General features: G+C 25.7%; 9 protein-coding genes across 17 annotated transcripts; 5 read left to right on the top strand and 4 right to left on the bottom strand.

The window, feature by feature from the left end:
- Positions 1–3,133: 3,133 nt before the first annotated feature.
- LOC132923138 (oxysterol-binding protein-related protein 9) lies at positions 3,134–34,233 on the bottom strand. Of its 2 annotated transcripts, XM_060986974.1 has the most exons (18): positions 34,215–34,233; positions 29,023–29,122; positions 13,547–13,768; positions 10,801–10,896; positions 10,643–10,717; positions 9,487–9,537; positions 9,349–9,424; positions 9,127–9,201; positions 8,444–8,582; positions 5,923–6,104; positions 5,828–5,857; positions 5,590–5,743; positions 5,189–5,493; positions 4,935–5,109; positions 4,656–4,875; positions 3,897–4,018; positions 3,516–3,621; positions 3,134–3,329 (listed from the first exon to the last, which is right to left on the bottom strand). In XM_060986974.1, exons 2-18 carry the CDS (start codon positions 29,119–29,121, stop codon positions 3,243–3,245), a joined length of 2,214 nt encoding a protein of 737 aa, XP_060842957.1. In that variant the 5' UTR covers position 29,122; positions 34,215–34,233; the 3' UTR covers positions 3,134–3,242. The 2 variants fall into 2 exon arrangements, with proteins under 2 accessions (XP_060842957.1, XP_060842965.1); XM_060986982.1 differs by lacking the exons at positions 3,134–3,329; positions 3,516–3,621; positions 34,215–34,233 and having other exon boundaries at positions 3,893–4,018; positions 29,023–29,357.
- On the top strand, positions 14,709–18,536 carry LOC132923155 (elongation of very long chain fatty acids protein 7-like). Its single transcript, XM_060986992.1, has 7 exons — positions 14,709–14,993; positions 15,050–15,240; positions 15,353–15,421; positions 15,492–15,548; positions 15,666–15,771; positions 16,997–17,136; positions 17,406–18,536. Exons 1-7 carry the CDS (start codon positions 14,945–14,947, stop codon positions 17,634–17,636), a joined length of 843 nt encoding a protein of 280 aa, XP_060842975.1. The 5' UTR covers positions 14,709–14,944; the 3' UTR covers positions 17,637–18,536.
- On the top strand, positions 21,981–28,937 carry LOC132923161 (elongation of very long chain fatty acids protein AAEL008004-like). Its single transcript, XM_060987006.1, has 7 exons — positions 21,981–22,157; positions 24,905–25,095; positions 25,211–25,288; positions 26,806–26,862; positions 27,717–27,822; positions 27,911–28,050; positions 28,114–28,937. Exons 1-7 carry the CDS (start codon positions 22,100–22,102, stop codon positions 28,303–28,305), a joined length of 822 nt encoding a protein of 273 aa, XP_060842989.1. The 5' UTR covers positions 21,981–22,099; the 3' UTR covers positions 28,306–28,937.
- A 2,826-nt stretch (positions 34,234–37,059) lies between the features above and the next one.
- LOC132917065 (uncharacterized) lies at positions 37,060–44,729 on the bottom strand. 2 transcript variants are annotated; one of them, XM_060977597.1, is made up of 9 exons: positions 44,571–44,729; positions 40,668–40,869; positions 40,357–40,471; positions 40,099–40,239; positions 39,822–39,965; positions 38,442–38,705; positions 38,110–38,255; positions 37,925–38,016; positions 37,060–37,663 (listed from the first exon to the last, which is right to left on the bottom strand). In XM_060977597.1, the coding sequence occupies exons 1-9, from the start codon at positions 44,595–44,597 to the stop codon at positions 37,556–37,558; spliced, it is 1,239 nt and encodes a 412-aa protein (XP_060833580.1). In that variant the 5' UTR covers positions 44,598–44,729; the 3' UTR covers positions 37,060–37,555. The 2 variants fall into 2 exon arrangements, with proteins under 2 accessions (XP_060833580.1, XP_060833579.1); XM_060977596.1 differs by having other exon boundaries at positions 37,925–38,255.
- Positions 44,730–51,744: 7,015 nt separating this feature from the next.
- LOC132917414 (putative pre-mRNA-splicing factor ATP-dependent RNA helicase PRP1) lies at positions 51,745–60,197 on the top strand. Of its 2 annotated transcripts, XM_060978144.1 has the most exons (14): positions 51,748–52,079; positions 52,726–52,809; positions 52,886–53,026; positions 53,113–53,289; positions 53,358–53,559; positions 53,635–53,811; positions 53,875–54,129; positions 54,207–54,319; positions 54,646–54,791; positions 54,858–55,049; positions 58,177–58,299; positions 58,367–58,557; positions 59,227–59,389; positions 59,452–60,197. In XM_060978144.1, the coding sequence occupies exons 1-14, from the start codon at positions 52,027–52,029 to the stop codon at positions 59,577–59,579; spliced, it is 2,145 nt and encodes a 714-aa protein (XP_060834127.1). In that variant the 5' UTR covers positions 51,748–52,026; the 3' UTR covers positions 59,580–60,197. The 2 variants fall into 2 exon arrangements, with proteins under 2 accessions (XP_060834128.1, XP_060834127.1); XM_060978145.1 differs by lacking the exons at positions 58,367–58,557; positions 59,227–59,389; positions 59,452–60,197 and having other exon boundaries at positions 51,745–52,079; positions 58,091–58,196.
- Positions 60,198–62,197: 2,000 nt separating this feature from the next.
- On the bottom strand, positions 62,198–76,593 carry LOC132917413 (mediator of RNA polymerase II transcription subunit 12). 2 transcript variants are annotated; one of them, XM_060978142.1, is made up of 38 exons: positions 75,993–76,593; positions 75,624–75,923; positions 75,228–75,390; positions 74,988–75,163; positions 74,655–74,926; positions 74,499–74,598; positions 74,280–74,431; positions 73,294–73,388; positions 73,008–73,216; positions 72,673–72,940; positions 72,473–72,613; positions 72,290–72,405; positions 71,991–72,089; positions 71,758–71,910; positions 71,531–71,684; positions 71,319–71,465; positions 71,124–71,224; positions 70,427–70,556; positions 70,010–70,303; positions 69,762–69,944; positions 69,567–69,692; positions 69,385–69,459; positions 69,188–69,304; positions 68,793–69,105; positions 68,573–68,735; positions 68,415–68,510; positions 68,189–68,343; positions 67,505–67,602; positions 67,072–67,379; positions 66,811–67,004; positions 66,619–66,748; positions 66,168–66,563; positions 65,661–65,909; positions 64,735–65,108; positions 64,565–64,665; positions 64,440–64,504; positions 62,620–62,727; positions 62,198–62,526 (listed from the first exon to the last, which is right to left on the bottom strand). In XM_060978142.1, exons 1-38 carry the CDS (start codon positions 76,077–76,079, stop codon positions 62,347–62,349), a joined length of 6,588 nt encoding a protein of 2,195 aa, XP_060834125.1. In that variant the 5' UTR covers positions 76,080–76,593; the 3' UTR covers positions 62,198–62,346. The 2 variants fall into 2 exon arrangements, with proteins under 2 accessions (XP_060834125.1, XP_060834126.1); XM_060978143.1 differs by having other exon boundaries at positions 65,661–65,885; positions 75,993–76,592.
- A 236-nt stretch (positions 76,594–76,829) lies between these two features.
- Positions 76,830–112,814, top strand: LOC132922995 (uncharacterized). Of its 3 annotated transcripts, none has more exons than XM_060986780.1 (9): positions 76,830–76,941; positions 84,612–84,731; positions 93,029–93,180; positions 94,152–94,309; positions 102,223–102,379; positions 102,607–102,756; positions 102,985–103,131; positions 103,842–104,774; positions 109,386–112,814. In XM_060986780.1, exons 3-9 carry the CDS (start codon positions 93,033–93,035, stop codon positions 109,739–109,741), a joined length of 2,049 nt encoding a protein of 682 aa, XP_060842763.1. In that variant the 5' UTR covers positions 76,830–76,941; positions 84,612–84,731; positions 93,029–93,032; the 3' UTR covers positions 109,742–112,814. The 3 variants fall into 3 exon arrangements, with proteins under 3 accessions (XP_060842763.1, XP_060842754.1, XP_060842746.1); XM_060986771.1 differs by lacking the exon at positions 76,830–76,941 and adding an exon at positions 78,275–78,676; XM_060986763.1 differs by lacking the exons at positions 76,830–76,941; positions 84,612–84,731 and adding an exon at positions 87,480–87,856.
- LOC132923009 (uncharacterized) lies at positions 95,170–95,936 on the bottom strand. Its single transcript, XM_060986791.1, has one exon. It carries the CDS (start codon positions 95,859–95,861, stop codon positions 95,280–95,282), a length of 582 nt encoding a protein of 193 aa, XP_060842774.1. The 5' UTR covers positions 95,862–95,936; the 3' UTR covers positions 95,170–95,279.
- A 7,397-nt stretch (positions 112,815–120,211) lies between the features above and the next one.
- LOC132917479 (protein RER1) lies at positions 120,212–125,906 on the top strand. 3 transcript variants are annotated; one of them, XM_060978233.1, is made up of 7 exons: positions 120,212–120,567; positions 122,131–122,236; positions 123,908–124,012; positions 124,503–124,602; positions 124,689–124,906; positions 125,219–125,293; positions 125,429–125,906. In XM_060978233.1, the coding sequence occupies exons 2-7, from the start codon at positions 122,165–122,167 to the stop codon at positions 125,480–125,482; spliced, it is 624 nt and encodes a 207-aa protein (XP_060834216.1). In that variant the 5' UTR covers positions 120,212–120,567; positions 122,131–122,164; the 3' UTR covers positions 125,483–125,906. The 3 variants fall into 3 exon arrangements, with proteins under 3 accessions (XP_060834216.1, XP_060834218.1, XP_060834217.1); XM_060978235.1 differs by having other exon boundaries at positions 125,219–125,329; XM_060978234.1 differs by having other exon boundaries at positions 120,213–120,567; positions 125,219–125,321.
- Positions 125,907–128,838: the final 2,932 nt, after the last annotated feature.

Below are 128,838 nucleotides of genomic sequence, written 5' to 3'. Positions count from 1 at the left end.
ACTTGGAAGACAAGGGGGCAACTGGACAAGGGTGATTTAAAGTTTTTAGTAACTAATATTAGTTTATCAATACCTATTTATAATTTTAATACTATTATTTTTTTTTTTTAAATGATCCAAGAGGCAAGAATAATAAATACTAGATCTAATATTAAACCTGTTTATATTTTTGTAAAACTATTTTTAAGTGGTTATCTTACTTATTGTTAAGGAATAATATTATAAAAAATAATCCACTAAATAATTTACAGTACATAAAGGGGGATTTAATAAAAAATGAAAAAAATTGTATTACCAAGGGGCATTCTTGAAATAGAATAAAAATTTAAAAAATATCATGAACTTGGAAATATAAGATTTAGGCTGGTACATTCAAAAATCCAAAAATCAAAATTTGAATGAATTTATTAAAAAATATGGGGATGAGTATGAATGCAAGTAAATCATTCTATGTAGTATATACAAGTACAAAACAATTTTGAAAATTTTAATAAATCCTAGCTCTGATGAACTCTAATCAAAAGTAACATGATGTGAGGTACCTAGTTGCTAATGGGTTGTCCCACTATTTGGTATTTTATGTAATAATGAATCAACAATAATGAACATTGAAAATATATCTAATTAAGATAGTATTTAGATTTATTTCGAGTAATCGAGTTTTATATAATTGACAAGAAAAGACCTTAATTATTAATTAATAATGTTAACTATTATTCCAAAAAATAATTATCAAATCAGTAATCACTCATAATATAATAATATTTAGTAGGTACAATGTATGTAATACATGTACCTGGTACATACACCCTATTTATAAATAGGTACCATACATAATAAAAGATATATTTAATTAGAAACTGCGTTTTTCTAACACATATTCGATTTTTGTACACTTTAATACAATTAAGGTTTTAACCTTTAACAAAATATTATACGAGTATTATGACCTTTACATATTTTCATGATTTTCTTCAAAATATGTCCATAGTTGACCTTATGTTAAATATTACCAAAATAAAATGACCTTTAAATATTTTTCAATGCTCAAGAATAAAATTTGTACATACTGGGTGATCCACTTAACGTAAGACTTCCATTATTTAAAAATATACATTTTTAACTTCATATTCCAAAATAAAAATACAAAAACAATATATATATACATATATAATAATAATTTGGAGTATTTTGATCTATAAAAATCAAGTTCCTGTTAATTGTTTTATTAGTTACAACTTACAAGTTATAACTTGGTATAAGCCATCTAAAGTTATGATGAGACTGATGAGAAGAGTAGTGGGGAGGGGACCAACATTTTGCAAGGTACCGTTATCTAAACTATTTGAATTTATATCTCTTAAGCTAAGTACTCGTCCAAAACTATTTTTATGTATAGAAATACTCTAAAAAGTATTCTGATTTGGAATAAGGAATTAAAAATACCTATTATCATAAAAAGTAAAAAATTGTAGGATAAAAAACATGTTTTTTTTTTAGAAAAATTCTTATTTTACGATATAAAATTATGTAAAAAAATATTTTTAAAAACTTAAATAGTTTGTTAATAGTGAATTTCTTACTTTAAATGGAACACCCAGTTCCAGTATATATCGCTAGGAACATATGCTATAATAGAAATTAAAAATCTAAAAATGTATTACTTACATGGAAATTTAAAATGTTTAATGTATATTACATAAATGGTGATAATTGGCTAGTGAGGTTACAGCCTTACAAGTAAAGTAAATATAATCCTAAACATGCTTGTAGATCTGTAGCATACTGATTGGATCGCACAACTCTATATTGGTTGTCTCGTATAAATAAAATCATTCATTTATGTATAATAAAATATTAGAGTATTATATAAATAATAGTGTATTCATAAGCACAAGATTGGTTAAAGCCTAATATATTTAAAATTTTAAATAATTATTTTAAACAAAAATATTACCCACTCAAAATTATTATTATATGAATCACTAATTTCAGAAAGGAAAAATGTCCATAAAACTAAATTTTATAGGGGACACAAAAAACTGTCCATATAATATTTGGAAAAAGATAACTGTCAAAATAAAATAATGTTATAAGCATTTTAAAAACAAAATACACTTGATTTTGTCTAAAAATAATTAAGAACGTAATGCTGGGAGCCATTTTGAAAAAGTGGGCATGTCCTATATTTGCACTAACCATTTATTTGCATTTTAAGTGGAGGTTATAATTTGAAAACCATTTTTTTTATTTATCTTTATTATTTTAAACTATTACAGGTACCTAATTACTTATACTTGTAACATAATTTCTTTATTTAAATTGTTGTTAGCAGGTTGTTCACTGATATATTTGCACCCTTTTTGCACTAAAAATAAACATCAGAGGCAAATAATTCCATTTCAGTTTTTTATTGACTAGTACCTTTTTACACAAAATATGTATCTAAGATAGAGATATAAATTTAGTGATAACTCAATTACAACAAAAGTTGGACATATGATCAACAAATTCAGTAAATTAAGAGTAACTAAATTTACCATAAAAAAATATACATGGAAATATTTTCATTAACATATTTTGTTTTAAGTAAAATATTGATTTAGGGCTACATATTAAACTCAATTTTTTAGTAATAAATAATAATATAGTTTTATTTTTTTTTCATTATATAATATAACATAAGTTAGAACAAATAACCAAGTCAATCACAATTTGTAATGAGATAAGTAATAAATATTATATTGTTCTCTCATCTGATATTAGTGTATAAATAAATAATGTATAACACTTATATCCAATTTTAATTTACAATATAATATTAGGTTTTTATATTTTTTAAATGAACAAATTATTATAATAATATCAACAAAATCAGTACCAAAACTTAATAATCTAAAAGTAAGCTAATAAATTGTATTTGTGACTGATTCACATACAAAGTGAATACAAATAATAACTCTGGTAACAACAATAATGACATAATTTTCTATAAGATATATATACATAAAACACTACGATAATTTTTTTTTGATTGTAACAAAATTGTGACTATTCACCACTTTTCTTTAAGTCACCGAATAAAAATATATTGGGAATAAAAATATAGTTATTGATATTGCGCCAAAACATCTTTAAATATATAAACAAATATATTTTGAATACTTAGATGATGAATATACATTAAACATGTATATTTATACATAGTTAGGATTTTATTTTAATGCAAATTATTAGGGTTGTCATAATGGCATTGATTCAAATGTCACGCCTAATTGTTTTTCTAATGGAGATTTGTACTCCCAATTTTCTCCATTTTGCACAAACCACTAAAAACAAAAATAATTAATATTAAATATACAATATACATATTATATAGTTTTTAAAATGTATGTACATAATTATTAGAGTATTCATATAGATAATAGAATCCTTTCTACAATTTATAAAAATGATAAAATAGGGTTCTAAAAAATATAATATTTAAAATAAATAATATTATTAATTTTATTTACTCGTGGAATCCAAACTTCATTATTTTCTTTTCGAACTTCAGCTTCATTTCTCTGTTTTTGTTCGATTTCAGCTTTAGCTTGACTAGCTTGATCTACATTATCAACTCTAAAAATAAATTGTAATAAAACAACTTGTTAGATAACAAAAGTTAAATCTATTATAATTGATAGGAATACTATGTGAGTCATTCATTTTTATCTATTTAATATACTATTCAATCTAATTGAACTTAATTTTACCTAATAAATGTCAGGATTATAGGAAGAAGTGACTCTATTACGTATAGGTGTTAGAAAATATGATTTTGAAATTATAAGACAGTTTTTAGTAGCAAAAATATTATGATAAAATTGTTATAAAAAAAAATTAAAGTCACTTACTTGAGACCTAATGTAACTTTTTTCCAAATGTATCTAGACTCATTAGTATCTTGTTCAGCGACTTTACGAACGCTCTTTTTAATTACTTCAATTGCTTTAGTGTCAACAAACATTTCAGTTCTCTAAAAATAATAATCAATTAATAAAAAATTAATATTAATTAAGATCATCAGGATCATAGTAACAATTGAATATTTAAATTTTATAATAACATCACTCATTTAATCTTAGGCTAATTATATTACAATGTACAATAAATATTTTTTTAAACTAATTATTTAGTAACAGAATGAGACCACGTAAATACCTGATACATGTGGCTCGAGTCTGCTCATAAGTTACATCACAAAAAATCTTACACATTATTTATTCTTAAAATAGAATTTATGAATATGAATACATTAAACCAAGGGTTGACAGCAGATGAACCACGGAGAAGAAAAACTGGAGTACCAAAAATATTTAATTATAATACTGAGTTCACATTTGAGAGATTTTTTTTAGATTCTTTTGTCTTGGGTAAAATAATTTGTTTTTTTATTATTTATCTCTGTGTGGACTTATAACAATAAGCTTAACACTCGTTACACAATTGATAATAATTTATGTTTAGGAAATATAAAATATTTTTTTTTATCATCTCGATTAAAGAACCTGTCAACTCCTGCATTTTAGTATAAATTTATTTTGAATTTATGTTATATATTTAATAATCTTTATTAGCAATAAACTGCTTACTAGTAACAAATTAATACTTACACCATCAGCCCATTTAGCTTCCATAGAACCATTCCATTCACCAGAAATAGTTAGAAAAGCCTTTTTTGTCTTAGGTCCGAATACTTCTGCAGTAATGCGGTGTTTCTTTCCACCATAGAATGGTTTAGTATGGAATTCTATATCACAGTGGTAACCTGTTTGTGGACATGTTATAGTTACAGACCCACCTAGCTCAATCCATGGCACAGTTAGTATTGATCTGTAAAAATATACCAAATTTAAGTAAAATTGTCATTTATTTTTAAAGGCTATAAATACCTGCCATAACCACTTGGGAATGTTGAAATGTATTCTTCTTTATGTTTTAATAATCTTACAATACCTTGTCCCACATGGTGAACAGCAACAGATAAGCCAAGAAACTTAGATTTAGTCCACACATTTGCACAAAGAGTTACTTTTTTTTTCTTGTGCTCAGCATAAAATGCAGATACTAAAATATGTATCAAAATAAAATAAATACCTTATACACAAACAAACTATACACATTATATACAATTAATTAATCTTACTAGGGGGGTGATGAGAAACTTGTTCTGCAAGAAATATCAATTGATCAGGATCAGTCCAAGGTAAAGGGTTTTCTTCTTGATTAAGTACAGCGGCTTCTGAATTATTTTGAGCTGTAATATCATTTGACAATTCTGGCTCTCCTGTAGTAACTCCAGGTACATCCCAATGACAACGAAATATTTCACCAAGGATTGGATTATAGGGTTTTTTTGCAACAGCAGAATTTCGACCAGCATGATATGAAGATAAATACCAACGTACTATTTGAACCATTCTTTCTTCAGGTGTTTCCAAGTCATTTGCTCTATACATAATATAATAAGTATAAATAATAATAACACATTAAAAAAAATACAAATAAAATCATAATAAATATTAAAAAAAAAAAAAAAATACTTACTTAAGAAATAAATCAGGATGAGCTAAATAATCAGCATACATTTCTAATAACGAACGCTTTTCTAAAATGAATGTTGGTAGAGCAACTTTTGTTAAATCCATACCTATTTTTACTTGAGATATGAGATGTGTAACAACTGAACCCTGCATAGTTACTGAAACAAAATATACCTATATAAATAAATTATTTTACAGATAGATTAATATTATAAACTTTAAAATTAATATGTTTTTCTTACCATCAGATTCATCTTGATCTTCGTAAATAGCTTTAAAACAATAAAAATGCAATTAAAAAAATTATACTTAAATTAAATAAATGTTGTTATAGTACCATCATAGTTTATAGAGCCATCTGAATAAGTAGGTACAATTATATTGTCTTTGCTGTAACTATCCTTTTTTTTTGACATATTTGCAACGTTCCGATCAGTAGAATCTATAGATATTTGATTTAAATCTGAAGATCCGGACTGAGTCAAATTTCCAGTATTTTCTAGAACTGGTTCACTTCCACTATGAGAAAAATAAAATAATAAACATTTACAAACTTTAGATTATATTATTATTAGCTGTAAGAAAATAATGTAAATAAATCTTTTATTTTATGATAACAGATTGAATTTAATGTATATTGTAATATTTAATTCTTAGCAAAGTACCACAAATATTTCAATATTTTAAATAAATTACATAAAATATAAATAAAGAATTTAATAACTAGTTTAGGTACCTACTTAAATTTAAAAAATAATTTTACTATTCAATCTTATGGAAATGATAACTGATAAAATTAATAATTAATGAATACGTTTATATTAATCTATTTACTTGAAATAAAATGCAAACATTATAATTTATCATTAGAGGTATACAATTATTAAAATAATATCAAATTATTGTATAATTGTTTGAAAAACATTAAATATACACTCCAAAATTAATACCTAATGTCTTAATACTTATCATACTTAACATTTATCTATTAGTAGGTAGGTACCAATAATCTATTGATTATACATTGAGTGTTGCATAATTATATACCTATTAGATTTTGGGAATTTTATTTAAAAAGTAACAGCTAATAAATAACTACCCGTCAGTCTATAAAACTCAGCATTACAATTTAAATGTAATTATGTATATTAAAAATATTTATAGTTACTTGATGAAATGACAAAATTAATTTTCATTAAGGAAAATTTTTTATACAATAACAGACGTGGATGAAAATGGATAATAAAAATAAAACACAAATAATAAACTATCATAAATATAATAATGATTTATATCATATTTATCTAAATTATATAAATTTATTTACTCATTAAAAAAAAACTTGCAATTATCAAATAAATTAAAATATATAAACTGATATGAAAGTTATTAAAGTATACATTTTAATAAGCTGAAAACTTTTATCGTAACTTAATGAAGTTTAAATTTTTCTTGCATGTTTAATTATCATTAGTACTTAGAATATTTATATCAGTTTCATTAAAATTGCAATTTGGTAATTAGGTAAATTTTTAACCTTTGGCTTTGGCCCATGTTGGCAGTTATTACTGATTCTGGATTCCCGGGTGAGGTATTAGCCCAATTCCAAAAACGGGAAATCATTTGTAGTTTGTACAGCAGCTTATACTAATATTGATAAATGTAACAAATATTCTAAAAATCACTAATACAGTAATACATATTTTTCGAAATAGAAAATTTGTTAAGAAATAAAAATCACCAATCGCTGTTTAAAATATATCAGATAAACTGTAGATAATAATATAATATATATTAATTAAAGATAAAACAATAGACGGAAGGCCAGTAGCGATCGATTAATACAACGATTTGTGTATAAAACAAATATAATAATAATTACACGAACTGCGAAGTGCGAAAGTACGAAGACGGGTGATTACGTAGTGATAATAGTTCAAGGCCGAAATACAATATAATCAGCTGATCTTGTGACGTTCAAGCCGTTCAGCACCCCAACCAGGGTACAGAACGGATTACCAGATAAGGATCATGGAGGGAATTTTGACATTCTTGATTTAGTTTTTAGTTATAATTTACAGAGAAACCTCTATATTGTGAACAACCACGGGGAAAACAGCCACTATAGGGAGTTATCCACTATTGAGAAAACCTCTACATAGTAGACATTTGCGAGAAATTACTAAATATCCAGTATAGGGAGACGCTATAGATGAATGATTATATTGAAATATATATTGTATAATAAATTTATATATATATATATATAAAATATGTACGTAGTAAAAAGTGAGTATAAAAGTGTTTTATGTTTAATGTTTATGTACAATTTAAAAAAATCGTAATCATTTTTTCTGTAAATTTTTCTGCTCTTCACAATGAATTTGCAAATTGTCTACTATTGAAATGCGATCTCATCTTCTTACCGAATACACATAAACGAACCATTTGTATTTTTTCATATAATTAAGATAAGATAATATGAACGAAATATCGAAATGTATAAAAGATAAATATAAAATTTTTATTACTTAAAATTTTTTTTTATTGTGTCCATTTATGAGAGGTTATTATTTATTTTTAATTTTGGTACCAGTTTTTAGTGTTCACATCCACTATTAAAAGATTATAACTTCTATTATGTGCATACATTTTTGTCGGGAAATTTAAAAGTGTCCACTGTTGAGAGGTGACCATTAATAGATGTTGCACTGTATTATATTTTATTACCTATAAATAAAATAATTTTTTTCCGAAATTTTGTTTCAACGATTAAAACAATTAGACTAGATAAAGATTATTATTTTAACTACTTTAAATTAACAATTACACGAAAAATTAAATTATTTAACTCTTACCCAACAAGTATTCGGTTCTTGTATTTTCGTCGCATTGCAGGCACTGGTTCAGTTTGACTAGGTTTTGACCACTCTTCTTCGTCTTCATAAGCATCATAAAAATCGTCTTCAGACGAAGAATAAGAGACATCTGGAATATCTGTTAACACAAAGATATTATTTTTTGACTATTTAAAAATATATTCATGTGTAATAAAATTGTATGCATTGATCAAACACTAATACATTTCTAATTACTAAAAAATAACAATTAAATTCTAAAAATTAAAAAAAACTACAGTTTTGGTATTTACAGCATTGTTATAAATATTTGATATTAATGATAATTTTTACACCAATAGAAAATTTAATATTTCTTTCGAAGTTCTAAAAAAAATATATTCTTTTGTAATCGAAATATATTTTTAAATGATTAGACAAACGTAAATAATAAATTATGTGTAAATAAATATGAATTATATATTTTTTATACCTACAATAAATTTGTCGTTTTAAAATTTTTAAAAAAAACAATTTAGGACAATTTTAGTTTTTAAAAATAAATTTAATGATATTTAAAGGTATTTTTTGAAATTAGTATACTTCTTAAAACATTATTAACCATTTAAAAATTATAAATCATTTTTTTTTTAAACATTAAATCCACGTCAAAACTTTGTTGTTATTAATTAATAGTTTATTACCATTATCCATTGGTTGAGAGTCTCTTCTAGGACGTTCTTCACATTCAGCTCCATATTCTATACTACCCGTATCTCCTAAAATTAGTTTTATAAAATAACATTATAAATATGTCAAAAACTCTTCAGTAATAAAGTTAAAAAAAACATTAAATATGTATCATATACTCGTACATAGATAAAAATGCAAATAATGTATTTTTATTATTTTGTAATTATATATACCTTCTAAACTAGGGAAATCGTAATCTGTGGAAACAGATGTTGTTCTATATGATCCATTAACAGGGAATGCGGTATTCTAAAAATAAATAATTAATACCTATTATTAATTTGTTGTTAAAAATGAATTAAAAATATTACCTTAGCTATTTGTAACATCACAATTGAATGCTTTACTTGGTCCATTAATTTCTAAAAAACATTTTTATAATAATCAAAACACAAATAAAATATAAATAAAAATGTTTATACAAGACATAGATTACATATAGACGCGAAAATTTGGGCGTGAAATAGTGAAGTTGTTTTTAAATTTATGATTATAATTTATCAAACAATTATGTTTAATAAACGATTTTGAGAGATTTTTGAGTTTTCTATTATATTTTCATGAGTCTATAAGTTAATTAATGGCATTAATGCTTACAAAAATATATCTCTGAAGAGAAATCAATAACCTTGTACAAAAATGATAGGTCCTAAATACTAGGTATAAATTGCTGTTATACTATAATATAGTTTAATTGTTTTATTTCAAATTGGTGGTTAGCTAAATTGTTAATGTAATCCACATAATAATCGAACGTATCATTTGGACGACTAGGTATGTATACCTATGCTAATGGTGCATACATTGGCGCAACTAGAGGGGGACTTAAAGCGGCTTAGCCCCCTCAAAATATATTTTAGTCCACCCAAATTGTTTTGATAATTTAAGATTAAATAACAATTTAAACATAAAATAGTGAAAATGTGAGATACATCCTATGCAATATGTCATAGAGAATTATTATAACACAATTATTCAAAAGTAAATTGTATAAATATTAAATATTAAAGTTTATTTTGAAATATACATATAATTTTATAAAAATATTTTATCTAATAAATATTATGCGGGCATATCGTCCAGCGGCATTGTGGCGATCATCGTTCAATATTTTAGTTTTATTTCGGTGATTAAAAATAGACAAAAAACTTATTTAGTATTTTTAATATACCAAAAGAATTATCCGTGTTTGTATAGTTATTACTATTGATATGAAAATAATCCAGACAATCCTCTTAGCTTTTTGGAAAGCAGAAAGTAAGTTGCCCCCCCCTAATATTTTGGACCTAGTTGCGCCACTGGGTGCATATGGTGTTTTTTATATCTTACGTATAAGATATGAATCGATACAACGTAGTATTATGTATAAATAGTCAATATAGGTAATAATATACCATAAGAGCTTTTACAATTTAATTAACTAATATAATAAGCATAAAATGTTAATACAAAAAAATTTATATTTACATTAGTTTCTGAAATAATACATTCACAATGTGCTTTGTCTTCCTCACACATTGAATTCATTTTTACTTCTAAATTCTAGAAAATAATATATATATTTATATGCCTATATGTATAATATTATTATTATATGTATTTATTTATATTTAAATTATTCAAACCTTAGTTTGTTCAATGAGAAGCTGTAAATAAGCATCAGCTTCTCCTAATTTCTTATCAAAACTTTCCAAAGTAGGTACGACAGCATCATTATTAACCTAATAAAAATAAAAAATGTTATTACAAAATGTATAAAATTTGTATATTTATGTTTTATTTAATATGTACTTTAATAATATAACAATTCAATTAATATTTAATCAAAATACCTTTATTCTTACGGTTGGTTTAAACATATTTAAACATCCACCCATCATTCCTACGTCTATATATTGAATAAACAATACGCGCACATACATTTAATTTAGGGTTTTACTGGTTTTTTTTATGTAGATTTCACTTCAAACACACACGGACTAAGGGTTTTGCTGCACATTTATGAACAGACTAGGTATTTTATTTGCTTAGTTAAAAAAAATCAATATACACTAGAGCTAAATGGTTCAAATTTCCGTCGGAAGACTGTGTACATCATAAAATAATACCGATGCAATTAAGGTCAGAATTGGATTAGTGCAACCAGTGTTGAACATATATACTACCTATATGGCTGTTTATAAACCAACTACTATACTTGTAATTTAATAATACACACCCTCTTTTGAGAAATATGTTTTCTTACTACCGGTCCGTGCTACAATAATTAAAGGTTTCTCTTTTATAATATATATCTAGCATGCAAGTTTTTTTTTTAAAACGTCGTTTTATTGTTTCTAAATATATTAAGGGTAGTATACAAGTAGCAAAATTAAAAATATTAACATAATTTCATAGACAAATTATTCTATGTATGGTCAATAGCAGTGCCAGATCTAGTATATTTTTTACTCGGGGCAAATTATAAGATTAGCTCCTTCTTATAATTCAACACTCTAATATACCACTGTAATACTATGTACCAATTACTCTTTAAAAAACATTGGTAAACAAAAATTATTATTAGGTAATTTGGCGCTACTCGATCAAGACTTCCGGTGCAAATGCTCGCCCCTCCCTCTACTAGATCCGGCCCTGCTCAATGGTCATAACTTATTATAATTTGCATCCTTAAAATAATATAAATATATAAAAGAATTTCTTATGTCCCAAAAACGCAATTTAATATTTTGCTTATTTCTTTTAGAGTTATTTAAATACCCCTTTTTTTTATTTTTTTTTCGAGGAAGAGGAGGGTTTACATTGTACTTTTTTTTTGGTCAAATTATGAAATTTAATTTTTTTTTTTTTAAGGTTTTTATATAGATTTTGGGAATCAGTTTGCATCGATAACAGACGTATTCAAATCTAAGTATTCTTTCTTATTTGCACACCAATACGATATACATAAAAAGAAAATATGTGTATTAGTATTAATTTAGAGCGAGAAAAAACCTGACCATTAATAAGTTATGTACTAAAAAATAAAATGTTGAAGAAGTTTAACGGACTTATAGCGAGGTTTTAAAATAACAAGAAATTTTTAAATATTGTTAGTTAAATTTTATACAGTAAAATAATTAAAATATGTTAATACATTTTTAAAACATTCGAGAGAAGCTGGTAACTCTGCAACTAGTTATATATATTTAACAGTCAAGACTAGATATTATAATGTATTAACTATTTCAGCTAAACCAATAAACCATGTTTATATTTTTAAATTCCACCAAAAACATAAATTATCTATCAATACACTAGCTATTTATATTCTATTATGAATCAGAAATGTATTAATTACCATTTAATTAACCTAACAATAAGGTTAATAATGTGAATAAAATAAAACAATTAAAAAAAACTAATTAATTATATTTATATTTAATAGGTACAAAAGACAAACAATATAATATATGCTTTTGCAAAATGAGATTAACAAAAAATTATAATAATATTTTTATTGTGAAATGTTCATGTTGTTATATTTAGTCTCATAATTATATCTTTCTGTAATAAATATTTTAAGCCAATAACTTTAACAGTTGAAGATAAAATAAATAAATATACCCGGTAACTCTTTTAAAAATAAATATTTTTTCGAAAAGTATTCTTTAATTTTGGATATTATTTTTTTAAAAAAATTTGAAGATGTTACAAAACATCTATTTTTTAAAATTTATTTACAATTTTTATTAACAACATGCATTTTCATTTTATACTCTAAGACTGTATATTTTTGGGTGAATTTCGATATCAAACAAGTATTGATTTCATACAAATAGTTAATTAACTATAACTATTTAGTTAGTTTAAGTTTAGTGATGGGTAATTTAAATAACTAAGTATCTACGTTATTTTATAAGCTCTAATGAATTGAATATTACAGTTTATCAACTGTAGCTATTTTATCTCAGTTTCAATTTTAAACTTTCGTTATAAAATTTAAAATACTGTGACATTTATAAAACATTTAAAATACAAAAACATCGTTTATTTAAAAAAAAATTTAACGGAAAATAATAAAAATTTGCTTTGCTTTAATTAAAGTCTTAAAATGTTGAATTTTATTGGATTATTTATTTTTATTAATACAAACCGTAGATGTAGTAGGCACTAGGCACTAGGTATTATACTTCGTTAAACAATTATTAATAAATAACAAAACTTTATCTAGTAATTTTATAACTAGGAAAACAAAATAGTTAGCTTATAGATTTCATATCAAAAGTTAGATATAAGATATATATGCTTATATTGTATAGTACTTAAGCTTTAAAATTTACTATATAAATCTTATATTTAAAAGGTATTTTATTTCAATCCATTAATTACCTGTATTTGATTAACTCTATATCCATACAACTGTTTTTGTATGGTATCTTCTAAAGCGCGTATCCAAAGCTCTCGATCAGCACGAGTCCTTGCTTGAAAATGGAATGTTTTACCATCTACAGTTACAGTAAACGTAAGATTATCTTCATCATCAATGCCAATCATAGCTCCTTTTAAACGAACACAACCACGGCGTACACCACGTACCATTTTTTCCCGAGACTAAAATAAAAATGGATTGTTTAAAAATAAATAGATTTTTATACGAGTAATAATGCAGAGTATTTTTGTGTGAATACTGATATAACGACATTAAATAATGAAAAAATAAATAAATACAGTTTGTATAAAGTATATGGAAGTAGAATGTTTAAACTGTATAAGCATGTTCGAATTGATAAATATTATTCTTTACCTGCCTATTTACCAACTTTCAAAAAATGTTAAATGTTAAAAAGTTAAAAATTAAATCGGTATCAGCACAAATTATATTTTAAAATCAAGTATGAAAAACTTGATGAATTATTGTAAAATTCTTCCGATTTTGTCTAACTAATCAGTTATATTTTATTTTTACTCTTAAATGTACTACAATCTAACATATAAATTATTATAAAAGTAATGAGAGAAAAAGTCAACTTTTGAAACCTTTTCAATACATCATTCATTTTAATACTTATAAATAAATATTATCATTAAACGGATTAAATAATATTATGTTATATTAAAAGGCCTTTAATAAGACACTATCAATCAATTATGAATGAGTAATTAGTACAATTATTTGTTCAGTTAATACTCATCATTAGGCAAATTCCATAATTATTTTATTGATATATTTAAAATTGATATGTTTAAAACCAGCATGTTCAACAATTTTATTTTTCTATTTGTATGATAAATAATAAAATAAAATAAATACTCCAACATATTAAACATTCGATTTTATAATAAAATATAAATGAAACTTAGATATAAACTTATTCTATTCTTAATAAAATATTGGATACTTTATGTTTTTTCTTACTGGAATACCCTGTTTAAAGTTATCATATTGAGGTCTTTGACCTTAGTTTCATGAATTTATGAATCTTTGATGAGCAGGAAATAATGTCTTCTTGAACCATGAATAGTATTGCATATATTAAAAGCATTTCCCCAGACCTTTTATCAGAACCGTGAAGATGACATTACACTGGTCAATGATAGAATATGATGGCAAGTTAATAACTAGTTGAATTTTTTAAAGTTTAAACATAGTTATATCGAGTTCTTTTTAAAACTTATATATTTTTATAATAGATTAGAAGCAATTTATCAATAAATATAATCAACATTTATGGGTGTTTTTTAAACTAATTAATAATTATTCTGTTTTAAAAATATATTACAATAAAAATGGTATTCATGACGTGGTTCGAGATCCTTGATGGGCAGATTAACCCTGGTAAGTTTTTTTACATTATTAACTTACAAAAATGATTATTCACTTTACACTTTTAGACTGGAGAACTAAAGATTGGCCAATGATGTCGACAACTGCAATCCCTGTATTATTAGCTGTAATATATATTATTTTTGTCAAATTTGTTGGTCCAAACTACATGGCAAATAAAAAACCCTACACACTTCGAACAGCATTAGCAATCTACAACACAGCACAAATATTGGCTTGTATATATCTTACTGTGGAGGTGATTTATGTTTGATATTTTTAATAACAACTTTACTTGTTTTATTATCTTATTGAAAACTCTTAAAAATATTCATTATAAAATATCATAAATATATTTATTTATTTTATAGTATTTTAAAACAAAACCAAAAATGGGTTGTGATCCTTTAGATGTCTCAGATGATCCAACAGCATTATACGTAAAAACATTAACATTTCTTTGCATAAACAAACCTATTTAGTCATTAATATAACATCTTTACTTTTTAGGCAGCAAAACTAGTGTGGTGGACGACAATTTTAAAATTATCTGAATTCATTGAGACTGTAAGACCATTTATTAAAATGCATTATACATTTATACTTATTTATTAATACCATGACTTTTATGAGATTAATTCATTGCTAAATAAATAATCAAAATATTATTTTTTATTATTATAGGTTTTCTTTGTACTTCGAAAAAAACAAAATCAAGTTTCTGCTCTCCACATATACCATCACATAACAACTTTTTTTTTAGTATGGATTGCCTCAAGAATAAATCCAGGTAATTTCATAATATTTTTAAGATCTTTCTATAGTTAATAGTTATTATAACTTATAAGCTTATCAAATTTCCAATATATATATATATATATATATATCAAATATAATAATACTATTATGGGAATATATGATTAAAGATTTTGAATGTATCAGTTTTAAAATAAAAAATAAAAAAATGCATATTGGTATTTAACTATGAAAATTATTTTTAAAAATAGACGTTTAGAAAAACATACATTTTTGGAAAGCTATAAGTACTATGAGTGGTTAGGCAGTTTACTAGATAGGTTCCATATTGGATAATTTTAAGTACTACACTAGTTGAGTACCAAATATTTTTTGGTAAGTACTACAGAGTGACACATAATTTGGGAGGCTGCATCTAAATTGAGTCTCCCTTATAGGTTAGGTTATTGGTAGGTGTTTACTGTTTACTATTACTGCACCTAAAAAAAATGTTTCCATTTTTATTTATGTAACAATGTAGGTAAAAATAAAATATTAAATATTGTTTTTTTTTTTATGAGTTGGGATTCAATTAGGACGAACCATTATAAAACTCGAGACTTAACTTGGGTAATTTCAAAATTGTGTATTTTGAGACTCAATTTGAATGCACTGATTTGAGCGTAGTGGGTTTGGCGCAAAACAATTGGACGAAATTTCGACGCGTGTAAATTTGACGTATTTATTTTAGCACATTATTACTAACGTAAATGTATAACATTAGAAATTTCCGACTAAATAACTTTTATCTTTATTGCTATTCGTATCGTCCAATGTTTAAAGTGAATTTAATTTACGCAATTTTGTTACATATCAAAATCATCACAGCCGCGAAATGGAGTTTATTCATAAAAATCGGGAATAATATAATATGTTACTAAGACAAGTCCATTACCCAAATATGTAGTATCTTAAAAAATTGGAACCAAATTAAAATTTTTTTTTAATTGTTTCAGTTAGTTTTTAAAAATTTAATTTTGATATAAAGTCAAGCTTTACTATATTTATACATAGATAAAATTTCTAAATTCTGAATTATAAAATTATCCAAAATGTTAAGTGGCAATTATTTCTTTATAAGAATAAGTACTTTTATGTTAAAATAATTTAAAAAACGTAAATTTACCTAAATAAGTAATAATATAAAAGTGTATTGCTATTTCTAACTAAACTTTCGATTGTAATTTTTTTAATACATTTTTTAATTTTTTTTTTTTTAGGTGGTATTGTACGGATACCTGTTATGTTAAATAACACGGTTCACATGGTTATGTATTCATATTACTTATTATCATCAATGGGTCCGGGAATACAAAATAAAATTAACAGTTACAAAAAATACATTACTATCATACAAATGGTAAATACATTGTTTAAATATATACGTTTTAAGATATTTGAAATTAGACTTTTAAAAATAGTTCCAGATTTTAACAAGAACATTTAATAAAACACGAGTTTTAATGTTCTTGTAACGGTTGTATAGCCGACAATTTTTTTGTCGTTCAAGTTTGTTTCAATATATGTGCATAAAACTAACATTGATATACATAAATCATTAGCATATTCTATGTTACTACTTGCGTACAGCCATACATATACTTAATGTTGACCCTTGTTTTTTTCTAGGTACAATTTTGTATTTTGATCGTTAACTCGATATTTTATTTGACTCCTAGCTGTCAAGTACCTAATATTTACGGATTGATTTTTATACCTAATGTGTTTATTGTATTTTATATGTTTTACGATTTTTATAGAAAATCATATACAAAAAAACCTATTGACAATCGCAATAGTATAAAAATTAACAATAATAATAATAATAATAACAATTATAAAATTAAAGGAAAACTTTAAACATATTTATTATACATTTTAACATTATTTATTTATAACATATAGTTGATTAGAAATAATTGTTCATTTTTAATTTATGTAGTTGAGAGGCATTATATTATAAAACCTATAAGTTTTACATGCTATAACTATTCTTTAATAAGTTCAATTAAATGATTATAAATGTATAACTTTAAAAAGATCTATAACTATTATTTAACAATTTATGTATCATCATCATTATTTATTATCGCTATTTTCTACAATAAATATAATTTAATAATTTAACTATAATTTATGTATTTTATAATTTATTTATAAGTATAATGAACACATAAATATATTTATTCAAACAATAAATTCATTAAACGCACTAAGTAAAATTCAATATCATTTTTAAATAATACCTATTAGATTTAATTATTTATACACTAGGGGTTTTTACAATGAAATTAAAAAGGTTTGCATGATAATAATTCATTTAAATATATTTACTGCGTATAAATAATATTATTCTTTTTGGTGTGGCCGACATCTTTGATTTTAATATAATCATTGAAACTTATAACTTAAACCTTATTTAAAAGTTAATGAATATTGGTAAACGTATTCGTTCAGTAAATATTTATATATTTTAAATTGAAACTTAAATGTGATTTTAATTATTAAACTAAATTATGCATTTACATAAATATTTTAAAACTATAGACGATTTTTTTAGGGTTCATTTGCTATAAATAGTTAACTATAACTATTCCGTTATTATTTTTATTTTTATTATTCTGTTTTCTGTGTAATATTATGCTTGTATTAATATAAATTAGTTATTAAAATATTTTAAGTTACATCTTTGAATTATTATATTTGCTGTATATAATTTTTATTTTAGTATAATAATAAATATTATATGCCAATATGTTATATGTTTAAATGTGGATTATTAATTTATGTTAAGTTTGTTCTAAATCTATAATGATAAAGATTTATTGAGATATGGTATATCTAATAGTTGAAGTTTAATATCAATAATATTTATACAAATCACACTATTAAGTATATTGATAGTATTTTAATATATTATACACAACTTATATCGCGTACCGCTCCTCCCACAACCATATACGTACATTTGCTCTTAACAAAGTATTCACAATTTTTTGTCAAATATGTATGATATACAATATACATGCATAGATAAAGTGGGCATTTGCTTAAAACAAAAAAAAAGTGAGGGAATAGACCATAGACCTATAATTGTTGTATACTAAGTGATCCATTTAACGTTAGACACTCATTATTTAAATAACTATTACTATTTTTGGAAATATTTTTGTATGAAGAATTGATGACATGTATTTTTAATTCTTTATTTCAAAACACAATATTTTTTTACTACTTCGATATACATGTACTTCTAAATACTCTGTTCTAATTTACGGAACTTATACGATATTAATTTTGAATGAGTAACTTTTTGTTTAAAATGTTAATTATATTAGGCTTTAATCGATTGCGTACCTTTAACTACTCTATTATTTGTGTAATGTAGTAATATATTATTGAACACAAATTATTATTTTTATACTAAACGACCATTAAAAGGTTGTGCAAGTAGTATACTATAAACGTATAAACATGATTAGGATTATGTCAACTTTTCCTGTAACCTCACCAGTCAATGACCACCATTTATGTAATATACATTTTAAATTTCCATTTAAGTAACACGGTTTTAGATAGCAATCGTCATAGATCTATGACCTATGTTCATAACGACGTATACCGGAACCGGATGTTCCATTTAAAGTAAGACACTCACTATTAACAAATAATTTACGTTTTTGAAAATATTTTTTTATCAAATTTTATGTTGTAAAAATATTGTTTATTTAAAAATATTTATTTTTATCGCTACATTTTTTTCATTTTTTTACTTTTCAATCGTTACAGCGATATGAATTTTTAATTCTTTATTTCAAAGTAGAACATGTTTTGGAGTACTTCGATAAATAAAAATCAAGTTATAGACAAGTACTTTAAGAGTTATTAGTTGTTATTTTGTAAGTAGGTAATTAAAGTTTATATTATGAGTGGTACAGTGGTAAAAAGTTGGTCCACTATCTAAACTTTGAATACTTTATAACCACGTAATCACTTTATAACCGTCGAGCTTATACTAATAAAGTACTTGAACAAAATATGATATTTATAAATCAAAATTCTACAAATATTCTATTTCAGAATATGAAACTAAAATTAAAAGTTGCTATTTAAAAGGATAAAACATGACTCAAAAAATTATTATAATATTAATAATGATAGAAACAGTAAATATATACATTATTCAACTATATTGTTTTCTGAAATAAAAGATATTTTACGTGAAATGGATCATAGTATAGTTGAAAATTAATTAAAGAATTTAATATTAATATATTATATTTTAATATTTTTTGTACATGGTTTTGATCTGTTTAAAATCCTGTATGTATATATGATTTTGCATATGAATAGATTAAAAATACAGGTAATATTTTTAGCAAGAAAATCGTAGCAAAAAAGAAATTGATTATATATAGATAAAAACAACTTCACCAATTTTTAACATTTATATTTCAATTTGATTTTTAATTTTAAAAATAATTACATTCAAAATAAGACTAGTGAATTTTTCTGAATTATATAACTAAAAAATATTGAAAATCTTTATACAGTTAAAATTATAAAAGAGTTAAAATGTTTAGGTTTGAGGTATAGCCATATAGTCGAAATTTATTATTTTCATAAATAATGATAAAACATACATTATGTAAGGAAATTCTTTTAAGAGGACGTCACACCCACATGTGTTGTCTCTGTCTTACACACGTACGACATAGTAAATTTTCGTTCACTAGTTTAAATAGTGTGCTTTTAGTTTTGATATTAGAGTGAATTGACCTATTATCAAACTTTTAGGTAAGAACATTATCTGAGTTTTCTCGTTGTTTTTTTACGATATTTTAATTTTTAGGTGAATTATGAGCATTTTCATCTATAATATTATAATATAATTTTTTCATGTGAGTGCGACGTACTCTACTCTTAAAGATTAACGTTCATTTTGGAAATGTATTAACGGATATTATTTTTTATATAACTTGAAATCATCAACTTATTTTTTTATTTTTATCATTATAATAAATACATTTTTTTATCATAGTCCAAAAAAAAAAATATATTTTCCTGAGAAATTCAATAAATAAAAATTAAATTTCAAACATGTTAATGAATTATAAACTATAACTTTTATATAATTTAAAAATTAAGATAAGAGTAACCTAAAATATGTTTGTCTATACTTTAAATATTATTATTTTATTCAAATACTATTATTATAATTAATTAACTAGTCGTTAAACATCGATTTTCATATGGTGAAATTCTCAGAAAAACGCCCTGCTTGGAGATATGAAGTTAAAACTGTACGCTATGATTTAAAATTTAAAAAACTAAAAACACAACGCAATGTCGCTATATAAATAAGAAAAATGAGTAATAAATACATCATTTTTTTCATAAAAAGTTTTGTTTTATTATGACTTCAAATTATGTAATAGAAAAAAATACTATTAAAAACGTTAATACTTATCAACAAAATTAGTAATTAACTAAATATTTTAAAATTACTAAAATAATCACCCTTATTGTAGAATAAATAATTAATTTTTCACTTCCATTGATAAAAATTAAAGTGTCATATATAATTTATATCGAGGTTGACATTTTAATAAAATGTTAATTTTACTACGTTTCAAATATATATAAAACATTTTAAAATCCTTGAAAATGTTGTCGAAATTTGCGTTTTTTAAACTTTTAATATTTAAAATATGTCTGGAGTTTTTAAGTGTGTGAACAGTTGATAACTGAAAATTAATTAATAACTTTTTCAAATTAGTATATTATTATCAAAAGGTATTTTTATTATAATTTAATCACAAATACAATTTTTATTATTAAATATTTATACATCAACGAGTCAAATATAAGACAAATTAATAACACAATTTACATAAAAATACTAAGTTTTTTTTATATATTAAGGTAGTAAAGTATTTGTTGATAAAATCATTATTATTGTTTGACAGATTATAATAATTATTATACAGTAACCTATGTGTTGTGTTCAATAATTCCAGTGGACAAGGAAATTACGCAAAGATATAATGTATCTATATGACTATACATATATATATATATATATATATATGTACCTTTGAAAAATTATTGTACTAACTTATATGCTAATTAAATTAAAATTAAGTAGGGGGGGGGACATAAAGTATGTCTACTTAAGTAAAAAATATTCACTACACTTTTAATCATATGTCGCGTAGGTGGCGACACTCTAGTTTAATTATACGGTTGGGAATTCATATTATAGGGTAGTTTAATAACTATATTTTTATTTTTATTAAATAGTTTAATAGATTTGTAAGTTGATGGAGGTGACAAAAGAATTTTTTGAAAAGCTAGATGCTTTTGTCGATCAATATGGAGGTACGTAATATTTTTAATAAGTTAGTAAGTTTAGGGAAAATAATAATAATCATTAAAATACGTAATAATAGTGTAAAAAGTAATTTATGGTTTGGTAATTTTAGTAAAGTTAGAAATATCATAAAATAAATGTTATTACTAATACGTAGTAAATTACTTAAATATGTACTAGTTATAATTTAAAATTCCTATCATGAATTAAGTATACATTAATATACATTTTATTTTTTAATTTGAAACATTTGGTAAAGAAACATTTTTAGATATTTACTGCATAATATTAATAAACTGGTATAATATTGAAGGTTAATTTTATTAGATTTTCTTTATAACTATATTTTACCTTAATTCAACTATTATCTTAGGTATAGAAAGTTCAATTAAAAATTTATCATGCTTGCACAAAAGCATTTTCTTTTATGTTCTAGATTCTGAGTGGAGCAATGAATATATTGGTTCTACAATTATGTGTTTTTTTTAAATATAATGTCCTTTAGTAGCAAAAATATTTCAATCTTCAATTTTGAGGCTGATTTCTGGTAGCAAATTGGATCTAGTTGATACTTCGGGGAAATCCTACTTTTCAAATTAGTTGGGAAAACACAAGTGTTTTGTGTATTCTTATCATTGTCATTATTTTTATCTTATAGATAATATTGAAAATAATAAATAAATAACTGTGTGCAAGAGAAAAAAATACTAAGAGAACTCAGTTTACAATACAATGTTAAGTATTTTTTGAACTTGAAAATAAAGGTATCTATAATTAAATAATTAAGTATATGAAGTAGGCAAATGGGCACGCGTGAGGACGGTATATTAATTATTAATATATAGTACACGATGAGATTCCCTCTCATCAGGTAATTCAAATTTCTTAATATCACTGTTAACGAAACGAATTTTTCATGTAACTTTGAGTGAACATTACTTTTATCGCATATTATTGAATACACGATACACTTATTGTACATTTTTAAGTTTTACAGAGCTATGTAATAATATTTTGTAACAATATATGGACAATCTGTATTTATGAAGTATTTTTTATTGTAGTATTCTGTTTGAGTGCCGTATATTCAATAATTACAAAGTATATCAAACCAATAAGTGGCGTGCCGAAATAGGATTTTTTGAGATAATCACTTTAAGTCCAAAATGGATGGATGGGTAGGTGGGTACCGGGCAATGGATTTAGTGCAATAAAAATATTTTAATAATAATATTTATACTATTAAGTAAAAAGAAAAGGTAGATTAAAAGCTGTCGGTACATGGGTGAACAAATGGTAGTTTGCATCCGGTTTGAAAATTGTTTTGAGCATGCTACTAGTATCATCTATTCCCAAACTATAACTATATGTGTCGTGACTCACGACAGATAAAAGATATTTTTCATAATAAAGTACAATGTTTAGTACTTAATAAACTCTTACTAATTATAACTACGATTTTATATTTATAACTACCAAGAGGAGATCCGAACACCTTGAATTTTATACTAGTCACGAAGCCTAAGTGCGAGGGTCGTTTAGTTGAGGAATTACGAATTTAAAACTAAATACCGGCACGATTATGTTTATAATTTATAATTTTAGATAATATGCATGCAGCATATATAATACATATTACGAACATTGTACAATTGATGAAACAGGATTGTTGTTATTAAGAAAGGTGTGGATCACAAAAGTTTAGTAACCATTGCATTCCACAATACACATAAACCTATCTAGTTATCTACATTATAAACGTGGACAATATTTCTACATTTTAATGATACTTAATCACTCACTTCATGTGCATATGTAATCTAAGTCGATAATTTATTATCGAAATACATATTTAAAAACTAATCATATAATTAATCAAAATAAATAAATAAATTGATTAGCATTCATTTTTGATAAAATTTAAATCTTTTAACACCAATTTGTTAATTATATTTAATTGTTTTTAAACCTTAAAACTAAATATCTATTATTATTAAAAGTTAAATACAAAAAACAAATAATCACAGTTGAGTAGGTTTATTATTTCAAAAATGACTTTTGTTTCCTAAAAATGTTCAATCAATATTTCAATATTTGGTTAAATTCTGTGCTGTAATAATTAAATTAACTGTATACATTTATAAGTAATCAAGTCAGGGATTTCTTAAGTTTTTCTTAAAATTTTATTTTTATATTCTGAGTGCGTCCCAGCATAAAAATAATTAATTTTATTGCATAGTGCCATATGCGTCCTAGTTAAATTATCACTACCAATGTGTACCACGAAGTGATGAAAGAATTACACCCCCAAAATGTATATTTTCAATAATTTCCCATTAGTCATTGGTACATACTAAAACCACGTAATAGTATAATGGTCCCAAAATGTTATTCAATTTACTGTTGATATAAATATTGAAATTTCTTGAGTGCGTTCGCCAACTGAGATACTTATAGGTTGTAATCTGAATAAGTAATGTACGATTATAGATTTATAGGCACAATCAGATTAAAAAATATATATATGTCATCAACACTACTGTGGAAGCACTCGGTCTTTTAAAGGTACAATTTTGTTAATAACCCACAATTAGACAAGCTCATTAAAAGATTTCGTTTTTTTTTTATCAAATCATTTCTGAGACTTATTTTTAGAAAAAAATCTTCATATTAATATATATATATACATGTATTATTATACAAATTTAAAATATAATCTCTATTGTACAACAAATAATATAAAATTTTTTTTCAGATCCAAGAACTAATGAATGGCCTATGGTCCAAGGAATCACAACCACATTAGCATGTGCTTCGGTGTATTTATATTTTGTGTTATACTTAGGGCCAAAATTTATGGAAAATAGAAAACCTTTTCACTTACTACCAATAATTAAAGTGTATAACATAGTTCAGTTGGTAGCATGTATCTTAATTTTTTATATGGAAAGTATTATTCTAAATAGTTTTTTTTCGTCGTAATGTAATACGATTGTAAAAAAAAATAAATTACGCGAGTAGGTATGAAACAATTAATATTATTTACAATTTGCATTTTTAGATTTTGATTTCTGGATGGACGACTAAATATACCCTTGGATGTGAACCTGTTGACTCCAATGCACCACATTCAATTCGAGTAAGGAAAGAACATGATACTTAAAACTTCAATATTTAAAATGAATAATATACTTACGCGTAACATAACAAAACTAATTTACGTAAATTTGAAAAAAGGTTTTTTTAATTATTTTAGATTAGACCACTGAGTCAACTGAAAAACTTACACTATTGATTTTAGCTAATACCTAACATAGTAACATATCATTAAGAGTGACAACGTTTCATGATTTCTGAATATTTATAACTTTCAGGTTATTTGTATTAACTTAAGAATAAGATAAATATATTATAAATAAGTTCATATGATTAAAACCTTTACCATTTTAAAACGTTTTAGGTACGGAGCAACGCGACGAATTATTGATTTTATAATGATGTAGGTTTATTTTCTTATTTTGTGTTTCACCTTTTTAAAGTATTAAAAACTAAAAATGCTTAGATTTACAAGTTCAATATCTTGGGAGAAGGGATTTTATGACAAATCGATTTTTTTTATTTTGTTGTAATTCAAAAAAGAAAATAATAAAGGTATTTAGTTAAAATTTCCACCAAATACGTATATAGGTATAAATATAAGACATGGTATAATTGTCTTTTGACTCTTTTTAAGCTATTTATAGACATTTTAATTTTCAATTTGTTTTTATAAATGTCCATACAAATAATTTTTTTTGCTTGGTAAAAATGCTTAGCAATGTAATAAAAAGCCCAAATAAATAATTCTTACTAAAACAAAAAAATCTAAAAAAAAATGTTAAGTACAATTTTTTTTTCATAGACATTTTAATTTCAAATATGAACACAATCATATATTTAAACAAAGCATAACGATTTTAGCTATTTTTTAGTAGCCCAAAAATATTATTTTGATTTGAAACTTTTACCTAAATTATTATATGAAATGACATTTTAGAGATACTAATATTAATTCTAAGCCTACTTACATATAGTGTACAATAAATTAAGTATTACTAATAGTAAAATAAATTACAATAATATCCATATAAATAGTAAATACATCATTAAGTATAAAGTATACATAGTATATGGCAGACCATCTTGCTCAGAATCGATTTCATATGCAATAAGTTATCATTGAATTCAAATTTAACATATACCATACAGTTAGTTTACTCAATGACAAGGTACACTTGACATCTACTGAATAGCAAAGTGGTTACCTACTTTCCCACATTTTTAAAATTAAAGTAGATAAATTTATTTAAATTTATTTTAAATGTTTGTAAATTATTTAATAATAACACTTGCGTTGTAATTATCTTAGTTACAGTTAATATTATTAGTTTTTATTTTTAAGCTATTTTTTCATCTAATAGCGTAAAAGATTATTCTAAGGAATATTTCATAGAACTGCAAGTCTTATGAATTTTGAAATGAGATATCTAGAATACAAAATTATAATGTAGATTTTAATGACTTAACAACATTTAAAATAAACAAAATGTTTTAACTAGTGTTAAGCTGAAACAAAAAAAAAGATGATAATACAACTAATAGTTTTTTTTTTTTTAGTTAGCTAAACTATTTTGGTGGACATACATGTTAAAATTAGTGGAATTTGCTGAAACGGTAAGTATTAACAAAGTAAAAAACAAATAAATTTTAAGTATAAGTCTTGACATTTAATATTTACTAAGGATTTCAAATTAGTTTTTAGGTTATTAGTTTATTAGGTATAATACTTATTATTCTTGTTATGTTTGTCTGTTGTAACATTTATTACCATGATGTAATTTAAAATGTGATACTTCTTGATCTACACTGCAAATGAAACATCTTTAATTTTTTTTGCTACCTATCTGTGTACATAACTTTATAAAATATAGATATTAGTGACCATTTTAGTAGTCAGCGTCAATTTGAACATAATATATAATTTTATCAAGTAATTTAATATTATATAACATTAAGCTATTAAGGGGGTTATTGATAAGAATGAAATTTCCTTATACTAGTTGTACTCATAAATTATGTAGGTAATAGAACCAGATGATTGTCTGGTAATTCTGAATTAACGTTGAATATAATATTCCTTTTATTTTAATGTCCATAGACTAGCTAAGTATCACTAATAGGTGGCTATTTACTTACACAACCCAAATAATGCTTTATTCTCTTATATCATCACACACACACTACTTATGTGCATGTTTAAATATAGTTTTATAGGTGTATTTTTATTAAAAAAACAGCAGATTGCATTTTGTAAATTTACTCAATATAATCAATCTTATTGTTGGTAACTTTACATCATATTTTAAAAATTAGATAGAAGTAGGAGCGTGAATATTAGCATGAGAATGTATATGATACACTTTATATTACAATATTAGAATGCCTCTGAAGATTCAACCAAAAAAACTTAATTTCAGATTAATTTAAAGTGTATAATAGGTAATATATTTAAAATTGTTTAATTTTAGGCATTTTTCATTCTACGTAAAAAGGCAAAACAAGTTTCTGGACTTCATGTTTATCATCACGCATCTACGTTTATTTTAGCTTGGGCTGCAGTTAAATTCTTCCCAGGTAAATAAACAATAACTAAGCAAATTTAGTTTATAAGTTATTGATGATTTTTAATTATTTTAATTACCTACCTAACTATTTATTATAGGTGGTATGGCTTCTTTCCCAATTTTAGTGAATTCTGTAGTACATATTATTATGTATGCTTACTATCAACTTTCATCTATGGGACCACAATATCATAAATTTACATTAAAATATAAAAAATATGTGACTATTATTCAACTGGTAATTATTTATAAAATAAAATTATCATCAGATGTCTTTTATCTTATATTCTATTATTTTTAGATTCAGTTTGGTATTCTTGTACTACATACTCTACAAGTTTTGTCATCAAGTTGTTCTATGCCTAATGCATACCTATATGGAATGCTACCAGATATCATTGTTTTGTTTTATTTATTTTACAAATTTTACAGAAATACATACATAACAAAAAAAAAAAATGTAGAGCTTAAATCGACAGAAAAAATTAAATAATTATTTTATCATTTGTATTATACCTATAATAAAAGTATAAACAAATGAAATCAAACAAACATGAGTAATCATATAAAAATGCCAAGAAAAATATTATAACATTAAATTGTAATATTATTTATTTTACTTAATTATTATTATTTAATTATTATAATTAAAAAGAAAACCTAATATTTGTATTATTTTTCTGTTTATACAACACAACATTGAACTACTATTAATGTATTTAGTGAATTTTATATTATGATAAATTGTTTGGCTTAATCAAAATTTTTATTTTAATTACTTATTAAGCTTTACCTACTTATTCTATGTCACAATCTTAAGCGTAAAAAAATTACAACACATTTTTGCAATTGAAATAAAAAGTTATTTTATTTCTTATTGATCATATTCAATTAGTGAACTATTCATTCCTTTTTTATATTAGGTATATAGTAAACTAGTAATATGCTCTCAATCAATTTTGTCATCAATTTGTTTCATACCTAATGCTTTGAAAACATTTAAGTAAAAAATAAAAATAATAAAGATGTTAAAAAAAAGAAATTTGATATATAAGCACATTTTACCTAGTATTAACAAGATTATTTGTGACCTATGTAATAAAAGTGTATACCTATCTAAAATAATTTATCAATTCTAAATGTACCTATTGTTAAAATAACGATTAGGTAAGTGTACCAATTATAAATTATTTGTTACTTTTATGCTTACCGTATAATATGATAGTGTCCCTGAGATGTCATCAAGTACACACCAGCGATACTGCCATCCTTTAACAACATTTGTCCATTTGCTCAATGTACCTTCCATTCTAGTTCAGTTATTAAAAATAATTAAAACCATAAATACTAATAACTAATGGAATTTTTTATTGTTCAAATCTAGCTTTATTGGATTCATCTAAATAAAAAATATTATATTTTTTAAAATACTATTAAAACTTCTTAAATAATTTAAAAAAATATATACATTTAAGAAAAAATATGTATTATTACAGATTTAAGTTGTAATAATAATAATCTATTATATTATGTATTTTAAATAAAAACATAAAACTAAAAAAATATGTATATTATATTGCACTGAATGCTGATAACACTATTTATCTACTGGCTGTAGGCTGTAGCCACTACTAGCCACCGCAAAATATAAGTTACTAGAAAGTTTAAGACACGTCCAGTGTGACCAATGCGACAGTTAAAAAACTATTAATTTCAACAATTGAAAACGAAAAATCTGACGACTAAATACAAGTTTGAAGTTATATTGTTATACGTATAACATATTAAATAGGTACCGCCATACCGGTATTATTAGTTTCAACTTCCAGTTTGTAACGTTTTTTTACTCATAAATTCATAATATGAATAAGAATTAAAGATGAATAGTTTATATAAAAAAAAAATTGATTTGTCTTTATATAATAATATATTATAGCCATATTATTCAAGCCAATTCCAGCCAAGTAACAACAGAAAATAATCTAAGTTATAAGTTATAACAAATAAAAATTGTCATAATAGACACAGCCACACAGGTACCTATAGGCTATAGATAATCATAATTAATAATATATCAAATATCGATGTAAATGTTAATAACCATTATTATTTGTTACCTAATATTTATTGCCGGCTTACTTTTTGACTATAGAACTAAAACGTAATGGTAACCGTCATTTATTACCTTCTATGTAGCCATAATTTCATAAACGTTCCAAATAATTTAAAATCGTCAGTTCATAATTTAAATGCATAAAACATTTGTTTATGGCATAGGTTCATTGATGGGTATTCTGAATTTTCAAACGATGGTGGTGGGGGGACTGAAATTCTATTTAACAAATAAAAAAATGTAATATTCACATAATAATAATTATTAAGATATAAAAATATATAATACCTAAAAATGTAGTGGCTGACGACTTTAGTCTATAAGGATATAGAAAAATATTATAAAATCGGCTCAAAGAAGAGAAATCCATCATCAATAGCCAATAGATATAACCTATTTTGATTTCCTACGCGGCTACGCCCGCGCCCCGCCCTTACAAACATAAACATCAGTATCGTCTTCAAATATATACAATATACCTATATGGCTATATATCATTATATCATTATATATTTATATATAGACTATATAGCATTTAAATATGTAAAAAAATTAAATAAATGTAGTAGATATATTGTATATTATAGGTAAACGTTTTAAAATTTAAAATTTAAATCAATAATCTGATAATCATATGATGGTTGCCTTGGTACTAATTAAAAGTTTTCTTATTAAATGTATGCGTGTAATTCCTGATATTGCAATAATAGTATTATAGGTACTAGTTAAGTACTAATCCTAGAAAGTGCAAATTTGTAAAAAAGTTCCAAAAATTACAAAAATAGGTATACATATATCGGTATATATCGATGAAAATTAGATAGAGAGCTAGCTGTGATTGAGAGGATAGACATTGATTAGGGGGTATATCGCCAATTGAGAAAAAGAGAATATTACATATTAAAAATATAATTATTTGATCGAGTTTATTATTATAAAATGATTTTTCCGACGAGCCACCGGTATCTGATAATAAATGGAAGACAAGCTGCAGCATTTACTTCGATATCCGGACCAGGAGTAGACCTGTAGACCTAACAGAATGTTATCCCATTGTGGTTTCACTATAGGTTTGGAGTTTATTAATCCGTTTCCTGAAGTTAGTGTAAGAAACTGAACTGAAAATAATGCAACAGTAGTCTAATCTAATTTTGAACGTATAATAATTGAGAAGTATAATGTATATAGATAGAAGACTAGATGAATATAACACCCACTGACTCACTAGTTCTCTCTTTTTATTTCGATGATAAATAAATTAAGTGCTTTTGTGTATTAGAATCAAATATTTAAAGGTATTGTGGTACTAACAAAATGTCGAACTATATTTACTACTTAATTATCTATATATATATATATATATATATCTATATTTATGTATTGTCTAATATATATGACAAGAAATGAATCAAACTTACCTAAACGTTAATTTTAACATAATATATGTACAGTGAAACCTCTGAAAAGCGGACACTCTCGGTTACCAAAATTTTGTCCGTTATTCAAAGGTACATTTTTGAAATTTATTTGTATAATAATGTACTCTGTATGTAGGTATGTATAAGTATAATGTTATTAATTAGTATATTTATTGTAAATTATTACATTTTTATATTTTTACAAATTATTATTAATTATTATTATTTAAAGTATATCTTACAATCCAAATCAAAATTATGTACATGTATTTTTAAATTATTTTTGTTTGAAAAAATCGTTGAGCTTTGTCTGTTTATAATTACACCGTCTCTGTGCAATCTCATTAAAATACAAAAATACATACAAATGTGAATACGTATTATTTTAAAATAAAGATTAGGGACTAAGTCCTTATTAAAATAATGTCTGTTATTCGGAGGTTTTCTTATTGATAATAAGTGAAAATGTCCCCGTTCCCCAAAAAACGTCCGCTATTGGGAGGTATCCGTTAGTGGAGGTTTCACTGTATATATTTAATTTATTTAATTTATTTTAGTAATTTATTTCCTTTTTACTAGTCAGGTAAAAGTCCGGTATTTATAAATATAAATGTATAATCAAATTTTAGAGTAAGTACCTACTATAAGAGTAGGTAGATACTGGTACTATACATAATACAGCATGTATAATCTACTAACGTGTTGCTGTATAGGTAATATGTAATATACAAGTACTATATATGTGTATATTGGGTAGTTAATATCCACTAGATGATCTATAATTTTATATTATATAACTTTTTATATATTTCTAATAATAATAATATACTTAAGAACATGGTACCGACGGTACCGTATCTATATGAAATTGTATACGTATAATATATTATGTTAAATAATTATTATGAATTATAATTATGTATTGTCGTATTGAATATTATTAACATCGTTTATCTTTCAGCCTTTGATCATATTGCAATGTTATAAACATATAATAAATAAGTTAATTGTTTTATTTTTATTTAGTATTTACTTTGGTAATCAAATTATTTAATCATATTACAATATATTAACAATAGAATTATAGAAATAACAACTGGAATAATAAGATTAGTACTATCCTTTACACGAATGATAAGGAACATCAAATATTAAATAACATAATGATCATATGATTATACGAACTTCGGGGCTCGGGGCCTATATAATACTACTTATTTAATGACTGTAGTTAAATTAATACCTAACTTATAAGTTACACTGTACGCACTAGTTACAGTACCGGGTAGTGGGTAGTGAACCCCAAGACGTATTGATTTAAGACTGTTTTTAGTAATTATACTATTATGTATTTATTTATTAACAGTTTAACGGACCGAGGTCTTTTATAATATAATTAAAGTAAATATTCAACTAAAAAATGTAAATAATTACATATAATATTTTAATAATAATACATAATACGATATTACATGATAATTACATGAAATACATGATAATTGAATTATACATTACTATTTGTTAAATTAATTATATATTTCATTAGCTATGCTTAAAACACGAGAGAAAAATGAATGAGCATCAGATTTTTCAAAAAATATAGGATAACAAATAATTCTTTATTTCTAAAAAATATTAAGGAACGCGAATTATAAGTACAATACACTATCTAATGTAATATATAGCTATTAATTGGTTAATTAATACATATTATGGTACACCTAGTCATCAAGAATCTAGATAATATATAAATATTACTTCCGTAAATAGGTTAAGTTAGTAATATAGGTTTTCAGTAATTCAACAATTTAAAAATGTTACAAATGTTGTAATTTATTCGTTTTTTTTTTTATAAAATGCGTTTAGTTTAAATTAGAAAGTTAGCAATTTAATATTTATATTGACTAATTTACATAAATATTAAATATATATATATATATACAAAACATTTGATGAAATAAATAGTAGATTAGTCAGTTGAGTTGTAAAAAAAGTGGTAATAGTTAAATGTCGTGAATACGGTATTTTTTTACAGAATCATTGTTAAACGTTTCGTTTTGTCGGTTCAATAAATATGAAGTTTTTTTTTATTCAATTGCGAGAGATATACATTTGTGTTAAAATAAAAATAGGCTTTTAGTCTTTAGACAATTTGTTACACTGATTATTAATGATAAAACATAATCCACCGTGGATGTTCATAGCTTTGATAAAAAGTATATCGGTTTGTGTTTTTAATCCCAAACATTCATATACAATCCCCGCTAATTACTATTACCTATTGTGCGTTTTGAACTCATTTTATTGCTATTTTTTTCATTATAATCTGACCTTCTTCTTGAGCTATTATATTTGGTCGAAATCTCTTCCTAACCCATTTAATTAGAAATTTACAATTTATTTTTCGATAATTGAAAATCTCTTAAAATATTAGTAAAAATAAAACGAAAGTATTTGTTGTTATAAATAAAAGAAATAATTTATTAAATGTACCTGTTATTTATCTTTAGAATATCTAATAAATTCTAAGTCATTATAATTTTACTATACGACTAAAGGTGCATATAGCATATAATATTAATGTGTATATTTTTTTAGAGAACTTAATAAAATCTTTAAAAAAATAGATTGAACATTGGCTTTGCACGTGCAAAAATCTTTGAACTCTATTGTCTCTATTTTAATAAGTAATAAATTGTAGAGATTATATCTACAGAGTGTTAGAACACAAAAGGCAATGATTTTACAAATATTTATTTATTATATATTTATATTCCTACAAAATTACACCAAAATACGTCTTAATAATATACACAGCTGAATAGATCTGAGTTTTTCTATAACTAATATAATTATTTAATCAGAACCTACCTTATTTGTTATCCCGTTTCCAGTGATTATAATGGTTTCGAAGACAATAACGTTTGCATTGTGTCATAATATATTATTTGATCGGAATTTATATAGATAGTATTTCAGTATTAGAATATATTAATTGAAAAACGGTGGGGAGGAATGTGAATAGTTTATTATAACTTATAAGTATTTTTATTTGAGATAAAAATCATGATGGAATTTACTTAACATTCATTTTTATTTATATGTTGATTTTGGACTTGCATTAAAATATTTAATCGTGAATATTTTATTGTCGAACCATAATTCTGTATATTTATATTTATTTATTAATCTTTAATCATTCCTATTAAATACACTGTTATTTATTTATTTCAATATACATACCTAATTAACTATACAATATTACTTATATAGTAAGGCGAGTTATAGATGATATTCATATCTAGTGAATACCGAATAATGATTCATTCATTATTGGTAACTTAGTATTATATTTAGCTGTGCCTCAACCTTAATACTTTATAGTATAAATAATATCACGAAAACCTACAGGGTCCTCTACTCAGCGCGCTATAATAATTATAAATTCCATCAATTTATATAAGTAATATAAATATGTATAAATTATATAAAATGTTATAAAGAATATAATATATAGCAATATAGGTGTTTTTACAGTTTACCTATAACAGTATTATGTGAGGGTGACTATACACAGGTCGAGAAGAAACGACAACTATAATAGTTTGAATAATATGTCCCATGCACGTTTAAATTATATTTCCTTAATGTATTATTCATGTAATAAAAAAAAATTTGCTATTTAACCGTCACTGTAGTTACATAAACGTCATGTACATGTATATTGTACAACGATATACCTACGCCCTATTATTTATGACGGTTGCCATACATATATTTTCACCCATTGCTAGCTGATTGACTGATATAGCTACATAAAAAGTAAAAACCATATTATTATACAAATATTCATAGAAAAAAGACATATTAATAATAATGAAAATAAAAATGATTAAAAATATTAAATAATATAATAATATAATCCTATAATTATAATATTATTGTAAAAACAATGGTTCTGCCTACACAGCTATTGATTTTTTAAATATGTTTATAAAGAGAAAGTTATTAAAAACAAACTATGTATAATATGTCTATACATATAGTATAATTCGTTATTCATAAAACTTATATCCATTATAAAAATGATAAAGTACATATCTTATGTAGGTATTATCGTAAAATTAATAAAATTATTTCAGGGAAAGGTTGAATTATTTTTAAAATAAAGTACCAACAATATATAAATTCAAATTACCTATATTTATAAATTAATCACATCGATTTATTTTGTTGAGTATATTATTATTTAACAATTCAATTTTGTATATAATAATATATAGGTATTAGGTACTTAATTTATTATGGATTTAAAGTCCATATCACAATATTAAATTTATAATTATAAAATATTATACAATTTTAAAATAATATTTTTTTTTTAAAACTAAAATTTTAAATAAATTTAATATTTAGGTCCTATAAATAATATTGCTTTAAAATGCAATAGTAAAATGTTACTATTTTAGTTACTTTATTTAAGTAGGTATTTTTTCGTTTATAATTTATCATTAGATTTTAAATATTTTAAAAGGTATTGGCGTATTGCGATATAATAATAAATAATATATTATGTTTTAAAAAAAGTAAAACTAAAGCAAATTGACTAATTTATTAAAACTATTCCAATTTCAGATCGTACATTTTTTGCATTTCTATAATGTTAAATTTACTTAATAATGATGTTTGTTGATAATGAACTGCATAATTATATGCTAATATATAATTAAATGTTAATTATCTGTCATAATTTATACATAAATATTATAAAATAAATAAGTATATGTTTGTATAAATATAAAGTATGTTCAGACTTTCGTAGTATATAAGTAATAAGTATAACCAGAACAATTTGTAGAAACAATATAGTGTAGTATATAAGTACAGAACTATATAAACATCATAAAACTGTATTATATATCTGAGAACATTTTATACAACTGCTGAAATAACTTTAATTTTTACACTTTTATGAAATTTAAAATTAAAAAAAAAATACATACATAATACTTTTAATTAGATAATAGTCGTTTTTTTATTTTATAATTTATAATAAACCTATAGGGCTATACATTCTGCATATGCGTATACCTATACCTAAAAAATACACATATTATTATTCAGTGATCGGAGGGATTCAAGTATGCCATTTTTAAAAGGTAATTTTCTGACGATGGAGGGAGTTGTCTTTGGTTTTGTAAATATACCTATTTTTAAATAATGTCAGTCCCCCCTCTAGTAAAAAAAGTTAATTTAATATTATTGTAAATATAAGGATACAAAATACAATAATTAATTACTTTATATATCCAAAATGGAACATGGTTTAAAATCATTGGAATTTAAAAAATCGAAGTCAAAATATGGACTAGATTTAAAAATCCTTAAATGAAAATTTGATTCAAGAGTTTTAAAATCTCATATTTGCTTATTTATGAAATTTATACATTTCGATTTTTAAAGAGTTCTGTTCATATACAGGATGATTCACCAGGGGACACCGGTTTTCCATTTTTCTTTAATAATAGAATTATTCAAAATCTGATTTTTGGAATTTTTAAATACAATTAAAAGAGCTATTATATTTTTGAATACTTGAAATTGTTTGGACCACTTAAGAATGGTCTTGTAATCTTGTGGTAATACAAATTTATGTTTTTTAAATTGAAACCCTCTTTATTTTTTGTAAATTATTGGGCCGTTATTTTTTTTTCAATTTTACATTGAAATCAAAATCCGAACGAGTTATAAAACTTTAAGTATGTTTAATGAACCGTGTCTATAGTTCAGACGCCAAGAATTGGTACATTGTCTATATTCACGAAAAAAGTTAAATAAAATTAAAAGAGATTAGACGCCCAAGTCTAAAAACCACTCGTTCAAATTTTGATTTAGATTATGATTTAAAAAAAAACCAACCAACAATTTACACAAAAAAAGTGGTTCCTGTTTGAAAAACAGATCGCCACAAGACCATCCAAAGTGGTACAAGTTTTCGAAAATATGGTTTTTAGATGTATTTAAATAATCAGATGTTGAATATCTTCATTATTAAATAAAAAAGGGGATGGTCGTCCTCGGTGAATCATCCTGTTTATAAGTCATTTATATACTTCTATTGAGTCTTAAATAATTTTACGAGACAATATTAATTATATTCTCCAGTTAATAGATAAATTATTTACATACATATAATTTAAATAAAAATGCTTTTACAGTTCAGGAGATGTTGACTTTCTTTTAACATATCTTGAAAAATAATCTGGTCTCCAGCATTTACAACTACCAGGAATCAAAAACCAGTCATAGTAAAGTCTCACCTAAAAAAAATTAATTTTTACTTATTAATATTTTATATTTTTTTATCTGTTCAGTTAAATATATGTTTTCGTACTTATCCCAAAATACACCTAAAATAAATTTAAAAAAAATAATAATTTACTAAAATTTAGTAAAAAAAAAAAGAAAATCGTTTTATGTAATACAACTAAATTAAAATAATATTTATTTAAATTAAAAATAACTCATTGTAAAACTAAAATAAAATAATCGAAATTTATAATTTATCAAAAAATACTTGCTTGAAAACATCCGAGTTCGTCAACACCGTCACAATGGTGCTTTTTCTTTGATGTCGAAGTGGATGATTGAGAAGGCAAAGGGTCAGCAGGACCTTGAGTAGCACGTTTATGTAAATATTGCTGGTAGTTTTGAAAATCTTGTACTGAAGGTGGGTCATCACCTTGCGCCTGTGTTTTATACATACCTTGTTGTTGTGGCGGTACTGGCAATCTTCGATTGTTAGAAACCGACGGTAAATATGTGTCCGGATAATAAACCTCTGCAACCAGCAGGCTCACCCATCTCGGTGATGACAGACATCCGCCCTCTATGTAATGACATTTGGTTTGACTAAGTAAGAACCATATTTATTAGTTAAAATGTATTTATTAATTTATATATTTATATACATATGATATTATTTAGTATATTTATTGTATTTCACAAAAATATTATTTAACGCCATGGTATTTAAAAAAAACTTGTTTTTCAGAAATATCTATTTATAATATTAAATACGTTGACAAATGTACGTACGTGCACTTTGTAACCTCCACGGTTTGGGTGAAATATCCTTCGTATGGAATTTGTACTACATATCGCCACATACCCTGGTAGTTCCGAGCAAATACTGGTGTAGCATATTCTACTTTGGCTGGACAGGGAGTGGGTGGTCCATCCATAACACTACCGGCAGCATGAGCTGGGTCACGTGTTCTATATTCTAATTGCTCAGTTCGTCGTTGAGCCATAAGTCCGGATAGTGCTTGTCCTTGTATTACTTTATACAGCATACAAAATCTGAAGCATTAAAGTAATTATGATAATTGTATACATTTTTAAAGGAAAATGCAAATATTTAATTTAACTTTTGCAATTAGATATTTCCTACTAAATATACTTAAGATAATAAGATACATAAATTAAGTTCAGTGTTCACTGTAACAATTTTATTTTAGCTTTCTAAGTTAACTAGTTAAACATATTTTAAATAAGTTATAAGTTATAACTAGGTAACAATTTCAATACGATAATCTTTTAATAATAGTTCAATGCAGTAATACTAATTTATCATTTCAAGTTTTCTAAATCAAATTAGATGGAACTAGGACACGCTACACTATATTAATAATGTCTATAAAATTCTAAAATATGACGTAATAATGTAATATCTATAGGACTATTTTGATTCATCGAATTAAAATCTTTATTAAATTACTATAAGTTATTCTAACCAAACTAGATAATGGTTATGCTACGTATGTAAAATGTAGTCGATAGTCATAAATATGCCGTCATAGTAAACATAGGTATTTAAATAATAAATGTTAATAAGAAACTGGGAAATAATATGATTTTTAGTCAATTTAAACTTAACTAATTGAACATATATTTTTTCTTCTTTTAATAGTTTTATTATACTTGTTTAATATTACATTTTTTGTATGCTAATTTATGATTATAATATACATTTAATTAAGTTCACGAATCTGTCATTATAATAAATATGTGTTAATTAGGTATAACATTTATTTTTACGTGAATTAAACTTAATCAAAGTTAAAGTAGTTAAATTGTTTATTTAATTGTATTAAGTTGTATATTCAGATTTATTTTAATGTATCATTTCTATTATACTCTATACTGTTATAATAATATTTATCTTTTTATATCAATTGCATTTGTCATTGTTTTTATTAAAATTTTTGCATGTATAATACATCTAGATTCGTTTTTTGTTATTATTATTATTTTTTTATATTGTATTCATCAATAATATTCGTCAATATTTTTATTAAAATGATATACATTTTTTTTTAGCCATGACATTATTGTTTGCAATATTAAAATGATAACCACACTTAAAAATTAAAATAAATCTAATTTTAATACAAATAATATTTTTATTTAACTTACACTCCTCCGCTTGTATCACAAAATTTTCTTGAATGTCTAGTACCATTTTGAGAATTTATAGGAATATTTTCGTCGTCGTCCATGTTTACATCATCAAGAGAATCTGAATTAGTATACTTAGCTCTTCGTCGAAAAGGTTTTCCTCTAAAAAATTCAAGAATTGTCACATATATTAATTATCTAACGTGTGTATAATAATAATAATTATTTTTACTAAGAAAACCCCTTTGCAAAGCGACCAATAGGATACCTTTATGATTATTGTATATAGACTTACTGTAAGTATTTTTGGGTGGTACTACTATGGTAATACGAATCGGGTGGAACATATTTGGCTACTTTTGGAATAGTCTCGTCCGCTTTAAGTATTGGCAATGTTCTACTGAAGAATTCCAATGTTTTATTCTTCATTAACTCACTGAAAGATTTTATTATTATTTACTACATATACGTACTTTGAAAATTATGAATAGTGGTCACACACATTACACAGAAATAAAATTAAAATATAATTCATAACAATCATAACACTCACAACGGGTATGGTGTTCCTAAAACGTTTTGTTTCATTGGATTCACTGGTAAAAACGCTTTATTTAGATCTCCACATAGATTATTCAATGTTTTTGCCGATGGATTCTTGTTGACCCCTGTATAATAAATAAAGTGTCATTTCGTGATTTTTTTTTTATTCTTATTTGTTTTACAATGCATAAAAGTACAGCTGTTTTTACGAAATACGTCAATACGTGACTATATAAAATTGTGTGAATTGAAAAATTCATACTACAAGTACAACCAAAATTATATTATAAATAATTACTATAATGAGTGTATAATTTTTACCTGGACACAATTTGTTAGATTTAAAGTAAGGCGGAGAACGAACTTGAGGCGGTTCCATTCTCGGAGCTTCGATAAAAGCATAATAACCTTCAGGAGGTTCTTGCCCAGAATCAACTGTAGATGAATCTGTTGATGAAAATGTTTGTGGTTGATGTACAACAGCTATGATTCTCGAAATGAGAAAGGTAGCAATGAAAATAAACTAAAATAAATAAGAATAAACATATCGTGAGTCAAAATTATTATTAATTACCAACAATTTAAAGCACTTTTTAGGCTATATATAATACACATATATTAAAACGAAGCATATTTATTTTCAAAAAAAAAAATTCAAACGAAAGATCATATTATTTAATATATATTCAGCAATAGTATATATACTGAAATACATTTAATTTTTTTGAAAATTCATAAATAATTTCTTTAAATTACTTATCAATATTTTTAATATATAGAGGAGCTGCGGTATAATGTGTTTAGTATTCTACAAAATAAACAATAAGGAAAATCACACACACACTTGTAAAATGAATAAATTTATCGATCCATTCATAATTTAAGTTTAGAAAAGATAACCTGCAAACACACTTCTAGCCTGCTTAAATATACCATGTTAGTTCTATACGATAACCGCCTTTATACATCTATAAATATGGTAACTATTCGTATTTACTTAAGATTAATTTTTCCTAAAAGTATCTTCACTATTGCGAAACATCTAACGATTCTATAGACTATTACCTTTATTCCATAAAATTGTGCAAACGAATATGTTTTAATGGTGGCCTATTTTATACATGATCATGTAAAATATATTGTAAATGGACATTTCACACAATTTATGTATCAATCATTATATTGGTTATATAGTATGATTGAGCATGATGTATTGACTAGGTATCAAATTTCTGTAAAAAGAAATATTTTTTATAATATTATTATTGAGTGTGTCGGATTCAGCAGTCGTTTGACATCGAATTGCACTAGTATACCTATTGGCTTCTATAACGGCTTTATATGCGATATATTAACAAAAAAGTACATTGGTCATCGTTGGTCAGGCATATTGATGTATATTTGTAAGGTATATAGTTCCATTGTTCGTAAGCAATTTAATCTGGAAACCTACTTTTCCCTTTTTTATTAAATAGAAAACAAATAAATTTAATAAAAAAATATGCGCAAAGAAAATTGTTTTTTAAGCACCAAACCTATACCAATAAATTGAGAAGTTATTTTAAATAAGGGAAAAATAAGATTCAGTAGTGCACTACTTGGCATAATTAAATCTTCTACTGAGCATTATACCATGACGACGTGACCACGATGAATATAAGACTGGGTCAAAAAGAAGATGGTATACCGTTAGTAATAAGTTTTGCGTTTGCTACTTTTTAAAATAAAATTAATGAAATGTAATGATATATAAATTACTTTATTTCATAAGATAAATTAGTTTATACATTGTGGATAAATACTTTTATTTGAACTTTAAATTATAAAATAAAAAAATAAGTTTCTATTGGCCTATATATACTATATATGTGTTGACTATACTTTATAATACTAGAACAATAGTAAAAAAAAATATTTACTGTGATAAATAATACTGTTTATATATAGTGTTAATATAATTAATTAAGTGTGTAATGATTTTATATAGAAACTTACTTGCAAAAAAATTTATATTATTATAGGTACTTCATTATTTTGTGTGTTAATTTAAGATCACTGTATACAAATATTCAAATGTTATCAGGTAATTAAATAAATATAATAAGTTAAAAATAATTCAAACACTTTAAGATTATTTTAGAAACTATTAGCCAAAGTAAGTATATACAATTTATTTATTTTTAATTTTTAAATAACTATACTTTTAACTATACTATTTTTTAAATAATCTGGTAGGAAACTATTTCCTTTGTCTTTGTAGGTATATACTAATATACGTGGTACATTAATCAATAATAAAATTTTATTTTACATTTAAATTTTATGGTTAGTTTTAAAATTGGATAATTTATTTGATACAACTGATCACTACAGACATAACGTTTGATCTGTCAAAAGGAAGAATAATCAAATAAACCTTGACGAATTCACGTAACAATCTCCATTAATCTGTGGAACGATATAGTTTATCTATGGTGAATCAGGTGCATTTGCAAACATTAGATCATTTAATTGAATTCATTTTATAACTTGAAATCAACAAAAGATAAATATATAAAACTCTACCAATTTATCATTGTAAATGATTATCTGTATAGGTATTTAATAGTATTACCTACATAATATGGTTTATACCTATAAAATAAGAATAAAACGAATTATTTACTTTGTATAAAACTTTTTTAAAATATATCAAGTTAAACGCGATATAAATATTTAAATTATTAATGATAAAACAAAAAATATATATAATGTATACGCTGAATCAATTGCTGGTTATAACTTATTTAGTATATAATTATACAAATAGAGATTTCTACTAAACTCCATCTTAAAGTTACCATAATATGGCTTAAATATACATAGTACTTATAAACATTTATAATAATAAATAAAGAACAAAATAAAATTAATTTTTATTTTGTATATGATACAAATAATTGAAAATAAAATAATATATTTGCACAACACCAAATAGTAAGCTATTATTTAGTCTTACATTTTTATTAATTTTATTAAGATACGTTTTCAATTACATTGTATTTTCAGTTAATTTTTATTTCGTGGATGTTTAACTAGATACCAATTATGATTTTACAGTCAGGATCCAGTTAGTGTTTTACTTGAAACCGGTAGTTTCTAAACAATAAATTACAAATAATGTCTACTAAACTCGGAGTTTATCATGTATAATAATAAATTGTATACCTATTAATGAAATACGTTTATATGCAGGTACATATATTATTTATTTTATTGCATATTGTAGAATTATAACTATCTTAAACTATTGTACAAAAATTAGGTTTAGCAGATTAAGGTTGTATATTATTTTAAAAATTGAAAACAAAAATATAATTTATTTAGATGTAAATTGAAATAATGAATTTAATAAACATGTTTTTTTTTTAAATATTAATATTTACATTTAATTCATTCAAAATCTTGAATAACTACTTAATATTAATTGATCAAATGTTAAATCTTCTCACAAAAAAAAAATAGTTTTAGTTAAAAAGAGATAGTGCTAAATAGATATATATTTAATGAGTAGAGGTAGTAAATATACCTATATTTAATATGATATTAAAATTGAAATTATATTTTATTTGAAATCAGTTTTATTTAAACTTTTATTGTTTTTTGCTAAGATTAATCGTATAATATCCACATTTTGATTTTTGATATTTATATTTTATAAGCAATGAGAATACATAGGAATATTGAAATCTATACAAAACTGATGTTTGTTTTCAAAATTAATATTCTACGTAAGTAGTGAGTTATTTTAAAAACGATATTTAATATTATTATTGTGCACAAGCGTTTAAGTCTCATAAATTATAATGTAGATTTATTTGCAGCATTTAATCAAATCTTAAAACAATTTCATTTAGAAAAATAATTATTCATGTATAAACAATAGATAGTCCTGATAAAATTAAGATAATTTTAAATTTTAAGATTAAAATTAAAACTCATGAAAACGTAAATTAAATATAGTTATACAAACCAAAAAATAACATTTTAACGAATAATAATTCAAAAAAATAAATAAAAACTCTCCCCATTATAACCGTATTTGACAATAATATATTTAAGTTAAATATAATTTAACATTATACGTTGTTTTCCTAATTTAGTTTATAATTAATTATTTAGTAATATTATTTTAATATAAAAATAATAATATTGTAAGTATAATGAATCTTATTAAATATTTACCGAAATTCTTGATAGTTTTGAAATCATAACGTCTTGATTTTAATGTATAGCACATTGACCTGATGACACATTCGAGTCCGGCACTCTACTGACCCAGACTGAGCCCCACCGAACTTGACTCGTGAATCGTGGATCCTGCCTTCCTAACAACAACTAGCATATTCACTAAAGAGTAGGTAACTACTACGCATTGGCAAGTAAGCGCATTCTCATCGTAACGTAAAAAATAGAAAATAAACACATTGCAATATTATTAATAACATCACTATTTTACCAGTAGGTAAAATAAAGAATTGTAGGTACATACCTATTTAGATATTAATATTTAATATAATCATCTTGTTTGTATAATACAATTGTTCAAAATCTATACCTAAATATGTATTCCGAATTATTATACGTAGGTATTTATACCAACCTACTCTCAATATTGTCTTAAGACTTTAAAGCTAACAAGAATATTCTTAACGAAATAATAATAATTTTTGATTCATAACGTTAATATTTAATAATATGTATTTATTGTGTGTATTAATTAAAAAATAACATATCTATAAAATATTTAAATCTTAAATATTTAACTGCTTGTGTTGGAAACGGAATTGTGAAATTTTGAATTAAGCTAATTAAATAATTTAATTAATTACATTAAGATAAAAAAGTAAATAATTTATATAAAGTAAAATGTCGTAATTTATCCAAACATAAATTTTGATTAAATCTTCTATGGTATGCACGTGGATCAAATTATGTACTATTAAATAAACAAATTTAAAATAATGGGCCTATGTACAAAGTTTAATATAAAATTACAAAATAAATGAGTGACAAAAACGTATTGATAGGATTGTTAGGTATAAAATTTTAATTCTAAGGGATTTGTTTCAAAATTCAAAAGATTCTTTATGCAATAATTAATATTTATTCCCACATAATACAATACATACATTATACAATAGTGTACGATTGCAGCATTTAACTAATTTTTTTTTTTAAATCATTGTTAAAATATATTGCAGTTAGTTCATAAAAATAGAGAAATAAAATTAAAAATATATAATAACCTTATTTATGTATTAAAGTATTAGGTAGGTAATATTATATTATATACTTTCTTTATTATTATTAAATTGTCCTTTTTTGTATATAGATATTATATCATACATGGATAATTTCTATTTCGATAATATCTATAATACTTTATAATTTATACGCGTACTGATATTTAAATTATTTAATTTTGAATATTATAAATAATCTGAATAATTAATTGGTAACTAATTAATAAGGTATGCGATGTAATGTATATATATTAATATTTTATAGGTCTATAATAAAGTAATAAAATAATAAAATAATTTAAAAATATATGTGTGTGTGTATTTGTAAATACATTGTTAAATTAATTTAGAATTTAAAATAAGATACCTTATATTAGGTACCTATATCGGTACCTTTCATATAAATAGTATTCAATTTATAATAAATCATACATTTTTTAATGCAAAACGTTGGTATACAATTGTACTTAGTGTAATCACTTTACTGATGAGAAAGTATACCTAATTGTTTTAAACAAAGCATAATTTACTAAATTAATAGACCCATAATTAGGTTTTAATAATTTTATATATAACATTTATTTAGAGAAAAAAATAAATGTATACAAAGAGATGTATTTATTTTTTCGATTTGGTACAAGAAATTATACTAATTATTAAATACACCAATACTAAAAACATCGTATCTACTGCAGTTTCTATTTATTATCTATTCGTATTACACAATTTGTATGCTTCTTTTCTATAATGTTATAAAACAACTAATACATGGTTAGTATTTTCTAAATAATAATAAAAAAATTTCTTTTTAAATTTAGCAATACAATAAAGGAATTATAATAAATAGTACTAAACAGTATTATTCATTTTTGCCTTTAAATGTAATTTTGTTACGTATTTAATTATATATTACACTCGACATTCCTGCAACTGACCCAGATAGGATGTAGGAAGTATTGAGAATGGCTGAGGTAATGACCCGATTTTCTACCTTAACCACTACAACTTTTTTAGTTCATATAGTAGGTACGCCGTCGAGACTAACAGATGTCATATTGTATTTTTTTTTTTTTAAATGCCATACTGCTGTATTAGAAACATAATCTGTATAGGACCCAGTTTAAATCATTAAAACCACACTAGGTTTAAAAAATTCTTGATTCTCCGTATTATTGCATGTATTTTTGTATTAGGTAATAGCATGCAATACTATACAATTTCTAGATAAGTATAAATTTCAAAAATATTTTTATGTTATACCTTATGCCAACTTTAAATTAAAACAAATAACATTATTTTGACTCGAATATTGAAAGCAAAATGCTCATTCATATATAGGATGCTTATTAATTAGTTATTAGGTATATTAGGTATATTATACATTGTATATAGCTTATAGTCATATAGATTATAGACATATAAATATACAATAAATACAATTATTTAAAATTATTTAATTTATATTGTTTTTAGTTTATGTTTATATTATATTAAAGAAGTATCGGTACAGAAGTATGGTTATATATATTTTTTCAGTTAATAATTATTTTCAGTAATAATAAATAATTTAACACATTTGGTATTAAATAATATTATACATTATAGGGAACGTACCTGTACCATATGTGTTATATTAAATTATAATATATTAAAATGTATATGCATATTATATTATTATCTTAAATAACCTTATATTTTGTAAGAATATATAGACATATAGTGTACCTGCAGGCTACAATGAGGTTAAGTACTAGGTAATAGCAATACACTTGTTATTTGGTTTAAATTAGGTAATAAGACAAAATAAGAATGTATGAGATTTATAATAAAATTATAAAAATTAATAATAAAATAATTTTCAAGCCTATCATTAATTATATATATAGTTAATAATACATATTATATATACACAAGGTGATTTTTGATGCATTCTTATCCCATTTTTATGCTTAAATTATGCATATATATTTTAAATTATGAATTTTACACTGCAATTTCAAGTTGTTAAAAAACAACGTTTTTATTAAAAAATTATATTTTTAAATATTTTTTATCCTTATATTATTTTAAGTTTTTTATTTTTTTTTGTATTACAACATAGTTTTAATTTCATATTCCAAAGCAGAATTCTTTTCTGAGTGTTTTGATACATAAAAATCGAATTCAAGGCGAGTAGTTTATGAATTATAAGTATTTAAAGATTTATTGCGCGGAGTGGAGTGGTACGGGGTTACCCCGCAAAATGTTTGTCCACTACTCCGCTTGTCTAAATTTTAAATACGTATAACTATACTTGCACTAAATTCGATTTTTATGTATCAAAATACTCAGAAAAATATTCTGCTTTGGAATATGAAATTAAAACTATGTTGTAATACAAAAAAAAATAAAAAACTTAAAATAATATAAGGATAAAAAATATTTAAAAATATAATTTTTTAATAAAAACGTTGTTTTTTAACAACTTGAAATTGCAGTGTAAAATTCATAATTTAAAATATATATGCATAATTTAAGCATAAAAATGGGATAAGCATGCTTAAAAAAGTGGGCAAGTGAGTATCGCTCTGCTGTATAGTAGAGATGGGGTCTAGGTCACTGATCACCATAATGAATGTGTTAAATTTAAATGCAATGACGGGTATCATTGTATACGAAAAATGATTCTGAACGGAGATGATTTGTCAGTCAATGATAATTAGTTGGATATATTATATTATTATCTATATTTAAATTGTAATATATCGTTATCTTACGCGATTTCGTAAAAAATTAAATTTCATACGCTCATAAAATGTTTTCTATACTGATGCTGGAATTTTTTTTTACAGTTACTTGTAGGAAAACTTACGGATAACCTTGTATTGGATTTTTGAACCTTAAGTATAAATCACAAAAATTTTATGAATTTTCAACTTCAAAAATTTCTTGCAAATTTTCTCAATTTTGATATATTTCGTAAACATTTGAACTTTAAATAGTTATAAACAAAAATTGTGACTAACGATTTTTAATTTTTTTTTTACTACGATAGGTACAACTTATAATAAACCTTGTATTAAATGTTAAAGATTTTTTGGATAGCCAAATTTTTTTTATTGGCATTTTAAGAAAAAAAACTTAGAAAAGTCGAAAATTTCAATTGTCTATAAGTAGCTTAAAAAATTCAAAATATTTTGAAAATGTAATCGTAAATAGATAACCATAATATAAATATTTGGTGAAAATTTCAAGTATTTACAATGATTCGTTTTTGAGTTACAGCAAAATCAAAAAATCGATTTTGTCGAAAAGTGGTTATGCGTTAAAATTCCTGTTTTTTCCGTTATTTTTTCAGGGTTTTTCCTGACGCTTTTGAAAACTACTGGAAATTTTTTGACTCCCCCAAAGTACCAACTAGATGAATTTTCCTATTCAAAGAGGGGCTGAAGTCAAAAATCGAAGCATTATTACTACTCCAAATCATGATGACAGACACAAAAAAAAAAAAATTAAAAAATTAAAAAAAAAAACACACACATCATTGTAAAATCAATACATTTATCACTCCGTTCAGAATCTAAAATCACTTTGTATATAATAGATATAAAAACAGCATAATTTAAATGTTATTAATACATATAATACTAGGTGATTTACAAAGCATGATGCCCACCATAATTTTAGATTCTGAGCGGTACTTTTCCATGTGTACATTTTATAGTACCTAGTAAAAATGAATTGGTCTACACATTTTAAAATGGTTCTGGACGTTCTGGTAACAAATTAGATCTAGTTATTGCCTTATTGGTACTTAATGTGGGTTAACATTTCCAGTACCTTTAAAAATAATCGTAAAATAAAAAATTAATAAATAAATATATTATATAAGTAAAATAAAAATTGGAGAAAACCGGAATTTGTATGTTACACCATTTATCGACAAAATTAAAAATCTTTATTTGTCGTAATTCCAAAAATGACAAAGTTATACATTTCAAATTTCAATAGCCCGGAGAAGCTATGATCCTATGAGAACTCATTCAAATATTAATTTAAAATAAAAAAATCATCTACATAATAATTTTCAGTAAAAATGTCGGTTCTCATGTTAGAGATTTTTTTTAAAGAAGTGTGTAAGTAATTTTGTCACAGGATACACTATAAACAGTTTTAAAGGGTATAAAAAATCTAAATTATTGAAAATATGGTTCTTACTTCTTAAATATACTTAAATATTTTAAAAATCTCAATTTAATAAATTAATAAGTTAATTACGTACTAAAGAAAACAATGGTGGTAACTATGTTGGTAAATCATTCTGTATATTACGTTTTACATAAAAATAAAAATATACATCGTACAACTGATATTATTTTCATGAGAATGACGTAGCACGTATGATTTACTAAATAAAAAGTTTGAATTACTTAATTTTACTAGGCTCTTTCGAAAAAAAAAAATTGTAGGTAATCTTCGTAATGTGTCAGTTATACATATTATATTTGAATATATTTACATTAAACGTTAAATACTTAAATGTATATATTTATGTATATTGTGCATAAATGCAATTTAGATAGGTAATAATACAAGAATACAAGACTCAAGTGTAGGTTTTTGTTTTTTAATACCCGTTAACTGCAGTTATATCAGAAAGTAATAATAATATACTATATACCTATCACCTATGGCTGAAATTAATTTTCTCCTGGAAGGTTGGAAATCATCTCAACGATGTTATAGCAATTTATTTCCAACTTAAATTCTTTATTTAGTCCTAACACTCCTGACCGAGGTTTTACTAAAGTACTAGAGATGTAGTACCTTTATAGTGCCTTAGTTTTACCTTTACATAAAAGCTTATCTCCTTAGCTATTTTTATATTACTAATTAATTATTCTTATATTTCATTAATTTATTCTATTAATATTCATATTATTATGTATGTATCATGTTATGAATTAATATACCTACTTTGTTATTGTGCAAATAATCTATTATCTATTATTTTATACTTGCTATCTTGTATGTTTGTCTTTGAGTTTTCTGTAATATTGTCCGTAAAAGTAAGTATAGCGTATAGGTACTCATAGTAGACATATATAAAAAACATTTTTATTTAATATGTCTATGTGTATACTATACAGTATATTTAATTGTCAAACAGTAATAGTTAATTCGATAGCGTAATAACTAATAAAAATTTAAAAAAACAAAAAAATATGACTGAAATTAAAAAAATACTTTTTTTATTATCGTTTATTTTGAATGACGCAATGCATTATTCATTAAAAAACGGTTTTAATTATTAAATATTATTAAATAATTAACGTATCAATAATTGTTTTGTAAGTATTACCATTGATTGTGGTATTACATCATATTATGAGTATTTATTTATTATTTTTTTAATTAAATAGATACTTTAATAATAATAATCGAACATATTTACTACTTATACGTTCAGCTATATATTATATAACTGTATAAGTAAATTATATATACAAAATATAGTTTTTAAAACAATCAACAATGGTCAATGGGGCATGGGCAATAAAACAAAAACATATTTTAATTCATTCACACAAAAAAAAAATGCATATGGATAGTTATTTTCAAAAAGTAATTATAGACTATTAAATATTAACCTTATAATTGTGGTGAGTCCTGTATATATATATAATAGCATTATGTTATAATTATTGTTAAATTTATATTTAAATAATTTGGATCCCCTATTTAAATAACTCATTAGGCATACCTGTAGGCTATAATTTTAAATCAAAGCTCGCAGTTTACTCATCAAATTTTAAGTACTTTAACCTAGATATCTATAATTTACAATATTAACCTATTTTGAATTTTCGAGTTACCGTAATTGCCGCCTTACCAAGCCAATTTTATAATTTTCAATAATTGATAAAAATAATCTAATATTATCAAGAATTACGGATTAAGGACGTATATATATATATAAATCTGTGGGTCCGTGTCTAGCTAAGGTGTCTAGAATCGTTTTTAAAACAGTGTGACCGATTCCCGTTCCTGTGACGTTCGCGCGTTGTTTACATGCCACATTGTTGCCAACTACCACCACTTCACCGCCCGTAGAATTCCATTATCTCTTAACTCGTTAGTGTTGTTGCGATATTGTGTTTAGCGGTGAAGATTTTAGTGATTTTAGTGATTTTACCGATCTTTCAACTATTTTTGTAGTGCTCACATGTTACTGTCTTCTGAGTTCTGGGTTTCGTTGTCATTTGTTCGTTTACGTACATAAATGAATTATTTTGACTCGGACGACACGATTTCTAGACATTCTATCAGGTAGACGTGCATGAGCTTGCGTTCTACAAGTTTCATTTATTTCAATATCACGTGCCCAAATATTACACTACACGAACGCCATCATCATGTCTAAACGACGCCTTGATATAATTGATCCGTATATCACTAAAAACAAAAAGTAAGCTTAATAATATTCTAAGTTATAATATATATTTTTCTTAATGGTTTATTAAAGAAGTTATTTTTTCACGGTACATTAGTACATTACTGTAGTGTGGACAATTTCAAACCACGGCTCTCGTATTTATCTAAACTAATTTTGGTATTGACGTTTCACTAGCTGTATTATCTTATTGAGATGCTAGTCAATAATAGTATTATTTGGCCTTAAAATTTTTAAAGTATACTTCTTCATTGTTGTTGGGTGTTTTATAATTTTTCTGTACTAATAGTATGTATTTTTGTGTATATTGAATAATTTATATTTCTGCACAACAATTACAACAATTTATTTATAATCTAGATGCGGTTTTGCCTAGAATTATATTCTAATCCAAAGTAGTGTTACATTAAAAACCCAAACATTATAAATTATCATGAATTAGTCAATATTATCTCTTTTAAATTGTTATTCCTAATATTAAATCAGTTAGGTACTATATTTGTATTCTCTATCAATCTCTAAATAACTGTTTTTATTATATTATTATTGTTATAGAATTGGGAAAATATTAAATTAAGCTGTTTACCATGTATTAAATAATAATATAAAAATATGTACATAATATTTATTTAAATACTTTATTAATTATAATTTTTTTCAGAGCTGAAGGACAAGTGTACATGAAGCCTACTTCTTCAACTCAATTACAAACAAATCCTTACACTAACTTACCATTTACTCCTAAGTAAGTTAACTAGGACATTTTTAATTTGAACATTATGTATTATATTTAAAATTATCATTTTACTTTGAATATTTAGGTATTTTGAACTTCATAAAAAACGAATACAATTACCTGTATTTGAGTATAAGGAAGAGTTTATGAGCCTTTTAAAAAATAATCAATGTATTGTGCTAGTTGGTGAAACTGGTTCAGGAAAAACTACTCAAATACCACAATGGTAAATAAATTCTGTGGATCATTAATTTTGTATTTTATTTAAGCATATCCATCTATTATTAATCCAATCAATATTTTATATATCAGGTGTGTAGAATATTCTTCGGTTTTTGGTCGTAAAGGCGTTGCATGTACTCAACCTCGTAGAGTAGCTGCTATGTCTGTAGCACAGCGAGTTTCTGAAGAAATGGATGTTTGCCTTGGTTCTGAAGTTGGTTACAGCATACGATTTGAAGATTGTTCTTCGTCTAGAACACTTTTAAAGTAATACAATTTAATCATTTTATTCAATAATTCCTCATAATATTGTACACATGTAAATATTTGTACAGATACATGACAGATGGTATGTTGCTCCGTGAAGGCATGTCTGATCCTATGTTAGAAACATATCAAGTTATTCTTCTAGATGAAGCTCACGAGAGAACTCTAGCTACAGATATTTTAATGGGTGTTCTTAAAGAAGTTATTAAACAAAGAAAAGATCTTAAATTAGTTATCATGTCTGCTACGTTAGATGCTGGCAAATTTCAAGTAAATTAATTTATTATATTCTTATTTGCTTATATCTCCAGTTTGGTTTAATTATTAAAACTTATTGTATTTTAGCAATATTTTGATAATGCTCCACTTATGAATGTCCCTGGTCGCACATTCCCTGTAGAAATATTTTATACTCCAGAACCAGAACGAGATTATTTAGAAGCAGCAATTCGTACAGTTATTCAAATTCATATGTGTGAAGAAGTTGCTGGAGATATTTTACTTTTTTTAACAGGACAAGAAGTAATATTTAATTTTTCTAAGTTATAATATATTTATATTATTATATGGATCTCTTTATTTTAGGAAATCGAAGAAGCTTGTAAAAGAATAAAAAAAGAAATTGACAATTTAGGACCAGATGTTGGTGAATTAAAATGTATTCCATTATATTCTACCCTGCCACCAAATTTACAACAAAGAATTTTTGAGGCTGCTCCGCCAAATAAAGCTAATGGAGCTATAGGACGTAAAGTAGTAGTTTCCACAAACATTGCTGAAACATCTTTAACTATTGATGGAGTTGTATTTGTCATAGATCCCGGATTTGCCAAACAAAAGGTAATATTTAAAAAGTGAAATATATAATATATATATATATAGACAATATAGTCATAATAAAATCCATTTTTAAATAGGTATATAATCCTCGTATTCGTGTCGAGTCATTGCTTGTATCTCCTATTAGTAAAGCTTCTGCTCAACAAAGAGCTGGTCGTGCGGGTCGTACAAGAGCAGGAAAGTGTTTCAGGTAAATAGATATATTTCATTAAATATTAGTTATCACATATCTCATATAAATTACCATCACAAATTTAATATATTACATATCAAATTAACACGTGATATTGCCATACGAAAATAATAATAATAATAACACGTGATATTATGTGTAGTAAATATATTTGACAAATTTAACAATATTTTCAAATGATAATAGATTGAGAATGTTGTTTATTTTACTTAAGTATAATATCAATTAACTACTTATTTTATAACTGCAAATGGTTGGTACCTAACTTGCATTTTATTTAATTATATAAAAAATATTTTAACTTATTATTTTCATCATGACAGGTTATATACAGAGAAAGCATACAAAAATGAAATGCAAGAAAACACATATCCTGAAATATTACGTTCAAATTTAGGTTCAGTAGTGTTACAACTAAAGAAATTGGGTATTGATGATTTAGTACATTTTGATTTTATGGATCCCCCAGGTAAATATTAACCATTTAATAATTTATTGAATTTCATAACTTAAATCACTAATTTGAATATTATAGCACCAGAAACTTTAATGAGAGCTTTAGAGTTACTTAACTATTTATCTGCTTTGGACGATGATGGTAACCTTACAGATTTGGGCAATATTATGGCTGAGTTTCCTCTAGATCCACAATTAGCAAAGATGTTAATTGCTTCATGTTCACTTAGTTGCTCTAATGAAATTCTTTCAATAACAGCCATGTTGTCAGGTTAGTTAATTTTATTATTAAAAAATAACAGCTTTAATGCTTTTCTAGTTTTCTGCTACTTTTATATTTAGGGAAAAAATATCACTATTACTTATAATTTAAATGGTCTTACATTTACAAAATAGTTTCATTAGACAATGATTGATTTTAAGTTTAAAATTTTGGAGTGTTTAAACTACTTTAAAGTGATTATTATTTATTTGTATTGATGTATAATATTTATGAATGGACTTTGTCAAATTCTGTCTGTGTATCTTATATTTTCATTATTCTGTAAGATTAGCACATTGTACATTGACATTTAAAAAAATGCATAGATTTTCTTACTTATCTCATTTTGTATATTTGTGCTATATATTGTTGACGGTTACAACATTTTAAAAGAAATTTACTATTGTGACTAAATATTATTCCTAATATTTTGGATATCTTTCATTTAATCATTTCTAATATTTAAAAATTTATTAGACACCTATCAATACAAGTATTGCCAATTAGTATTATTTAATATTATTTTATGATACACAGAATGCCATTAAAAGTAATTTTTATTTTTTTAATGTACCATAGGGCATAGATTATAGTCAGTCTCAGAACTATACAAAATTTAACTTTATCAGCTTTACAATAAAAATATTCATTTTTCATGCATATTACGTATAAGTAATATTTCTTAAAACTTTTAAAAATTTGACTTTATTTTTTGAAGAAACAAGATTATATAAATATGTTACCTGTAAAGACAGAAAACATGTTAATTATCAATAGAGTATTATTATTTTTTTTACACGTCATTTGTTAGTTTGCAAATGCAATACAACTTTCTTTATGATTTTCTAATGTTCTTAATGATTTTTCTGGGTTATATCGATAAAATGATTTTTAAAGTTTTATTTTTTCTTATACAATGTCATCTATATAGTATATTTTATATTTTATATTTAAAATATATGCAAAAAAAATAAAATCTCAGGTCAACCAAAAGGTTCACTTCGAAAAAAAAAATTAATATTTTACTACTTAAAGATTATTATTAATAAATAAAATTATGTATGATATTTATATTATCAATATGGATACTGATACACCAACAGGCATAGTGAATCTATCCTCCATAAAAACTCTTGTAATACTAGAAAAATGAGTCTTCTGGTTATTTTGTAGTACTATCATTGCGTGTTTTTTTTTCATAATGATACAAAAAAATTATACTAATTATTAAATCCGTTTGCTGTAAATGATTCAAACCATTTTTCTTGGTACTTTTTTATTGAAATAATAAGAAATTGGCATTTATTTTCTTAAATTATACTAAACATGCTAAATATTCTCAAGTATGTAAAAAAAAATTTTTCTGTACAGTTTTTACTTTCATAAGATTCCATATACTCAGTAACAATATGTAAAAACATATAAATCCAGACCCTACTTATTACTCATTATCATTTAATATCATTTTTGATATTATTAATCAGTCTAATGGGTACCGGTCTTATGTTTGGTCTATTGTTAATCTGGCCTTAGCCGCGCTAGTTTACATTACGTCGTTAGTCGCACAGCAGTCTATTAGACCGCGTTAAAATTTTTCAATTATAGAATTATAAAAAAACATTGTTTCATTCAATTTTAATAATTTTATCAAAACAAATCAATTTTCATACAACTTAAATAACTTATAATTTTATTTATAAAAAAAAATTAAGCTGAAAGTTACTTCCTTATACGTAAAATGGGTACCTAATTTAAAAACAAGTAATGTACTAGTTTTATGATATCTTACTCTTATCTTAGTTTAATCAATATATAAGGAAATTAATTATGAGTATCAATGATTGAAATATAAAATTTAAGATTTTATTAAAAATATAAAAAAAGTGTGGTCATTTTGACCATAGCACGACTAACGACGGGTTAAATATTAATTAATACCATGATAAAAACATGATGTAATTTGTAAAATAGGTACAAAATATAGTTAAGGTTAAATAGATAGTTATAATGTCCTTATAATATATTTTTACCGCATATCTTCTAAGAAGTTATTAAGTATGTTATTATCAGAAACTGAACAATATTATTGGTTTTGTAACTGCTTATATTGTGATATATCATTATTACTAATCTCAAAATATTATGTCTTATTTTATACTGTATATACATTTTCGGTATGTTGAATATGAGTTATTGTAATAGGACTGATAAAATTATTTTGGTGGTTAACTGTAAGATTAATATGACCATCTGGACTTATTAATTTATATTATATTCAATCATCACCATGAATAGTTTCAAAATAATTTGTATAGCATACAGTATATTTCACATTAGACTAGTGTCTCATAAAGATTAAATAAATGATTTTAATTTTTATCTATGTTGAATAATATAGATTTATAAAATTATTTATTTTTCAAATTAATTAATTATTGTCTATATGAATCTAATTGGTATAATCTAAGACTTAAAGAAAAATCCTTAAAAAGACACAGAGCATTATGTTTTCTAAAATGGTAAAAACAAATTTATTAGTATTATCATTTTTGTGAATCATCTTTAAAGTAGAAAATATTTTAAACAAAACCAAACTGAAAAAAGCACATAAACTTAAAATTATAGTTTACGGCAAAAATTTCTATACCATTCTACTAGATTTAAGTCAAGCAAAAAACAAAACAAATGCTTAAAGGCCCTGGTTATTAAATTTGATCTTAACGTTTTCACTTTTAATTTTCCTTATAATATCTGAGATTTATTAAACATTAAATAATATTCCTTAGGTATTTGTTTTATATTTAGCACATTTAAAATATTTTTATATATTTAATATTTTCAATAAAATTAGAATTTTTGGTAAAACTTATTTGCAAATATTTTTATTCATGCGTAATATATTTTTCGACTTAAACAAAATAACTTAATATTTTATGTATTCCATATTTATCTAATCAATTTTTTAAATTTATTTTTCAAAAAAAAAAATATAAATAAAACATAATGCCAAAGTGTAATGGTAGGGTTTTAACATAAGGTTAGTTACATAGGTGTATGTTGCTGGTTATTAAATGAGGCACAATGGCCTTATCCGGGCGTACCCGTCTGGCCTGCCTCCCCTGATTGTCTTGTTTAGTCCCACAATGTTTTGTTCGACCTTCTGAAGCAAAGAAAGCATCCGACGACTCAAAAATGAGGTTTGCCCACATCGATGGGGATCATCTTACCTTACTCAATATCTATCACGCATTTAAACAAAGTAAGTTAGAATGAAAATTTATATGACATGATATGCAATATATTCATATTTTATGATTTTATATTAGATAATGAAGATCCTCAGTGGTGCTATGATAATTTTATTAATTATCGATCATTAAAGTCTGCTGACAACGTCCGTCAACAGTTATCACGTATCATGGATCGTTTTAATTTAAAACGAACATCAACAGAGTTTACTTCAAAGGATTATTATTTAAATATCCGTAAATCTCTAACTACTGGATTTTTTATGCAGGTATGATGTTTTAATTATTTTTCACAAGGTGATCAAAAATTAATATAGTTGGACTACTATTGTTTTTGAAAATTAGTCAATTTATATATTACTATAATTATTTTAAGTACCCAAGTAATTTTGAATGTAAAAATAGATTAAATTGAAAATAAGATTACAGAGTTCTATTATTAACTTGTTAATTTATCAAATTTACTGCGGATGACATCAAATGGTGTCAATCAACATTGTTTGCTTATGCTGAATGTTGCTATAGTTAGTGTCATGTACTGTATTTTTAAATGTTCTATAATTTAGTGTTAGTATTAGGATAATACTATTAGCATATGTTAGTGTCTCCTATAGATATAATTGCATAATTATGTAAAAGTTGTTTATTTAAATTTTTAAATTTTTAAGAATTTTTTTTAGCTTTAGAGGAGTTAACTTTATTATGATGATGCACAGCTAACCCATTAGTTATTTAATAGATATAGAAAAAAAAATATAAATATTGGCTTTTGAGATATTTATAGTTATTAAATTTATTTTTCCAATAAAACAGATGAACTAGACTAGTTTTTTTTAAGTCAAGTCCTTGTTTAACTAATAATTAATAACTAATTTGGTTACTTTATATTGTTGTATGATATATAAATGCTTTTATAATTACCTATCTTACTTTTTAAGGTTGCCCACTTAGAGCGGACTGGACATTATTTAACAATAAAAGACAATCAGACCGTCCAATTGCATCCCTCAACAGTGTTAGGTCATAAACCTGAATGGGTAATTTACAATGAGTTTGTATTAACCACCAAAAATTACATTAGGACTGTTAGTGAAGTAAAACGTAAGTCTTTGATAAAATTAACATTTTTGCGAGTATAAGAATTGTTTATTGTTTTTATTTAGCGGAATGGTTACTCAAATATGCTCCACAATATTATGATCTACAAAATTTCCCACAATGTGAAGCTAAAAGACAATTGGAAATCATTCAGGCAAAGCTAGATACCAAACAATGGCAAGAAGGTTATTAATATTGTATTCATTCATTTCCTTATTATGTCCATTACTGGGAAAAATTATGATATGAATTGTGTAATGTTTTTTCTATTCCAATATGATTGCTGTAATTTAAATTTAATAATACTGTCATCGATTTATTTTATGAATGGAACGCTTTGATTTGTACTTTATAGAACAACTATTTTCTGATTGTATTTAATAAAAATGATTTATTTTCAGTACAAGTATCATTTAATTATGATAATAATAATAATGAAAAATACTTTGTAAATAAAAGTTAATTGAATTTATGTATAAATAGTTAACTGCCTTATAAACTACATATTTTTATAAATGTTATAAATTATAATTTGTAATTATAAACTTTTAAGTAGACTAGAAAAATTCAATTTCTTTTATCACTGAAATTAAAATTTTAAAAACATTTTTTATTTACACTGCATAATAGTAATTACTGTATTAGATTTTCATAATAATAAAATTACTGTATCAATAGTATTAATCAATAATTTTACTTAACATTTATTTGTAAAATATGAAATACTAGTAAACCTACTTAAATTTAATAATGACATATTTATATTTATTTGTATAATACCTGTTTATACATAATATATTCATGCATATTATATTCATGTTTTTATAAAATGTTCTAGGGCGCTTTGGACATTTTTGATACTGAATTTTTGAAATTAAAATTATTTAAGAGAATAGTTTGTAGAGATACCTTTATGTACCTTGTACGTATACAATGTATTTAAAGTACATACTGGGTATGCTGGTTATAATTAATGTTCGTTTAGTCCTGTATTCACAATTTACTTAAATCGCATAACTTACCTAAATAATATATGAATATTCAATGTAAATTCCAAATTCAAATTAAAACTATAAAAAATATTTATCTCTTCCAAAGGAGATAAGGTGTAATGAGTTATCATAACATGGTAATTTAGAATTGGTAGCATGTCATAATATTTAAAAAATTATGGAATGAATTGTGTATAATTTAATTTTTATTTAAAAATAATTACAATATATTGCCTATACTCGATAAATATTGTATTAAATGAAACTATATTAGTTATAAAAAAAAAATCAACATAATCTTAAAATACTAAAATCAATACATTTATTGCTCCATTTAAAACCTAATACTTCATAGACTGAAAGTACTATAAAAAGTAGAGCAATAATTAACAAAAATATTTTTACTTTAATTAAGAATTTATATAAAACGGTGGGGCACAGTTGTAATCCAAATTTGTTCTAATAAAAACATGATTTCTATAATAATAATTATTAATTAATGGTGTATAATTTATGTGGGCACGGATAGCGACAGTGGCGCCAAAGTTTTTAAAATGTGGTCGCCGGTTGGGCAATTTCAAAACTGCGGTCTTAAAATACTGATTGACGTAAAAAGAAAAAATATTCAATTGGTGGGGTGGGGTATAAAAATATACGTTTACTCACAACAAAGTTATGAATGTTATGATTAATATTATGTGGCTTACCGCCACATTCTTCAAAACAGAAGTCGGGCCTAGCCCGACCTTAACATGGATTTAGGTGCCACTGAATAGTGAAACAGTTCTACTGCTGGAACTCATATAATTTGTACTGATTTAGTATAAGGCATTGGCAACTTTATGTTGTATTATTGATGCTGCATATTAAAATATTGTAATAATTTTGTGTAATATTGTGGTAATAAGTGATATTCATGTATTATAATATCGCATTTATTACCCGACCTTGAATTTTATCATTAAAAATTAAGTCAGTTTTAAACGATACTGTTGTAATATGGTCTAAGATTGCATCCATGATTTAAATATTAAAGCCCTGAAGTCAAATAAAATTGTATTTTAGTATTCTATTGTGACATTTTAATGTTTCATTTAATTTATCAGTGTTTACTTTTAAAGGTGTAACGCCTGTAACTATACTCTGTTTAGCAGTATAGTTATCTACAATTGTGTTGTTGATTTCTAGGGCCGTAATGAGGTTGAGGGCGCTTCTGGCAAACCACTGCGTTTGCACCCTTCCCTCCCACAAAAAAATGGGAATATAATATGTATTTGACAAGCCACGTGCATTTTGTATAGGTATAAATGTATAATTATGCTACAAATACACGCATACCTTACCTACCTATTTTACGAGAATATTACAATATTACAAAATATTCAATGCATAATGAATTGTAAATATTTCAAATTTTCTGCTCCAACAGCCTTAACATAAATAATTCTTGTACAATAAAAATAGAACAAGACTACTATAGTAATTTGTTAAATTAAATAAATATTTTTCAAATATTACATGAAAAATTATTATATAACTATTATAGTATTGAAATTTGCGCCACACACCCTATTGCCATGAACTGAATACGGGCCTATTGATTTCTATACCTACTAAATTTAATCAATAGCCAATAATTATTTTTTTTATCATGGATATATTAATTTATCACCTACCTAAGCATGGGTCATTCACCCCATTTATTTTTATTTTACATGGATAATTAGATTAAAAAAATATATACTCCCTTTGAGTTGAGACTGATCCTGTTTTGTGTTCTTTATATCAAAACACATAAATGTAAAAACAAAACGCAATGTAAATTAGACATTATGAATATTCATTTCTACAAAAAGTAATTCATAACACTACACTAAATATTGAAAACAAATTATATAAGTTAAATTAAACATTACAATGCTTGTTTAAATAAAATTCACGATTTTTTTTTTTTACATATAATACAAATTAATAAGGTGGTGGTTGTAAACCATACGGATGTCCTTGTTGTGGTTGTTGAGGATTTTGCATCTGTCTTTGCATGTGATGTTGTTGTTGTTGTTGTTGCTGTTGTTGCTGTTGCTGTTGTTGTTGTTGCTGCTGTTGTTGCATAGCCATTATATGTCGAATACGTTGTTGACTAAATTGCTAAAATAAAAAAAAAATAATATTTTTACATAATTTTACTTACAAAGTTAATTGGATGAACTAGACAAATTTTTATTTATTCATAATATTTACCTGATGGTATTGAGAATGTGGTCCTTGTTGATTCGGACCAGTTGGACGAGTATATGGTGGTGCTGGATTCTGTGGGCCACTCATTGGATTCATTGGCACGTTTTGATTCTATTAGTTTTGATCATTGATAGAAAATAATATTTATTTTAAATAACAATTTAAAAAATAATTAAAATGTTACTCGAAAAAATGTATGTAAAATAAACATTTAGAATCTTTTATATTCTTGTCAAAAGTAATCTTTTCAAGTTTTTTTTTCCTTTTTAAATACTATACTCTATTCTGATTAAGATTACATAATCTTCATAAATATCAATAAATTGTATTAAATTTAAGAAAAAAAAAATTAAGGAAAAAAGAACAAACTTATGAATAATGTAAGCTAAAAATTAGATTAAATTATTTTATTTGTAATCTATATGGGTGTATGATTCTATTTGAATGGATAAAATAGTAATAGGTAGATATGAATTATTAAAAAAAAAAGTGATTAAAACACATTATACATTCATATAATAAATATTGTATTATGTATTAAGTATTTATTAAAAACATTGTATTTCAGATTTTCAGATTAGTTTGATATTTTAATAATATCAAATGGTATTTATAAGACAATAAAAAGGACCTTACCATCCTCTCTAACCCACTTAAAAGTAATTCATAATTGAGTTTTATACATGTTTTTAAATATAGCAAGAAAACCTTTTCATAATCATAATTTCAGAATTGGTTCTACATAGTTTTAGTGAATACCATTAAGTTGATAATTTATGTAATGCGATTAATGTGAATATAGTGTTCATATTAAAATTTATAATATCTATTTATTCTAAAATATAAATTTCTTAAATCTATGAAGGAGTTTAAGAGTGTAATGGAGAAGTAAAATAATTATGTTTATTATACCTTATTTTTATATGCTTGGACATTATACTTGAATTATTAAATATTAACATTTAAAAAATGATTTAAGCTAAAATGTCTACCAAAAATCAAATAAATTGTCCTTGTAAGTGGCGTAGCCAGGGGGAAGAGCTGAGGGGGCTGCAGCCCCTTGAAATATCAAGAAAATTTAAAAATTATTTTAATTTTTAATGGTCTATGAAAATCGCTACAAAAATCTTAAATTGTATTTTATGAAGATCAGCCCTCCCCCGAAAAAAATCCTAGCTTTGCCACTGTGTCCACTAGTTGATAAAAATGAATTTCATACGAACTGACTACTTAGCAACAAAGTTAATTAAATACTATACATAATCTTCTTGCATTTCTGGATGAAAATAAAGTAATTATGATACTAAAACATTAGTAAAGACAAGTAAAGTAAGACATTAATATTTTTTCAAAAAACCATCCCAATTTCTACAACCAATCTATAGATGTATGGACATTTAATGACACGGACATTTTGTGGCCAAAAATGGGTAATAATATTAGTTGTATAATTTAATAATTTATATTTTAAACAGTATAATGAATTTTGTAATTATTTAATTTGATTAAGTACTACATTTTTTGTCAAAATGAATAAAAAAAATTGTAAATTTGTTCATTTTTCTTTGGTAAATTGGTTGTTCTTTATTCCCTGTTCTTTTTTTGTTTGGTTTATTCCCTGTTCTTTTTTTCTTGGTATTTTTTACAGATTACCTTAGATTCTACAAGAGTAATGTTATCCATGAATTTGTATTTTACTTGTTTTAATTGGGGACAAATAATATTAAACAATACAGTTCCAAAAACATTTTAAAGATAAATTGGTGAATGGTGAAACCATGATAGATAAATAAAAAATATTAATGTTTAATTTAAGTACTTACTTGCATATATGGAGGTCTCATTCCAGGTTGTTGTCCTACATAACCCCCATAGTTTTGATTCATACCTAATAAATAGGTACAATGTTTAAAATTCAATTTTATAATGCAATTATTTATGGACTTACTTTGTTGCATATTGGAATACATTTGTGTTGGTTGCTGTGTTGGATACATTTGCGGAGTATTTTGCTGAGGAGGCTGAATTGGTACATTATTTTGTCCTCTTCTAATGACACAAGTATATTATAAGATAAAAATAATTTTATTATCGATCATCAATTGAATAATAATTTACCTTATAAATTGCTGTCTAGGCATAGGTTGGAAATTGGGATTCATATTTGGTTGCTGTCCTGTTTGACCCATGTATTGGTTAGTGGGTAACCGCATACGAAGCATATGACTCAATGCTTGTTTAGAAGTATTTCCTGGACGATCAAATCTTGATCCTGGACCTGGGACAGGTGTTGGAGGCACTTGTTGAGGATAAAAGTTAGGACCTCCTTGTGGTGCTTGCTGACCATAACTACCCCACTGAGGATTTTGAGTTGGAGTTGGTCCAGGAGCTGGTCCAGGAACTGGAACAGGACCAGCACTAGGAACTGGACCTGGACCTGGTTGCATGGGAAACATACCTCCACTATACCCCATATGCTGACCTTGTGAATTCTATTATAAATATATAAAATTAACTAGGATTTAAATAGGACTTCAAATTATTAATTATTTATATTATATATTTATTATTTATAAGTATTAACTATGATAATAATCATTGATAATCAAAACTAAAATATACATTTTCTTAGTATTAAATGGAAACATTATAATTAGGACTGTGAATTTGATGACCTAAAAAAAACTAAGAAAATGTCTCATCAAAAATGTAATTATACTTTAATAAAACAATTATTGCATCAAAAATATTACTTATGCAAAATTTATAAAATTTAATATCTATTGTACATAGAAAATATACAGGAAAAAAGTAGTATAGCTAAAATTAGAAAAAAGATTCAAAGTTAATTGAAATCTCAGCATAATTATAATATTCTTCTAAAAACTATATTAAGTTGTTAAAATTGTTCATAAAATAATTATTTATGTATAAGTATTATTATAAATAAATAATTAATATTGCTATTGTGCTATATTCTACTGAGTAGTATTATGTACGATATAAAAATGTTTATAATTATTAAATATTAGTTATGTAGCTACCTGCATTTGTGGATGCATTTGAGGACCTGGTCCCATTTGAGCATTAGGAGTCATAGGTGACATAGGTGGAGGTTGTTGTTGTTTCTTACGTCTAGGATTGGGGGGTCCTCCTTGAGTTTTCATATTACGTTTAACACCTCTACCTGGTGACTCAGGTACTGAAGATGGTGTATCTGGACGTCCTGGCCCTGAACCCATGTTCATCCCAGAACTAACTCCTTTGATCTGATTACAATAAACACAAGGACACTACTTTACAAATGAATGTACTGTTCTTTTCAATTTCCCAGAAAAAATGTTAACTTAAAAGCCCCATATAATAGAAATTAAAACACTTCGTAAATCAAATATAAAAATAAATAAATTATAATAAATTATAATAATAAAACATAAACTAATCATCAAAATATTAACATATTCATAAGTATAAAATATTTTGATAAAAACATCAAAAAAAGAATGTTTAATTAATAATAAATAAGAATAGATTAAAAATCTAGTACTTACAGGTTTTTCTTGAGGAGGTTCTAAATCCTCAGGAGGTAAAGGCAAAGGTTCTAAGAAATATGATGCCGACTTCACTAATGAATGTGTATGGAATTTAAGCATCCTGTGATTTTCTTCATACCATAATGGTTTACGTTCAACGCGCACAGCACTAAACCATGACCATGATAATGGAGCTGGATTTTTATGTCCTTCTAATAAATCCCAAGCACTTACACGCTGTTTATCACATACTTTCAAACCTTGCTTATCATTAGAATCTAAACCAGAAGAAATCTTATTCCCTTTGATGTCAGTGCCAATTTGTTCACAGGTAATGATTTCACATTGCTGTTTGCCCAGAGGCAAAAGTTGTCTAACTTGTGAAATGGATAAAGAATGTTTTTCTCCAACTTCCTAAAAATAATATTGATAAGAATAATGTTGATGTTTATTTTCTAAAATATTTTACTTTTTTTAATTTTTTTATTAAATTTTGATAGTGTTTTCGATTTTCTTCTCCTTTTTCAGTTTGAGAATCAGTTACAAGAGTTGAATGTATTAAAGTAGCCAACATATCTATTACCGTGTTAAACAATTTCCTACAATATAATATTAGAAATTATTTTTAAGCTATGGGTTTTTTTTTTAACAAACAGCTTACGTGTTATTAGTTAAATCTATCACTGAATATGTCACAAGCTGCACAAAAAGAACTGCCCAATCAGTTGTCAAAGCAGTACTTCGCTGAATTGTATCAAACATGCCTCCTACTAAGCTAAACCTCAATGCAAGTGCGTCTTGCGCGGCATCTACTTCTTTATTGCTGGCACAACCTTCTTGAATTCCAAGACGTTCCTATTAACAATAATAATATATAAAGAACCTCGTCTAAGGTGTTTATCAAACGTATTGATTTATTTACCTCCTTTGATAATACTAAATATTGAGACAACTGATTATGTACAGATGAAAGTAAATTTTCGCGTTGATCATCTTGTCCTTTAAGGCAACTGAGTACTAATGACAAAAATGGCTGATGATAAGCCAAAATAGCTGGCGGTGGGGGTATAGAATTAGTATTTTGAGAAGGTCGAGGGTGAGGTGGAGTGCCTTTATTACTACTTCGACTACTACTGCCACCTCCACTTACACCATGGGTAGTAATTGGAGTAACATTACCAGAATTGGAACCACCCAATCCAATCATATTTCCACTCTCTAATACTTGACCTTAAACCAATAACAATGCAAAATTAGATTCTAAGAAGAAAATTAATATATATAATATAATTTAAATATGTGTATATAATGTATAATATTGTATATCAATTTTTAAATTTAAAATAATTATTTACCAGCTACTTTTAACACTCTTCCTTGAACTGCACTAGGCAACTTTGAAATAAGTGGTGCTAATAACCACATTGAATGAGTTTTTTTAATGTTTTCACTCCTAAAACAATTTTAAAAATAAACATAAGTAATATATAAGTTGTTTGTTGTTATTAATTATAATCGTTTATAGTATACAAAATTAATTAGATACAAGTACATTATACCTTAAAAATTATTTTTTTTTAGACTATACATTTGAAATTAAGGTAATTTATTTGATCAAATATTTCATTAGAAAACAAAATTATTAAAATAACTATATTTTTCAACAATAATATATAGTAGGTATCAAATGTTGGGGTTCAGTTAAAATACCAAATTAAAACTTAACTTGACCTTTTCAATTAAGTCTTAAATTAATAACAAATACTCTTTGTTATGTCACTAGTCACTATAATCCCAAATTAAATACCATCCACTTTATACTAAGTTCAATGTTAATAACTATCTTAAAGCCATTAACTATAAAGTCAGCTTATATAATTTTGGTCATATATTCATATCTAATTAAAATCTAACCTTAATTTTCAAACACTATTTAATTATAATTTATACTATTATACATTACGCAGATTGTTAATTATATATTTTGAACAAAAAATCTAAAACGTTTAATCTGATTATTAATAATACATATTAGTTACTTGTTTTGGGTATTTAAGTTGTGTTGGAACATATCTATAGCTGCTTTAGCAACTATATCCAGCCATTGATTTAAATCAGGTGAATTTGGTGAAAATTGTTTAAACATAAGTTGCATTTCTAACCAAGACATTCTAAGAGTCCATTGATCAGAATTCTAAAAATACAAACAATAATCAAAATTAATTATTAGTACTAAGCGTTATATTAAGAAAACATTATTATTACCTCTAAAATGTTAGTAATTATTGTTCTTGAATCTAAAGAAATATCAGATCCACTTGCTGTTTCTGGATAACATATCATATGCAAAAGTCTTTGAGCCTAATCATTAAGTTATTAAATTATTTTAAAAGTTAATAATAATTTCAAAAATATTATTTTACCTGTTTTGATGATAGCATACTGTCCAAAAGCATATCTTGATGACACAATTCTTCAGGATTTTGCAAACAACGTTCTAATACCCATTCTTGACTACATATTTCTCTTAATACAAATTGTGCCAAGTCAGATAAGCCAGGTGCTTGAGTATCAGCATTTCCTAGGCTAAAAACATTTTTTAAATTAGAATTAAGTAATAATATTATGATTATATTATAATACCCTCCTAATTCCATTAGTAAATGATCAGCTGAACCACCAAGAATATCAGATGTGCCTAGAATATGGCTAATTGACAATTCACTAGGCATCTTACTTGTACCACCAGGAGTACTAACTTGGCTCGAAGGTGATTTCTTTATTGATTGATTGGGACGTTGTGCTGTAGCATCCCCAACTACTATAATAGCTTTTAATACAGCTAATAAAGGACCAACTCTTATATTATTATGAGCTGCAGCTAACAAATGTCTATCACAACTTTGTTTAATGCTGCAGCTAGAATTTGAGTTTGATATAGGGTTTGGAGATGTACCTAAAACATATTTTATACAAATATTGAAATATTATTTATTTTCAATTTTTCATTCTTGGTTTTTTATTGTGAATTCACACACCAACTGAATAAAGACTGGGTTGAGGCACTTCAGTAGTTTTAAAGAGACGTAACAATAAATGACATGTGAGTCTAGCCGATGCTTCTGCCTCTGGATCTGTATCTGCAGCTCCATGACCTTTAAAAGTATAAAATAATTAATAAATAATATATTATTATTTAAAAATCTTAAAAGTACTGGTACTTTAAAATATTTACCTTCATTACTGACTGTCAAAAGAGATGGTAAAGCTACATGTACTACAAAATCTTCCAAGGAAAAACAATGGCGGGCTAAAAATAAATAATTTGATATTCAATGATTAATTAATTTCTTATGTTCTTCTGTTGTAGATACAAAAAATCATAAAAATGTAAGGATCATAATTTATGATACTTACCAACAAGAATAGAAGTAAATAATGCTAAAGAATTGTGTACAGTGATATCGCTCATATCCACCCGTGATAAAACTTCTCCAAAAATAATGGGATTATTAGAAGAACAACACAAAGCCATCAATACCCCTGAAAAATTGTTAATATATTTATTATAGTTAATGAATTTAATCAAAATGTTTAATGATTTAATATTACCTAGCCATTCAGATGCTAATGAACTACATGATGCTGTTAATTCTGCACTAAGTATAGCTAAATCGTTTAAACGTTCAATATCCGAAGTTTCAGTAGCAACAGCTATTACAACATTACATACTAAACTGTATCGATTACTTTGGGATTCGTTTAATTGTCTATGCCAACCAGGATCAATTTTACCTGAATAAATTGACCATAATATATTCATTATTTTTATATTAATAATATAAGAAAAAAATACTAACATCCTCTTCTATAGGTCATTATTAAATCATTCATGTAACTAGAATTCCAATTTCCATGTGTCATAGTAGATGGTTGAAGATTTGCATGGAGTGTTTGTCGAATTTTTGTGTATAAAGTATTAAATGGTTCGGCTCCAGGCAGGCGACCTTTTAAAAGAGGCGCAGCAGATATGTATAAATCATACAAATGAGAAAGAACACAACGTTCAACACTTAAGCAATCTGCAGGATTTGATACATGTTTGACAACGCGGTATAGATTTTCAAAAGCACCAACTACTTGTTCTTGATTTACTAAAAATAAATAATAAACAAAATGATAATATAATTAATTTAAAACCACAGTATTTAATTGATAGCTTTTCATTACTTCATTATATATAAAAAATAATAATAATAATAAGACTATATTCTCACATAAAAGGCAACAATGATATCTACGCAATACTCCAACTATGTATAGAACTAAGGATGTTGTATAAATTCGTACTAAAGATGATCCTTTAGCAGCCAATTGTGCCTCAACGTCTGGTATATCCATTAATATCTATGAATTCAATTAAAAAGTATTAAATTAGATTAACTTCAATAAATAAATATAACATGAAAATATTATTCTGAAATATAGAGTAAATATTAGAACATTTTTGATACATTAATATTATGCCCATTCTTCTGAATTTCAAATAAAATTCTTAAATATAAGTACAAAATTAACACTTTTAACACCGCTGACGCGTATACGCGTCAACAGAGTTTATTCCATTGGGCCAGTGACACGTCAGTAACATTTATGTTTGTATCTGCCATAATTTTGTCGATTTTATTTTAATAAACTCTGATATGTACACCGGCTATAGACAATAAACTCTAAATTTAAATCTATAATTGGGTGGGTTTTCGTTATTTTTAGATTCGCGTTATCGGAATCATCTCATCCGGTATGAACAACACGGCATCACGATATAATCCACGAAATCATGAGTGGCGTTGAAAGTGTTAATGTAGGTATTAAATATGCTAGGTAACCATAAAAGTTTACTAAAATTAATTATATTCATATTTCAATAGATTTATGAACCAAGTATATTATATAATAAGTAGTCATGTTTACCTGAATACAGACATCAAGAAGTGTATTGACATTTAATGCTAACTCCATAAGATCAAATAAAAATGCTACATGTTCTTGAACTGGAAGATAATTTGAGTTGCCTATTTTAAATAATAATAAAAACATATTTTAGAATTACAATTAATATACATACCAATTTTAATATATTTATAAAAAAAAAAACATAATTATTACCAGTTGCAAATGCATTTATTGCTTCAAGTACATTGAGACTACATTGCCAAGTTACAACATGTTGATCAAAATATGATAAATTTTGTACACGAGCTGTAGTTGCTTCAAAGTTAAATTCATTTCTAGAATGTTTCTTGACTTTTCCACCTATTATTGAAGTTACACAATTTAAAATTACATATAATAATTTTTAAATAGTATTTAATATTTACCTTCAGCTATATCAATACTAAATTTCTTACTAAATAATTTACAAATATCTTTACTAATACGCTTAATAGTGTGTCTAGCATCATCTCTCATTTTACCAAAACCATACAATAATACATGCCTTTGATTACAATCATGACTTGTGGTTTCTTCATCCTAGATATTTAATAAACAAATGAATGTATTATTAAAAAAAAATTTATTTATTTTTAGTGTTTGATAAATTTACCAATGGTAAAGGAAAATGTGTAGCATATAATAAATGTCGAGATGGTCGACATTTATACATATTGTCATTAGTGTTTGTTGATGGATCATTTGATTCCAATCCTCCAATTGAAGAACCAGCAAATGGCTCAACTTTTGGAGAATCAGGTGCGTCCTTAAAAAATTTTAAAAGTGAAAAAGTATTATTTGTTGATTATATATATTATAAAAATGTATATGATTATTAATCAATACCATTGAATTCTGTTGTTCCTCTTTGATATGCTGAAGTAATTTATCAAGATCATCATCTATTTTACTATCATCATAATCCATATGCCGACTATGATGCTCCTAAAATTTATAATTAATTTAAAATTTAGAACTGTTTAAAATAATAACAAACAAATTGATACATGGTACATATTTTTTAATATTTCATATAATTGAATGAATTTAACTAAAATTATAATAAACATAAGTATTGTTATATAAGATTAAGATATTATAACAACTTATTAGATTTCACTACCTAAAGTTTAAGTCATACTTACTGGAACATTTGGTTTTAAATCAAAAAGATTGTCATCTTCCATGTGAACTTGTGCTTGAGATGGTCCAGCACCTGAAGGTGTATCTGCTGGCTTATTGCTTCCTGGTTGACATATTCCTAAGATAGTATGATTTATTAAATAAATGTTATAATTGTTGACTATATTCAATTAATTTAAAATTACCGATATTATTAGTTGATTGCAAATCCCCTCTTGATATTAATGTACACATGTATGCATCATGTGAAAATACATCATTTCGTATAAGTTCAGTAAATAAATGTACTAAATTTGTAAAAGTTGTACGACTTGTACTTGTATTATCTAAAATAATCATTATATGAGTGTAAAATTCTTTTATATTTTATGAATTAAATTCATACCAAGCACTGGTGCATCATGATCAAGAAAATGCATTAAAAGTGGTTGAAAAAGTGGTAGAGTTGCTGGTGTTGAAACAATAGAATCTTTATCTTCACTAGGGCCTCCGGGTACAATTTCTACAGACGAATCACTTTCACGACCAGTGATTTCAGCTTGGCGTTTATCTAGTAATTTAGCCACAGCCATACCACGATGTTCACCTCGTCTTAAATTACTTAGAGCCCATTCACATAAAACTTTCACAACAATTTGATCTTGTTCAACATTCTAATCAATAAAATAAAATTAGTACAATAAATTTAATATATAAAACAAATACTAATATTATATTTACATATTCAGATCTATTGTCTTTCAAAGTTTCATTTTCTGTAGGCATAGAAATATTCCCAACAGCAAGAAGTGGATTAGAATTGTCTTTAGAATTTGGTGGTAAAAATATTTTATTATATAGTGTATCTAAAGAATTATTTTGATCAATTCGCTCAAAACTGTGACGATCTAATGCATCCAAAACATTTAAAATTTTTATTGTTTTTGCTCCTAAACAGCCAAAATACAAAAATATTTGTCAAAAATAATTATTTGTAAATAATAAATGTATATTTTATTTTATGTACCAATTGATGATTTATGAAATTTATCCAAACACCATCTACCTTCTGCTGCTTGACTTCTTATTTTAACAATTTCTTCTGCTTGTTTAAGTTGTTTTCTATAAATAAAACAAAAATATTTGAAATACTTCTCAAAATTGTAGCAACCAATAATACAAATTAAGTTTAATATGTTCTAAAAGCAATTCATATTAATAATGCTAAGTCTAAAATTCTATATATTATAAATTTAGGGCTAGGATTTCTATGCAGTAAAACATTGTAAAATATGCAAAAACAATTATTTTTTTAATGTTAGTTAATAATTAATATTATTACATGCTATTAAATTAAGTTTTTAAATTTTCAAATGTGAACGACTGGTGATTAAATCAAAGATTTATATTGGCTGAAACTCTTTTCCACATCACACAATGTTGTTGGAGCATATTTAAGTAACGTGATTTGTCCCGGATTTAAAGTAATAAAAACATCTTTTTCTTCTGTTTTATATTCACCATTTATAATGTTACACATTTTTAGAAATGTTTTGATTCCTTTATTCCTCTTTAGTATTAAGTCCATTTTAGTTAAGATAAGTAGTATATTTACAATAATACGATAAATAAACTAATAATTATAGACGTTCATAAAATAAATACCATTTCAAATTAACAAGATTCTCAAAAATGTATATACATGCAATTATATGCATTATGTTCAAAATATGCAAAAAAAAATTGTACTATCTAATCAAGAATAAGCCAAACATAACTGACAATCAATCAACTTGGACTTAAGTAAAAAAACATGTATTTGTATAGAAATCATAGCCCTAATTATAATAAACATTCTTTAAATCAGTAAAAAATCAGTCACAAAGAGCAACCTTTTTAAAAGAAATAAATAATAAATAATCAAATAAACTAGTTTTATTATTGTTTATACATTTTGTTTTTTACAGGAATAATTACAAATTTATATTAAAACAAATACATATTTTAAATTACCTTAATAGAATATTATTTGTTCTCTGAGGCATTGGTAAGACTACTGGCGAACAAGGAAGAGAATCTAAAGGTGATCCATTTAGAACAAATGGAAGTTTGCCACCGCCTGAATGATTCCATGTAAGGGAAGTAGGACATTCTAATAAAATTACCTAGAAAAAAAAGTTTATTGTACAATTATTGTGAAGAATACAAATTTCAAGTTTTTTCATTACATACTTGAATTATACAGCTAAGAGGAAGTAAAATATCTCTATGATGAGGACAAGACATCATATCATTCAAGGTAGATGCAGCATTAGTAGCATTAGAAGTATTGCTAAAATATAGTTTTATTAAAGTTTTATATAAATTGTATACACTTTAGTATTATACCTTGGAACACTATTATTTGAAGCTCCTTTTGAAGTAGGGCTCTGTGGCGGATTTAAGTCGATTACTGAATTGCATATTGTATTTAATTTACGAGAACAAAAATAAACTAATTTTCTGCTAAGAAGTTCAGATTGACAAAATTCTGAACAATACTGTAAAGCTAAAGGACTTAATACTTTTAATAAACCATCTTCACTGTTAGATGATGATTTATAACGTTCAAGCATATCTAAAATCCATTGAAGAACCTCTTGCCGATCTAGTAGTCCTTCCTAAATACAATAATATATTCATCAAAATATATCATAAAAATAAAACAAGAACACAATTTACCTGATACATATATTTAATGAGAGTTGTACAATAATTCCATTGTTTAAGTGAAACTTTTTGTTCTTCGCTCATTGACAAGTAATGTGATGAACTCATTGACAAATTAGTGTTTTGATAATAATCTTGAAGTTTAGTTAGTTGTTCTTTAGTAAACTTTAACAAAGTACTCGTCCATTCTAAATTGATTAGTATATGCTATTGTAATAAGATTAGACATATAGCTGAATAAAAATGACTTACCAAGTGTAGGATCGGGCAATTGACGTTTAGATTTTATTTTTGCTTCAGACACGGCAATCGTATACGCAGAACTTAATTTTATAAACCATGTAGCACGAATTAATGGGACATTATATTCACATAATAACATAAATATTTCTTCTTTCTTGTTAAAATTGGGAGCCTGCAAAGTTTTTGAATTCTTATAATATTATTTTGAATATACGCCAAACAAAATTAAATGTTTATAAACATGATCATAAAAATCAAATATTTAATTATAGGTGCAATTAAATTAAAGTAGGTATTTTTCATTAAATACTATGTCTGGAAATAGTTTTGCTGTAGATTATGAATTGTAGATAAATCTGACTAATTTCTTTAGTTATATAATTTAAATATAGCTAAGATACTTGCCTTCTTAGAAAGTATATTTAATGGTTTAAATCCAGCTAAATCTTTAAACCAAGCTTCAACAGTAGTCTTCGATCGGGCAGTAGCAGGCCAAAAATTATCTTTTGGATTTATTTGTAACCTTTTACGCCCGGTATCCACTAAGGTATTAAGTTCTTCTTTTTTATTAATAATTGCATTGAAGAACGCACCAATTTTAGATGCTGTAATATTATAATTACGAGCTGTTCCATGTTGATGTTCATCTGATATAGTAAGTGATGTTGTGAACCCATGTTTCACATTAATAGTTGTTAATTCATCCTAACATTATAATTAAAATACATTAATCATTTAAAATAGTTTTTATTGTTTATTATAATTAAAAATCACCTCTTTTTGTTTGGGTTCTTGTGGATAAACATCGGGTGGACCAAGACGAGGCCTCTTTAATGGACGCTTCTCGTATGAAAAACCCATAATGTATGTTTATAACGTCATAAACACATCATTGTCTATGCTACCTAATGCTAGGTACTGTTAAATTTAATATCACAAAAATCGAGAAACAATAATTAACCTACATAATAACTTAGCTCGTTACTAAATATCTACTATTAGATTATCAAAACGAAAATACATAATACATTAACCAGTCTACTGGTTTAATAATTCAAATACAAAACATATACAGAAGAAAATAAAAATGTAAAGAAAAAAAAATTAATTAACTAAATTGTTGACAGTAGTTCAATAATTGTTTACGGTATTTTGTTATTATGATAAAGCAAAGTGTAGACTGTAAAGCATAATAATATTATCATATACAATACTGTATACAACCACAGAACATTCTCTGATACAACCACGGTTATACTAACTGTGATACAACTACTTCAGTGGGCATGCGTAGTAATCAGGATACTTGTATACCAGTAACTTGGAATACTTCGATCTAACCCATAGAGTAAAATTACTTACATAGTTACATAGTAAAGTTACCTAACCAAAGATCCAACCACAGATATATATATATATATAAATATATATATCTGTGGATCCAACTATTGCTCGATGCCCAGGAGGGATCGATACAAATTATCTCAGGGGCCGAACTGTACCCATACTATCAAGTAATATATTAAACAGTGTTGCCAGGTTTGTTAATTTCTCGTTTCTGTGATCTTATCAAAAAGTTTGTATTTTTCGTTCAAATGACAAATAAATAAATAGTATTATAATTGACGAATATCGTTCAATAAGCTTTTCTCGGATCTCAGAGCTTTTATCTTTATGGTTCCAACTTCCAAGTCACCCTTGAGCAACCTTATTGATTAAACAAGTAATTTCACTTCTATTACCTCGCCTTTAACATCTAAAATAATAATTTTAACAAAAAATTACCTACCTTTAAAATTATATTTTTAAAAATACCTACTAGGGGTCGGTCGCACAAAACTATATTGGTTCAATAAATTGTTATTGGTCCAATAAATTTTATCAACATAATAATAAGATATTTGTTTTTTACTATTTTTGAATAAAATGTCAATTTGCATATAATTTTATATTCTCAAATATAATAAATAGAGTATAATATAATATAATATAAACAATGATTTGTACAACGATTTTTAATATTTATCCATCGATAAAATATTTTATCAAACCGATAAAATGTATGGAGTCAATAAATTATCGGATCAATAGAATAAATATTGGATGTTTTTTGTGCAACCGTCCATAGATGTTCTCTCAAGAAAGTTTATTGGATAGTCATAAATTAGATTTTGGTGACAATTATATATAAATAGTACTTAAAAATTTGTTTGCAATGTTTGGATTATGTTGCTTGGACAAAAAAATTCCACGGTTGTTAATAAACGCCGTCTGTTAACTAAGTTAATTTTATTTAATAATCAATAATATAATTTTTTATTTTAACCTGTCACAAAAATATATATATACCAAATAAGGTACCTATTTGATGTATTTGACGTACTTTAAGTAGTACATATTTTTTTAAATTAATAAATTATAAATTAAAACCTGTGATTTTGTGAATCAACAAAAACTGTAATTTGTATTGTTCATATTATTAAAAATAATATATATATTGGTATACTAATTGCCAATTGGTACCTATTAATTGTTTCTTTTTAAAAAATACAAATTATTTTTAATGCATTTTCTAGAATTATTATTATGTCATTTTACCATTTAAAAGTTAAAAACTGGTAATCAGACTTATTCCTAATACATTCTGTATCATGGCTAAATATATTTATATATTTAGCCATGTTCTGTATAGAGAATTTAATATAATGTTTTGTCAACTGAAAATATGACGGTCGTTTAATCAGCTGCTTATAATTTAATTTGCAACCACAGATATATAAAACAATATTTATCTGTGTTTGCAAAATAGAGTAAGAATATGGTTATCATACGTAGTACCTTATCTAGTATTATCATACACGGTATTATAATATATTTATATATATATATAGAAGCCCGTGATATTTACAGGCGGATTTTTATACAAGCTATCCTAAGTCTTATTATTTATTGTAGATGCTGGAGGGGTACAAAGATACTAATGATAATATACATTTGTATGTTATATTATCAAAAATAGTAGTTTTCGTTTTTTTTTTAAGCATTAATTTATAATTTTACAGTAATAGTTGCAGATAATGTACTGGTTATTACTTATTAATCTATATCTAGATTTAGTTTTAATGCATATGATTTTACTATATACCCAATCTCAACTTGCATTTGAATGTGGAAGGGATAAAAGATAAAACACTAGTGCAAATACAGCAAGATCTAGGAATTGGCCAGTCTTTAATTCTTTAATGAAAGTCCAAAGTTTGTCGGGTTTTCAGTTTGAATTTCATCCGTTAACGATTAACCTAATTATTACTATAGTGTACTATTTATTATCTATTTTTTGCATATTATTATCTTCATTCACAATTCTATGAAGCTGTTGAGACAAACAAGTGATTGATTGAATTTTCCCCTCATATTTAAAGAGAGTGGTATGGATGGTATCAACATATTTACTAAAGGTAGTATTTAGATTTTAAAAATCATACCTTTTTTAATTTGTAATCAACTAGTATTCATAAATTTAATACATCTAAATAAATCTTCTATTTTGTATAGAAAGTGTTTTGATTTAATTTAGAACTTCAACACCTAAAAAAGATGTTGAAGAATTTTAAAATTGGTTTTTATAATTTAGGTTAATTGTTAATTTAATGTAGTAGTTTGTATGACCTTGTTTCATATAGCATACTAATAATTCTGCACAAACTAAATCCGTCTTGTCATTTAAAGTATTTATAACTACATGTTCTAATTGAGAATATTGGTTCATTCAAGTGAATTTAGTTAAAGTCCATTTTATATAGTATAAATTTTTTTGTAAATTGATCATTTAATTGGAAATTTATGTTTTCTGTTGATACTAATTTTTTGAAAACCCATACTCGGAAAAATATAAGTTTTAAGCATCTATCTCTTGAATAATCATTGGTGTAAAAGTAAATAGTGATAGCGACCTCATTTGATGTGGTGCAGTAATTTATGTACTTTAACATGTTAAAGTAGTTGAAACTGCATGTATTGGCTTTGTCTTTTACTACTATGACTAAAGAAATTAAATATGTTCCTAGATAAATCTTCACAATGGCATGGTGATACTTTGTATTTGGTACTACTATGTTTCGCTACAATAAAGGTATAAGAATAGTGGCATTTGTATTTCATATTGAATATTCCAGTTATATCTTTTATTTTACTAATTACAGAATTGTGAGAGCCAACGAGTAATCATTGGAAGTAAAATAAATAATGTTTTATGTATCGAAAAAATGTTTTTAAATGATTGTATGCACTTTGTATAAAAATTGATTAATAGCTCTTTTATTTATGTTATCAGGATCCTTTGTCATATACTACTATTAAATCCCAAAACCAAGTAACTATTATGAAATCTATGAATTTATGTTATAATACTGATTAAATTTATATAATCATTTTTTTTATATACATATGACTGATTGGCATAGGTACAATATCAGTTGACTTGTCTGTTGATACAAAATATTTAATATTGGTCAACTTTTTACCTTATGCTTCTTAGCAATAATATTTAATATTATATTTGTAAACGTATGTTTGTCTGTTTTTTTTTTTTTATAAATTAATGAATCAGAAAATATTTCTTTTCTAATGTTGAACACTGCACTTTCGTCTAACACTAAAAAACTTAAAGCAAAACTGTGTATTATATAATATATCAAGACAAAATAAATAATATTTATTATTTTTTAGGTATGGGGCATGGGTACACGGTATGACTAAAGTTAAAAATTAAAATATTATAGTACCTAGTTCATGTAAATGTACACATTTTAGATTCTCAGCGGAGCGATGAATCATGAATGTATTAATTTTACAATAATGTGCAGGCACGTAGCCAGGATTTTATTTTTTTGGGGGGGGGGGGGGGTCGAAATAAATGTTAGTTCAATTTTTATATAATTATTATTATTTTTAGTTACAATACAATACAAAATACAATCTATTATTATTTAAAATTTTCAACTGATGTAGTCAGGTCTATAATATTAATTTTTTGTTTTTTTGAGCCATTACATCTAACACTTCGTCTGTAGAGATAGACACTTCCCAATGAACTGACAGAAGAGCAAGTCCCGTTAAACGCTCATTTCCAGTTTTGTTACGTAGCAATGTTTTTAAACGTTTTAGTGTTGAAAATGAGCGTTCAACTGCTGTTGTAGAAACTGGTAGTGTTGCCAAGATTTTTCAATAAAAAATGTATATTTGGGGTAAAACTTTGCAACACATGCATCCAAAATATCCATCATTTCAGTGGGTTTTTTTCTACATTTACCCATTTTTCACACCATAATAAAAATTCAGAACAAACCACTTTTTCAGATGTACAATCTTCGTAAAGTATGTTTAAATTTTTAAGTTTTGAAACATTTTCATTTAAGGCAAATTTTGGCAATAGGATTTCAATTGATGACAAAACAACATTGTTTTGTTTAAAACGGTTTTCCAAATTTAAAATGAAACCGTCTATAGATGGTACAAATATCGATGTTCTATAGTATTCTTCCAGTGTGTTACAATCATAATTATCTCTGTGTTTTTGGTTTTTTATAATGCGTGGACATACAATTTCTGAATCAAAATATAGTTTTCTCAATTTGTTAGCATCTTGAAAAATAGATGAGAATGTTTCAATATAGTTATTTCTTAAATGTTTTAGTTTATTTATAATGTCGTGACTTCGTGAGCGTAGTTCATAGCAGATAATTTAAATAATAAGGATAATGATTTTATGTGCCGGTGCACAAAAATTTCGGGGGGGGGGTCCAGACCCCATGGAGCCCCCCTGGATACGTGCCTGATAATGTGTATAACATTTTCTGCACATAATATAATACACTATAATTTTCAAAATATTTGAATTTTTTTTTTTTTCATAAATGTTTAAAAAATGTTTACTGAGTACGTTTGCTTGGAATTTTAGTACAATTTTCCTCATAAGTTGTACATTTACTAACCAAAAAAATATTCAAAATATGTAGCCAGAAGTTTTTTTAGAAAACTTAAATTCTAATTTTTAACAAAATTCTTTAAACTCAAGAAATTTTTGAATTAATAATTTGTAATACGAAATTTATAAACTATTGTCTATATATATTTATGATTTGAAAATATAATTCAAAATTCTTCATACCTTTTATTTTACGATAAAAAATAAAACTACTTACTGGAAAGTCATATTAATTTTTTACGAGCGTTAAAAGTTCAAATATTTTTTTTTTACATAAGATATTCACCCGTAAAATAACTTTCTCCTCAAACGATTTTTGTTGTAATTAAAAAACGAATAACCGTAAATATTTGAAATTTTCATTAAATGATTTTATAAACATTTTTTAAACACTTTACAATTATCAATTTTTTTTTTAGTTATTTATAGACATTTGAAATTTTTTAAATATTTTAGTTATATTTCTATTAATATCTATAAAATTTGGCTCGGTTAAAAGCTTAAAAACTTTATATACATGATCCCACAAAAAGAATACTGAAATTAAAAAATATTTTAGATTTTTTTTATATAAACAGGTATTAAGTTTGAATTTGGTCGAAATTATGTATTTAAATTTTAAAGTTTAAATTAATTATATGAAAAGCGATAATATGATATTCTGGTATTCATTATTTTGTTATAATTCAAAAACATAATTCGCGGGACATGTAATTTTTACGTATATCTCTAGCTGTTTAAAATAAAATAATAATTAAAAATTGTATACTTGAAATAAACTCTTCTTAGCCCGTACAACATCGGACAATTTAGCTTAATAATAGATAATAATATATATATATATCGTTTATAATAAATAACGATTTATTGATATTTACTATTTAGTAATAAGAATAACTAATAGCCTAATATTTCCGGGTTTACAGTTAATTATTATATTTTATACACACAGTGTAATTTTATATTACAATGTTTTTGGACAGAATTAATTCGACCTACTGCATTAATAATCTGAACTTCATATATAAGTATACATATGTATAGAGTTCAGTGACAATAGTTAATAAATTACTTAACCTAATATAGTAAAACAAAAATATAACGTACAATTATGAAATATAGCCATATAGGTATTTATAGTATGATATATCATATATGCTGATAAACTATCTCTGCTTAAAATCGTTTACTTATCGCGTATAATAAATAATTCAATAATGACACACCCATCACAATGATCCACTCGAGCCTTATATACTGTACAGTAGTGCGGTACTGCGGTACCTACTTACCGATCTTTTTTTAATTTTATTTTTATAATATTTTGTATTTATTTTATTGATTACTTAATCAATGCGTACCTTATTATCACAGAAAATACTAAATTTATGATCATGAAAGATTAAGTTAAATTAAATAATTCTGTTAATCTAGATATAACTGATAAATATACGAGTATTATGGTCATTAAGGATTACCTATATCATATAATATAATTATTATAAAATTACGTTTTAATTTAATAATATCTACAGACTTACAGTATTTTGGGTAAGAAGGATTTATGTCTTGATCATAATAAATTAAGTCATACTGTATAGAACTATGACTGGTGTAGTCACTTAAATCAAATTAAAAATAATTTTGACTAAACGAGGATTAGGTATATTGATAAAATTATACGTTCCAATATGCTTCCTAATTTTCTATACAAAGCTGTTCTTACCAAAAATAAAATATATCGTAATTATAAAATAATTCTAAAATAAATCCTTAGAAATATAGACTGACAGATTGTCTTTGATTAGAATCGTTTTTATTCATAATTGTTTATCATTGAATTCAAATTTAAATACCTATTTAACATATTGCCTATTGTGATTTCGATGACGAAGTATACTCAAAACATGTAAAATCCAGCAGAACAACTTCTTCGTTTTTTTATAATTTATTATACATTTTGTTTTATGAACTATGTATAAGATTTACAAATCATATATGTAATAATTATCATAATAATTATAATAATGCAAATGTTTCTTACACTATACTGTAAGAAAAACTAGCTTTAAATTTGTAGTCTTTACTTCTTTAGCTGTGTCGTATATTATTGTCTGTAATAAATAATAATTATATTTACTTAAATGTGAGAAACTAGTAAATGTTTTTTAAATATTGGATTTGTAAAACCTAACATAGTATTTAATTTTATCAGTTTTTGAAGCCTTATATTTCAAATATAAATATATAGGTCAATAGTTCTTAAATAAAGTCATTATAAACCAACCTTGTAAGAATACCAGAATACGTAGTTTTATTCTACTTGGTTTTGAAAAGTTACTGTTAAACTTTTTAGTTTTTCAAACAATATAATATGTTGTTAGAAACACTACGTTTACCTAATTATTTGTTATATAATTTTTCCATATTGAAAATATATAATATGTCTATACTAATCTACTATTTAATCTACTATCGTCTATCTATAGATCTAATATTTATAGTTGTTTAGTATAATATATTAATATTTCTATTTAGTATATTATATTCTGATTAGATTTTTTTACAGATTAGTATATTTGATTGGCATACTAACTTATTGTTAAGAGTCTTAAGAGTCCAGCAGCGGATTGGCCTACTGGGATACCGGGAAAATTCGGATAGTCGTATTATAACTTTGGGCCGATGTCATTGGTAATTGGTGGGCCTGTCACAAAGTAATTTCCCGGGCCGGATATTTTAGTCAGTCAATCCGCCGTTGGTTAAGACTGCAGAATAAATTGATTCTGTATGTTAAAACTTTAAATACATCAAAAGTATTGCAATAATATTTCACTATTACTATTGCCTATATTTTGATAATGGTAACATGCTTACCTATATATAATTAAATATTAATTATATAAATACTTACTAGTATAATATTATATGTTTTTTGTAATTCATTATAGTTTTGTACAATCTGTATACAATTTTTACAATAAGCACAATAGATGATTGTTAGATTCTTAGATATATAAAAAAAAGAAAAAAAAGGCTTAATTGAAGAAACTATTCAATAATAGTACTTCATACTTCATAGAGTATAATATTAAAACTATATATAATTAATCTTATCATGAAATTATTAAATGCAAATTTTAATTTATGAATTTTATTATTTTTCCGTGATTTATCTTTAGTTTAGAAAGCGTATAAATGTGTAATGATTACATTAAGATCAATATATGTAGTCTCTTTGTATCCATTGTCTCATTAATAAAACATTTCACGGAATTTATTTTAATTAGAAAACTCAAAATTATGAATGGAAATGTTATGCTTTGAACTTGAAATAAATTATGATCACATTTTACTTTGTTTAACAACTAATTAATCAGCTTGTATACATTCTATAATATTTCTAGAAATGTTGAACAATAAATTACACGAGCAGTTGGCCTGTTGTCACTTGAAGATATTTTTGTCACCAACGAAGACGTAGTGTGGTAACATAATACCTTTGCACCCGTGTATCTATAATACTGGTAAGTGATAATTATATTTTATTATTATTATTTATGGTAACCGTATACACTATATTATAGCTAGTACAAACTACAGTAACTAAACTCTAATAAATTATTTATTATGCTTTAGAAAATCTCAATTTTCGTTTGTTTATTGTTAATGCTCAGTAATTTAGGAATGAGCTTACATAATTTCGTATATTAAATGGACAACCTGAATTATCACATGCATTTTATATTGCCTTACTATAAATATAGATAACTTTCCAAGTCTGAAATTAGGTTTACTGGGTTCTCCTTGAAATATTAAGTTTTTAAAACCTATATTATGTAAGTGGTATCGATACAATGGAAATAAATAAGATAGTTTATTTTATAAACGTAATATTATTATAAGTTTTGGAATCGTGTATTTTTATACATAACACGTTACATATTTCGAATAGTCTATTATGTATTATGTATATACAGTCACTTATAAAATAGCACTGTACAGTGTACTTGTATGATAAATGTATGTACATTTATATTAGTAAACTGAAATCAACTCTGTGTGTTTCTAAAAATTAAAGACAAAAAACGAATTATTCATGTGTAAAATCGCGTACGAACCTGCAGTGATGATGTCTCGTATATATTTTGATGGAGACATGACGTATAACAATCATGTCGCATGTCTATCCGACCGAAAACGCACGTCGAGAGAATAAATTGTTTCTTTTCGTTTATGGACATTTTTTTCTCTATGAAATCGTTCTACCGTGCGTAATATTACAAAAGATATTGCGGCCGAAAGAAGGCTCTATATACCGTAAGTACAGACCCTGAAATTTTCAACCCCATCGGGATGACCTAAATATTTTTAGACTAATAGTAACTACACAAACAAATGTTACGTCGTAAACGATTATTTTTTTCTCTTGAGACAAATAAAGAGAGAGAAAGTGAGAGTGTAGACGTAGAGTGAAAACTTTGAAACATCGTAAAACGCCTTGGCCCCCTCTACTGTTTGATCCACTCAAGTATACATATATATTTATAAGTCGACCAAAGATGATTTTCGCGATGACGTGCAGGAGGGTAGGTGGATGCGTGGATGTATCTGGGGAGCGTGTGTACATCAATTTTGGAGGGGCGGATGCTGCGTGGGTAAACGAGACATCATACTATCAGATATGTCTACACAGACCTACAATAGTAGGTAAAACGTGGATATTGCACGAACGTATATAATATCGTACCTATCGTACGTATATTATTGGTAGTGGCGTATAGCGCGAAACTTGGTGGTCCTATTGGAGGATGAGACCTTTTAAAACATAACAATTAAATTATTAAGTATTAATGTTTGAAAGAGTCTAATGGTATAGAAGTTAATAAAAAAAAATTACAACGATGATAATAATTTTTTTACTTTAACTTTATTTATTTATAGGTACATAAAATTGAACTTTTCGGACTTTCATTTGAATAAAACAAAAAATAATTTTTAGTTTTTGTTTTTCATGTCAATGTTTGATAAAAGTATTATGGTGCATTAGTTTGAAGGTACTTGGGGTCCCCGGTTACCCCCCGTCGTCGGTCTAAATATAAAGCCTCTGATAGTAGTCAACTGTCTGGTAATGCACTTACTAATAGGGTAGAGTCCAAATGCTGTTTACGATCCAAATGATGACCGGAAGTAACAACTTCGATAAGAGGCAATCACATCGACGGCGAAACGAGACATATATACAGTGGTGTAGCCAGAATTTATTTAAAAGGGGGAGGTAGAATAAGAAAAACCTCATAAAAATTAAATATGTATTGTTTGCAACTTTTATACTTATTATATGATCAGATATATAATATTAAATACATCCTACTGAAATGAAAAACATTTTTAACAACGTTTTATTTATATCAATTTATTATTATATTTTATAATGAGGAACTAGCTTATATAAAATTATATAACTATTGTGTCAAATCTAAAACTTTCATTCTTCTAGGTGATTTTTTTTATAAGAGCTGTCAATATCTTTTTTTCTACATTGTCATATTTGGCAAAATACAGCCAACGGGGTGGAGGACATGAGCATTTTGACTCTTCTCCATCTGATCACGCCACTGCAGTACGTATTACACGATGCTGTGTATAAAAATAATAATAATAATAATTGGTACGATTACGCGTGTGCACACTGCACACACATTCGTGTAGAAGTTGTCGGCTGTTGACCCGCAACGACACCACAGCCGTTTAGTCGTTGCGAGCCTTACTCTCGCTACGTGCCGCCGCCCAGGTTCCGCGGCCGTTCATCTCGAATGTCGAGCGATGTTTGTTGTGGCGGGTTGGGGGTGGTTGGCGGTGTGTTGGCGATGCGAGGAATGAAAAAAAAAAAATAAAATAAACCACATCGTACCATAATAATATATATTACTGTATGTATACGCACCCTAACCCGCCCGCATGACGTTGCACACAAAGAGTAATATTGTCGAGTCTGTGCTTCGTCGCTCCTCACCCGCCATCGCCCACCGGCGAACAACCGTTAACGGCAAGAGCGGCGGTGGATTATTAGAGTAATCAATAACGCGCACCCCATTCACGACGCGACGACGACGGCGACGAGGGACGCGACGCGAGCGCGCGGCCAGCACACGCGAACCGTCCCGCGACATCGGCGGGGCGCGTGCGCCGAGGATCCCGCGGCGGCGCGTGCCTTATCACTGCCGTACCACTGAGCGTTTCGCGCCATCCGCGCTCGTCGATCTCAGTACACTCTGGCACCCCGGTCCCCGCGGTACCGTTGCTGCGAACGGCATATTGTTATCGACACGTTATAATTAGCTCGCTCGCTAATCCGCCGTGTGAGGAGTTCGCGGCCACTCTCACGCTTACACCCGCACTCACGGCCCTCAGGCGTGTGACGATCGTCGCTACGTGGACGCGGCGCTGCAGATGACCATCACTACAGCCCGTCGAGACGATCGCGCGCCGCACCACCATCGTTGCAGACTCGGTGGCGGTGGACTCGTCGTTCGATAAAAAAATAATTCTTCTGCAAGCTGTATATAATAATTTTATAATTACTATAATACTGCAGCGCCTGATAATATTCACGATCGTACCAGAAGCAGCTTATACTCTATATAGATAGGTAGGTAATATAGTATGTGCACCGCAGTGGCGTTTGTGCCGCCGCGGCCGAATTTGTTTTCAGTAGTTTTCCGAGTGTATATATTGCCGTATTTAAATTTATTCTGTAGATAAACATTCCGAATCTGCGTAGCGTCAGATTCACGAGTGTGAATAATACCATAATTATAACGGGTAATCAGAATGCAATAGGTACATAACACGACAACGATATAGCTGTGAGCCCGGCTTTAGAATTAACATGGTGTATAATAAATTTAGGTACTTTATTGGTACATACCTATAATATGAGTACATGTATTATATACATAAAGTATGTGTTTAGACTTCTTTAGGTTGGAATTCTATAGTTTGTTATTATATAGGCTAACGGACAATAACTATAGTCTATAGATTTGATAAATATATTTTATGTTATAACGGTGATATTAACACTTGCGGAATGCGTTGATAATACTTTACAACGTAGATATAATATTGTAAGTAATTTTTTTAGGTTTAACTGTGTTTTTGAATAAAAAAAAAAAATCATACAATTTATCACGATTTTAGATCTAATTGTTCTAAACTATTTGAGTACATAATGTAATTATCATGTTGTATTTACCACGAAGTAATTGTTACATATTATTTAATAAAGTATACGAGAATATAGGGAGAGTATATTTTTCGTTAATACGAAAAAACTTAACGAATTCTAGTGAAATTTGATTAAAAATTTAATTGAATAATGGCAAAATAAAATATAAATACCTACATTTGGGAACTTTAAATTATTTAAAATATATCTATTTAAGTGTATAACCCCACAACAAATTTAAATTTATCATCTAAATATTATATCAAATTATAGTTATTGTTTTTATAAAATAAATATAACTTATACAAATTATATTCATTATTTAAAAAGAATATATTATAATTTATAAATTAATATAAGCAAAACAAAAAACTTTTTAAATTGTATTTATGTTTAACATTTTTACATTTGCATACAACGGAGCATGTAAATTATAATATTTTATGAATAAAGTGATTGAAAATTAGTTAATTTATGATTGCTTGACAAAGAAATCATCTAGTCTTTTTTATAGTTATTGTATTCCTCCTTCTGATTTGAATCAATATTAATTTGTTTTATTTTTAACGTAATTCAATTTATTAGATAAGTTTAACTTTGTGCCACAATTTACGATACTTATTGCCCATGCTACTTTTTACTATTACTGTGGGTAATTGGTTTAAACTGAAAAAGCATTATGTTCTTCCGTAAATTATTGTGCCACTAGGGAATTAATGTTAGTACATAATTTTCCTAAATCGTTACGGAAATTATTTTATCTGGATCCTGTTTTAAAATCGCAGATCCACTTACATTTATGTTCTGGAGAAGAGAACATTTACAGAATATTAAGTTATAGGTATTAAAAATAATATGCCTAATGCGTTATAACTTATAAGCTCTTAATCGGTCTGGTTTTAATTTTTAAAGCTGAAATACTTTACATTTTATATTTCATATAATCATATATCTTTTTAGAGTTCTAAAGTTTTTTCTAATTGAAATTGAGTTTCCTGAGAATATCGGTTCTAAAAAGAAATATGTCTTTTTGGGATTATTATCTACGACAAGTACGATAAGTGTAAATAGCTTAACATAATAACATGATTTGTAAATACCTAAAACAAATGTGGATTATATCTATTTTAAACATTCATGCAGCCTATATCTAGTTGATTTGTAAAACTATTTGTTATTTAATATTAAAAAAAACAACAGAAAAATAATATAACTAAGCGTTTTGGTGAAAATTTACATACATAGTGTATTTTGTAATATTACAGGGGTGTTTACTTGTTGGAAGTTTTAAGTCGATTTCGGAGTCATTTAGTTAATCCGATATCTTTTATCTAAATATTAAATTCATGTAAAGTATAAATGTCAATTATAAAGTAAACGAAAAAAATAAATTATACAACGAAATTGTAATTTATTTATTTTTCGTAGATTATTACGATTACATTTTTTTGTGAAAATAAAATGAATGTAGTTCATATGGTATAAGAAATACATAATACATATTATCCCATATATTTATCTATGGTAATAATTACAATTCAACAACATTATATAATACACTATTCCCTTATGACTAAAGAGTTTAACCAATTATTTGAGGAGAAAATACTATATGAGGGCTAATATGGTTAAATGCTATCTTTTAAACGACCAAAGTTATAAGTCCCTAGAGATTGTGGACTGTGGTATTATTTCAAAGTTTGAGGGAAGGCAAATATGGACAATCGAAAGTTAAAACTATCATTACATAGATTATTGGCAATTATTTTTAACAATTTATATAATCCTAAAAATCGGCTGGTTATATAATTCTTAGTCCCAAAAGAGTCGTTTATCTTCAACGACAACGACAGCGTATACACATAATATGCGTATGTCGAGGCTGAAAAAAGTGGTTTACGTGACTTGTATACGTATACAGCTTTTATATAGCTATAACGTTGTGGCGACGATGTCAGTTCACGTGGACTACTACAGTTTTAATGGTATAGGTTTTTTCCCCATCATGAATAGTAGCTAATTTCAGTGAAAGCTCTCGTATGTTGAGACTTACGGCCGAGCGTATAGTGTTGAAACGCTAGTGTCTACCAGCCGAGGTTTATGGCAATTTATGTGCTGTTGGTCGGTAAAGATCCCTCGTTTTGGAACTTTGAATTATTGAAGAATTGCCAAGCCTACCCTATAACGAAAACGACCCTCCTTGGCAACCGCGGTGCGTGGTCACGATTCCCATCCCTCGTCGTACTAAACTCAAGGATTCTTATGTACGGGTTTGTCGTTAAAGAATAAAAAAACGTACTTTGGGTAGGAGAAACAGAAAAACTTCTTTTACGCACATATACGCATCGTTCCGGGGGGAATCGTTCTGTCCATCATCGTTGCCGAGAGAACGTCCCTTGGGGAATTCGTGTTACTCTGTCCCTGGAAAGATGTTATACACTATGCTATATACTATATATAACGACGTTGCGATTGTTTGTATTAGATAAAAGCTTAATACGAATATGTAGTCTGCGCTGAGATAAGGGATAGAAAGAAAAACCACACGTGATATTATACACATATACAGTTAATATTTACTTTACCGCAAAATTTGTGTATAGTTATACATAGATTATATATTAATAGAATAATAATATATGAATTATTAAATAGTCTTAAATAATCTGTTGTAATTACGGAAAAAATGTGATATTTAAGCTTAGTATTCATATTTATTTATTTATAAGGTATGAGTTGAAAAGTTTTTCAAATTGAATATATTATATACCTATTATATAATTATCATTATTAGTTGTGTTTGTTATAGCTAGAATACCTAACAAACATATATAAATGTGATACTTTGAGTTTTAAAAACAAAATAATGTACCTATTATTTATTCTTAGTATTTTTTAATTGTATACATTAATTAATTAATTTTATTTACAATACATTTTATTTTAGATTTTAATCAACTAAATTAATTATTATTTGTTTTAAATAAATTATACTGATTATCTATTTTAATATAAACAGATTATACTACAGAGTACTACCATATAATTTAATTCTAAACATTGTGAATTTATCTGGTATTTTATTATTTCATATTTAAAAATTAAAATGTTACTAAAAAGTTCAAGCCATTCAAAATTATTTAGATATATAACTACGCTGTAGAGTAAAAAATAATAATTGAGTTTTAAGGGCGGTGTCTACAAATTTATTAAAAATGATTATCTTTATACATTTATCCGGATATTTTGTAGATTTCTTATATTATTAATTTAGACACAGCAACAACATTATTCTGATACATGCAGCTTATTACTTACCTATATATTAATAATTAATTCACCAATTATTAATGTACTTATATAATGTTTCTCGTTAACGTCTAATTATTATAACAGGTAGTAATAATTTTCAATGAGAATATTTTGTTGTAAGGTGTTTTAATTAGTGGTTAAAATTGCGTGTTTATTAACCGTAATAAGCATATACTATGTATCATTAAAGGTTTTTAGTCCCTTTATTCAGTTTGTATAACTATCCATATTCTATTGGTTATAATGTATATGTTTGGTTTATACTGTATAGTAATAGTTGATTCCTATCTATCATCATTATATTATTTTAAATAGTAAATAATAATTTATAATTGATTCAATTTGTATAACAATAGTTTTATAGGTTTGTATAATAGTTTATAATAGAAATAAATAATAAGTTAAATGAAATATGAATGAATAGTCCGATTAAAAATATTTGGGATCCGGTGTACGATTTGAATCTGGTGGGGGTCCTTTACGTTTATACCTAATGAGAATAATTTATAAATCTACACCATAAATTATGTCACATAATATATTTCTTAATAGTTGATATCGTAGTATATAATTAATTTTCAAACCTTATATAATATGCAAATGAAGTCATCCAAACATTAAATGGGTTTGGTTCATGCAGGGGCGGATCTAAAGCTTATTTAAGGGGAGCGAATAGGGATATTTATGAGTGACATACTGACATATATAATGTGATAGAATAAAGATCTAACCGTAATTATGCACGTTGGAAAAAAATATTAATTTCTTAATTCTCGTACTAAAAACTATTTTGTATTGTATACATTTTTGATTACGCTGACTAACTGGAAGAAAAATCAAATAGTATTAATACTTATATAAAGGGATTTAAAGTCTTTGTCTAATACACATGAACAAAAAAAGTCTACTTGTGATAAACGTTTAACATATTTACAATCTTTTTTCTTCAAAAATTGATGTATGACAATTTTTTAATGTTTACATTTTTAATATAAAGCTTTTTTATGAGGGACATAAAATCAAAAATGTGAGATAGTTTATCTCATAACTTGTATAACAACATAACAAATGTCTATAACATTAAGAATTTAATTTTGTTTTTCACTGCAGAGATTAATACAAGTTTACCATGTTAGGTTCATTATATTCAAAAAAATATGTAAATTAATTATTTAGAAGTAAATAGTAATATATACCATATTTATTATTACAGATAAGACACATATTCATGTATATAAAAATTCGATAATTATGCATTTCGTTTAAATTGTTTGTTTTTAGTAATATGTGGACTCCGGTATCGTTTACAAGTGACAATAGTGTTCCACCATCAAGATCCAAGCATAGCGCTGCTGTTCACGGTAACCACATTTATGTGGTCGGCGGTCGGAATGGCAATTGGCCCCTTAAAGACATATGGAGATATGCCCTGTGTAAGTATGACACGTAGGCTGAATACAAATCGCCTCTAATTTCATTTTGACGTAACGTACAACAATCGAATTACAATTGCTTCTGTGATAAATTTGTTGGAATAAAGGAGGCTTATATTTTTTAAATTTAATATATGTAGGTATATATTTAATTTAAAAAAAAAAACTTTTTAATTTGAGAATTTATTCTCAGGAAACTTCTATTTCAGTTACGTTTACATAAATGGATAATTGTTCATATTAATAAACTGATGGTTATATTAATATATTTTGTAACAATTTATTATCATTGTAGAACTAAAATATATAAAAAAATAATACTAAGTAAATTAAATTGAAGATCTTACAAAAGTCTTGCGGTTGAAAATTTTAGGATATAGAAGCTTTAACTTTTAAATAATTTTAATAATTATATTAAGCGCAATTCACTTAATATAATAGTACTTTTACTCGAGTTATAAAATTTGAGTGTAAGTGATTTTGAATTATAGTGCATAAAGTGTGGTAAATATATATTTTATTTATCTGGATAATGAATTAGTAATTGAAAAGTTATTTATCGTGTTTTTGTTTTTAATTAGGATATGCTGTTTTTATGCTTGTTAAATGTTACAAAATAAGATAAATGTGGTATTATGTGATATGATGATCATAATTTTTATTTTTATTGTATTTTAATAACATTGGAAACAATTATAGTCCAAAATTATAATTTTTTTTTAAATATCTATTCAAACGTATTTAAATATTGTTTTATTAATTTTATATAAAATTGACGATCTTTAATAGATATTAATATATTGTACGAATTTTAATGAGAATATTATTATCTAATATTTTTTCAAGTAAATAATATTAATTTTTTGAAGATATAGTTAAGGGGGCTAATCTATAACGATTATTATAATGCATTGCTTGATATTATAGTTTATATTATTCACTATGTTCTTCATTCGTTTTATGAATTTTAGCGAATAACACCTGGGAACAGTTGCACCCGACAGGAGATACATTGCAAAATTTGCAAGAACATACAGCAGTCGTTTATCAAGACAAGGTTTACGTTTTCGGCGGAGAAGTAGGATTTTCATCTGCCTCTGAGTCTCCACTATGGTCTTACAGTATTAAGGTAATGCATATTGTATGAAAGGAAAACCCCTTAAAATATATATTAATATAGCCATATAGGTTTGTAGTATAGACATTTATACTAAATAAGTACATATATTATAAATATTATATTATTGTTATCATCTATACGAGTATACCTACTCGTAATAGAGGCTCATTATATTTGGTTTTGGTAATTGGTATTGCTTTGCTTTACAATAAAAAAATATATTGGCTTAACTAGATAGTTTGATAATCTAATCGTTGTAAATAAGAAATTGATTGGGATTCTTACAAAAAACCTAATTGGTTTCTAAGTGATGTTGAAATTGTTACTTTTACTGGCATTGATAAATTGTTTTTCGGCAAAAACATTTTGAACAATAGTTTTTTTGGAATAAATAAATAATAACATACTTTTGAGTACATAAAATAAATAGAATTACTAAAGTAAAGAATAAAATAATGCCAGTAAGATGTTAAAATCGATTCTATTAAATATATTATTATAATCAATGGTTAAAAAAAATTCTAAATAATTTCATTAGGATTTAAAAAAAACTTAAATACTTAAATATAAGTGATCATTAATGAATATACGTTACTGTATATAGATACTCGTATATCAATAGTTTGTTAATTCAATTAGTTTTACATAGTTATTTAAAAGTAATAATACCAATTAACATAAACGTCATAAAACTTTCATTTTGTAAATTTTATTTAATTTTTAAATATACACTATAATTGTTTTATAACGAATATATTACTCATTAAGGCTCGGGAGTTGTATTTTAGGTATTATAAATCATAACAGATACCAAAGTATATAGTGAAGGCGTTATTATTATTTTTTTTCTTAAATAATACAAACGTATATTAGTTAAATCTATTTTATATTTTATTTAAATATGATCAAAAGACATAGTTAATAATATTGAAAATAAACTTTAAAATAAAATTACAAAATAAATTAAATAAACTTGAATTTAATTTTGGAAAATATTTGGCATACTTGCAGGAAGATCCATAATATTTTGTGAAGTTGGTATGTTGGGTAATCGAATTTTCATCTGTTTACGTAGTTCATTTTCCATTTGTTTTGCTTCTTCCGTACTAACTGGCAATGAGTTCAAATTTTTGAGAATCGCGTCTTGAAATTGGTCTCTATATTCTACCACACTATTGATTTGCTGCTTCATGATTTCAGTGTCCTCCACATAATTTATCAAATTATCTACAAGATTTTTCATAGAAGCTTCATCAATATTTGTTTTACTACTTAGACCTTTCATGTCTTCTGTAATTTTTGACATATCTGCAAAGGACTTTGTTATGAACGTTATCATATAGGCTAGTTCGTTGGCCATTTCATCTTCCCGTGATTTGACTGATTCACTGTCATTGTTAGTTAAATCTATTTTAGCTAAATCTTCAATGTATTCCGTTGGATTTTCTGTGGTAGACTCCTCTAGAATATCGGAATCAACGTCGGAGTCTGACACGCTTTGTGTATTGGCGACGGTGAAGACTAATGAGAGTGCAGCAGCGAAAAAGATTAAACGGTTCATGATAGTTTTTAATACTTTTGGTTTAGTAATTTTAGATACACTGTATAATGATTACTAACGAATGTAATTGACAATACAAAGTTTTAAGTCTTATATACTAGATAATAGTTGACACAGATGGCTGTTGGTCAAACATAAGCCTATATATTCACGTGACTCATTTGGTTTAATGACTTTTAAAATGCACTTACCCTTTTTTAAGAGCTTAAATATTTCCTTTAATTAGTTTGCGTTTGTTTACATAGCTGAAAATATACGAATTTAATTATCGTATTTAATATTTTAATTACCATCTATAATATTTTGTTTATACATAAATGGTTTTTATACACTTTATTCAATTTTAATTGGAGGTTTATATTGGTAATTAATATGCTACATAATTATTAAAATGTGGTGTATATATTATATACAGCAATACAGCATACTTTTATAAATTACTATTTTAATAGTTTCACGAAAACGAATACGAGTTAAGAATCGCCGTTTAAAAGTTTAAAATTTTATTAAATATTGACAATACATTTTATTTTAAATTAAATAGGTATATATATACATAAATTTGTTGCGGATAATGAATTTATAAGATAATTTACTTTATCTGTTAAAATGAAAATATGTCATTTTTATTACGCATATTATATCGCTTAATAATATTTTAAAGATTATATATTTATGTATAAATACTCTTACTATACTATAGCAGTTATGCAGCAACTATTGGTATTAAATGTTATTATGAATAGTATATTATTCAATGTACAGACACATATATAAAATAATAATATTATTATATATTATAAAGTATCATAAAGATGTTCCCATTAGTATAATAATAATTACAAATTAAAATATATATCTAATATACAGCTATTTTAAGCCGCGGTTAAGATTATCAAACTAAGTTGTTAGCTATAACTTATAATAGTTAATCTTAGTGACAAATATTTACTTATGTATTATTGTATAGAAAACGTCAGAAGCACGATATTTTAGGATTTTTGTCGTTTTTTATTAATATTTTATATAAATAGGTTCGTATTCAACCATAAAATTATTTTTAATATTATTTGCTTTCATATAAGATGTTAATTAATTTTATTTTGTAAATGAGTAATGGATGAAAATTATGAAATACTTTAGTAATCTTTATTATGGTTAGTTTATGTCTTTATGAGAAGGTATGCTTTTTTTTCATAAAATGTGATGCAATTGTGACAATAATTTGTATATATTTCTCGATCAAAATCCATCATAAAAGCTCATTCTATAGCTGCACTGCTGTAGGACATTATTTAATTTTAGTTATATATTTCTACCATTTCGCCCTCTTTATTCATCCAAAGTTGACTTTTTTCACTTCCTTCCTTTAGCCAAAGGGCCTAAAGCAATAAAAATTGTACTTGACGACAGTTTATTGGGGGAAAATGTAAGTAAAGTTTTTTCTGGTAGAACTAAATATAATCGATTTGCTTTTATGATAGCACTCTGCAAGTAACAATAGTTTAAGATTTTGGACTTCAGCCGTCATTTAAAATTCCTGATAATTATTTCCATTTTTATATAATCTTAGACAGTATTAGTACTGATGTTTATAATTTAATTTCATGTCGTAGTTGCAATGGTTAAACCTTAAATATTTATTTAATATAACTTAGAAAAAAACACAATTAGCTAAAAATCGAAACTTTTTATTTATACTTTTGAAATACTTGGTAGGTACTATATTTACTCTTTTTAAGGGTTTTAAAAGTGGAGTTTATATTGGATACATAGATTATAGAATGGATATTGGTAGTTGTTTTTATGACTTTTGGTCATGATACTTAACATAAAGCTGTCGAACGTTAAACTTTAGTTCCAAAATCATGCTATAAAACTGCGTTTTGTATTACGAGTAGTAGATCGGAATTATTTTCGATAGCAGAGACGATTTAAAATACATAAAACATTAGTTATTTATTAAAATCTATTAATGTAAATAGTAATAAGTAATTTGTCCTTAAATAGATAGGTAATATTAAACTGTAGTATTCTTTATAATTAACTAATTGATATACTGTATACAGTAAACATACAACTCAACATTTAGCATTAGTGCATTACAGTGTCCTGTAATATTTTTTTTATAGTAACGTGTATACTGTATATAATTAGAAATTAATAATAAACGTATTCATTTTTATGAAAGAAATCTTATTGTAATTAGGTACTTATGAATGGTGTCATTTTTTTTAAATACAATATCTTATATACAAAATATATTTTATCTTATTGAAAACCAGTAAACTAATTAATTTATTGTATTATTTTGAGTTTAATTTTATTGAATGATTTGAATGTTTAAATGTGTTTAATTTATAAATATGAATTTCCTATTGTGTTTTATGCACTAACTGAATACTTTATATGTTTGAAAATAGGTATATGTTTGCATTTATACATTTAAACAAGTTTATAATAATAAAACCACAATACCTTTGAATACCTACTACGTCGATTTTCTTACCTTGAAGGATAGAAATAATAAACAGGATCCCACCTCTGTAAAAATTCTGTACTTTATTTATTATTTAAAAAAAAAGGTCAAGCGTATAAATTGGATACAAAATCCGCTAACGCCTGTAAAAAAATTCATGGTAATGCATTCAGCCAGTTTGCATATCGCGTACCTAATTTACCTATTATAATCTACCGTGCTTTGTATACAATGTACAATATATACTTTTGCCTATTTGATTTTATTAAACAAACGTATAATGAATTTAGATTTAATGTTTATGAAGAACTCATAACAAGTTTTCTCGAAGTTGTTATTAGTGTTATAACTTACTTATTTTATTATTTAAAAATATGGAAAATTGTTAGTAAAATAAAACAATACATCATACTGCATTATTTATCTGTTGGTGTGAAATTTTTAAAATAAAAGCCACAAGAAATAAGAAATTCTAACAATTGGAATCATCTTGAAGGGATATTATTTATTTATATATGACAGTTTCAGTACACCGAATCCTTCCACTAAGCCTAGACGTTTTGTTGAATAGAGTATATAGCGCGTAGTAATACCCAACACTACTTACATAGTCATGAAAGCATGAATTTCAACTTTGATTTAGGGTATTGTCTTAGATATACTAAAATATTTATAAAATTATTCCGGGTATATTTTTCATAGACATTTTTGAATGTTTTGAACTTTGACCTTAAAAGAATACAACACAACAAAAATATTAAATTTTATTTATTTAAGTTTTAAATTGTTTCTAAAAATGTTGGTCCTCTATACTGTATTTTTTTTACTTATATTACTCATGGTTGATATTAGTTGGTATATTGTCTATTTATTAATGCACTTTAGTCGATGAGCTACATGCATTATCATAATCATATATTAAAAATAAGTTATAAGATGTTCTTGATTATACATAATGTATATAATTTAAATATAAAAATATATAGAAACAAATTTTACTTGAAATGGGTATTTGGAACTAAAACAATATTCGGTTATTAAATTTTTAAATTATTAAAATACAAATTTCTATTTTTAACGCAAAATTTTAAATACCATGCACAAGTAGGTACCTAAATGGCTATATATATAAAATGTATATTTTATCAAACGGGATTTTTTACTAAAATTATATTCTTGCAACTTGCAACAAATAAATAAATTAATAATAAATCCTAACCAAAATAATTTAATTATTAACTTTTAAAATCAATTTTTAAGTATAATACAATTTAAGTAGGTATGTTATATTTAAACTAAATTGAATATAAATTTTTCACTGTATTTTTTACTAAAAATCATATTAGTATTGTAATTTATCCAATCAAGTATTAAAATATAATATAACTATAATAGCCATTGGTGTAGTTGAAGTGGTTAAAAATGTAGGTATAAAAATAAAACAGAGTAATTAAAAAATACATTTAAAAGTAATTGTGTATTAAATTAATGTAAAAGATGATTTTATTCAATAAAAATAATTCGACATTATGTAATAACTTAACTATTGGATAGATAGTAAACACATCTTACTAAATTAAATTGTATATAATTATATATAATATATTATTTAGAATGTTTTTATAAATTATTTCAGTTTATAATAAGATTTTGATATCAAATGCGTTTTTGTGTTAAAAGTCTATAATCTGTTTTTCCACATAATATAATATATCTCTCCGTTTTATGTACGTATATTTAATATTTATACTACTTGAAAATTTTTTCATTTTTCACCTCCACATCTGTCTGGAAATTATAACGCACCCGGGAACTCGTTAATTGCACCTAAGCGCAGTGCAATGTTCCGTGTTTTGCTAGCAAAAACCACGAGTGTCACGCTAGTCTACCGACAGTTCTTTTAATTTGACGCTGCGGGTGAAAGACGAGGGTTCCCAGCTCCCATGTATCTACACCTTCCTGTAGAAGGGTGATTCATTTGGAGAGAGACAGAAAAGACGGGTGGCACAATTCATTTTTATCCCCAAAGGGATGCGATATGTATAGCACTATATATATTTGCGAGGGGTGACTGTTTTATTCGACTTGTGTGTACATATAGTACCTACCTACATCCGATAAAAGCTCACGACCATCGCGCCTACTTTGGCTTCGTATCAAAATCTCGTGTAAACCGTAGTCACACTGCAGTAGCGTATATATGGGAAAAAAGTTGATCATTTGCTGTGAAAAGTGCCAAGACGCGCAATCGAGATAATCCAATTTCTTACAATTGCGGTGGGCGGTTATTCGGACTTCGAAGCACGTACACTGTTGTTTTCTTATTTATCTACTTTTTTCATTTGTTTTTGATGGATTGCGCGTTGTGGCAGCTGCAAGTGGCGTGTGCGCCCCTGTAGGCCATAACTAACGAATCGAGAATTATATCTTCTCCTTCGACGCCAACAAATATCGGTATTACACTAGGTTTTACAAAGTTGAATCGATGGGGTAGTGGAGTTTGTTTGTCATACTTTTAAAATCCGTTAAAATCAGTATTCTCCTTGTATCGGGATAACTCTACATTATTGCTTCGGGATTAGGTTACCCTTCTTTATCGCCTGAATTACAATTTATAGATAATATTATGATAATCCTTGTTCAATAGGATTGTAACAATATGATTTGTAAAATACATTAGTATTATGAGAAAACAGTACAAAATTATCAATATTATATAAACACATATTGATTTAGTAAGTAAACATTTTGTCTGGTTATTTTTGTGAAATCGAAAACTGTTAAAAATTAACAGAACTAATAATTAATTAAAAACGTATAATCTATTTAAATGAATATATTATTTTGAACTATCTATATATTAACCAAATAATGATTACCAAGGCTTTTGATGCATTAAGTACTTTTTTAAATATGTATTTTTATACAATATATATCAGTAGGTAATTTATAAATATATCATATTAACAATAATTTAAATTGATAAGTGGTCTAAATTATAAAAGATATTTAGTTTTACAGAATTTATTTATTTATATTAATTAGTAAAAATTATTCATTAAATAAAAACATAATATAATATAATATACAAATAATAACTACTTCTGGTTTTAAATAATTAAATAATTAATATTTAATTTAATTAGAATTCTAAAACTCTTTAGCTATATACTTTTAAAGTAATTAAATAATAATTAGTAATGTACAAAAGTTTTTGTAGTTGTTTTTTAAATTATATTATTTATTTAATGTTCTATGAAAATCTGACAAGAAAACAAAAGCAGTAAAACAATTTGAGTTGTACTAGTTCATGTTGTAATTTGTAAATGTAATAACTATTTCTCAACACCATTTTATCACTCATTTACTTATTTGCATTAAAAAAAAAAAAAAACATTGAGATAAATGAAAATATGTAAAATGTTGTTTGTTTTTTTATAATATTTATGATAACTAAACATCTGTTGAGTTTGGGTTCATTTAATTTTAATTTATCAATTTTATAAACGTGCTGCTTTGAATTTGTGTACATACCTATGTACAAATTACAATTTTGTATTCTGAGGTGCTTATATTTTGAGCGCTATAAAATGAAATGGTATTTATTAATAAACGCACCCTCGTAATGTCGAAGCAACTGCTGCATGGCCATTGAGGGGAACGTTATTATAATACTGGTTGGCGTTATAATGTGGACGAGGGAAACGTCGGTATTTACATCGACTCTTTCAGAACATTAAACCGCAGCAAATATTATGTATTAACCAACACTCTGTAACGTTAGTAGTTAATGGGTTTTACAAACAATAGTATATATATGTAATGTAAATAAAATATATAATTTAAACATGTTGATGAAAATAGTTTCTTTTAATGTTCTAGGATAATTTATGGAAAAAAGTTAAAGGAAAATCCGGTTCAAATGTACCAAAAGGTAGAAGAGGTCATACTGCATTAGTATACAGAAATTCAATGATTATTTATGGAGGATATAGAGACTTAAAAGGATCCACAAATGAAATGTGGGCTTTCCACTTCGGTAACTTTAAAATATATAAGTTATAAATATTTTCTGAATTTTGAATTTATCAATATATTTAATATATTTATTAATATATATTTTTCATAGTTTTGAAATTGATACCTATAGAATATTTTCTATCATTAAAAATACGTATATATTGTAGATACATTTTTAATACGTCAAAATTAATTTTTCTTACTTCAGAAAATAACAAAAATCATTTGAATCTCTTTTTATTTTAGATACTGAGTCATGGCATTTACTTTCTCAAGGAAGAGTACTTCCACCAGCGAGACACAAACATTCAGCAATCATACATGACGATATAATGTGGGTATATGGCGGAATGACCGATTTACATGAAAGATCAGATTTGTGGAAATTTGATTTTGGTTGGTACTTATATAATATTAAAATTAAATTGTTGGTTAATTTAAATAAGTTACTTATGAATTTATTATATTATTCTTTTGTCTTGTTGTTGATAATAATAATATCAATTATAAATCATATAATATTAAAACATTACATATTTTAACAACTATAAATTAACACAAACAAAATTAAATGTATTTAAAAAAAAATGTGGATAAGTACTGTATAAAAACTTTCTGTTTTAGTGAAGAAAAAATGGAGTGTCTTGAAGACCAAAGTAAATCCAGGTTTATTGCATGGCCACAGTGCTTCTAAAGTGATGGGTTCTATGATTATTTTTGGCGGAAAAAAAGGAGGACAGTTTAGTAATGATTTGTGGAAGTTTTATTTTGGTAATAATTTATAAAATGTCTTGTACATTGTAGTATTAAAAATCTGTGGGTATAATGAATGTGAAACAATTAAAACAGTTTAAAACATATTTTTATGTTTATTTCATTAAAAATTGATGTTTAATATAACAACATTTAATATGTGCAAAAAATGTCAAATATGTAAACAGAATTTTTCAGTGTTTAATCATAAATAATATGTTATGTTTACGCCATATACTATAGTATTATAATATATTTGGATACAAAAAAAATTAACAAAACTTTATTTTTAACCTAAAATGTATAATATACCTACATTATAATACATTTTAGGTAGGTATAGGCAATAGGCGTAGTCAGAGGCATACTTTGAGTTTTTTTAATTACTAATATCCTAATTTATTTTTTAAATAAAATAATAACATTTGTTAACAAAAAACATCATAAAACAGAATTATATATTTATAATTTATATAATTGGGCATTTTTGATATTTAGACTTTCTTTTTAATATTTTAATGTAAATTATAAAGTATCAATTTTTTGATTTCTTTTTTTAACAATTGAATAATTAAGACTATTAGTCTTCTCCCCGTGGTTATATTAGTCAAATTTTCAGCAGGCCGTGGGATGAAAATCTTTTGTATGCTAACTGGCCCCTCTTCCTTCAAATTGCGCCCCAAAGAGTAGTTGTATTAAACAATTATTAACAGATATTATGTTTACAGCTACCGAGACTTGGGAGAAAGTACACACTACCTATCCGCAGCCTCCGCCGATCTGCGAAGCAGTAACGTTAACGGTGTCGGAAACGACGTCAACCTCGGCGACCAAGAGCAGTCGCGAGAACGGCGTACAGTCGCCGATTGTGGTTCGGCGGTCCAGAAGTGGCCGGTCCGCGGACAGACAACAACATAGCGGCAGTGGTGACCGGGATCACAGCGGTCACCTACATCAGTTTCATCATCAGTGCAGATCCGAGTCTCGGGCGTCGTCTTTGGGTGGTTCGAATGTAAACATCCTGAAAGAGATATCGAAATTGTCGCAACTCAACCTGTACCGGCTTGCGCATAACAAGACTTACAGTGTTCTGAGTAGCACGGACAGCGTGGTTTCAGCCGATGCTTCACATGTGCAGCAACAACAGCAGAACATGGTCAAGTCTCAGTCAGCGAACGTTATCGCTCGATCGTTGATATCGCCGGTAGTGTCGAACGCGTCACCGCCAGGCTACAAGTCATCGTTCCCACCGTGTAGGATGCCCCGAGATCCGATGTCCGTGCCAAATTTCGGCGTGGCCCTAACCCCTGTCGAGGCCACCAAACTGGTGTACCTTGAGGGCGAGGAGGCGCCGAGCCCGCGCGTCGAATTTGATCACGATTTTGGATCCGTGCATATGCGTTTTCATCCCAATGGGCCGCTGTCGTCCGGGTCGTCGACGCTTAATAACAAGACGCTCAACCGCCGTAGCTATCCGATGACCAGTTCCGCTTCCGCCCGGTTTGGCAACCCGTACAGCACGCCTGAAGAACCGGGCGAAATCACTTCTGGGTATGTCAGCATTGAGACAGTGCACCAGTCACCTAACAGTGGCGACGGGCCTATGTGTTTCTCCAACCCTAACTACATGGTGGCTGACATACAAAACGCCATATCCAAAGGTTGGTATAATGTGTGTATGTGTACATATGTCTATTATATATTCTCTATACTCAAGCACATTTTTTTGTATTATAGTTATTAATAAACTTTGCCTGTTTACATAATACGAAAAAAACAGACAGATATATCATGGAGGGTATTGTAGATTAAATTTGTACAAAAAATCTTTATACTTATAATGATGGGAAGGTAAAATACGAAATTACTTCAGTCGGTTAATATAAAATTTAAAATAACAGTAACCTAACCAATTTATATAATAATACTTCGATAATGTGGGAATTTTGAGATTATTAAATGGGTATTAATGCAGTATTAATAAAACGAGTTATAATTGTTATAAAAATTACAAAAACATATTACAATATTTAAAAACAATTAGTATTTATTGCAGATGGATAAAAATATAAATTTAAATGTACGTATTAAACGCTTTTTATTTTTATATAACATCTCTAATACTATGTTTTTTGATTTTAAACTTTTTTTTATAATCATAATATTCTAGACTTCGTAGAAATACGATGTTAATGTCATTATTTATTAATTATCACTTATCATTATTTGTATTATTATTATTAATACTGTTGTGTTTTCCACGGTTTAAAATATACTTAGGGTATAGGTATATCATGTATCTAAGCCAGTGGGGACCAAATACGGCTCGCGGGCAAAATCTGGCCCAGCGATAATTTATTAACCGGCCCGTCAAAGTAATTAAAATTAAAAAAAATATATATTATAAAAATGTCACGTTTGTAAAATATTTCCTATGTCTTATCGTATTATAATAAATTACATATATTTATAATAAGCAATATATAATACATAATTAAATTTATTAATATATCTATATTAAGAAGTGCCTAAAATAAAATATAACATTCAATTCAAAGAAAAAATTTAAATTCTTGGCCAACGGGAACTTTTTTTATTTTTTTATGGCCCTCGGTAAAAAAAGGCTGCCTATGAGTTGATTCCCTGGTACCTGTTTACCTACACCAATACCGTTGAGTTGATACCCGGGTCATTATATATATATTTTTTATTTAGTCAAATATTCAGCCTATTAGCGTAATCCAAGACACACCACGAGAAGTTTGGCTGACAAGTTTCTCAAAAATATTGTTCTTTTTAGTTTTTTCATATTTTGAAAATCATTTAATTTTTATTTATAAATACCATTTATTGTATTATATTATAATTTAATATTTATTAAAAATATTATTAGTTACTATACCGTGACATCACTTCTCTCAAAATAATTATTTTTCTCGGATTTTCATGGATTTTCTAGTCCCATTGCTTCTGCATTTAATATATATTTTCGACTGCACTTCTAACAGCCCAATAAATTGATATACAACAATAGGGAATCAACTTGTACATACCTCTTAATGACCCCGGAATCAACTAATATATAAAGTAGGTCTTGGGAATCAACTCATTTACTGCGTAAAAAAAGGTTGGTCACCACTATCTTAAGCGATAGTATAGTTGCTGCTGACCGGACAATAAATCGATCATAAAATTGATAATCCACGGGCTCAGTAGACTACGTCGCACAACTTAGCAATGTGCCAATGTTACACTAAATTGTGTCCACAATCGTGTGATTTTTGTGTACAAAACAATATCTTTTGTCTCATAGTGGCAGCGGCAATCATATTATAAAAAAGTTAAAGGTTTCGCATTCTTGTTTTACCTAATAATATAATAATAAATAGTGCCTAGTGGTATATCAAGTATTTTGTTTTAGTGGGCGAGAAGGCTGATAATTGGATATATACAAAAATCTCAATTAGGATTCTTCGTAAATTTGGTACGCTGGTGCTATGGGTATATAACATATTAAACTTTTACAGTAACTTTTATATAAATAACAATTTCAATTTACGATTACGTCTTATGTACGTAATACTATTGCAATATTCAATGCTTAATGGTAATATGTTTACAGTCTCGCAGAACACTAAAAGTATTTTTAAATTTTCCTAAGATTTTGGAGAGGGCTGTAGCCCCTTGGTTACACCATTGGCATAGCGTATGATGTATATAATATATAGATCCGTAATGAACATTATCTCGTCCCACTTCCATTTAAATATTATATAAATTGTCTCGCTGGCGGCATCAATCGTGTCGTCATATTATGCCATTGGCGAAAATCTATTACAATTTCTGAGGGGTATAGCTAATATTTTTATCACCAAAAGTTGTAGCCAAAAAAAAATTAAAATAATAAATTAAATATTTTTACATACACATCTTATTAAACTTCTATGCTCCCTCAAATAATTCAAGTTCTTTTATTTCCGCCCAACAGACTCGTCCAAATCGTTATTGCCGTGTTATTATTTTCGAACAATAATTCATGTATTTAGGCTTATATTTATCTATAAAATGTATGAAGTATGAGTGGAAAATGTTCTATAGAAATATGCATATTATGTTTAATTTAAATTAGTTTTAAACATTTTATTTTAGTTATTTGTAGTGGTTATTAGTCCCTGAAGGACAGTAAAAGATAACTACTTTTAATGGTATCCCACGTGTGTACGTTAGTTAACCAATTTCTTATCAAAATATTAATAATTAAATTTCTTGTTCATAAAAAATTAAATGCATACGAATTAAAAAAATGCATGAATTATTCGCAGCAATATAATACTACAAAAATGTATATACATTACACGATTCGTGCTTTTTTCCATTCCACATTAATATTCTGATATTCATTCATTGTTTTCATTATTAAACCTTCTATAAATTGTATGTACTATGTATTTATATACATTATATCTATAGAAATATTCTGATTGCATTAATTTTAAACTAGTTTTACTAAAATTAAAATTTTGCAATAGTCTGCTGTCACTGTAGCACGTAGTTTTGTAATAATTTATATTTCAATTTAATTTCAACACAACTTTTTTAAATTAATTTACTATTCAGTATTTAAATGTTTACGGAACTAGTTTATAAGATAAAATAAAAATTAATTTTAAATAATATTTTTAAATTAAACATTTATATAACGTTACACCTTATATTCTAGGCAAGAAACCTAATAAGTATAAGCATTAAGCACGTAGGTATGTACCCGGCACCTAACGCCAATAACAAAAGTCGTTCCCCCTTCATGATGGTATTGATAATATAATGTAATAAGTTATATTACTTGTACTTACCCAATTAATACCCATAATTAATAATTATTACAATAATTTATAATAAATTACTGATGAAAGTCAAAAGTGGACCTAGTAATGTTTCTTGGGTGCTCTAACCCTCTCAGCCGTACTAATCTTAATTTTTCTGTGGTAAGAAATTGTTAATAATTTTTATATTTGATAAATTCTGTGTAAAATAATAATCATAATCACCTTCTATATAAAATATATTAAAATAATTTTTGACTTAATCCTATACTACAAGTCGTTTGTATAATGAATATTACTCATAGATAATTTGGAGTTAAATTTAAAATAAACAGCGGTGTTAAGAATACAATTATCTTATGTTAATAGTTGTTGTTACTCATGATAACACTTTGCTGAGAGACATAATTAACTAGATAATATATATCTTAAATAAAAATGAATGTATCTATTTTATCCTTTATAGTCTATATAATATTATGTAGACTCAAAAACTACTGGACCGTTTTCAGTAAAAGTTATAGCAATACATTCCTTAAGGAATATCCCCAGACTTGGAGAGACTTTGTACAGTAGGTCATTATAGGTGTCTCACACATACATTTTGTTTTGGCTCACGAATCGAATATTTTTTTTTTATATATACAGTTTCCATTAGTTACAAATAATAAAATAGTTATTATAATTGGATATAATTTTTAGTATTTATTTATTTATTTTCATTTATTTTTCAAAAAGGTAATGGGCCCCACTGAACATGTAAGTGTGGAAGCCCATGAGTTCAAAATTTGAAATATTAATTCATTAATTAATATTAATTAATACTATGTACGATATGTAATACTCGATCTTGAAATATATTGTCTTGACTCCTGAGGCAACCAAAAAATAACGCGCTTTGCATTGAACTCCGAGCCCCAATATCCATCACAAGTGGATTGTCCATTTCGGTTTTATTTATCCCCTCCCAGATAATATAAACATTATAAACTGATAAATAATAGTATAATAATATCCATCTATTTTTTTTTTATATATATTTATTAAGGCTTCAACATCAAAGGTCTTTAGCCTGCATTAGATTAATATAAATGGGTATACATTATAATTTTTACAAATATTGACATGTTAAGTGTGCTTACAATTGATGACTTATGTTTGTGTTATTAAAGAAAAGATTGATTGCGTCCGTATTGTCTTCGTTGAGTGCTTGGTGGAGTGTTGGGGTTTTTGAGGATCTTGCGGGCTTCCGTGTATTTGGCGCAATTTATGATAATATTATGTTCTATTGTTAGTAATATCCATATATTATTATTAAGAGATTTGTTTATTAATAGGTAACTTTAATATATTGACATCATTGTGCATAATTTTAAATGTATACAAATAGTCATGTTATATTAAAATAATATGATTGGCTAAAGTGCAGCGTTTTTCTGTTGTGTACAGGTGATTACGTTAAGCTCAACAGTCCGCCGGACAGCCTGTTGGAGGACAGCGACAACGCGTTTGAAATGCGTGACATGAACCGTCCTGCGCCGCCCAAGACTCTTGCGCTCAACTCGTCGACGGCGTTCAATTCGAGCTCGGACGTCCGGTCGTCGACAAAAGCGGCGCGGGCAGCGAGCGCTGGACGGGCGTCGGCCATTGGTCGCGGCAGTGGCGGCACGGTTGTCGAGAACCATCAAGTCAAAGAGTACGCGGTATACCTTTTGGGCGGCACAGAACGCGACGGTTCCGTAACCGTGTTCAAAAAACCTATGGCCGTGTGGAAGCTCAGCATGTTCTTCAGGAACGTACAGTGATGTTGAGACCGCAACAGTATATCTAATAATATGTATCTGGGAAGGTGCTGGGGAGTGGGGGGGGGGGGTCGGGGGTATGTAAAGCGATCGTAAAATTCGTAATTGATAATACGTTATTATTATCGTTTACCGACTGGTAGACGAGGTTAGCTACTATTTAAATACTTTGTATAGTAGGTACAGAGCACGAAAACTTGCGACCTACTGCGAACGCGTTAACGAAATCACGAAAACCGGTACGACTCCGCCACTACCGGTGAACCGTGGTCGGTGGTTTTTACTTCCTGAAAAAATGCGTGTCTCATCGTGTCGTGTAACTTTATTACTTATAGCGTTTTTAGGTTTTTCGTATTATTTATTTTATTATTAATATTACTATTATTATGACTATTATCATCAATGTCGTGAAGTTTTCCATACAGTTTTCTAAACGACGTTAAGTTTAATTTAAGATTATTACGTCCATTTACCATAACACTAAATTGTTTTCCACAAATCGTTATCTGCAACGTTCGTGCCCGGGAAAAAGTAATTGCGTAAAATGGATTTTGTCCGTCCGGCGTCATAGCGTCCGTCCGTCAACAGATACGACTCAAATTTAGGAACTCGTCAGACGAATACTTTACGAAACGATGATTTATGTAACATAACAATAATTAATTAGATGCCCTAAGGATTTTTCTTTTTTTAATACTTTTTAACGATACCATGTAATTTTAACACAATTATATACAAATATACAATTATTATATCGCAGTTGTAATGATACATCATACATATATAGGTAAAGTAGATGTAATGAGCGTGATTTTTGCATGCTAATAAAATGTGCCAAAAATCAAAAAATTGACTATAATTATTTTATTATTGTTAAGAACTATTATTAAATTGATTAAAACATCTTCTGTTAGTTTAAATATAATATAAAAACCACATGTGCCATTCGTCATATTTCTGTTATACTCTATGTCGATGTCCAGTTTAAACCTTTTTATACTTTTTTCTTTCTGAACAGTGACTGAAATCCTGCCATTTTTATCGTTCGTATTAATTAAAAACTTAATATTTTTTAACTGTGTTGTCGGATATAAAATTATGTCTCGTTATTCAAGTGGTATAGAATGAAATGCAGTGTTTATATTATACTATATTATAGTGAGTTTCATTGGGTTAAAATATCTTACAATGAAATAAAAACGATTTTAATTCTATTATAGTATACCTACTGTTTTCCGAGCCAAATTTTTAATTTGTATTCAAGTATTTACTTTAATTTATGTACTGCTGATTAATTTAAAAATTAAAAATAAAAGTAATAAATACATATAACAAATATTTCATAGATTTCAAATATAGACAATTATAAATAAATCATCCTATAATATATATACACACATATATATATTATAGTCATACTTTAAATATTTCTATAGTGTATACTATTATTAATTAGAAATAATTTTTCAAATACTGACTAAAAATCTACAACCATAACTCATAAGGAAGGTAAAGTGTTTTTAAGTATACCTACTCGTATATAGTAATGAAACATTTTGTATTTATGAACACAGTAATTTAGAAAAAAATATTTTATCAACTCATTTCCATACTTACTGTTTACTTATTGATTGTTAATTATGGATATTAAGAAATTTAAATAATAAATTGTATTCATTTTTGTTTGTTTCAGTTATCTTTTTTTTATTTTGCTAATAGTATGAAACTACTTTTTGTTGTTTATTAAAAATTTAAAATACGTAATTTTTATTGAAGTAATTAGTATTTTATATTTATAAAACAAATATTTAATTACTTTCACGATTATATAATTATCAAACATATATTACGATTAACATTATCAGGATTGTTTTTTTTTTTTTTTTTAATTGTATATTTAGTTTTAATAGATTGTGCCATTTGCGATATACTGCCTATAGAACGAAACATCAAAATTATATATCTACGTAATATTACTTATTATTATCATTATAGCGTTGTTTATCGTGTAATATAATATTATATTTAAATAGTGCAATATTAAAATATAAATGGTGACGTATATAACTAAGCGGAGAATAAATATAAAATAAGAGCAAAATGTTTATATCGACTATAATAATTATTTGATTGAACTATTTTTGATACATTTATCTATACATTCTATACATATGTACAGAAACATGTAGTATACTTATATAATACAATTATTAAACAGTGTACTGATTTTTACCTAGCTTGTCAAAATATGGAACCATTTATATAGATATTTTTCAATTAATTTTGTGTTTTTATTATATTTTTTGTTTATTATTTTAATGATTATAACATTTTACTGATTACCAATATTATACTTATTACTTTAGATTACCAAAATACGAGTGCAATATAAATATATAGTTTTTATACGTGATTTTCAACACTTTATACGTTAAAAAAATTGTCTAAAATGTACTATATGCCAAATGAATATTGTTAATTTATTGTTTGATTAAATATTAATGTAATTTATAATATATATATTATAATTTCCACGAGAGTGAGTAAATTAGTACATACGTTTATGATTAAGAAAGCTACGATTTTTAATATTTTTTTTTAAGTAAAAAATATTGTTTGTTTCATTTAGTTTAAACATTTTTTAAAGACTATGCTATTGTACGTGTAACTGATGTCCAGAGACCAAAATTAATATATCGCATATTAGATATATATACTTGATAAATATTTATCAAAAATATAAACAAACATTATTTTTAATTTTTTTTTTTGTAAACTCGGTCCAAGCCATTTATCATAAATAAAAATTGATAACACTTTTTATATCCGACAAAATTTATAGTGATTTACCATTTACATAAATAAGCATGTTTCTATTTGACTGGTCTCTGGGTAGTTTTATACGATGTATTCATAATGTTGTGATAAATTAGTAAATAAGTAAGTAACCTATACCTACCCAGAACATTTTTTTTTTGTGTTTTTTCATATTGTGTTGTTTTAAGTAAACATTGTTTATTGGTAATAATTAACTTATACAACATTACAATTATACCTATACTTTATACAAGAGTAATGTTGTTTATTTATTTATATTTTAAACGGGCCAGGCCCAATTACATACATAATAATAATAACCACATTCGATCTTAACAGTAATATACAAAAAGAGAAGAAATTAAAGAGAAAAAACAATGGTGTGCATTATAAATTATGATAATATAATATACTTATAGCTATGAATTAACAAGTAAGATATTACAATAATTTTTGAATGAGTTGAAATTTGGTGATATGAACAGATTATTCATAGTTTTCATAATTCTATGATGGTGAGTATTGCTCGCATAATTAGTTACTTCTGTGTTAAGATAAAAAGTGTTTTTAGACTGGGAGTTACGAATTGGGGCATTGAAGGAGAAACGACTTAGGACCTCAAGACAGTCAATATTTCATGTAAAAAGTTTATATGAAAAGTACAAATCTAATCTAAACGCAAACGACGTTGTTCTAATGTTTCGAGGTTAAGTAACGTTATAGTAGTGGAGTGTACGAAGAACTCTGACTATGGAATATTTAAATGAGAGGAAACGTAAGAATTTTTTCAATGATATGCTTATGACCCGATTGATATGGATACCATATTATTGAGCCATATTGACAAATAGAACGAACTAAGCTGCAGTAAATGGACTTTAAAGTTAATGAATCATCAAAATCTTCAGAATTTCGACGGTAAAAATCAAGGATTTTATTTGACCTATTAACAATGTTGATAATATGACAGTCAAATTTACATTTGGGATCAAAATAAATACCAAGATCTTATATATTTTCTATTTATTATAACGTGCTATATAAGCACAATTTAATTAACTTATCTACTTTATACCTTTGCTTCATTTCTTTTTTACAAATTTAAACTAATACTGAGCTGCATAAAAATGTATTAATTTAATGGTTCACTAAAATTTAATGAATGGACCACTAAATCATGCAGTCTATGACAAAGTAGATATTGATTCATTAAATATTTAGTGATTGTTTGTGAAACCCACCTCTTTGCATTAGTCATAAATCATAACAATTTTTTTGTTTATTAGTATAGCCATTTGTCATATTATTCATTAATTCATTATTAAATACTATTCGTTGCCCGTACGAAATGCATCCGTATTAAATTTGATTGCCAAATTCCAACATTTAGCGTGAGGATAAATAATATTTTTGGTTTTCTGATTTGATGTATAGCTAGATTATACTTCCGACATATCAACTTTACATAACTCTTTCACCCAGTGTTGCATTTTTTCAATTGATTTACTTATCGATTATGTACCTATTATTCGTTAAAAATAATCGCACAGCCCTAAACAAATAACGAAGAGGTAATAATGAGATCATATGGAAACCAAATCATACAAATTAATCAGTTTCATAAAAATCGGTTGTGTAGTTTCGGAGTGCATTGCAGACACACCTGTCGTACACAAAATTTTTGTATAATATATAAAAAGATACATTATATATCCTAAATCTGATTTACTCATAAAAATAAAGTACACCCATTATTATAGCAGACACTCCTCTTAGTTCTACCAGGTACTTGCTAACGAATGCTACGATATTACCGTTGCAGCTGTTACCAGTTTCCGTATTTAACTCTGCACAGCGTAAAATATTATAGATTCATTTTGATTTCGTTTACGGCGCGACGCATTGTTTAAAATCATATTATATTACTCACAATTTCAGAAACCGCGGATTGAAAATACATTCTGTCTCTCGTCAGACCACAGTATAAGTTGTTATCCCAATAGTCTGAACCTGAAATATAAGCTTGAATCTAAAAGCAATTCAATCGTTACATAATTTTTTTTTTCAATTTCACTTAATACTTCGATAATTTGTATAGGTACCTACAATGTTATTGTGTCTAATTATATTATAATTATATATTATTTATTTATTAATACTTGTACCTATCCATGAGGTATCTTATTAGTTATGAATGTTATGATAATACCGTCATTATGAAAACATCACTGTTCTATATGTACAGTATAATATTGTGTACATAATACAGAAAATGTATTTTACCTAAATTATTTATTATTATGATATATTCAACGCGGCAGACAATTTGACAACGAAAATCAATAAAACAACGACCAATCATATAATAATAATTATATTTGTATTATATTGTTACAAAAACAGTTAATGTTATAAAATGAGTAATGACTAAGAACACTGTATTTTTTGTATCATTATTTAATTATTATTTATTGAAATGCCAGGGATTGTATGCAGTCGTAGGATGGTCTAATGACTATATTTTGTAATATCAGTATTATTATACTGGCAGCATATACCACATAAAACCTAACAAAATAATAACAAGACAATTTATTTCGTGTCGTTCTTAGCCCTTATCACACCTATAAGAATAGCTAGAATACACAATAATATTTTATTTAACTATTTCACTCCACGTTTATTTTCCACGTAGATTTCGTGCATCTATCCTAGTAATATAGTTAAATGGTACCTTTAATATTATTAACTATTTATGATACTAAAAATCTTATAGTACCCTATTTAAATCTAATTCATAATATAGGCATATAATTTTAAATGCCATGGTAATATTTAGACTTTAGAGTTTAGAGTAATACCAATTTCGTAGTATCTAATACCTATTAATATAATAATAATTGATAACATTTGTTGATTTTGTCAAAATAATAAATTATTATGATTACCTATTCATAAATATAGGTTATTAGTATAAAATTACTAATTAGTATATTATTAATAAATAGGTAAGTACATAAATATAATATATTTTATCAAATGTGTAAGAGGATTATAGTGAAGAACAGCTTAGCGCTCACTATACGTTTTTCTCCCTGATCCACGCGCAATGCATTATTTTTTTTTTTTTTATCAAAATCAACTCTAGTTTTAGTATTTAAGTGAATTGACTAATTACCAAATCTGAAGTGAAGAACGATATCTGTGAACTTAATTTTGGTTTTTTAACGATATTTTACATTTTAACATTTTACATAGGTAGTAGGTACTTACCTAATAATTAATAAAATAACCACGAGTATTTAACATAAAATGAAATAGCTAACGTAAAAACACAGATATTGTTTTTAAATTTAAATTTGACAGTTTGACAATTCACTTAGTCTCTAATACTAAGCTTACAACACAAAGTTGATTCTGCTAAATTTTTTATGTTGTCCGTGGGTTAGAGGGAGAGAGAGAGAGGGGGGTACCGATATTTTCTTAATAAATTATATTATAAAAATATATATGTACTATGTAGTTATATGAATTGTTATAACTGTTATATGTACTACCTATATTGCTACTATTTTAAGGTTATAACTAGCCAAATATATAATAATCTAATTTAATAGTATAAAAGTATGTCATCGTGGAATAATTGTTTTTAAATTGAACGAGAAAATCAATTAATAGTTAACTACCTAAATGTAGGTAGGTATTGCAATTCAAAAATCGTAATGGCAAGAAGCAATTAGTATGTATTTGCTATTTAGTTATGGTATTTTAAAACAATTATAGTTTAGACTGTCTAGTGGTATGTTTTTTAAAGCTTGTGTATATTATAAAAATCATAATGTGATATTAGTTATGAATTAATAACAATAAATAAATAATGTCAGAAAACATTTTATACTTATATACGCATATTTTTAAAACTAATTTTCCTCAATATCTTCTCGTATAATTATACAATTTAAATATTTATTATACTGGTCAAGAGGAGAGGAGACTAATGCATTTTGCTCTTAAAATCTAGTAAATAATTAAAATGTAATTACAAATATTGGTTTTAAAGTATTTTTTTTTATTAAATTTATTAGGATGTGAATTGTTTAGTTTTTTATTTTGTACTTTGAAGTGGACATTATTATATGCTATATTATAATAGTAATAAATAATAATTATTACTAATTAACAGGGCTCGGGACTTAAAGCATTTGCTAATTTTTGTATATTGACTTAAAATTTAGCAGAATGCTATGGAAGTATATGTCATGTTATATTATTACAATATTCAATTATGAAATTTGAGTGCTTTTTCTTTGTTTTTTTTAACAATTTTTTACAAATATGCTTATTTCCAGTTTTTGTGATTATTTTTGATTTTTTGACCAGTTTTTCTACTTTTATTGTTTTTTTTTGCAGAAAATCCCTCGAGAAATCTATAAACAATAAGGCAAAATGTTTCGAAAGTGAATTTTGATTTTTTTATAATATAAAGATTTATTTATTTTTTTTGATTTTTTAGTTAAAAACTTTTCCCAATCATTTTGTTTCAATATTTTTTGTAATAATTAATTATATTATTTTTAGCACAGTTACAAATTATGTCTAGTACCTACTATATCATGTAAAAAAATTTGATTAAATATTTATGCTCAAATTTAAGCTTTTTAAACGCTTATTTGAGTGCTTATAGTGATGTTTTTAAACACTTTTTTAAGCGCGTATCTTAATGATTTAAAATGCCATAAGTCCCTAGCCTTGCTAATTTAATGTATTTAAAAACTATTTAAACTAATAAGCATAATAATGTATTGTAGGCAAGACTGTATAAGTGCAAAAAGGTTAAATATTTTTATCAATAATTTTGTTTCTATTTATACATAGATTTGAATGCTTGCTTGTTATTAGTTTATCACTGTGTATCAGTGCTTGATTTGTGGGCGGACGTGGAGGGACGGAGTCTGCCTTCTTTTTTATTTTTTTTTTTAGTGTACCCCTTCTATTTATTTGAAACGGAACGCTGGAAACGCAACATTTGATGTAATGAATTTTGTAAATCATCAATTTTTTCTGATGCAAAATATACCTATAACCTATAACCTATTATAGCCATAATATTTGTATATTTGTATCGACTATGAAAAAAAAATTGGTTAATAATAATGGGTAATTAATATAATCAATCGTTAGGCTGCAGCGACAACACCAAGACCTTTTTTCTATGCGACCACTGCGATCCTAGATATTGTGAACGTAACTATTTTTCATTTTTATTAAAATAATATATAAAAGAAGAAGATGTCAATATGTCAAATCTATGAATGTTTTTTCAACAACTAATATGCTTTTAACATCGATTGGCCACAGTTGAGTTAATTGCTCAATTTTTTTGGAAATCTATAAAAAAAGAAATATTCATAACTAGGTGTTTATAAACAATAAACTTAACTAAATGAACCTGGATATATGTATAACTAAAAAAGATCTCGTATAATAGACAATTTTATAAACACTACCAAAACAAAAAATTAACGTTTTCGTAATGTGTACAATATTTCGAACAGATTCGTATGTCATTCAACGACGTCACAGCCACCGAATAATCGGATCAGAATCGAATCGCACGCGTTGTCAGATCATTACAGCGGCACACGAGACGGGCAGCTCAAACGAGAGCGATACACCCGTAACGCGGAACTCTGACGAGTCACTGGAACTGTGCCATCTGCTCACTAGATCCGACGTACGCGCGAATCGTCATTTCTGCGGAACGTAACCTGTCGCAGCTCTGCGCGTGTCGACAATGTCGATAACGCACAGGGAAACGGCGGGGTTTTTACGAATATACGTTCTGTTTGGGAAACTTACTTGGACACTCACGAATAATGTATTCCTACAGATGACTGTTTATCGCGTAATAAGGGAATATATAAAAAAAATAAAATACACAAATACTTAATACAGACGTGACGATCAGTGTTCCCGCAACCGCAACACACCAAACACTGGCAATCTTGCGCCCGAACTGTGCCAGACTTATATAAGCCACGGAACAAAGCCAAGGTCGAATTTTGTTTGTGCATACCAGAGCTTGAGCTCAGGAAATGTTAGAGCTACGAATATAGGTATGAATAAAATCACTATTTAATAATTTGAGTAAGAGCGATATAATGTGCAGGCAACATAAAATATGCTAAAAATCAAAAAATCTCTGACAAAAAATATAGACATCAGATGCCTTCCTTAATCGCGCAAGTCTGCCCGGGTGGGTCTTGCTACGACGGAGGAAAGACAGTGAATGTCAATGCTGGTCGTTTCACAGGGCCTTTTATACCTAGTTCATTAGCGATAACACAGGACCGGTATCGAGTTCTGTGACAGATAGCAAGAAACCGTAGAAACCCCAATAGTGCAATCGCCGATAAACGCACAATTTAAATAAAAGTTATTATGAGAATAAAATAATTATAATAATAATAAAAATAGTAATATTAATAATAATAATAAGATTAAGAATAAGAATAATGAATATGATAATAATAAAAAAGAAAAGAAGAATCTAGAACATAGAAAAAAGATCTAGAACCTTATCCGTACATCTCCCCCCATCACACCGAACGGAAAAATCCCCCCTCTCGGACAAAACATTAAAAGTTAAAATAATAAACAGTTATTTATTATGTACAAACTTTTCACGGGATTTTAAGACTTTTCCAGAGTTTTTCCAACCCGTTCTTTTCGTATTTGCGTAGTTTGCGTCTTTTGCAAGCCGTGTGTTTATACGATTTTTTCGCCATACGACCGCCGACAACAGTCCTCCAGACGTTTTTTTACATTTTTTTTATTTTCGCACATAGGATCGCGGACGCCAATCGATGTGCGTGATATTTATTCTATTGTTATTGCTTTAATGTACACGTATATAATATACGTTTGATTCGAAGCCCATTTGTCGATGTGCATTATATATGTATTAATTAGGTATATTATTTTTGTTGTTCTCAGTTGCTTAACTTTTACGTCATACTTATATCTTCAACCACGGGTTGTGCTGTATACCATAAAATCGTTTCTCGACGACGTTTGTGTCGCACAATACTGTATCTGTATGTCTGTATTCATGTAAATGGGTGTATTGGTGTATATATATATAGGTAATAATACATGATAAGTTTTAGTAGGTGTATTGTCGTATTGATGAGTTATTATAATAACATGTTACATAGGTATCTTTATAAATCGTAATTTAAATTATAATGTCATTGGATGATGTGTAATAAATAAATAAGTGTTTCTTTATTATAAAATATTTTTATATAATAAATGTAATGATTTTTGGGGATTATGGGTGGCTGAAGGTGATGTGGGAGGCTTTGCTCCTCACAGTAATATGATATTGAATTTTGTGTAGAACGCTCGTTCATCCGACATCCACTGAGTCTCCCTTCTAGTTTTTTTCCAAATCAAGTACTGCTGTGTATTCATTATTCAATTTTCAAAATATATTGACGTGTATAAATAGATAAAGATGTACAATTAATTTTTATTGCCGCCATTTGAAATTAAAATTATTTCATGGAGTAAATTGTGCGCCAGCTGTCACTCGTTCAGTGGTTGTATGCACTCACAACAGTCCACGCAACCGGAATATTATCACGTTATCAGTGACGATTGACGAACAGCCCTAAACGAATTTTACTTTCTTCATTCTTGCCGACTGGCTACTGCCACCGCTCGTAGCAATCTCATAAGTTGGTTCTTAATTAGTAATTACAATACCGTTTTAATTATAAATATATATACATGATATAACGTTGTCCTGAGTAATTATATGTTTAATTGTGAACACTGGGACACTGGTTAACCGCTCCTTGTCAGGCATGTGGAATTAATTATTGGAGGCATTTGTTGATTTGTGTATTCCAATTATCAGCACCGGGATGATGGTTTTCCAAACGAAAACTGGAGTTCTATGTTCGCATTAAATAAACGCGAGGTTATAACCATTAAACAATAAATATGTGAGTATGATTTATGTATGATTATGACTTATTGAATTGGCGTTGATTTTTATAAATACAGTATATACACTGTAGATTACTGAAATATAAGGTATGTACACGTCCGTCCAAGTGAGTTCTTAATAGCTGGCTTTTGTAATCAGAGTAGAAACCTCAAGAAAACTTCCCTGAAAATGAACTCCGGAAAAAAATTTGAACCCTAAGAAAAAACTTCTCAAAATATAATATTTTAATAAATAACACAAAATATTAAAATTATAAGGAAACTGTATAATAATTAAATTTAGGGATTTATATGCTAACTATTCAAGAAGGTAATAATTTTATTTTTTATTTTTTAATGTTATCTATAAATGTAGGTATCTAGTAAAACTTTTAAAAATAGCTTCTAATTATTATAGTTACAGTTAATTATACCTACAGTTTATAAAAAAACTCAATTTCATTTATTTTTTAAAGAATTATACTTATAATATCAAACAAAATGTTACTGTTACTGTTTGAAAATGATAATATAAGAATAAAAGTAAATACCATTGTATTCAATATTTAATTTAAACATTAAATATAGCTTGGGTTTTTAATTCAATGATTCTTTAATACTTGATATTTAATTTTTAATAATTGTTAAACTTCTACAATATTTAAATATGATTTATTTATTAAATTATAAGTATTTACGTAGGCCTAATTTTAATAAAAAAAAAACCTGAAGTTGCTTAAGTTCTTCATTTTCCGAGCATAGCTTTGAATTGCTGCTGAATGTGATATTATGAAAACATATTTGAAGGTGCTAATACACCCTAAGCACCCACCCCCTAATTGCGCCTATGAGTATTTGCCCAATACTTATATGTTTATGGCTAAAATTAAAAAAAAAATTGTATTTAATCATTTCACGTGAAAAATACTGTGCAGTATTGTATTCTAGATTCTTTTCTTTAGGACCAAAAATATTTTTTTGAAAATTTTTCCACAACTTATATTTAGTTCATTCAAGTTCATTATTTGTGTCTATTTATCAGAGGAAATTGTCCCATTAGGTCAAACATTTTCTACTAAAATGATTGTTTATTCATTGTTAAACAATTACCTAACGAGGTAATCATAGATGATAAATTAATAGATAGGACATCAGTTACTTTTTTTGTGATTGAATTATATTAATATGTGGCATGTTAGCACAACAAGGCAGTGGTTAACATAGTGAGTAATAACTATAGTAGTTGGTTTGATAATTCATTTCAATTGGACACAACTTTGATCTCTGAGCATTAACTGTATTAAGTATAGAAAAATCCTATCCATTCCATTTTTATCAATGTAATTTATATGCCACTGATTTTGAACTAGATTTATTACAGTCAACTTATGGAATTTTATTATTATATTTACAAGAAGCTATTAAATATTAATTTATTAGTAATTTTTTTTAAACTATTTTTATAAAAATTATAAATGAAATAATTTTTTAATTTTAATTTTAAGTATTTATTTCTAACTACATACTTATTTATAATGTATATTTTTAAATTACTTAATTTTTATTTATTTTTGTTACAGAAGTTATAAATTTGAAGTAAACTTCTAGTCTAAAATGCAAGACTTTACAAGTGATTCAAATACCCAGCAAAGCACAGTTTCATTGGCTTTTCTTCGTTTATCTCAGGTAATTAATATTGTATTATATAATAATTTATGTTTATCATGTAGTAGGTATGGATTACACAATACGGTTTTATTAAAGATTTGAATCTCATAAATTTGATTATTTAAGATTAGTATAATATATTCTTTAATGCAAACTTGAAAAAATATATATATATTTCTAATCATTTCTTTATAAACAAAAAATAAATATTATCAAGTATTGAAATGATTACATTATTAGACAGAAACGTTTTATTTAGTATATTAATATTTTGTATGTTAACAACTTATTTATAATCTATTTACAAGTTCTTGTATTTTTTTTTTTTTTTTTTTAACTTAACGAGTAGATAGATAACTAAACTAAATTTTATTGTATTAATTAGACTTAATATTATTATATAAAATATTTTAAATTTGTTTTCTTTAAATAATTAAGAATAACCTTGCATTTTATACATATAATACATATTATTTGTTAAAATTTAATTTTTTTGTATGTAATAGCTAATAATACATGTTCAAAATCATTTATGTTAGGTGAAATATGTATTCAACATTTTTTTTTCTTATTAGGTATGTTAACATTTATTATTGAATTTATTATCTATTATAACTGTAAGACTGTGACTGTTTCATACAATAGTTTTATATTTATATAATTTAAAAAAAAACAATAATTTGGCAAGATTTCTTTGCTTTATGAAAAATTAAAAGTTTATTTACATTTATAATTGATAAGAAACCTTTAATTTTAAAAATCATTGTTTAAATTCAAAAATATTTTATTAATAATTCTAATCAAAATTCGTTTTCTATGTTAAGTAATTTAGAATAAATTTAATTTAGCACCCAATCAAATTTTTTTTCAAAACAGATACTTCAACGTTTCAAAAATGATAATGCAAAAAAAATCATTATTTTTTTAAGGTATAATACTTTAACATTTTTGCAATCTATTATATGATTAAATATATAGCTTTAATTTGTATTTTACGTGGGTGATTCTAGTCTAGTGGTAATGATCATATTCAGTGTTTGTTTGTATTATTTAAAAAGAAAACCTCTCAATTTTATATGCAAAATCACCTTAGGTAAATCACAGGTTAAAAACAAATGCATTTTGGGTGCAACTAGAGACTAGTCTTGGTAATTTGCTTGCTTCTGTGTAATGCACTGAGGAGCAGAGCCAAAAAATATAAAAATAAAATTTAATTTAAAAAAAAAATTGTAAAAATATATTTTTAGAAATAATGATTTTTAACTTATAATTGTTTTATTTTGTAAAAATGACAGGATTCAATTAAAAATGTACATGGACCATGACAGTGTTCTTACCTAAGAGTAAAAATATGTACCTAACGTTATAATTAAAATTGTTATAACTTTGAAATTAAGTTTGTCCGGTCAATTCTTATTGCAGTATTGTTCTCAGAATCAAATAGTATATTTGTTTCAAAAAAAAAAAAAAAATTAAAAGATTATGTAGGTTCTAAACTAGATTTTTGCACCTTAACAAAATTTAGAATAATGTACAAGTTAATATTTGAAAATTTAATGGAATAATTTTTTATTTTTAGTTTAAAATAATTATTTTGATCAAGTTTATTTTACTTACAACAATTAATTTTGTATACATTTCAGTACATAATATTAAAACATTTTTATCTAATTGATATTGTTTTTACAGAAACTTCAAAAATTTCTTGATGACATCACACCATTTCGAACAGCCAGATGGATAGGAGCACTTGTATTTATTCTTTTATTTATGATAAGAATAATAATGCTACAGGTAATATTGCAATTTTAATTAATTTTATATGCATAAACACTAAAATATTTTTATGTATATATTTACTGTGGTTAAAAATTGTTTGTCATAAAAATATTTGCTGTTGGAAGGTTAAATACTAAAATATACTCTTATTATATTAGATAGGATATATATTTATTATATTATATTTTATAGAATAGGTTCTAAAATTATTATTATTATATTTGCTTATTTTGGGGATTGAGAATTTAATATTTCATTGTACGACACAATTAAATTACAATTTAATAATTTTGATATATTCCTTATAACAATATTACCTTCCATAATATAAACACCAACTATCATATTTTATTAACAGTAGGTTTTTTTTTTGTTTTTAAATTTAGGCCCCAAATTAAGATTTGCACACCAGCCCCATAATGTGTAGTTGCGGCACTAATTATACTTATATTATTTATTATTATTATTTAACAATTTATTGAAATGTTAATAATTATATTTTTAGGGATGGTATATAATTACGTATGCATTAGGTATATACCATTTAAATTTATTCATTGCATTCCTTACACCAAAAATAGATCCAGCTATGGATGAGTTTGAAGGTAATTTTTTATCGTTGGATATAATTTATTATTTAAAATGCAATATTAATATATTAAAACAACTAAAATATTGTATGTTAATTTAGATGATTCTGGTCCATCGTTGCCAACACGAGCAAATGAAGAATTCAGACCATTTATTCGCCGATTACCTGAATTTAAATTTTGGTATTCGGTAATAAAATCTACATTGTTGTCAATATTTTTGACATTTTTCCAATTCTTTGACGTTCCTGTATTTTGGCCTATTCTTGTCTTATACTTTATTGTTCTATTTTGTATAACAATGAAACGCCAAATAATGGTAAGAAATAATTAGAGTACAATATTATTTTATAATAAGTATTTTAAAATTACATATTATACTCTGTCTTACATGACAATTAAATAAACCAATGGCCCCAACACATTAATTTAGACACAATTTACAAGTACAGTTGCTATCATCTATAACAACTATTAAAGGATCACATCGTTAGAATCTAAAGTTGTTATATTCAAAATTGTATTTAATATTTATAATTAATTAATAATCAACACATGCGAGTGCGACGTCCTCTTAACTGTATATAAAAATATTCATATAGCTCATGTTATTTTATTTTCTATGTTTCAGCATATGATCAGATACAGATATTTACCATTCACTCACAGTAAGCCCAAATATCAAGGTCATGATGAGAGTGGAAAGGTGATTAGAGCTAAATGATTATTAAATGGTGAGGAGGTGGGACTAGGAATTTTTTTCATATTTTATTATAATTAAATTAGATAATATATACACATACACGTATGTAACATAATCAAGATATTTTTTTTTTTTTAGCTATCTCTAATTCCAGAAAAATTGGTACCAGTTGTCACTCAAAATGTAACGTGATCAGATATTTTATGTCTGTCTAATTAATTTTGTTTTTATTGTACACAGATATTATATTATAATAATTAACTTAAAGGTAAAACTAAAATGTTAATATTATATTCAGTTACTTGAACCCAAATAATAGATAATTGGGCTATTAATATTTTTTTGTTATAATAAAGTTATAATATTTAGTAGAAATAATTATTAGATGATCATAATTGAAATATTTGAATTTTCTTATTATTATTTTTTTTTTTTACATCTAATATGTAACTGTGCAAAAGTTCAAATATAAATATTGTTGGACATAAATCAAAAATTTTTTTTTAGTGTGCACTTACATAATGGGGTAATACAATATTAATTTTATAAACAAACTTCAGTTTTTGTAATATAAATATTTTCGTTTGGAAACATTTAAATACAACATAATATATAATTTGTATTCTTTTTATATATTTGCGTTATATTCTAATTTGAGTATAACAGCTTTATTTAATATTTTAATAATAGCTAATATCATTGCCAATAATCTTTTATCCCCTTTACTACTAAGGTCACAGAAGATGAACTGTGACAAAATCTATCAAGGTCATTATATAAATTTTGATCTATAACATGTAAATTATAAATCTCAACATTTGTATGTTGATGAATAGATATTATTTTAAATATATAAATATAGATAATGTCGGAGAATTATTTTTTCCTTCGATACAAATACTAATACACATAATTAATCTTACTTAATCTGTGGACAATATATTGTTATCTTAGTTACAATTTTTTAATTTAAAACTTGGATTACTTTGTTATTAAGAGTAAATGTTATACATGTTTAAGAATTTGTCATAGTTTGTGCAATATTGTTTAAATAGATTAACAATGAACAATCTGTGTAATTTCTTAGTTAGAGAAAGAGAACAATTTTTTATTTTTTTGAAAAGATAAAAAATGCCATTATACATTTTATTCTAGGCATTATTTTATTATATTTATTCACTGATTTTAGCATAAGTTTCTTGATATTAGCGGTAAATTAATCATATTGGTTTGAATATAATAAGTTTTTAATTATATTTATTTAAATGTAAATAATTAATGTAAAGTGCTCAAAGAACTATTTCAATTATAACTTTCTTCGGTTTTTATTATATGTAAATTTATGTGTTGTGTATGGTTTGTAAATGTACCAATTTTAAAACAAAAACATTTTTTATAACTGTTGCATCATTTTAAATTTATAGTAAAAACTTACTATTAAAAATATGTACAAATAAAATTTCATTAATCAAATAAAAAAAATAATGAATAAAACTTTCTTTCGTGTTATAATTGCTTTAGTTTAAAAAGTTTGTAGTTATAAATCATTAAAATAGTAAATATTATTATATTTAAACTTAAAAGTATTTTTTAAACATTTAAAACATTTTCTGATTATTGTTCATTTGTTCAAAACATTAGTTCAATCATAGTTCTATGTATTAAAATGTTATCCCATTTATTATTGTGATAATTACTTGTAAAATATAATTTATACATAGGTACCTATAAGTTTAATATATAATTATTGGAAATTTGTAACAAAAAAAATTATTTCAATTAACACTTTCAGTTTTAATTTAGTAGTGGTCCATAAGTAAAACTTATTTATATATTAGCTTATATTAAAATCTTTAGTATACCAACACTTATATGATCATTTAAATTCTCTCAAATACAAAGTATACAAATACATAATCAAAATATATAGCCATAAATCAGGTTTAACTTGTACATGTTGATTGAATTTGGGTGTGAAATTTATTTTTGTTAAAGAGGGTCCATCAATAAAAATTTTTCTCTATTTTATGCAATATCAAGTATATAAATTTTAGAATAATTTAGTAATAATTTTGGTCCATATTTTATTAATTGTTGGTTTTATTACTACAGTTATTACATTATTAAAATTATTAATGTCTATAATAAAAACGACAAAGAATATCTGCGATTGTAAACAATTTTAAGGAAGTTATGGCATTTATTTTTTTTAGGTATTTGTTATTTATATCTTTTAATAATTTTTGTTAAAATAAAAATATTAATAAAATACTAGATACTGAAAACACAAATAATGATATTATTGTTATTAGGTAGGTACCTACTGAGTACTGATAATAAATTGTATTAGGTAATAATACTCTGTTTTTATTAACTCAATTGTTGAAATACGTATGTATTGGTTAGATTAGCAATTTTACATTCAGAAATTCTTGTTTAATAAGTTTAGCCCACATTAAAATTTTCTTTGGTTTTTTAGAAGTCTTTTTTCGGTAGAAACCTAATCATATTAATTTTGAAGCGTTTTATAATATTTATGCTTATGCAAGTGCATAAAATACAACAATTAAAAATTATCATTACTTACTACAAAAATGAAATATCCATGGAAAAAACATTTCCAACAACCCACTGGTAAATAATGACGTCGTGTTGTCACCGTTCAGTTTTACAACAGGTATATTATTGTACCCTAATAAACATTTAAGACTAACGAAGCAAAAATATGAGAACATTGAGAACTACTAGCTGAATGTTAAATTAGTAAGATACGATTTGTACGCAACGCACTAGTTAAACTTAAACGGATACATCATCTCAAGCAAATAACTTATAAGTTATAGGTAATAATATAGTGAAATTTAAGTCATCTAACATTTTAATTTATTATAGATAATATGGCTTAAAATCTACTTTAAAGAAACATAATTAAGTTTTATAGTAACTGGGTACTATGGTACCTACCTACCTACCTACCTATATGAAAAAAAATGTTCATATTATACCTAATATACCTGTAGAATTTTTAAATTTTAAAATTATAGGTAAGTACTAAGTATCTAGTAAGTTTATAGGTTACCTATCTAAAATTGTGTTATCTAAGAATTATATATTTTTATAATAAATTATCGTAAACCAATGATACCTATGTTTCAAAATGACAAAATATTATAACAAGTATATTAACAACCAAGTTTCCGATTTTCTTTTACAAATCGAAAGATAAATGTGTAGACATCTTCACAGGTTGGATCTTTTAGTCTTTTGGTGTAAGTGTAATACATTTACCTAGTTAGGTATTTTGCCTAATATATACCTATCTACCATGTAGGTATTGCATTTATATGTACATATATATCCTACTCAATGGGTTGATAACAAATTTTTTGTACTAAGTTTTGGAAACTTTAATCAAAATTATTCATACTGTATCCCCATCTCCTAGGAAATAAATAGTATAAAACGTCTGGGGGGATTGTGCTTCCTAAGTTATTCTACTCCAATTTTCATCTATAATTTACATTTATAAGTATACAGTATTCAATCTT

The sequence above is a fragment of the Rhopalosiphum padi genome, chromosome 1, assembly GCF_020882245.1.
Source record: "Rhopalosiphum padi isolate XX-2018 chromosome 1, ASM2088224v1, whole genome shotgun sequence".
Taxonomy (NCBI): domain Eukaryota; kingdom Metazoa; phylum Arthropoda; class Insecta; order Hemiptera; family Aphididae; genus Rhopalosiphum; species Rhopalosiphum padi.
The sequence above is the reverse complement of the archived record's forward strand: the minus strand, read 5'-3'. Positions and strand labels throughout refer to the sequence as shown.

Excerpts from the sequence above, each read along its gene's own strand:
- LOC132923155 (XM_060986992.1), top strand. The coding sequence starts at position 14,945 with ATGGTATTCATGACGTGGTTCGAGATCCTTGATGGGCAGATTAACCCT. Across the intron at positions 14,994-15,049 it reads TGATGGGCAGATTAACCCTG|ACTGGAGAACTAAAGATTGG; the intron begins GTAAGTTTTTTT and ends TTACACTTTTAG. Across the intron at positions 15,549-15,665 it reads TATCTGAATTCATTGAGACT|GTTTTCTTTGTACTTCGAAA; the intron begins GTAAGACCATTT and ends TTATTATTATAG.
- LOC132923161 (XM_060987006.1), top strand. The coding sequence starts at position 22,100 with ATGGAGGTGACAAAAGAATTTTTTGAAAAGCTAGATGCTTTTGTCGAT. Across the intron at positions 22,158-24,904 it reads TTTTGTCGATCAATATGGAG|ATCCAAGAACTAATGAATGG; the intron begins GTACGTAATATT and ends ATTTTTTTTCAG. Across the intron at positions 25,096-25,210 it reads GTATCTTAATTTTTTATATG|ATTTTGATTTCTGGATGGAC; the intron begins GAAAGTATTATT and ends TTGCATTTTTAG.
- LOC132923138 (XM_060986974.1), bottom strand. The coding sequence starts at position 29,121 with ATGGAAGGTACATTGAGCAAATGGACAAATGTTGTTAAAGGATGGCAG. Across the intron at positions 5,744-5,827 it reads AGATCAAGATGAATCTGATG|TAACTATGCAGGGTTCAGTT; the intron begins GTAAGAAAAACA and ends ATTTTGTTTCAG. Across the intron at positions 3,330-3,515 it reads ATGAAGTTTGGATTCCACGA|TGGTTTGTGCAAAATGGAGA; the intron begins GTAAATAAAATT and ends TTTTGTTTTTAG.
- LOC132917065 (XM_060977596.1), bottom strand. The coding sequence starts at position 44,597 with ATGATTTCAAAACTATCAAGAATTTCG. Across the intron at positions 38,706-39,821 it reads TGTGATACAAGCGGAGGAGT|ATTTTGTATGCTGTATAAAG; the intron begins GTAAGTTAAATA and ends TTAATGCTTCAG. Across the intron at positions 37,664-37,924 it reads ACGAACTCGGATGTTTTCAA|GTGAGACTTTACTATGACTG; the intron begins GCAAGTATTTTT and ends AATTTTTTTTAG.
- LOC132917414 (XM_060978144.1), top strand. The coding sequence starts at position 52,027 with ATGTCTAAACGACGCCTTGATATAATTGATCCGTATATCACTAAAAAC. Across the intron at positions 53,290-53,357 it reads TCGTCTAGAACACTTTTAAA|ATACATGACAGATGGTATGT; the intron begins GTAATACAATTT and ends ATATTTGTACAG. Across the intron at positions 54,130-54,206 it reads CCGGATTTGCCAAACAAAAG|GTATATAATCCTCGTATTCG; the intron begins GTAATATTTAAA and ends ATTTTTAAATAG.
- LOC132917413 (XM_060978142.1), bottom strand. The coding sequence starts at position 76,079 with ATGGGTTTTTCATACGAGAAGCGTCCATTAAAGAGGCCTCGTCTTGGT. Across the intron at positions 75,164-75,227 it reads ATTGCCCGATCCTACACTTG|AATGGACGAGTACTTTGTTA; the intron begins GTAAGTCATTTT and ends TAATCAATTTAG. Across the intron at positions 69,305-69,384 it reads TTTGACAGTCAGTAATGAAG|GTCATGGAGCTGCAGATACA; the intron begins GTAAATATTTTA and ends ATACTTTTAAAG.
- LOC132922995 (XM_060986780.1), top strand. The coding sequence starts at position 93,033 with ATGTGGACTCCGGTATCGTTTACAAGTGACAATAGTGTTCCACCATCA. Across the intron at positions 102,380-102,606 it reads AATGTGGGCTTTCCACTTCG|ATACTGAGTCATGGCATTTA; the intron begins GTAACTTTAAAA and ends TTTTTATTTTAG. Across the intron at positions 103,132-103,841 it reads TTTGTGGAAGTTTTATTTTG|CTACCGAGACTTGGGAGAAA; the intron begins GTAATAATTTAT and ends TTATGTTTACAG.
- LOC132923009 (XM_060986791.1), bottom strand. The coding sequence starts at position 95,861 with ATGAACCGTTTAATCTTTTTCGCTGCTGCACTCTCATTAGTCTTCACC.
- LOC132917479 (XM_060978233.1), top strand. The coding sequence starts at position 122,165 with ATGCAAGACTTTACAAGTGATTCAAATACCCAGCAAAGCACAGTTTCA. Across the intron at positions 124,013-124,502 it reads TAAGAATAATAATGCTACAG|GGATGGTATATAATTACGTA; the intron begins GTAATATTGCAA and ends TTATATTTTTAG. Across the intron at positions 125,294-125,428 it reads GTCATGATGAGAGTGGAAAG|CTATCTCTAATTCCAGAAAA; the intron begins GTGATTAGAGCT and ends TTTTTTTTTTAG.